Source organism: Schistocerca serialis, chromosome 7 (genome assembly GCF_023864345.2).
Source record: "Schistocerca serialis cubense isolate TAMUIC-IGC-003099 chromosome 7, iqSchSeri2.2, whole genome shotgun sequence".
Classification (NCBI taxonomy): Eukaryota; Metazoa; Arthropoda; class Insecta; order Orthoptera; family Acrididae; genus Schistocerca; species Schistocerca serialis.
The window spans coordinates 415,026,442-415,136,146 of record NC_064644.1 but is presented as its reverse complement, the minus strand read 5'-3'; the positions used below and the strand labels follow the sequence as shown (position 1 = coordinate 415,136,146).

At 38.6% G+C, this 109,705-nt stretch overlaps 1 protein-coding gene across 2 annotated transcripts; it reads right to left on the bottom strand.

Moving 5' to 3' along the window:
• Nucleotides 1-4,009: 4,009 nt before the first annotated feature.
• LOC126412851 (probable protein phosphatase 2C T23F11.1) lies at nucleotides 4,010-47,024 on the bottom strand. 2 transcript variants are annotated; one of them, XM_050082708.1, is made up of 8 exons: nucleotides 46,888-47,024; nucleotides 46,667-46,789; nucleotides 46,261-46,500; nucleotides 19,995-20,092; nucleotides 16,155-16,277; nucleotides 12,578-12,803; nucleotides 10,876-10,967; nucleotides 4,010-4,854 (listed from the first exon to the last, which is right to left on the bottom strand). In XM_050082708.1, exons 3-8 carry the CDS (start codon nucleotides 46,445-46,447, stop codon nucleotides 4,627-4,629), a joined length of 954 nt encoding a protein of 317 aa, XP_049938665.1. In that variant the 5' UTR covers nucleotides 46,448-46,500; nucleotides 46,667-46,789; nucleotides 46,888-47,024; the 3' UTR covers nucleotides 4,010-4,626. The 2 variants fall into 2 exon arrangements, with proteins under 2 accessions (XP_049938665.1, XP_049938666.1); XM_050082709.1 differs by having other exon boundaries at nucleotides 16,170-16,277; nucleotides 46,667-47,009.
• Between the last annotated feature and the right edge of the window lie 62,681 nt (nucleotides 47,025-109,705).

The following is a 109,705-nucleotide window of genomic DNA, read 5'->3' as shown; positions in this document are numbered from 1 at the left end:
CACACACACACACAAACACACACACAGAGAGACAGGTGTTTGATGCTCCTTTAATTTAACCTTTAATCTAGTCAAGTTCTCCATATTATAATTGAACTGGTTTCTATCAAACACAATACAAAATGCAGCCACAAATACAAAAAGTTGTATTTATTAATATCATATATGAAACTTGGTGGCTCACTGGTAAATTATGAAAACAAAGGTGGTGAATCCTCAATACGCACTAGGACTTTACCAGCTTGACATCTTTGTCTCTACATGAGAAAGCCAACGGAAACTTTCTTTCACATTGCTAGTTAAACTGTAGGTGAGCAGATCCACAAGTTCTGGAAAGACAAAGACACTTTTGTGTGGTCATACTTTACAGTGCACCAAGCTGCCCAATGCAACCACAAAACTGACAGTTGCTTAACTGTTTTGTTACATAAGTTGCAGAAGTTTAGTTTGGTGCTTGGCAGGTTAAGGATCAGATTAAAAATCCAAACATCCAGAGTTTGACTACTACCCATTCCAAAGACTGATCCTCCCCTCTCCCACCATTCATTTAAAAACATCAGCGAGTTTTTAACATTTTCAACTTTGAACTCTATTTTCTCAAAATGACTTTTCAGTTAATGTTCCTACATCTGAAAAACTACCTGTGGCAGCTAGATAAAACCTTGTGAGATGCTTTATTATAGGTTACTACACATTCTGAAGCACAATCATGGCAGTGATTTGCGTATATGTGATGTTAAATGTTTGCATGTACAAATATTTAATGTAAAACATTTGATGGATTTGGATGCAGCACACTTGCATGAGCCAATCTCGAACTTTCGTGCACATGCGGGAATTTTTTCCCGCCTGTCGATAATGAAAATAGCTGGTGAGCAGCAATTGAGTGAGGTACGATGTAGTGCTTGCATCAATTTTTCATTGCAAGGGAAACGATGGAATGACTGGAGCAGCACTACTGCATCAATTTTGCTACCAACTGGGCAACAGCCAGGTGGAAACTATTCGGAAGATTCACACTGCTTTCAGTGATGATGCTCGGGGCATCGTACAGATTAAGGATTGGTACAACCAGTTTAAGGATGACCACACATCGGTGTAGTGAGAGCCACACACTGGTTGGTCATCAACATGCTGAAATAACCAGGCCATTGCCAAAGTGAATGCTGTGGTGTTGTGGGACTTATGTGACTATCAAAGGAACTGTGTGAGAGGTGAGCATCGTCAGTTTTTGGCACATTCTATTGTGACCAAAGATTTGGATATGAACAGCGTGTCAGCAAAATTCGTGCCAAAGCTGCTGACATTGGAGTGAAACCAACTTCATGCTGAAGTCTCACAGGACTGCTGGACTCCACAAACTGACCACAACTTCGTGAACACCATAATCACTAGTGACAAGTCTTAAATGTACAGGTACGAACTGGAAACCAAATCCCAGTCGTTACAATGGAAGCATACCTCGCCACCAAGACCAAAGTAGGCACGCCAAGTGCACAGCAAATGTCAAAGTGATGCTGACTGCTTTCTTCAACTTCTGCAGTGTAATACCCCAGGCGTATGCACCACAAGGTCAAATAATCTCCAAAGAGTACTACACGAGTGACCTCCGGCAGCTACATGATGCTGAGTGGCACAAGAGACCGGACTTGCTGTCAACAGGACATTGGGCCTCCATCACATTCCACATACCTGATTCAGACATTTTTGGCAAAACTGTTCCCCAGACTCAAGGGGCTATTGAAAGGAATGCTATTTCCGGTAAGAGATGACATTATGGCAGCAACGACAGCCAAGCTTTTAACTCTATTCCGAAAGACACTTTCTCAGCATGCTTCCAACAATGACAGCTGGGAGAAGTGGTTGAAGTCCCAAGGGAACTACTTTGAGGGTGATTAGGTTTAGGTGCCCAGCACTCCAGACAAGTCAGTCTCCCCCCTCCCGGCCAAAGGTTGGAGTCTTTTCTAATAGACCATATAGTGGACTAAATGAAGTTCTACAGAGCAACTGAAGAGGCCTTTTCATTAATACAAAATTTTGTGCTCCAAATAATAGACTTCACCCATCAATATGCCTTCTTATGTTAAGACAATGATAGTTGAATTCCCTTTCTAACCACACCTTTGAACAAACTGTGTCTAACTGGCTGCCAGGTACTTTATTTGCAACCAATTGGTAATGGCTAAATTTCAAACTTACATTTGATTTATCAAATTTTCCTGATTTAAAGAGGTAACACAACTGTTTTTAGAATGAATATTACACCCTGCAGAGGAGTAAATGCTGTTCTGATATTTCCTGGCTAAATAAAGTATGTGCTGCAGTAGGACTTGTGCCCAAAATTAAGTCTTTTGTGGACATCACTGTAACCAATCTAAATAAGTTTGCCCCATAGGTTTAATTGGTCAATTTTAACACAAAGATATTAACACTCAAATGAATGTTCAATACTACTTTTAATAGCCATAATCTAAGTTCTAAAATAGATATCTCTGTTTCTACAAACCTCTGAATTTGAAAATAAGAAAATATTTTGTACAACTATCAGTTGACAGTAATTCCAATTAATTAGTAGCCACTTCTCCATAGAAAATTACATTTAACACTCAGTACTCTTCCACAAGAATAAAACTATTATATTTGCTGACAGAACATAATAAAACTATTTCAAATTATGAGTTGGAAACTTGTACTGTCGTGGGTATATAGTTAGAACAACAAATGAAAAATTATCTTTGGTAACCTCTCAGCAGATGCCATTTTATGAGAATCTGCATATACTATCACAACTGTTCATTAATTTCTCTCGTGGCAGGCCTATGAATAAATAGTTTCATATACTGATTCTGAAAAGAACCAAATCAGTAATGAAACAATCCTTTTTTCACAGTGTTATAATGAACTACCAGTTTTCTTTGTCTGCTATAAAATGTGACACATACTTGACTAAAGTTTGAAGTGCTGCAGTCTGTGAGCAACTTCACAGTATTACAGATGTGGGAGAGAAACCACAAGCCACATACCAGAGAAGGTTACAAAGTGAAACTATTAGTGTGAAAATGGTTGCATTATTCAACATAAAACAACAGGAGAGGAGAAGTACTACACTGAGAATAATCCATGTGTAGTAAGGAGGGAGGGGGGGAGAGGGAGGGAGGGAGAGAGGGAGGGAGGGAGAGAGGGAGGGAGAGAGGGAGAGAGTGTACACGTACATTTCTCAATATTTTCTGATAATTTCATTGCTCACAGATCACTAGGTACGGCTCTTAGAGCAGTCATCTCTACAAAGAGAGGATGAAATCCCAGAACCACCTGATCTCACACTCATCCAAAATGTGAGATTTCAGTTCACTGCAGGAAAACTTTCTGAAATGAAGGATGATTGTGTTTAACTAGTTTACCTGAATAAATACTTGAAACCAGAAGAGAGATTAAACAGTGATGAAACTTCTTCAAGAAATGTAACTCCGAATTACAATGGAATGAATAGCCACAGCAAAATTTTGTACTGCACCAGTTCTCAATCTTCGACGCCTAGCTTTTGAGAGCAATGCTCTTCCATCTGAGCCTTCCAAAGCTTTAAGTAAACATTACTTCTCTCTATTTCTGTTCCAAACTCTCCGCAGGCTCCAATAACTCTGAAGAACTGGGACCCCTGATAAAGTACAGGTAGATGAAGTGGATCTTCCATATCCATAGGAACTGAAACCTTCTACTTCTTTCAAAATTACTGCTGTGTTAAATATTCACGGTAGGTTATACTGGTGTACTTTATCGGGACTAACAATGATGATAACCAAGATAATTTCAAAAGGAGGAAGGAAATATTGATTGCATTGTAGTGAAAGTGTTAGCCAAAGAAACTTCTCCTTAGTTAAATAGGCAGCTTCACTACCTAATTTTTCAGAGAACTACTGTAAAAATTCTAATTGGATTCTAAACATATCTAAAAAGTTCCAGTGTCATGAAACATACAACTTAACCATATAATTTAACAATAAACAGCCTATTTAACTAGTAATCAATGATTTTACTTACGCCATTATAACAATTTAATTTTCACACATTATAGCCAATTATAAATTTATATCCTTTACACTTCCTCCTACTATGGCACAGTTCTGCTGTTGATAATAATGTGCAGCTTGTTATGGCTGCAGACAAGAAAACATGGTCCAGTAACTTCCATTATTTCATTTGCCTCAAGGTCAATAGAACAGTAGCTGTTGTTACTGCACAAACACTGACAATACGAAATTATTGTAGGGCTTGGTTTTACAACTGAAGGACTGACTAGAAAGCATTACACATAACACTATGTGCTGGGTACTATTACAACTTAGCTCATTTCATATGAAAGTTTCAATGATTCTTAATTCTCTCTAAACAAAAACATCAGGAGAACTAAAAAAAATCTGCATAAATCTTAAATATCAATATTACACATACCAGATTTAATAGGCACAGTTATTGATCCCCACAAAGCACTGAATTGCGTAAGACTCATCTAGACAGTTCAAGTGCTTTAAGCATCACCCTGAAGTTCAAACAGTTGTACACTTATTCAAGGAACTTCACTGTTTAATCCATACACATTTAAGCACAATACGAGGCAGGAATAAGTCATCACTGAAGGAGTCCAGTCTCTGTCAAAGGCACCGGCTTAGCACAGTGATCACAAAGGCGGGAGTAAGGCATTTCGTGCAGAAAGCAGACAATGACAACTGTCATGTTGTCACACCCTAGGCCACCCATCTGGCAGTCAGGAGCGAGGCAGCGCATCATCAGGTCTTGGCAGATGTCTTCCGGTTCCATTCCAGTCCCCACTCGCATTCGAACAAATTCCACCACCTCCTACAAAATCCAACATAAAAGTCTTATTTTTCTTATTCTCAATCCTTAAAATACAGAAAACAATGTGAAAACAGAGTAAAAATTTCTACCACAGTTTTAGAAACCACTCTGCAAATATTTTTCACATATGCACTCCTAACTGCAGCGCAGCTCAGGCGGCAGCAGCAGCAGCAGCATCAGCATCATCCCTCAACCAAATTTAATCATGCCATTTTCTTTTGCTTTACCCAACTCACAGTTTCTACTTACAAGGGTACCTTATGAACTGGTTCACTCTGATTTTCTTCATACTAATAGTAAATGAAGGTTAGCATCCAGATATAAATTTCCTAAAGGAACACACACACACACACACACACACACACACACACACACACACACACACACACACAGAGAGAGAGAGAGAGAGAGAGAGAGAGAGAGAATGAATTTGTAGTTAACTATTGAATTCATCAGTAGCTCAATGTATAGCTTAATTTAATTGTAAGATAAGTCACTGGTCTGAGGCTGGCTAGTTGCATACTTTTTATTTTACTATGCTTAATTTCATATGCATTATAAAATGAGAATGTTAATCAACAAATACTAAATCATAGTTTTTAATAAAAACAACGTTTTTATTTTTAATTAATGGGTGTATGAAAATAAATTAAAATTTGATACAGACATGCAAAACATGTTTTTGTTAAATGAAAAAGTTATTTAAATCAATAGCAATACATCAATAATCTTCAGAAATATAAAAAGCATTTAGCTTTCTACTTAATGTTCCGTATTTTTGTACCAAATTTTAATTTACTGTGAATGCTCCCTTTTTCATACAAATAGTAACTAAAAGTAAAAATGTTATTTCAAAAAATTATGGTGTAATATTTGTAAATTAACATTTCCGTCTATTAACAAATACAAAATTTAAAACAGTTCACCACTAACAAGATTCAAATCAGAGGCTTTATGATTGCAAGCAGATAATGTTACATGTTGAGCGACTGATGAATTCGATAACAAAGTACAAAGGTTTTGTGTGGCGGCAAGCTGAGAAGTACTGTCTCCAAAGTGTTTATGGGAAAATTTAAAGCTTTTTAATGAAACAAATGTTAATAACATTCTACATCTTTATTTCTCAACAGTCACCCTGGTGACAAACACATTTTACCCAACAAGAGACAAGTTTACTGATACCTTCACTGTAGAATGTTTCAATCTGTTGACGGAACTACAACCCCACCTCAACTTGCACTGCATCACTATCAAAGTGAAGTCTTTGAAGGTGTTCTAGTAATGTCATGTCAAAGGAGATGGTGCTACAAGAGTGGACATACTCTTCAAATTCCAAACACTGTTACAGCATACTGTTCTCACACACCAACATAGTTGTATCAGACACCCTCATGTAACGTGCTACAATTCGGAGCCTTCTAGCAGCAGAGGGTTGCAATTTGCGTCAGCGAAGCAGGGAAGTCGACCTAGTAGTATTCGTGAAAGGTGATACCTCAAACAATATTGAGAACAGAATAAAAAATTTGGTGGTATTATTTTTCAGCGTGCTCTAATACTGAACAGTGCTAGGAAATCTAATCTTCAAAGGCAATTGTTGTCAGTTTTTTGAGAATCAAGTCATACTTCTTTAGGAAATTTATGTCTGGGCACTGACCTTCAAATCCTATAAATATGCACAAAATTTGAGAGGTCCAGTCCATAAGTTCCCCTTCTATAGATGACAGTATATGCTTTGTTGGCTTGAACTGTCATAATTTTTTTTACACTATTTCACTTGTAAAAGATGGACAAAGCCAACAGTCTAGAAACATTGTAATGGATTTTGATAGTTTACACCACATTCTGCAATACACTTAGAACACTTGTTTACGGATCTGGTAAATGGAAGAAACTGAGAATATATTTTCTTAAACAAGTTTCTGGGAGAGAAATTAGTATTTAAGATTTAATGGAACCATTAATTTTTTTAGCATGTGTTTATATTTGTAGTTTATTTCCTGTGCATTGTTTGAGGGAATAGTGTCACACATGTGCAGAAGAACAGCAACCCAGTGACATAAATTTGTGCATATAAACCAGAGTAAAAAGGGTTGATGGCTACATTAAGGTAAAAATGTACAAGATTCTGCCAAACACAATTACAAACTAGTCAAAATTCAAGCCATTAAAGAGATTACCAACAACGCAAAATTAATAACAATTCTAACTTGGGTAACATTTCCATAATTTTCATAAAACTGAAAATACTAAAATTCTTTCATGAACACACAACATTCCTTTGGTTACAATTGATATTAATATGAAAAGTAAATTCTAGTGTCTCCAGTTATTAATTATACGTCATAGATGTCCACGCATACAAAGAAGAATAGCAAATACTGTGACTCCGAGTGTTGTCAAGACAAAAAGCCATTGAAAATTCTGTTAAAACCATGATTGTGTTCTAAAGGAAGCGAGACAAGAAGGAAGATCAGTGTGACTGAGTCCGAGAGGAGCACTGGTATATGGCAGCCTCTACACATTTTATGCCCCACCTTCTCTGTGCGTCACATGTTGGGGAGTCTGTACTGTAGTTCAAAAATAAAATTTATTGTATGGATACAAATATGCACTGTCTAGGTCAACACAGTACTCCAAGTTACCTCCAAAAGGGCACCAGGCAGTTACACTGCAATCTCCTCAGGGTAGCTATGAACCATAATTTGCAGTTAGTGCTGATTGTGGGCGACCAATATGAGGCAGATTTTAAAATTTGTGTGTCTCTTGGTAGCTGTTGAAGGTTCGAATTATGTTACTACATCACAGATGCCACCCTTGACAACAGTGTTATGTTGTTCAAGGATTTCGAAGGTGGTCAACTTATCTCTGTTAAGCAAGGTGGGCCTGGTGTTTCAGATTCTGCTGTGATTGAAGTCAACACCAACACAGCGGCTTTACATTTATGCATGATCATCTCCATATGACATGTTTGTGTCCATTGGGTGCCCAAATCTATTGAGATGTGGCACCTGAATAAAAGGCTGTGCAAATTGAGACAAGTCATGAGTTACTGCATCTCTTGGCCGATCCTAATCGAGGGGATATATTTCTGGAATCAATTATCACCAGTGACAAGTCATGGCTGCATCATTATGATCCTGAAGGAAAATGAGCCAGTACAGGATTGAAATCACATGGCTCTCCAACATCAAAACGGCAAAAGTTGTTTCATCTGGAGCAAAAGTGATGGTGATCACATTTTTTTGTCTGCAAGGAATGATTTAGCAGTTTGTGGTTCCCCCTCAAACTACTGTCACAGTAGTATACCACACAGTGTTGGCTAAACTGTGACAACACATTGCAGGAAATGACCAGAACTTTCTCGGACTGGGTGGACACTTCATCATCACAAAGTATTTGGTGTCAAACTGCAAATCAAGTTCATCATTACCTGTGTACTGTTGCCACCTAACTGCCCTGATCTTGCATCCTGCGATTTTTTTTATTCCCATCACTAAAGGCAAAGCTATGAAGCAATCAATTTGAGAATTCTGAAGCAGTGCTCAAGAAAAGTGAGGCGATTCTTAAGGGCCTGACAGAGAATGGCCTGGATTACACATTACAGTACTGCCAGAGACGTTATAAAATTGCATTTAAATAGGAGAGGAGTACTTCGAAAATAGGAGAGAAGTACTTTGAAAAAGGTCATGTTAAGATTGAACTGGAGTAATAAACATCTGTGAAAAACAATCAGTCTTTGTTGATCATCCCCTGTAAAACAAGCAAAATTCAACCATGCACAGATATGCTATTGGTAGTTCCTGTTTCAATAATTTATTAATATTGGTGTTGCGCATGCAACAAGTGAAACATCTTTTTGTACGTTACATGCTTTGTTTTATTCAATTGAATTATCACCAATGGTAAGGTTTTCTTTTGCGTTTCTTGTTCATAATGTGTATGTGATATTTGCATACATATTTCACTAGAGTTTTCTTCTTTTTTACTGGTGCTTTATATAAAACATGAATAACACTGGCAGACCATCAGAGGCCAACAACGAAACGCACAGCTGACAATGTCTACCAGTAAAGCAATATTTTTAAGACATCCAGTCACACAGACCATAAGCAGCCGCATGACCAAAGAGGGCAAGGGAGAGGACTGATTCCCCATTTACTAAGTTCCCTGTGGCAGTCATTCTTCTCAGGTACCTATTATAACAAGAATGTGCAGCTCTTCTGATTCCCCAAATACTCTTACAAAATATGATGCTTTGTCCTCTTGATATTACTCTCGTAAATCTATTCTGCACATCTGTCTGTTGCAAAACTTTCAACCACTCTATTTCACTGCAGCTCTTTTTCAGTTTTGCCCTCAGTGGAGCATTCTTAATGACTTTAGGCTACAAGGTGCATTCAAGTTTTAGCACCTCAGAGTTTTTCCTCATAAACTCATCACACAAAAGCTGTGAAACTTGTGTCATTTCTTGGGGTAATCTTCCTGCAACCAAACACATGTTACTCAAAATTGACACTATGATTCCACGAGCACTGCGAATGTTTCTTTAGGAGTCTGGTTTGATCCCTGGAGAAAAAACAAAAATCTCTAGTACAATTGCAGCACAGCTGGTAAATGTGTGACCACTGAGACTATCTTTCATAACTGGAAACAGTTAAAAGTCACTAGGAGTCAGGTCTGGTTATTAGAGCGCATGAGAAATCACTTCAAAGTAGTTTTCACACAGAAACAGTGTCGCGTTCCCCCAATGTGCTGGCGCATTTTCTTGGTGAAAGAGCACACGTGCAATCTTTTCTGTCTGCTTTTCATGCAATACTGGAAGGAGCTTCTTCGAAATGTATTGATAGGATGCATTTGTCACCATAGTGCCCTTCAGAACACAATAAGTAAGGATTACACCATCACTTTCTAAGAACAAGCCATCACTTTCTGAGAACAAGCCATCATTTTTTCAGCACTGGCACTTACTCAAAATACTGTGGTAGCTGTGTATGCTTCCACCAAATTGGCTGGCACTCCATTTCAGCATTTGGAAAAAGCATCCAGGTCTCATTCCATTGCCACATTCGATGAAAGAAGTCCCACTCACGCCATTGTCGCTTGAGAACATTGCCTGCCAATACGCCACAGCCTTATTGTCTCCAGTCAGCAATCATGACAACCACCTGGAGCGTACTTTTCACATTTTCATATCTTCGTGCACGACTGCATGCACAGATCTTCATAGAAATTACAGCTTTGGATGTTGTGTGTTCCACACTCATTCATCGAACCTCCAAAACAACTTTTCCACTTGCCCAATTAATTAGACCGGCTATTGCAAGGGTGGATTGTCTTGGTTTGTTGTTCTTCCTTCTTTGAACTGTCACACCCACGAACAAACAGGAGACACATCCATGACTATCACCGCACGCCTCATTCAGCCGGTGATGGAGAATATGAATGATTACGAGCTGTTCTCATAATGAGAATGTTGTTCTTTTAAGTAAAAAAAGAAGTTATCACTTCTACCTCTGCCACCCAAATTTGTGTACCAGAATGTGCAGCCAATTCTGTCACACATACACACCAAATGAGTGTATAATTTAAAACAAACCACATGTCTCTCTCTGTTTCCAACCCTGAGGAAAGAAAGCAAAGGTGTTTTAATTTGGATGCACCTCTTATCAAAAAGTAGAGCATAAGATCAAAAACATTCTACAAACTTAAAAACTGTTGAATTTTTATTGTTTTGTATATTTGTCTTGCAAAGAAAATTTGTTTTTGATTACTCTCCAAATTTCACCTTCTTATGAACATTAGAAAGTCACAATTACAGTCGAGGACTGAAGATATGATGCTATGATGTTTGTGTTTCACAATTTCAAGATGTCAAACTCTGAAATATGCAGAATATTTACATAATTCACTGTTAAATGGAATTCTAGAGGGAAAACCTTCGACTCTGGGTATACTGAATGGCTATAAGGATCAGATATTCCCACCTTACATCAGTGATCAATGCAGTGCAGAACAGCTTACCTCATTAGTCATAACATCCCAGATTCCATCACAAGCAATTACAATGAATTCCCATTCGGTTGTGATGTCACGTATCTCCACATCAGGATAAGCTGTAAATATATGAAGCAATTAATAGTGTGTTTCCTGGTGTTCTGATGAGTAATTGCATAAAAAGTGTCAATATGCTATGAACCAGAATATACTAGCTCCAACGGCATTTGGTGAATATGTACAAGTAAATACTTATGCAATATCTATAGCCTTTTTGAATGCCCTATTCCTTACATAACAGTATTGTATCTTTAGCAAAATATTAACTTATCCTCCTCCTCCTCCTCTGTGATCAGGCCCAGTGGACCGCATGCTTCTACAAGTTTCCCCCTTCATTGTATTCTGTCCAATGCTGCTAACCGCCATCCGTCCACATCTATTGATGCTTGGTTTAAATCTTCATGGAGGCCATTCCTCCAACACTTCTTGGGTCTCCCTGGGGGTCTCTTTCCTGTAGGTGTGAAATCCAGGAGCTTCGGAGGCCATCTTTGATCTTCCATTCGGGCCACATGGCCGACCCACTGCATTCGTTTGGCTTTGACAGTTCCTGCTGTTGGGCTGCTGGTATAGTTCCTCAAGCTCTTGGTTCTATACGATCCTCCATTCCCATGTCTGCATCCAGAACTGGACCATAGATCTTCCGAAGCACTTTTCTCTCAAAAACGAGGAGCTTATGGAAGTCCTGTTTCCGGATACTCCATGTCTCACAGCCATATAGAACAACAGGCTGGATCAGGGTTTTGTACAGTTGAATCTTTAACTGTCTGGAGAGATATCTGGACCAAAGCAGTTGTGCTAGGCTGTGATAAGATCAGTTTCCTGCTTATATTATGGCATTGATCTCTGCTTCAGATGACGAGTTCTCAGTGAAAATCGCCCCTAGGTATTTGAATTCATGCACTCTTGTAGGACTGGTCTCCCACCTGCAGTGATTGTAGATGACCAGCAGTCTGACTGACCATGTATCATAACGAGGTACTCTGCCTTGGCTTTGTTTATGTTTAGCCCAAATTTTCTGACAGTCTTTACTGTTTTGGTCATTTGCTCCAATTCCTCTTCAGTCCTAGAGAGTAAACAGATCTCGCCTGCATAGGCTAAGTACGCCAGTCTCTTTCCTTTGACTTCAATCCCTTTGTTCTCTTGGAAGGTCTCGCGTACTATCTTCTCTAGGGCAGAGTTGAACAGGTTAGGGGACAACCCATCTCCTTGCTCGAGTCCTGTCATAATTTCAATAACTTATCCTTCATCTACACAAATTATTTCTAATTCTGAGAAAAATGGTAGTGCTGATAGTTTCTGCATTCCATCAGTAAAATTCTATAAATAAAAACTTTATACTTCTTATTTGCTCAACACATGCATGTGAAAAAATGAGAAGAAAATTTAATGCCACAGAAACATTATGGTTTGGCAAAAACATATAATAATATAAAAAATAAGATCAATAATTCAGAATTTAAAAATGCATCTATTTATGCAGATATCAGTATCAGACTGCTCATTATGCTTCATAAGAGTAAGTACATCTGCTAGTTTCCGTATTATCTTATGTTAATTCTCATAAAGTCATTTATTCAGCTCATCTCTAAGTGATAGGCCTACCTTTCCACATAGAAAAAGAGGAATGAGATGTAACATATTATTAAAGGAATACTGGAAAAGCACTCACCAGTTACCATTTGTTCCTCTGCTGATTTTTTGTCGTTCTTTTTAAAGTTAAAGTCTCCCAGAGCACGTGATAATGCAAGATTGCCATTGACACGGTTGAACTCTACATATCCCCCTGCTGCCAAAATTCGCTGACATTCTGCCTCATTGTTAGGCTTGTGATCTTGTGAAAGTGGTTCTACATGTCCAGCTATACAAGCCACAGCTCGAGAATCACCAACATTTGCCTGCAAGTTCCAAGAGAAAAGCCATTAAATTATTACAAATGTAGCACTTTTGAAGAAAAAGAGAAAAAGGGAAAGGGTGTATGTTCAGGAATGATGTAGCAGCACATTATAGTTGATTTTATCCGACTTCAAAATTAAGGTACAACATGAAGTCACGTAGGAAGCATGTGACCATCGTGTAAACTTGATTCTTCATCCACTGCTGAATAGGTCGCTAAATAATTATCCACTTTGCCATTAAGAAATGATTTATTGATGCGTTTGGGGCTCTGATCATCATTAGAAATATCAAAAATAAGAAAGTCTTGGTTCAAATGGCTCTGAGCACTATGGGACTCAACTGCTGAGGTCATTAGTCCCCTAGAACTTAGAACTAGTTAAACCTAACTAACCTAAGGACATCACAAACATCCATGCCCGAGGCAGGATTCGAACCTGCGACCGTAGCGGTCTTGCGGTTCCAGACTGCAGCGCCTTTAAGCGCACGGCCACTTCAGCCGGCTAAGAAAGTCTTCCTACAGATTAGAGAGTCATGTGCATCACCTATGTCCTGATACTGATGCACGTGATTCCATACACTGTATTTTTTATGTTACTGATGATGGACAGAGCCTGAAACGTGTCAATAAATCATTTCTGAACAGCAAAGTGAATAATTATTTAGTGGCCTAATCAGCAATGGATAAAGATTCCAATATCAAAGTAGTCCCATACACACTGAATGAGCCTACGGTAGCAGATGCAGGAATCTTACACTATCATCCTAGGCAGGGTTCTAGTGGAGGTGGACTGCTGTTGCCTTACTCTGACCTGTTATGAAGTGTCTAGTTTGTAGACGTGACATGTGGATAACTGTGAATAGTGCTTGGACAGTCCAGTGTTGGGTCTGTGCTGTTATGGATGAAAGGAAGGGGGAGGGTGAAATCTGGCATCTACAGAGCCTGCTCATCTCTAATAGCATCAAGGAGGTTGTCGAGCTTAACATGCCCATCTGACGGGTGGATCATTATCAAAAGTGCTACATGCCATCACTTCATGCAACACTGTGGAGAGGTTTGGAATTTAATCCAGAAGGAAGGAAGGAAGGAAGATGTATAGTTTAACATCCCCTCGACAGGAGGCGATACAAGAAGGACAAGAAGCTCAGATTATGAAAAGAAGTTGGCCATGTCCTTTTGAAAGGAACCATCCTGGCATTTGCCTGAAGCGAATTAGGGGAAAAACAGAAAACCTAAATCTGGATTGTCAGACGGGGATTTCAACTGTTGCCCTCGTGAGAGAGTCCAGTCTGTTAACCACTGCACCTCCTCACTCTCTAATTTAATAATTAGCACAAAGACTAGTGATCAGAAATTTGCACTACCACTTCTCGTACCCTCACATACAAAACACGGCGAGTGAAAAATTTCCACCAGCAGATTTCAACCTACAATATTTCTGAGTCATCCACCTCCACGGCTGAGCGGTCAGCTGAGATGACTGCCATGGGGAGAACCTACATTCAATTCCTGGTACTGCCTATGATTCTTCCTTGGTGGACGCCTGGCAAAGGGCGCACTCGGGCTCGTGATGCCAAATGAGGAGCTACTTGACCAAGTAGTGGTCACTACACAGTCTGGAAAACGGCTGGGAGTGGGGGGCATTTGCTGACCATATTATACTACCAACAAAGGTGATGCAACATGTGAGATTGTTTACATTTACCAAATTGTCAATGAAGTTGCTAATGACACCAGAAAAAAAAGAAGGAAGGAAGGAAGGTTATGGTTTAATGTCCCATCAACAATAAGGTCGTTAGAGATGGCAGACAAAAAGCAACCAGAAAGCCGTACTAGTTCCCTTCATTCTCAACAACAGTGTGTTTCTGATATAATTTTTTGTGGCGAAATCATGGCATACTTTATTTGTGAAAATATACAACCCAGTCACCAGTCATGGTCACCTATTCACAGATTACCTGACTGGTGATTGTATTATATATTACCACCAACAAAGTATGCCATGATTAGCTACAAAAAAATTATGATCTCAGAAATACACTGCTATGCTTGATCTGTGAGGTTCAACTTTGTATCTCAGTGAGGAGTTCACTACGACAACTAAGAGTAAATACAGTAATTGGCCAATTACAATAAAAAAAATTACAAAAGTCTCTGCTACCTCTCCAATATGAAAGGTATGATAGATTATATCATGATCACTAAAACTCTCGAGGCCACTAACAGGTGCAACTCCTGCATAATCACATATATTATCACAAATAAAGTATGCCATGATTAAAAAAAAATTATTACATCTAGAACACGCTATGCTCACTCTGAGGTACAGCTTTGCATTTTAGTAAGGTATAAGGTACAGCTAGGCATCTCTGGGTCACAGCTCGAATGCGCATGCGCAACACTGAGCTGTATATCGTAACTGGGTGTGGCTGCACAGAATGAGTTTGAGAGAAATGGGGGTTTGTATAGATAAGAACTGAAATTCTGAATTCAAGTGTTTAATTTCTTGTCTAAGTGCTTATTTACTGTCCAACACCATCCATGTTCAATGAGTGGTTGTCTTTACTCATTCTGATGTCTACCAAATTCTTAAAATATTGGCAAAGATTTCTAAGAAACATGCATTTCTTGCTGAACAGTGAACTGTGACAACTATGCGATAATTTTTAAAGCAGCTATATAACATATTTTACGAACAAATATGAACATATTCAGCATAAAATACAGAAGTGTGTGACATAATTTAAAAATAACAAAACTTATATTTCAATAATTCTTTTATTCAACTTACATATTCTTAGGCATTATCTCCTTCAAAGTACTACCCTCATCTATTCACAAACTTCTCCCAGTAATGATTTAAACAAGAAAAGCTGTATGGAGTGAGATCTACAAACTTGGGCAGCTGGGGAAGGACAATCATTCATTTTTGGCACAACACTAATTAACTGACAAAGCCTGAAGAGCAGGCATGTCATCATGGTCAAGGGACCACAAGTTTTCTTACCAAAACTACTGTCTCTTTTTGCAATTTTTTTACCCAACTTTTTCAAAATACTTGCATATTAATGGCAGTTGACTGACTGATCCTGACAACACATTCTGAAATGCGTAATTTTTTAACAGCTCTTTATCACATGCCACATTTGGTTTGAACATACAGCAGATTACATAACATATCAAGCACAGGATGTAAAATTGTGTTGCCAACACTGACTATAATTAGCTGAAGAACTCAGTATTTAACTTTAACACAATATATATTAAGTTAATGCTGATGTGCACAAGAATTAATTAATTCTCCCTTCATTTTTGTTTACAATAAACAGCATCTAAAACAAAATGTTCACACCTGCATTATACTCACACAGTACAGCTTCGAACCCTTGATAAGAACTGCTATTGCTGTGCTGCCAGCAAGTTCATCACGCAGTCCTTCATCTGAAAGCATCTTGTTGTCCAAATCTAGAAAACCCTGCATGAAGTGAAAAGTAAATACAAATAGAAACACAATCAAAATTACATAGTTGCACATACACACAAACACACATATGTACAAATATTGCCAATAAACAGGTCATCACTGAATACGAACAATTTAAGAATACAAAAATTTTTACTTACAGTTCAATAGCAGCTCAGACACATACAGAAGCTGATAGAGTTAGAAGGAAAGTGTCTACAAGCATTAGATAGCAAAGCCGCCTACAATATTGTTTCAAGCAAATCACAGGCTAAGCAAGAGTAATTTATTATGCATTTTGAAGTAATGGTAATTAGACATAGCTTACTTGTAACCAATTTCCTACATTTGGTTAATAATAGCTCTGTTCTAATATAGTTAAAAGTGTTTAAATGTGTTTGTGCTAACACTAAAAAATTAATTTATTACGCTATCTGACTACATCACACCCACAAAGCACATTCAGCAGTAATATGATTTGATGCTTGGAGACCAAAACACAACATTCCGTTTTCTAAGTCATTATGCAGCCAATTCCCAATAGCTTCAATTTTAACTCACACATATGTACTGCACTGCTTCAATGACCAGTAGCCAGTTTTGAAGTACAGTTTCAAGTTTCTGTAAGTGAGATATTCATCAGAAGAGAAAGTTATATTTTTCTGTACTGTTGTACTTTATCTTCTCTCTGGCTCACAAGTAACATTCCTGCCCAGTTCTACAATAGTTTTATTTCCTCAAACCCCTTTATTGATTCTATCAAGACACTAATTCACTATTTGCAAAAGATAATATTTCTGGCAGTTTTTTTATGGTTCTTCTGGTTAAGGATAATGTTTCTTTAAAGGTTTGGCAGAAGCGCTTTTTCCAAATCCTTTTTCTTCTTGTACATAGCAACAGTTTTGAACTATTCCTTGCATTTGTAGTCAGAAGGTGAAGACAGATTTCAAGATAACAATTTACAATTATCAGATCCCCACATAAAAACTCTGGATAACTACAAATATGTGCTACTGCTTCCTCAATAGAAAGTCTACTGAAAATCAACACACATCTGTCTACAAGGGAGAAAAGAAGATATGCAAGATACCAGGCCAACAGCATGAAATATACACACAACAGCATGCAGATAAGAACTGCCCATATAGTACAAATAGTCAAAATTCTTTAGGCAGCCTTGTCAAAGCAACTACTATACAAGAAAGTGGCCCAATGTTGGAAATAACAAAACTGTTGACTCGTCAGACCACATGATGTGCTTCCACTGATCAGCCGTCCAGGATTTATAGTCCTAATACCGTGTTTTACGCTTCTTTGCGTTGGTTGTCATCACTAATGGTTTCGGTATAGCAGCTCATCCACGAATACTCGTTTTATGGAGTTCTTGGCAGGCATTGTCGATAGATACGCAGTCTCAAAGATGGCTATTGATCTCTGCAGTCACCATAGTTTTTTTCCCCCGCACACAATTCATGCTAGCATACTGCTATCTCTGTCAATTAGTTTTGATTTGCACCCACTATTATGTTTATATGGCGTCTTTCCATGTTTTGTGTAGGTCGTCATGACTGTTGAAACAGTTGCTCTTGAGACATTCAGTAAGCTGCCTGTCTTGGTTACTGATGCTTCAGCTAATCGGGCCCCCACAATCTGCCCACTTTGGAACTCTGTTAGGTCTTTCATTGCACATTGACCTCAGCCTCTGAATGCAAATACAAAGTGTGCACTACTCGTAAACAACCTACGCTGATGCCTAGTCTGTGCTGAACACAAAGTCCAGCACGACATGTGCCTTAACTGCGTTGTTGACCATCACACACAACCATCCCATTACTACCGATGTTCAGTCCGCCGCGGTAGCTGAGTGGTCAGCGTGACAGACTGTCAATCCTAAGGGCCCGGGTTCGATTCCCGGCTGGGTCGGAAATTTTCTCCACTCAGGGACTGGGTGTTGTGTTGTCCTAATCATCATCATTTCATCACCATCGACGCGCAGGTCGCCGAAGTGGCGTCAAATCGAAAGACCTGCACCAGGCGAACGGTCTACCCAACGGGAGGCCCTAGCCACACGACATTTCCATTTTATACCGATGTTCACATTATTTTGCCTCTTCTCTGTATGTGTCCATTATTTATGGCGTTAATAACATATTTGATGTGATCTGGTAGTTTCTTGTAGACACATTATGTCAAACAAACAGAACCCACGATTTATTATGTCACTTACTCCATCTTCTGCCTCTACCAATGATCCATATTTGTGGAAATGCCACATTGCACTGAGGTTTAGAGTAATGTTAAATTATACGCCCTCCAATAAATTGTTAGATAAGTCAGTTACAGAAGAATTTGAGAAATACCACTTCCAATATGACTATCTTAGAAATAAGATTTAATTACCCACCAAGAAGATTTTGTAAGTATTATTGACTGCGATCTGATTGTCATTTTCTAATGCAGGTTTGGCTATAGCTAATTTTTTATGGTAGTATAGGCACAAACATTTTCTATATTATGGGCGTTCCAAATCCTCCCACACTCCCTGGGTCAAAATAAAAGGCCAATCACGTGTAATAAATAAGCTGGTTTCATCTACTAGCTTAACCGTAAGACACATTTCAAATAAATGGTTGACAAAATAATACAGTAATTCAGCACACAAAAATACAGAAAGTAGATGAAAACTTATACAAGTGTGTAACTTAATGGGTCCCTTACAGATGACAAGAATTAAAAGTACAAAAAGTACTCAAAACCAATAGAGACATAAAATCAGACAATATAGAAAGCCCTGAAGTTAATTTCAGCTTGGAACAATTGGTATGAGTTAGACATCAAAAGAAACATCATTCTTGCAACTGAAGGGCTAAACCAGAGAGAGAGAGAGAGAGAGAGAGAGAGAGAGAGAGAGAGAATCAAAGCAAAAGCCAGGTCTAAAATACTGGGTTGCAGGAAGGGGGGGGGGGGGGGCGTGCTTTTAGATGAGCGGATACCTGTAAACATAAATCCACTGACAAGTAAGCATATAAATTAATACTGGATGAAACAGCAACCGGGGGTGGGGGCGGGGGGGGGGGGGGGGGGCATGTAATGAGGATTTAAAAAAACCAAAGTGATACAACATACAGAAAACTAGGAATGATGAGTGTGCCTCCTTATTGAGACAATGAAGATTTACTATCTACACTAGGTGTCTAATACTTTGCTCCCCAAATTTTCTTTAGTGCCTGTCACAACTAACTTCATCTGTGAACATTCCTCACCTATTAACAGTTTTAAAGCATTATGGGACCTAACTAAGTCCTGCATTAAATAAGCATAAACTCTGTGTCTACAGGTTGTAAAATCCACAGTGGAGTATTACACAAGTCTAACAGCAAAGCAACACTACACAAAAAGCTAAATGCACAAGCCACAAAGTTCTTGCAGAACTGCAAGACACTGATGAAAAATATTCAAAAATGATGATTTTATGACTTACTGCAGCCAATATGGTGTGGACCAGTGATGCTACAAAGATAAAACTAAAGGGAAGCTTTTAAGCATCACATCAAATGCCAAAAATGATTTTAAAAATATAACTCTGTAATATAACGAGTTTAAATAATTTTAATGAGTATAATTAGAAAATTATGAGAACGACAAAGGCCACAGAAGTTACTACTAACCTATGCGAGAACAGAGATAACCATGGAAAACCTGCTTGAGAAACTTTGTATAAGAACTCACTTTCCGCAAAGCTTCAGGGATGTTGCCTGCTTTGTATTCTGGCCTGCGCACAATACTGTTGTGGAGGTGGGCACCAGCGTACTGTGCGATGCAGGCACCTGCACATCATCACATACAAAAACTGGATCATCATCATTACTTCTACAACCTAAGTTAGGCAACAAATACAAAACTGGTAAGATTTAAGAGTAAAGCAGTGGATTTTCTCTCACCAAACAGTAAAAGAAGATTAATGCACAGAAAAAAATGCTACTTTTCTTAATTAAGAGTCACAGGTATGAACCACAACAATCAGACCAAGCAGCAGTCTATTATCAATCATTATTATCCATTCCCTCAAAAGCAGCACATGAGATAGAAATATTTACATTAATACAAGATAACATAAATTTTCAATGAATATCCCAGGTCTTTTAAAAGTGTTTCATTAGTAGCGGCACATTACAAACCATTAATTATACTTTTCCACCTCCCACAGAAGCTCTATGGTTCACAAATGAAAATCCATGTGCAACATTATACAAATGATACATTTTCTCACTTGAAAAGAGAAAGATCTGGCTCCATTAGTATGTAATTACACCTCTGGCACCAGGCTGAATCTAGATGTTTCAGTAAAATAACGAATCACCTTCCCTCAAGAAACACATCAGACATACAGCACTAAATAGAAGACCATCACACCGGACAGTTTTAGCGCATTTTTTATGCACATTCTTTCCATGTGATTTATGCTAACACAGTTATAGTGGCTTCAAGTTGTTTGATTACTATAGAGAATCATACACTGACAGAGGAACAAAGAATGAAGCATAGCTGCATGTAAATGATGGGGCAGCAAGAGGAAACACTCATCTCAAACTCGCCCCCTCCCTGTACTGCACAAAAAAGCACCAACCCCCCCCCCCCCCCCCACACACACACACACACTTCTGTAAATGTGGTGCAACTGGGGTGAGTGATAGCCTTAAGCATAGTGAGATGAAATGTAAAATGGCAGAGGCGAGAGAGGGTGACAGCAAGGGTTAGCAAGAGGGTAGAACAGCATTTTTGTCTGCCTCTAGCTTGGGCTAAGGGTGCATCATATCACCATTTGCATGCAAGCATAATTAATACATACCTGCTGAAAATAAATCAAAAAGGGAAATTAAAATAATAAAATTAAATAAGTAAAAATGACAAAAATGCAAAACAACTGGAGTAATATCTCCAAATGGGAAGGGGTGATTGTTTATATTCCACTTACTGATCAATCTTACTTCCCAACACTTTTCATAAAAGATGATAAGAGGGACAAATTAAAGGGAAGAAAACATGAATTAATATACAAATAGAACACAAAAAGTGTAAATAATTAAACAGCAAAAAATTAAGGGTTATATGGTTGATTCCAATAGTTGTGCAAAAGCTGGCAAGGCAAACAAATATTCGACAATCTCATCACACTGTCACACATCACTGAAAATGCCTGTACAGGGCAAGTGCCTAAAAATGTATGCACTGCTCTCCCTTTGGAAAACTAAGAGGCATGCAAGTCAAATCATGTACAGCTTTTTGTATATCACAAATATGAGACATTGCTAGATCATCTTACTGGGTTTAAATGAAACTGGTAGCTAGAATATACCTCATTTGTTCCACTGCTTTCAAGACTGTATGCATCTCCACATCAATAACATAGAATTTGTTCAGTAAACAGATTTTTAGAACATAACAGGGTAAAGGCAGAGCAGCTCAAAGTATCTCCAAGCTTATACATACCAGTTCATAAAGGTGGTTATTGTACTGGCATTAGAGCTTAATGAAACTTTAATTTAAATATGTAAGCTGAAGTACTTTCCATTTTTTGCTGTAGCTCTTTTAGAATAATGCTGGTCCTCTTTGGTAGTCATGGTGGTAAACAACTTGGACAGAGTTTCAGTGCTTACACAAACACCTTGTTTAGTGCTAACCCCAAATGATTTTGTTCCTCTGCAGCTTTCGGTAAAAGCCTTTCCTGCATGTGGGTGATCCACCAGATATTCTGCTGCCACCTTTGGGTCCAATGAGAACCTGCACGTCTGATGCATTATGGAAAGTCAGTGCCGGATAGATAGTGGCAGCTCATCTGTTTCTGCATAGAGGCTGCCAGTCAAGATGATCCTGTATTTGGCTGTAGCCATCCTGACCCCTTACCTGGTACCCATAATCAAGCTGTGATCAAAACAAAGCTTTCACTCCTCACAATGGTCATCAGTTGTTACTGTCTTTTCAGCTGCAAGGATCATACCAGTTTCCCAATTGTGGATTTTATGCTGTTAAAAAGGGATAACAAAGGTGGTAATGCTAACAAAACTCTAGAGATACACAGTTCTACTCATACTAGTATAACAAGGTTTCCCTGGCTATCTGAAACAACAACGAGAAAGGAAAACAGATGGGCAGCATTCCTGAATGCCGGACTGATAGATTTGCCTGAGGATATTATTTCTTCAAATAGTATCATACTCTTCTCAAACCACAAAGAATACACCTGTGAAGGAAAGACTCAAATAGCTATCTTCACGAGCGTATGTTACCAATGACAGGGTTATACCTACTGAACCAAAGCATCTATCTGAATGGTTTTATATAGCCACTGGGCAATATATGACCTTCCCTCAGTTTTAAGAGCAACATCAGGGTCACATCCCTCCACAAGCAGAAAAGTGTCCCAGATCAGGTTAAATAGGGTTAAATGTAATACAAAATCTGGCCCCTAAAAAGAAAAGTCAGAGCTATAAAGTCCAAACTGTTCTACTACAGAAATAACTTTGTGGTGATGGAAGACCAGATCCTGGCTGGAAGTGGTAAGTGGCAGTAACTTCTGTCTAATGTTCCGGAGTTGCTTGGGAACGTCTCTCGGGTTTGACTGGGGTCTAATATCTCTTATTACGCTAATGATAGGCACAGGACACATTACTTAGAAATCCTCCTGACAATCTACAACAGATTTTATGAAGCAACGGTTGACGTACAGGAATTCACACCATTATAGCTTCATTCTCCTCGATAAAATAACAGTATCCCACTTTCAGAACCACATGGCTATGAGGTTCTCTACATTTGTGTCTTGCAGTCGATGTTCAGTGACACCTACACTAGAAGAACAGAAGAAGAGCCAAGAGTCCTCAGCATACAAATATGATACTGAGGACCCCACAGCTGCTGCTAGACCATTGGTGACTACTAGAAAGAGAGGCACACTCAGTACTGAGCCCTGTGGGAGCCCATTCTCTTCTTCAACTTTAACCCGGAACGTACAATACAACAGGAAGTTCTGGATAAAAATTGGGAGCAGGCCCACGAGAACCAGCTCGTGTAAGATAGTGAGGATGTGGTGTTGCCATGTGGTGTCATACACCTTATGCAGTTCAAAGAAGTTGGGTATAAGGTGTTGACATCATGCAAAGCTGTTCAGTAGACTGACTCCAGGTAAACCAGATTATCAGTAGTTGAACAGCCTTGGCAAAATCCACCCTGGAATGGAGCCAGAAGATCTCGAGACTCAAGGAGACAACACACCTGCCAGCTAACCATGCATTCAAGCAACTTACAGATAACATCACTGTCCATCTCTAGAAGGGCTTACCTGGTTTCAGTACTGGGACGAAGATGCTTTCTCGCTATTGTGATGTGATGGGAACTCATCTTCACTCCAGATGCGGTTAAAGAGGGCAAGAATTTGAAACTGTCAGTCCAATGATAGGTGCTTGATCATTTGGTTGTGGATGTTGTCCGGCCCTGGGCCTGTATCAGGTCAGTGGGCTACAACACTGACAAATTCCCACTCACTGAATGGAGCATTATACGACTCTGAATGGTGTATAGTAAAAGATAATTGCTTCTGCTCCACCCGCTGTTTTAGGGCATGAAAGACAAGTTGATAAGTCTCAGACACAGAGCCTCCAACATAATGCAGAGCAAAATGTTCGGTGACGGTGTCTGATCAGTGTAGATAGTGCCATTTGAGGTAATACCTGGTACAACTGAAAGTATCTGGTATCCATAGAGACATCTGATCTTTGCCCAAAACTGCAAAGGGAAAGTACGTGGTCCGATGGTTGAAATGTACTGTTCTCAGCATTCTCGCCTTCATCTTTTTATAAGGTGACAGACCCGGGCACAGAGCCATTTAAAGGCAATTAGGTGCTCCATCGATGGGTGCCACCTACGACGCTTGAGAGCCCACCTATGATCTCTAACGGCTTCTGCAATATCTGATGCCACCAAGGCACTGTCTTCCATCACAGCAAGCCTGAGGAATGTGATCCCTGCATGATCAGGGGGCTACCACTATGGATGTACTTGATGACCCCCCCTTCCCCAAAGGGATGGCCAGTGTGTGTTTTGGGTATATTACCTTATTAAAGGAATGGGCCAAATCAGCTGCCACAAGAATGGCTGTAGTTACATTGTGGACAGCCCATCGGTATCTCCATGCGATGGGGAGCCAAGGCTGAGAACAGAGGCAAACACCCCAGTCACCACTGTTGAGAGCCCGTCTGGGCAGGCGTCCCCGCTAGTGATGCTGACGGAAGACCAGGAAGATCAGGAAATGATCACTACCATACAGGACATCATGGACACTCCAGTGGATGGGGGAAGACCAGGGCTGCAAATGGAAAGGTCAATGGCTGTGAAAGTTCCATATGCCACACTGAAGTGTGTGGGGGTACCAATATTCAACAGGCAAAGATCAAGTTGTGCCAATAAGTTTGAGGTATTTATTGCAGCCAGTGATTGCGGCTCCACGCCACAAAGGTTATGAGTATTGAAATCTTAAAATTAGGAAAGGTAGGGAGAGTTGAGAAACCAATGCAAACAATATGTTCCGAGACACTTCCCCATGAGGAGGGAGGTAAACAATGAAGATGTTGATATCCTGAAATGCCCTTACCCAAACAGCCACAGCCTCCAAAGATGTATTAACAGCCCAAGTTCGCTATATAGTGTGTTCAGAACATACGTGCAAACTTCATCTAACACTCTGTTATTGGTGGCACGATTCTTGTAATACTCCTGTATCTACAAAATCTGGGTTGCTGGAAACTAGGTCTCCTGAAGGGCAATGCAGAAAGCTGGGGAATTGCTTAAAAGATGTCGTAGCTTAGCCAGGTGGTGGAAAAAAGACACTAGAATTCCACTGGAGAATAATGTTGTTGATGTAGTATGAAGCCATGAAGGAACCAAGGTCACCTGCTGCCACTGGTCGAGGGGTTGTGGCATCAATATACATAGGTTCTGGGCTCCGTTGTGTGGTGCAAATCACGACCTCAGGGGCTACCGGACTCTCCGCCTAGGACACGGGAGTGGAACAGGTGGATTCTAGTGGCGTGGGGCCTCCGGTATGTCTTGCTCCTTGGAGGACTTTTTTTCTTGTCTTTCCTCTCCTTAGAGGATTTCAATGCTTCTCTGAATTAGTTTCGTGTAGAGATGATGATCACGAAGTTCTGCGACCAGCAGCCGGTGGCTACTTTGGCCAATGGCTGGTGTCCATTTGCTGACCGGTGGAAATCTTCAAAGGAAGTGTCCCAACGGACCCCTTTGTGGCAAGAGAAGCCGGACAAAGACGATCTGTCTCTGGCTGGGAGGTGGAGACCGATGTCCCTTGTAAGTGGGACGCCATTGAACCCAAAGTTGGTGTGGGGGAAGCAGCAAGAGGGGAGTCCCCGACCATCAGGCAGGGCAGACATGGTTGAGCAGCCCTGAGTGTACACTGTAGTAAGCATAACGGAAGGGAGTACCATCGCCAAAGGGGGCGGCGACGTCATAGCTGTAACACATGACATTGTTTTGTATGCTGGGTGCACCTGCTCATACTTCCCCTTGGCCTCTTCGTAAGTTAGTTTGTCCAGAGTCTTGCATTTTCTTCTCTCTGGAAAACAATGAAATCTAGTGAGGAGGGAACATGGTACCTTCCACAGTTGACGTAGAGAGGGGGGGAGAGGGACACAGCCAGTCTGCATGCAGTGCTCATCCATTATCTCTACAGATGATGCATTGTAACGTGAAGACATGGGCCCAAATTTCAAACATTTGAAGCACTGCGTTGGGGAGGGGGGGGGGAGGGGGGATGTGGAGGGGGTGCATACAGTTTCACATCACATCGGTATATCATCACCTTGACCTTTTGAAGCAATGAATCGCCCTCAAAGGCCAAGATGAAGGCTCTGGTAGTGACCTTATTGTCCTTTGGCCACCCTATGTACATGACAAAGTGTACGCCCCGTCACTGGAAGTTGGTGCATAGCTCATCATTAAATTGCAAGAGCAGGTCTCATTGGAACAGGATGCCCTGAACCATGTTTAGATGGTTATGGGGAGTGACAGTCACCAGTATGTCACCTAGCTTGTTACAAGCAAGCAGCACCTGTTACTGGGGAAGCGATGCTATTTTGATCAAAATTTAACCACTTATTTTACAGAAGACTGCCACTTCCCCAAACATTTCTTCTAAATTCTCCACAAAGAATAAAGGCTTTGTGGCCAAGAAGGAATCCCCATCAGTTCTTGTGCAAACTAGGTATCTGGGAGGGGGGGGGGGGGGGTATTTTTCTGCTTACAAGTTAGCCCGACATCCCTTCCATAGCGTAGTCAGAGAAGGGAACATTTTAGGGTAGTATCTCTGCATTAAAAGAGGACTTTCCTCGTGAAGAGACCGCTGGGGCCTTATGGTCACCAATGGGAAGTAACTCATCTGCTTCATTTGCAGCTCATCTGCCACAGTGTAATCCACTACAATCGGGGGCTCTCCCCATGGGATCCACCAAGCCTCAGCAATGGCTACCTGTCCTGTAATCCATTGCTTGGAGTCCCCGTGACCCAGTCATGATGGGCACATACTCCTTGTCATACATGGGGAGGTTTCAGCTTAGGCACCAACAGTGTGATCCCTGCATGATCAGGGGGCTACCACTATGGATGTACTTGATGACCCCCCCTTCCCCAAAGGGATGGCCAGTGTGTGTTTTGGGTATATTACCTTATTAAAGGAAAGGGTGTAAAGATGGAAAGGCACAAAGACAGAGCATACAACATACTGTGCAATCTTCCCTTCACAATCCACAGTTTTGGAGAACTCCGAAAATTGGTGGCAAGTCAAACTCAACAACAGGGACCACGAATTCATTTAATGAAAAGTTGTAGAAAATACCAGAAGTGAAAACTCTAGTCCCAATTATAAACTAGGAGCAAGCTGGGTCTGCACCAAGAAAACCATCCAATGGACACGCAGAGGATGGTGGAAGTGTAAGCTTGCAGCACAGAAAGGAAGTAAAGAGAGCTGTGAGCCCCCTGAGAGGCAGCAGCAACAACAACAACAGCAGCAGCAGCAGCAGCAGCAGCAGCATTCAGTTCTCTAACATAATGCCAGAGATTATTCCAGAGTCGGGTGTCTGGTACTGAGAAGGACCAAATGGTGGGGTGGGACAAGAAGATTTTGCTCTGATGGGCATGATTGTTAAAGCCATGTTGTTCAGACAAGAGAGTTAAGGTCAAGGAGAAATACTAGGGACAGTGTATGTTGACAAGACAGTACAAAGACAGGGGGTATGGAAATCCCTGGGGTTGTCTGCATGCAGCCAGGATAACTGTGCATCTGATGGTGAAATATGATCAGAGTTGAACATCACAGATATAATGAATACCATCATTTGTAACCAGTTCCAGGTGCCATGAGCTTTCCCGAAAAAGGCCTTACAGGATAACATCACTGTAATCAATAACTGGAAATATAGATGTCTGTACAAGTTTCTTTTTCAGGTCAAGAAGGAAGAGTTTTTTTTATATTTTTGTAGGGCATGGAGAGATGGTGATGCCTTCTTGCACATTGCATTTACTTGCTCAGCCCAATTTATATTTCCACCTGCTATTACTCCCTATAATCTTTGCTGAAGGAGAAAAGTTGGTATTTGTCCAATTTAGAACTAAGGATGGTGGGCATTCCTGCTTTTTCAGGCTAATGAGCCTAGAATGACCACCCAGTATCGCTTGGGTTTTGGCTGGGTCTGTGCCGATTTTGATAGTGACACACACCAGTATTGAGATTCTACATAGATAGATGTCTTAAGGTTTATTGGTTTTGCACTTAGATACAACTGGAGCTAATCAGCACAACTGATGACACACCACGAACATACAATGAAAAGAGTATAGGACCTAATACTGAACCCTGAGGGAGGTGACATACTACATGCCTCCATTGTGACTTATCATACAAGACATGTCACACTGCTGGCAAGACATCATGTATGAGCAATGCACTGCACTGCACTGCACTTCGGGAGAAATTTAGGCCTAAGTTTGGCCCGTAAAATGTTGAAGTTAACAGCGTCAAAGGCTTTGCGGAAGTCCAGAAAAATTGGTATGTATCCATGCTAAGCTTCAGATCGGCTGTTATCTTTATAAAGTCAGATGTTGTGGTGCAGTGTTTACGGAAATCTTATTTGTGTTTGTCTGGTAGGTTGGTTGTAGTTCGTTAGCTCGTCAGAGTATACAGAGTGATCAAAAACAGTCTGAAAAGCCTGTAAGGGGTTGCAGGGTACTTTGTACTGAGAAATAATTGTTAAAAAAATAAGATTTGTTGCACTGTTTATGAGTTAATTAGCAGTAAAATTAGCCAATCAGGCTGTTGTGTGTGCAAATTCAAGTGGCCTGCAAGAGACGGTGTCTCCAAACCTGTTCTTCGTTTGGTTTCACATGGGACGGTGGGTTGACTCGGAGCCAAAAGCTGAGCAGTCTTGTGCACTATCATGAACAATATGAGAAAATCTGAAATTAATTGCATCTTGCTTGAGTTTGAGCATGCAATGGCCTGATCGGGATATTTCAATGCTTATTAACTTGGGAATGGCACAATATATTTAATTTTTTCTTAACAATTAATCCTCAGTACAGCCTACCCTGCAACACTCTTACAAACTTTTCAGATTGTTTCTGACCACCCTGTATATTCCAAGGCCTTGGACAGTGTAGAAAGAATGCAAATGGGTCAGTAATCAGAGGGTGCTGTGGCAATGTCCTTTTTATGTAGTGGCTTAAATTAGTCCATTTCCAGCTCTTAGAGAAAACACTTGTGGTTAAGGAGTGGTTGAAGACCTCTGTAATGGTGGGCAGTAATGCGTCAATAATAAGGTTCACCTTCATGTTCAGTAGTGACATGCATGATAGCATTTTTGACAATATTGCAAGTAACACGTTGTAGACAGAAATTTTGGTGGCTACAGTCATTTACCCCCGTGAAAAGAGTGTCACCATGAAGTAGTAAAAGAGCCTCTGTTTCGTCTGCAGTTTAACTGTGGTTCTAGATAATGTGAAGTATTGGTTCAGTTCTTCAAATGGGGCAATGGGATCAGCTGCAGCTTTTACTTTGCCTGTACCAAGGCCACTGAGGTTTTTCCATAGGGCTGCTCATCTATTTCTACTGTCGGTTGGTGTATGAGCATGCCTGAGTTTAGTGTTTCTCATAGTTTGACAGACTGTTCTGCTGCTGCTTGTAAGCAATATGATTTCCAAAGGTAGAGCACAAATTGTATGGGCGATATGCAACATCTCACTTTGATCTTCACTTAGCAGGGATGCAGGTTTCCTTCTTAATTTTCCAGTCTTAGGGGATGTATTTGTCATACAGTTGAAAAAGTTTGTTAGAAAATCTATATTAAGTTCTTCATTTATGTCTGAGAATGGAATAGAAGGCATCCCCCGAACTACTTCTGGTGAACCAGAATTGGTCGAAAACTATTTCATTTTGGTTTGGTGCAGAATATACATATATGCAAAACAGTAAACAATTGGGGTTAATTTTGTGGACTTTAACTGCACACCCCCAATGCTACAAAGAGGCTTACTTTTTTCCAGCTTGCCCTGACACCTCACTGTTCAATCACATTGCCTGTATATTTGTTTAAGTTTTACATTAAAAGTACATCAAATAAATGTGTTAAATGTATCTACAAAACCAACTCCTCACTGATACTGGACAATTGTGCAGATACATTTGAATATTCTTGACAACTGGCAATTGTGGTGGTTGTTTCCAATCACTGTCAGTGTATCCAGAATGTACTATTGTGTAAATGGAAAAACAGTGATTACACAGACTAGGCATACTGCCTATGGAAAATACCAATTGTCTTGTCAATCATTATTTCAGCCTTTGGTCATCAGATGACCAACTTTAGATAAGCTAGACGAGCATTGGAAGCAGGATAGACAACACCCGTCTACAGATGTGATCTGCGAGTTGCAAACTATAGCCAGCAGTTGCAAGTGTATACTAACCAGCTGAAATAAAACAACTTTTCAATCTGAAAAGCAGTGCCAGCTTGCATAAGTGTGAATAAGGAAATTCTACTGAATTAAACACAGTTATTTTACAATGAATCATTACCTGAATCATCACAGGTTCTTTCATCAATTAAAAATACATCTTCCCTCTCAAAATCTTCTAGTCTCAATAACAGAATGCCTAGTAAAACATCAAAGACTCCTGACACTGTTACTGTAATGCCCACCACTTCAAAGAATAATCACGCCCAGAAGATCAAAACAACTCTACTTTTGTAGTCCCATACTATTAAAAGGTGTAGCTTAGTGGTAAAGCATCAGACTACAAATCCAAAGGTCTCCAGTTCAATACCCAATAAATCCTTTGGTTTTTATGCCATTTATCACTTATTTTTTTGGAAATTTGTGGTAAGTTCCTATGGGACCAAACTGCTGATGTCATCATTCCTTAGGCTTAAGCACTACTTAATCTAACTTAAACTAACTTATGCTAAGGACAAAAAAAGAAAAAAACCACACACACACACACACACACACACACACACACACACACGCCCAGGGGAGGACTTGAACCTCCGACGAAGGGAGCCGTGCGAACCTTGACAGGATGCCTCAGACCGCACGGCTACCCTGCGTGGCCTTTATCACTTCTTTCACTGGCAATGTTTGTTGATGTGAAAAATGCTGAGTTGCACTGCAGTGCAGAATCCACGTTTAACTGTAAGCCCCTCTATAGCTGGTTGGCTAAGTCAGTTCAAAGGTCGGAGGAAAGCAATGGCATACAACCTCTAATAGGACCTACCTCATAAAGCACTGTGGTGTTCGAAACAATCGTCAGGTTGATGGCTGTTACACTGCTACAGCTAAGTCACTGACAAAAGTATCTATAAACTGGAAAAGTTGCATCTAGAATGTCCATGCATTTGTATTCTCTTCCAGCACAAGTGCGGTGTGCTATGGGCCCAGAGCTTACAGTAGTAGAGTAGAGGACTGACAGCTTAGACCAGCCCTCAAATGAGAAACCCTAGTTGCACAAAACCCATAACCAGACATATCGGACCAAATTCCTCAAGATATTTAAAAATTCAGACTGGCCCATCTAACTGTAAATTTTACTACAATTGCAGTGAGCATTACCACTAACTGTTACAAAAACTCCTTTCCATCTAAGTGTCAGAAAGGAGCTATACTAATGCTAGATACGAAGCTTGTTTCAATGAGCAAAGTTTCTTTTCCTTCACTTTCAGCCATGTAGCCTTCTAATGATATGTAATCGTGCAGTGAGCTAGTAACACATAGGGGAAGGGGGCAGCAGGATTTCACAATCAGCCACTGTAGGTATCACACAGGGGGCTTGGTAACTAACAAAATATCACTTTCTTTCCTAGATGATGTAGGTGAAGGCAGATGTGATTCACAGATTTCTCTGTCAGCCACATGCATCGGATGGCTCTTAGTGCACTCAGGCAACAACTGAACATAAGGAATTTTGTGGCATGAACAGGTCTCAATTGCACCAGTGTCCTCATGACACCATACATGTACCCTGATTTGTAAACTGTGACCTAGCTCAGTAACAAAATCTTGTGGCCACTGTTACATCGAACCACTGAAAAGATTAAGTAGCATACACTGACCATTTTTATACTAATATGTTATGAAAATTTATTATATAAATAAAATCAGGAGTAAGCTCTCTCTTGATCTCAAGAACACCCACTAACTCCAGCGAAAGCCATATGTATGCTGTGTAAAACAATCAGATGGATGACCGTGACTGAGAACCAGACAAGAAACTTTATAGTTGCCACATCATGAAGATTAGTTGTCAATGGATAGTGGCAGTTCACCAACCACAGCATAGATATTGGGAAGGGATTCTGTACTGTGGATACAGATGGACCCAACTCAATCCCCCCATGGTGGACAGAATCCCGGATCTTTACTTGTTTAGGTCTTGGTGTTGCACACACTTCGCATCTGCAACACATTTACAAAGGAGAGCACACGGAAATTTCATGAAACTGAAGCAGGCAAGATAGGGCACACCTAGACCTGTGGTTAAGGCACTTCACTTTCGGTGGTGTAATGGACACTACTTACAGCAGAGAAAAAGGATAGGAATGTGGTTGATTGAACACTCATCCAGTGACAAACAGAGTCAGTTTGAGACTAGCACCTTTACCTCACACCTATAGCAGTTAACGATTGCAAGTAGGCTCACGCAGAGACAAGTGACAGTTCTACTGTAACAGAAGTGTTATTGTGCTCTAGAAGTTGCTAATAGTTACAGTCACAGTCGAGAGATGTCAATATCCTACAGATAGTTAAATCATAATTAGTCAAAACAATATACTTTGAAAATAAATGTTATCATCATCTGTGAATATTATGTCTTTTATTAATAAGTGCAGATTTAACATGTTTATTTGTTAGTGTGAATGAAGGCATGAATGAGAAGTAATAAAATAAATGTTGTTATGTCTATTAAATAATTAAATGGTAGCATCGGAATTGTACTTGTATAGAATAAATAAGTCGTATACTCCTGGGAAATTGATTCAATTCACCAGTCTATGGTGCTGGGGAAACAAGAAACATACCCAGATAATTCAGTCTGGTAAAGAGGAGCATTTGATACTTGCGCGTTTTCTAGGTGACTCATGTAATAAATTGCTTTAAAAAGATATTAAGTTTGGCTGGTTCCTACCAGAAGAAGTTGGCTATCGTGATTTAACACTGACAAATCACTGGTTATGATGTTTCTCAGCCAACCAGAAAAGAGTAAACTCACGTATATATTGTGGGCTACTAGACTCGCTTTGGGGAATCTAGATGAGATTTGGAGCTCAGCCATCATAATATACATACACATGTACTAGGAGATCTGAATAGACGTAATAACTTTGCAGAACTATGGTTGGTACGTTTAAGAGGAGGGGAGGGGGGACCACACTGCATGGTCATCGGTCCCTTGTTCCTATAAAACAAGTCCACAAGGGATAGAATAAAACAAAAGACACGTACAGCACAATACCGAAAGCAACGAAGAAAAGGCAACAAACACTAGAGGAACCAAGTGAGGACAGGGAAACAACAGACACCCAAGAAACAAATAGAGAAGAGTAAAGCAAGAAAGCAGATAACAGTGGCAGGCTGACCACGAGAATAAAGAGGAGAAGCAAGCCACTCTGCAACACATTAGAACTTTCACCCTAAAAGCACTAGGGTGGAGGACACAGAGGAACAAAGGACATGCATTAAAACTCATATCAAATGACAAAACCCACCTTCACGAATAAAACGTAAAACTGAAGCTGCTGTTGAAGCATTGTCGCCCAACACCGAAGGAATGGTGCTGGAAAAGTTAAAAGTTCGCCGCAGAGCGGCTAAAAGTGGGCAGTCCAGCAAGAGGTGGGTCCTCACGACGGAGGAGGGAACCATGTGTGAGCCACATATGGCCAATGTGGAGTCAACAAAGGACAACTGATTCCCTGCAAGAAGCCTGCAGGGAACACTTCCACACATTCGCAGTCTCCTTAATGACACACAGTTTATTAAGCGTACTGTTATGCCACTACACCTTCCAAAGCAGAAAAAACCTTGCGGTGTAAGACAGAATGCAGGTCAGTTTCAGAGAGGCCCATCTCCAGAAGTGGAATCCGCGTAGCCTGTTTGGCCAGCCTGCCAGCAAGTTCATTGCTTGGGATGTCGACATGTCCTGCGGTCCAGACAAACACCACTGAACGACTGGTCCATTCCAGGGCATAGATGGACTCCTGGATGGTCGCTACCAAAAGATGACGAGGGTAGCACTGGTCGATAGCTTGTGGGCTACTCAAGGAGTCAGTACACAGAAGAAATAACTCCCCTGGGCATGAGTGGTTGTGCTCAGGAGCACGAGATATGGCTGTCAGCTCTGCAGCCATCTGGTAAGGAATGCTGTTCAATATGGTGCCGTGAAAGGAGGTGAAGCCAATGCAACCATCAGCCATCAAGCCGTCTGTGTAAACCACTTCAGAGCCGCAGAACACTTCAAGCATCAAGAGGAAGTGACAGCGGAGAGCCGCAGGGTTAACAAAGTCCTTAGGGCCACGCGAAAGGTCCAGGTGAAACTTTGGCCTAGGATTACCCCATGGAGATTTACGTGAATGGACCTCGAGGAGAGGTGGTAAAGGCAAGGACTCCAGTTCACACAGAAGCGATCGCACACAAACCGCAACTGTTAGCCTTGACCTGGGCTGCTTCCGCGGGAGGTGAACTGCCGTGGTTGGGAGAAGAAGATGGTAATTAGGATGTTCAGGAGAGCTATGAATGTGTGCAACATAACCGGCGAGCAGTTGTGCACATCAGATCTTCAATGGAGGGACTCCAGCCTCTACCAGTACCAGACATGCCAACTTTCAAAAGTGAAAAATCAGGAGAATTTTAGCGGTGTACTATTGTGAATTATAACACATCCCTGACGATTAAAGTTGCAATACTTCAATAACTGTAACAATTCAATTACATTTGCTTTATTATTTACATGTAAATACTAAATAATGGACATACCTGAGCCTTCGGACTGTATAATTTATCATTCAACATGCTGAACAACATGAATGATGAGCTCTGCAGGTTTCTTTGGGTTCACACACATTCAAATGAAGCTCTCTCTCGAGAACTACAGTTCGAAATTACGATCCGAGGAAACAAATTAACGTATATTAGATTTCTGTTTTAACATTAGCACAGTTTTTGCATGAATAAATCACTGTTAAATGATCACACGTTTTCATTTCATAATGCAACCCATATTTGCATGGCATCTTATATCCGTAAGACATCTTACCCAAATTTAAATCAATTTTATACAGGATGTACATGTTAGGCTTAGCAAATAATCTGAACAGTTTATCAGTCTGAATTTGTCTGATTACGGTAGTTACTTATTCAGCACACCCGTAGCTGACTTAGCCTTCTTCAAAAACTCTGAACTAAATTTCTGCTCAAAGCACTTGCCTTTCTGAACTGATTTTAAAATCAAAAATTTCTCCAAACACATTTCTGAAAGCATGGATCTGAACTTGGTCTTTGTAACTGTGCTAAAAATTCTCTCACATTCGGCGTTACTATGTGGAATTTACAAAATAGCCAGCATCACCTTTGCAAGTTTATCATATTTTCCCCCCTGAAACATTTATCTCTCTAACTTCCCCCAAGGCAGCTTAATTCCCCCTAACTTGGCAACACTGCCTTTTAGACACAACAAAGCTAATCACTTCATTTGGAACAACTATCGATTACTCCTTGTCCACAATAACTTTGCGATTGTGCTGGTGCTACCAAAAGCGGAGGAAATTGGCACTAGTTGAAAGATATTCATTTATCTCTGAACAATGCCAACGATAAGTTCCTTACTTCCTTGTAGATACGAAGCGCGAGCTATGCCTACTGCCACTCCCGACAGCCACCACACCAATCTACCAAGTTAACATAGACAAGTAGCAGCCATACCTTGTCATCCACCAATATATCGAAGGCGCAGGATTTTCAAACAGTAAGGAAAGTATTGAAACTAATCTGAAAATTGGGAGATCGGTCTTCACTGTCGGGAGATCGGGAGGAAGAAGGAAAAATCTTGAGTTTTCCGCTTACATCGGGAGAGTTGGCACACTGGTCACCGGACTCATCCTAAAACCTCCTGTCGCTAGGCGAACTCCGCAATGGAGTAATGGGTCAAGCAAATGCAATGCCGAGGGCACCACCAAACCATAAATCACACTCCCATAGTCAAGGCGGGATTGAACAAGGGCTCTGTAGAGCTGCAGCAGCGTGGAGCGACCTGCACCCTAGCTCGTGTAGCTCAGGCAGCGGAGGGCATTGAGGTGCTGCCAACGCTTCCATTGATGCTGACAAAGATGAGGAAGCCAAGTCAAACAAGCATTGAAAACCAGACCAAAGAATCGATATGTCTCCACAACAGTTAAAGGATCGTCATTAAGGTAAAGTTCTGATTCCGGATGAAAGGTACGACACCAACAAAAGTGCATGCGACATTTCTTCAAGGCTGAAAACTGGAAACTGTGGGCTAGAGCCCAAGACTGTGCCTTGTGGATGGCTCCCTGTAAGTGCCGCTCTGCAACACCAGTACTGGTGGAGCAGTACGAAATGCAGAAGTTGTCTGCATACAGAGAAGGTGGGCCGGCCGGCCCTACAGCTACTGCTAGACCGTTAATGGCCACTAAAAATAGACACAAACTCAATACAGAGCCCTGCAGGACCCCATTCTTCTGCTGGCTATTGAGGGGGGTGGGGAGGGGAGGGGGGGGGGCTATGGGAGGCACCAACTTGGACATGGAAAGTAGGGAGCGACAGGAAATTTTGGATATAAATCGGGAGCGGGCCTCAGAGACCCCACTCGTATAATGTGGCAAGGATATGATGTTGCTTGGTGGTGTCATATGCTTTTCGTAAATCAAAAAAGATGGCAACCAGGTGTTGCCATCCGGAAAAGGCTGTTCAGAAGGCAGCCTCGAGAGACAAGATTATCAGTGGTAGAGTGACCCTGGTGGAAGCCACCCTGACGTGGAGCCAGTAGGCCACATGACTCCATGACCCAACCCAACCGCAGACACACCATTCGTTCCAGCAGCTCGCAAAGAACGTTGGTGATGCTGATGGGCCGATAGCTATCCACAGCAAGCAGGTTTTTATCAGGTTTGAGCCCCGGAATGATGGTGCTCTACCGCCATTGCGATGGGAAGATGCCGTCACACCAGATCTGGTTGAAGATGACGAGGAGATGTCTTGTAGTTGTATGAGAGATGTTTAATCATCTGACTGTGGATCCGATCTTGCCCAGGAGCTGTGTCAGGGCAATGTGCAAGGGTACCGACGAGCTTCCACTCTGTAAATGGGGCGTTATAGGATTCACTGTGCCGTGTAGTGAAAGAGAGGACTTTCCCTTCCAGCCGCTGTTTGAGATTGTGAAAGGCTGGGGTTAATTCTCCGACACAGAGGGTTGAGCATAGTGCTCAGCTAAGTGCTCGGCAATCGCATTTGCATCAGTAGAGACCACGCCATTTATGTTAACACCGGAAACACCTGTTGGGGGTCTGGTACCCGAAAACACGTTTGATCTTTGCCCAGACTTGGGAAGGTGACATAAGGCATCTAATGCTTGAGACCTATCTCTCCCAACACTCCTGGTTCAAATGGCTCTGAGCGCTATGGGACTTAACATGTGAGGTCATCAGTCCCCTAGAACTTAGAACTACTTAAATCTAACTAACCCAAGGACATCACACACATCCATGCCCGAGGCAGGATTCGAACCTGCGACCGTAGCAGTCGCGCGGTTCCGGATTAAAGCGCCTAGAACCACTTGGCCACCGGGGCCGGCTCCAACACTCCTGCTTCCGTCGTTTGATAAGTTGGCGAATGCAAGCACAGATCCGTTTAAAGGCTATGAGGTGCTCCAGGAAAGGGTGCCACTTATGCTGCAGTAGAGCTGACTGACACTCCTTAATTGCTTCAGTGACTTCCGGTGACCACAAAAGGACTGCCTTTTACCAGGGGCGCCCTAAAGAGCGAGGGATAGCACTTTCCGTCTCAAAAACGATTGTTGTAGTCACCCGCTCAACTACCACATTCAAGTTACCATGTGGGGGAGATTCAACGGTGGCAGCAGAGGTGAAAGTTTCCCAGTCCACCTTGTTTAATGCCCATCTGGGCAGGCATCCGTGGGCCCGATGCCGAGGCAGTGACAGGAAGATGGGGAAGGGGTCACTACCACACAGGTCATGTGCACCCCAGTGGACAGATGGGAAAGTCCTGGGCTGCAAAGCGATAAATCAATGGCCGAGTAACTGCCATAAGCCACGATGAAGTGTGTGGCGGCCCCAGTGTTTAAGAGGCAGAGGTCGAACTGAGACAGTAAAGTTTTGACATCTCTGCCTCGGCCAGTAAGCATAGTGCCACCCACGAGGTATTGTGAGTATTAAAATCTCCCAAAAGCAGGAAGGGTTTAGGGAGTTGAGCAATCAGTGCAGCCAATGTGTTCAGGGGTACTGCACCATCTGGAGGAAGATATACACTGCAGACAGTTATTTCCCACATCGTCCTTATCCTAACAGCGAAGCTTCAAGAGGGGTTTGAAGTGGCACCATTTCACCACAGAATGAGTTCAGGACATAATCGCGAACTCCATCTGACACTCATATTATATAGTTGCTATGGTTCCTGAACTAACCCTTATAGCCGCAGAGGGCAAGGTTCTGCATTGTCGGGAACCAGGTTTCCTGGAGGGCAATGCAGAAAGCAGGTGTAAAGCTTACCAGTTGCCATAACTCAGCCAGGTGGTGGAAAAAACATCCGCAATTCCACTGGAGGATGACATCATGAGACTGGGAAGGCATGGAACATTCAACAAGGCAGTTTACACCTCAGGGTCACCTGCTGCCACTGACTTTGCCCGAGCAGTCTATATCCATTTTGCCTGAGGGTCCAGCGAGATCTAGGTCCTCAGCGGAGGCCAGAATTACCATCTCATCCTCAGACACACAGCTTGCAGGTAGCGGTGGTGTGGGTGCCACCGCAATTTACTTTTATTGGGGGGGGGGGGTCTTTTTCGATTTCTCACGCTGTTCCTTGGGATTCTCTAGCTGGGAGGGCTTCTTTGATTCGTTCTCCATGGCTCAGGAGGACCTTTAAGCCCTACGACCAGCAACCTGTGACTGCTACAGTCACTGGCGGGTGTCTGCTTTGCCAGTGGTAGGAACCTGGAAAGTGAGTGACCGAAGGGACCCCTTCCGAGCAAGAGGAGCCGAAGAAGACTTACGCTTCTCTGGCTTAGAAGTGGGGACTATTGTACCCTACGGTTGAGGAAGTGCTGCTCCCGAAGTAGGTGGTGCAGGAGCAATAGTAGTTAAAATGGCAGCGTAAGATGTTGTCATGTGCACGGGATGGAGCCTTTCAAATTTCCTTTTAGCCTCAGTGTAAGTCAGTCGGTCCACGCTCGTTTATTCCATTATTTTCCCTTCCTTCTGTAGACTCTTACAGTCCAGTGAGCAAGAGGAATGGTGCTCTCTGCAGCTGACACAGATGGGAGGTGGGACACATGGAGTATTGGGATGTGATGGACGACCACAATCTTGACATATGAGGCTAGAAGTATAGCGGGAAGACATACGGCCGAACTTCCAGTACTTAAAGCACCGCATGGGGGGAGGGATATATGGCTTGTCATCACAGCAGTAGACCATCACCTTCACCTTCTACGGTAATGTGTCACCCTCGAAAGCCAAGATGAAGGCACTGGTGGCAACCTGATTATCCCCAGGACCCTGGTGGATGCGCCGGATGAAATGGAGTTGGCACGCAGCTTGTCATTGGACTGTAGAAGAAGATCCCTGTGGAAGATAATATCCCGGACCATATTTAAGCTCTTATGGAGTGTGATAGTAACAAACATCCCACCTTCTGTCACAAGTGTGTAATGCCTGTGAGGCAGAGGAGGCTGTTGTTATCAAGACTGACCCAGACCGCATTTTGGACATGCCCTCCACATCCCCAAACTTGTCCTCTAAATGCTCTAAAAGAACTGAGGCTTCATGGACACAAAGGATTCTCCATCAGCCTGCATACATGCTAGGTACTGGGAAGAATAATATTCACTGCCATCCTAAGCCTGGCATTCCTCCCATGGTGTGGTCAGGGAGGGGAACAATTTAGGGTCATACTTCTGTGTGTTAAACTGATCCTGTGAACACTTAGAGACTGCTGGTGTTTGTATCACCAGCAAGAGATGATGTACTACGCTTCATTGCGTATCATCCGTCCTGATGCCACCCAGTCTGACCAGGGGCCCTCCCCAAGGGCACCACCTAGCCGCAGCAAAGGCCACCTGGCACGATGGCCTTTGCCGGGAGTCCCGACGCCCCAGGGGGATGAGCATCTACCCCTTGGCATATGTGGAGAGTTCACGGCACAGGCATAAGCAGAGCGATCCCTATGTGGTCAGGGGGCTACAACCAACAGGGTATATGGCGGCCCCACCACAACGGACAAGGTACCGTGCTGGATATGAGGTGCAAAGAAGTCCATGGTCACCGTCAGCACAGAAAGCGGCAGTGCATAGTGCACGGTGGAAAACGCACACAGGAAGGTATCCTCGCCCAAGAGATGGCGAATGAGTGAGATTGCAATGTAACAATGAGAAAGTGGGCTATAGATCTCAATGCACGATGGACGCGATGCACCATGTAAGGCGCCCTTCCCCAATTGGCTCGCTCTTCGGGAAAATTGGGAAGATGGAGGTCAAGTTCTACAGGCGACCATCATATAAAGACCAAAACGTGTGAGACTCCTTTCAGTTGCCTCTTATGACAGACAGGAATACTTTGGGCCTATTCTAACCCCCGGACCAGCAGGGGGAGTGGAACTGTGAGTTAACCCTGTGCATAGACTACAATAATGTAATCACAGACAAGTTATAAAGACGAATGAACAAAATTCTGAATTTTCTGTGTGAACTGCAACTTTTTGAGTAATTAAAATCTGCATGGTATGTTATACAAGTCATGACAGAGAAATGAATGTTCAAATAGTGTTATTCGGACAATAAAGAATGAGCATTCGATAAACACAGAACACCTGTTTGTAACTTCGCAGTAACAGGTTCAGTTGAGTGAGTGCAACTGTGTGTGAATGTTGAGTTGTAACTTCAGTTAAGTATGGGCTCACCTGTTATTTTGTTGCAAAGAAGTAGTAATATAATGCGTTAATTCAAAGACATTCTCTCATTCAATACTAGAGAACATTTTGATGTGACCTCTGAGCTCTGCACAGTCCCTGTATTTCCTCATTTTGAAGGTACATGTAGTATGTGGCCAGGTGAGGCATGTTACACAGGATACAAGGGGGGGGGGGGGGGCGGCACGTTGAGCCAAACACTGAATTATATACATCCATTACATGCATCTTTGTCATGCTCCATACTAGTTGGCTACACAACCCTCCACCACTGACACCTGTAAATTTCAAATTTATTTTATTCATGATACAAAATAACAAGTGTTGAGAAAGGGCCACAGGCCTGCATATGTACTGGGTGACCAAAATAACTGACTAGGAAAATATTTACAATAAGACTGATACAGGATTGACCATTGTTAATGAACATCACTGAGGACATTGGAAACGACCACTGTTTATGTCAATACAATGCTGTACTGTTGCACACTTGTAGCACCTCTGCCTGAGGGACAGGAGCAATAGCGTTTTCAATACTCAGCTGTAGTTTTTTACTACATGAGGATTATCTGAGAACACCTAAGCTTTCAACTTGCTCCACAACTAAAAATCACAGGGAGAGAGATCAGGTAATTGAGGTGGTCCGGAGACCGCACTGCCTCTGCTGACTGTCCTCACACAAAATGTCATGCACTCGCATTAACGTTGTCAAGGTGGTATGTACTGTATCCATACAGTCATTGATCTTCTGTGAGTTGATCCAGATATGGATAAAATAATTTTAGGGCATAGCAGCTGGAAAGACAACAGTTTGGCGAAAGAATCGTGTAACATTGTGCTCCAAACACCAATCTTTATGTTATGCAACAGCTCTTCAAAATACGGATGGGGATTTTCTGATGCATAGTGGAGCATGTTCTGAGTGTCTACATACCCCAGGCTGAAGGTATAAACTTCAGCTCGAAGACACCAGTGACTCTCCATGTTTAAGACTGAACTATGTCCAAGCAATGATACCTTCAAATTTCTTAAATGTCACACTGCTCAATATGATACCGACATGCTGGTTGAATGATGATATCACATCTGACTTGAGCAGAGAGATCGCTAGGGACATGCTACGACCTAGCCACAACATCCTATTACTCTGCTTAAAAACTGACAGTTTCACGAAATAGGAAGTTTGTAACCTGGGTTACAACCAATTGTTTACTCCCCCAATTCAAGCTCTGCTCCTAATTTCCACCTATAAACACTCTGAAAAGTCGTGGCATATTTGGAAAAATTGACGATTACTCGTGACAAGCAAGATTATACATTTCACTGCTGCACCACAAGCTACAGATAAGTCTGTCATCACAATCAGGTTTTTGCTTTCACATCTGCTGGCTTTGTCAACTCACAAACTGCTGCCTTCCAGCCTAACCTACACCTCAGGCTATGCTACAGCTCAGCCTGTCAACCAGATTTTTCACTTTTGTATTTGTTAGCTTCCGCCAATTCCAACCCACACTATTATCTTCCAACCTAACCTAAACCTCGGATTAAACTATAGACCTGTCTGTAACCACAACCAGGTTCTTTGTGGCAATTCATGCTGCAGGCTTGTGCCCCAGCCTAACATCATGCTCAGAGACATTTAAAAAAAAAAACAGCTCAACTAAAACTCCTGGAAATTGCAACAGTCTAACATTTGCGATGAACACAAATGTCACTGCTTCAATCTCACCAATTTAAGTACGCTGTCACACCCAAAGCCTAGATACACCCTCGGAAATAGCGATATGGAAACAGTGACATTCAGAATAAACCAGCCAAATATTTCTAGAAAGAATAGTACTACCATTATTGCTTTACTTGCAGAAATTTAAGATGTGCTCTTACATCCCAATCTAACTGTGTCCCTGGATAAAAAAGCACCAATATTTGAGACAAAATTATAGGTGAAGGCATAGCTCTGTTTATTTCTATACTGTACGTGTATTAATGTGCGTGTGTGCGTGCGCGCAAGCATATAGTCATGTTGTAATTGGCTGATTGGGTCATGTCTGCTGTGCTCACAGTGAGTGGCTAACAGCAGCAAACCGAGCACCCACAATCTTCAGTGTCTCTGAAGCTAATGGATAACGTATTTATACTTGCATATTCCAAAAATATGCAGTTTCGGCAATACAATAGATAAAGATTTCACCAAGATGTGTTTTTTGTGAACGGTCTGTTGTGCAGGAAGTCTGCTAGTGGTATATAAAAATTGACAATTTAAACAAAAGAAAATTTTATAAATAAAACCATATTCAAGTGAAATGGGTAACAGAAGGAACTGCAATAAAATCGACGAAAATATATAAAATTATGAATAAGATGAAGTTAAATCAAATTAAATAAGCTTTACATAACAATAATTAAAATTACATGGGCAATGATTCCAAATGAAAACGAAAAAATGGCAGAGAGAGTAAACAAACAGTTAATATTAAAACCAGCAAAGGATATACATACCAACTATCTGAAAAATTACCACAATACAATCACTTCAATGAAAGCATATAAAAAATACATAGCATCCAGTGAGTCTCAAAGCCACAACTTAGCCAAACAACTTAACTGCCACATACGGCACCATTCTGGAAGTTAATACTATGAGTAAGACTAGTGGATCATACAAAATTCTTTTTGTCAGTTATTCATTAAGAACGTAGAATAGAGCTGCAGCATGCGATATCAGGAACACTAACCTACACAATCATCTTGGTGGTTTCAAAAAGTTAATCCCAACCTTGGGGACATCCCTTATCGGGTGTTGCTTAAATCAACACTCATGTTCAAATGGAGAGCAAACTAAGAAACCAGTATTTTTTCGCTATGTGAAAAAACATCCTCACCAGAAATACAGACCACCAAAGATAGAACATCAGTTGACATTTCTCACTTGTATTTATAAGCAAAATATTGAAGTGCTTTACTTTAGAACAGTTGATGTTTCATTACTTTATTTTATTTGAAAGATAATCATTTTCTGATTAATTCTGAAACTGTATGTTCAAGTTGTTTTGTTATAGCCACTGAATGTAAATGTCGTGCGACTAGGGCCTGCTGTCGGGTAGACCGTTCGCCTGGTGCAAGTTTTTCGATTTGATGCCACTTTAGCAATGGTTCAAATGGCTCTGAGCACTACGGGACTCAACTGCTGAGGTCATTAGTCCCCTAGAACTTAGAACTAGTTAAACCTAACTAACCCAAGGACATCACAAACATCCATGCCCGAGGCAGGATTCGAACCTGCGACCGTAGCGGTCTTGCGGTTCCAGACTGCAGCGCCTTTAACCGCACGGCCACTTCAGCAACTTGTGGGTCGATGGGGATGAAATTAAGATTAGGACACCACAACACCCAGTCCCTGGATGGAGAAAATCTCCGACCCATCCAGGAGTTGAACCCAGACATTTAGGATTGACATTCTGTCGCGCTGACCACTCGGATACCGGGGGCGGACGCTATAGCCACTGATTTAGTTGTTATTTTGTTACATTATTTTCAAAAAATGCCAATTTCAAAATGTTCATTTAGATTAATAATACCATACAGTACTACATTTTCTGAAAACGAGAACTACCACTTCAGTTTAACTGGTTTTGGAAACAAAGTTCTTGCTCTAACGTTCTGTATCATATCCATATTGCAGTAAGAATTCTGCCATCTCAAAAGCACCAACCTGATATATTCTGAGTTTTAAAAGGGCTGTAAATCTAAGAGTACTACATAACCTACCTGAAAATCCAGAACATGTCACCACTCACCTCATTGGAATTGGAATGTCTCTCTCTCTTTCACACACACACACACACACACACACACACACACACACACACACACACACACACACACACAATTTTTTTAAAATAAATATGTGACCAATGTGACAGAATAAAAACATAAATTAACCAAGTTAGAACCAGTTTTTTGAGGAAAGACTATACGAAATGTCTTCTGACTACAGCTGCAGAAGAGTGAAGCACGTGCTGATTATAGCTTATCCATAATGGAATGGAAGTTCAACAAACTTTCCCAGTGTTTATGAAACCTGTTAAACTGGAAGTTGACGTTCTCATTTTGCAGGGAATGTTCTAAATGAAACTGATCAGCAGTTTAAAAAGTCTATTTTTTTTCTTTTATTTAATATCTCTATAAAAAAAAAATAAAAAACCTCTTGAAATTCTTAAAAAGAAATGCAACTCACAATGCCAAACCGAGGATATAATTTCAGCCATAAAATTATTATCTTTCAAACAAAATGAAGGAATATATCTTGAAATGTTGTGGAGGGAAGGAAAGAATTTTAGTACCTCAAGTATGCGACAAATGCCACCCAATGCACCATTTTCAAGACCAACTAAAATCCTTCCACTAGGAAGTAGCTCCTGTGAAACTTAGATCAGGCACTGGTTTAGGAGAGGCACTGAGAGGTTTAAAGTACGAGTTGGGTTGAATGATGCTTGCACGTCTAAGTTGTTAGTACAATGTCTGCAAAATGTGTATGTCCATGGTGGATTTCGTGCCGAGTTTGGCACACCGTACTAAACTATCGAGCAATTTCATTAACATAAAGATTACATTAAAGAAGCCAGGAGCACTCAGTTTTTTGTAGAACCAACATTAGGGCCTACACAGCTGAGATTAATTTTACAAAATCAAAGAATTCTCAGTTTAAAAACCAAGAACATAAAAAATCAAAATAATCATATGCAGCAGAAATGTACACTACTGGGATGATGGTACTATGATTTCAAGTACTCTATAGAATTTTAGGCTAATTATCGCTCCTTCATGAACTCATGATATATACCCAGGTAGAACCAACATAACTGCAACACAATGTGTCCCTCGAAGAAAGATACAGCAGTCTCCCCCCTCCCTTAGCAGCAATGTCTTTGTCATTGTCAAGAACAGCAGATATTACAGTGCCTTTACTGCTATTAACATAACAGATTCATCTTGTTCTTCTTACAAAACATCTAATAGGCTACAATAAACTAAACCAATGTTTTCTCCAACTAAGCCATTCAGTAATAAATGCACCAAATTTTCTACAACTCGATTATGAAGGACACAATGTAGCGAACGGCTTCCAATTGTAACCAGCAATCTTTCGATGTATGCCAGTCCTCTCCTTACGCAATACATATCAAAAGGCATGTGGTGACTTTCACACTGAAAGAGAACCTACCTCCGTGTCCATCGTAAACACCAAAAAACGCAGTTCCTGGGTCATCGGGTAACGACAGAATTTGCGTGTGAGCATCTTCCATGGTGATTCGCCATCCTTGCATACAGCTGGAGCCCACCTTAAGTTTAGAATTTTGACAACACGAGGACTCCTTGGTTGTCACCGGCTCCGAAAGTGTCTGCCCCATCCTATCCTAAAGGCGGTACCGGCAGCCACCAATGCTACCGGACCTCCCACCACCTGTAAAACAATATTTTCAGTTCCCTCGTTCTCGGACAACGGAGCAATCCACACGGTGGATATGTCTCGGGGTATCAATATGCAATTATCAATTCTACCACTGATAAATTTTTTCGTATTCTCCACTTAATCAGAAACCATCTGTACAAATTTCGCCGTTACTAACCTTCGGATAATGCTTCTCCTATAATTCAAAGTGATCTCATACACTGAAAGACCGCAGGTAACATGTAATTTACATTTCAGTTCAAGAAACGGAGAGGACATAAAGCATTCCACACTCTGAAAGCTAGAGTCATTGTTGGGTTCAGGTTTAGTGAAATCGTTAGCATATCATCTTACAACACTTTTTACTTCATAACATGGAATTATTTTCCTTTACCATACCTAACTGAAAAACATATGACAATAATTTCCCGTCAGAGACGTTACATAATTTCATCTTTCTAAACCCCTTGTTTTCGTGATACACTTCCCCGATTAGCCAAAGCAAACGCGTAGGAAAAATAAAACTAGAGTCTATCGCACAAAGATATATATAAACCATAGATATTTATAATCTCTACAACACAATCGAGTCGAATCGGTTAGCGATTGTCGGCGCGTACCGGTACATCTCCACAAGTTTCTTGATGGATTATTGGGAGTCGATTAATAATGTTGAACTGCCTGTAATTCTATGGCATAGTGGTCTGATCCCATGGGATAATCCATGATATTCCATCAAAGGTCTGCAGCGAGATTTGGCGAAAACAGTTTACGTTATTGTAGAAATACAATGAAGAAACGTACAATAACAGAATCTAAGCAAATTGACGAGTAAGCTAAAGAGTTGAAGTAAAATTAATAAGGTATAGCTCAAGTAAACATGGCGTAAATTACTGAGAATAAAGCATAGTACAGAAAAAATAAAATATTTATATATTGATCATCTTGAACAATTAAGAAGAATTATGGCTAACACGTTATAAATAGAAAATCTCAAAACACAAATTTGAATGAAATAAAAATTAACAAAAACATTAACTGATTAATCTTCATGTACTCATCAAGAGAGTAGAATGACTGATCCTCAAGGTATTTCCTTAGTTTATGTTTAAATTCAGATGATTCCTTAATGTGGTTTTAATGTCTCATGAAAGAAAACTGAAAACTTGGTGGCAAAATAGTCAACATTTTTTTGTACAAGACATAGATGGTTTGGATCCATATGTAAATAAAATTTTAGACCTTGAATTTTGATCATGATATGCAGTATTAGATTAAAAAGAGAATTGCTATTAGACACAAACATTATCTATTATGTGGCAGGGCATCAGAAGGCCACTTCCTGACAACAGTGTTACGGCGTGAGCTGGGATTATGAGGTCAAGCAGAGAGTGGGGTTGAGTGATCCTGTAGAGTGTTGGGCTGCAAATGAAATGTCATTCAATTAACATTCATTTATTGATGCGAGTTTTACTATCACGCCATCTTCCTCCTAGTGCTACCTAGCAGCGAACATGCTGAGTTTGCACTGCTTGAAAGTATGATGTGGCACACCAGTGCACAGCAAGGAACTTGATGTTGTTCGTTGTGGTCAGTGTTGGAGTCAATTCACTGGAGGATGCGGCGGCCATCCATTCCTGCAACTTGCCATGGCTGTGGACGTCCATCGGAGTCTCAGCACTCTCGGCCTGAGAAATCTGCATGCCCCTTTTGACAGTTGTAGAGATGCCATGTAGGCAGAAGACCCAGTAGCAACAAGTGGCAGTCATAGCATGCAGATGATAAGAGGCGGACTGATGACCTTAGCTGTTTAGTTCCCCTTAAACATCCCAACAACCACCACCACCAGATGATAAGACATTGCTTGTACTACCCCAGTAGTAACGATACAGGAGCCCAGAGCCTAAGTTGAACAGGTTATAGAGTTCTTCTTTCATGGAAGATCGGCCCAACCCCCATCCTCAGTCAGTCACAATTGTGATTGACAAGACTACCGCTTTCTGATCAGAAGACCACACTTGTAACAGTAGACTCCAAGTTGGGAGCAGCTTGTTGACGCTTGTGGAATTCACCAGATCATCCTGCAGCTTAATAGAACTGGTCTTTCATCGGAGTCTGTAACACTGATGGTACAGCCTCACTCTGAGAATGAGCTTGAAGAGGGTGGTGATCTTATAACAGGCAATGACGTGACCCCCTCCCCCCCACTCGCACGCTGGTGACCGAATGTGCTTTCGGTTTCTGAGCCTGTCAGTATTCTTGGCTCCTCTAGTGCTTAAGTTAAGAGTTTTAGAGTATTCCCTTATACGAAGTTTGCAATCTGAAAGGCGTTCTTATGGCATCTCAAGTGAAGTTATTACATTTAGCCTCGTTATAGTAGCACGATCTGGATGTTCTGTACTGTTGTCGAAGTGCTGAGTCAGCTGTTCTTGGCTTTGCTCTTGCAAAAACTGTGGAATGGGTTCTCAGCTTGTTTGTGCTTCAGGCTTCCCATGCTGATATTTGGTTACAACACTACAGCATACCTGGCAGATACACCCCACTTAGATGACTCTGTCGGCTCTAAACACAATTTTATTCCTGCATTTACTTGCTATTCTACTGTGCGACATTCCCCCATTTTTTATAAAATCTGCACAGAATTTTCACTTCATCCTACTAGTCTACGAGTCTTTTTATGCATCCTCCACGGAATATGCTTGTTATAAAAATCAAAGTCAATCTCAGAATTCTTAATCCCCTTAAAATATTGTACTAACTCCTACCCAATTCCTTACTCCTAATTCCTAGTGCTTAGACTAATGATTACCTCTAACTACTCCATAGGATTTCCAATCATACTGCCAAATCTACCAATAGGTATCTCGTACACATGTAATTCTGAGTGTTGTATACTTTTTCTCTTGCAGCAAACGTAAAACACACAAATGGCGACCAGAACCACTGTAGTACTTGTAGCTGAAATGCTTATAATTATGACCTGATTGCAGTGCTTCTCACAGTTCTGTTGGATGTGTTGAAACATATTCTCCAGAACTCTGCCCCTTCTTGGATCTGTGAGTTGTTTTACTGAGCAAACGATATCTTAATTTAAGGTACCATTTAAAAAGTTAGATTTTGGACTGGCAGTATCACTAATAGCTTCTCTGGCCAAAACAGTGAGGGGTGTGTGAACTTGATTAATGTTGTACCTGTAACTATTGCTGGTAAGCGAAAAGTTGTTCCAGTCATATTGCAAACTGTTCCAACTGTTAACATTCCACTACTTTTTAACTCCACTTAGGACATTCCATGTGGCTTCTTTCTTTGCCTGTCACATGGTTTTTTAACTCGCTGTTTCGCTACATCATCTGGAATTTTGTATTTGAAACAAATCCTTCCCTTGCATTTGCTCAAAATACGCAGTCTTAAAACTACATTTGCCCAACAGTTACTTAAAGATTGACTTCTCTTTCCAGTCCCATAGTTTCTAAACCCTTGCCTTTTTAAAACCATCTTCCTTGTGCTCCTCAACACTTTATCATGTGCATTGAATTTTGGTGATGCAGTATGCAGTTTAAGTGGTTCTACTTTCGTGTAAATAGATCCTTCCCACATTGTCTCACTTGCGGCTGTCCCCTTCGGCTGAAGCAATGTCTCTCCAGTTCGACTGTGGTTTTAAGAAAAACTACACGATGTTTTCTCTTACTTTGATTACCTATAACATTGTAAGTATCATTAAATTTATCCTCCTTTTGAGACACACGTTACTGAAAGGATTCAGTCTTTTCAGCTCGCTCATTAGTCTCACAAGATGTTTTTCTCTTTCTCTTCTCCTTCCATTGCCTCTTTGGAAAAAGCGACGCCACCTCAGGGGCGATAATCTGAGTCCTTCAGAAATAAATGCGCCTGTACTTCTTCATTATCCACAACATTCGCAGTACAAGTAACATCATTAATAGGTTTCTGATCATTTTTCATAGTATCTGCCTTGAAATCACTGTCTGCAGTCTCACTCTCCATGACGTAAAAACCAGTGGCAGATGTACTTCGCTGTACAGCTGGCAAAGGCTCCACAGCTGCAAACCAACAACCATTGTCACCCAATAGAGTAGATATTACTGCAACTAAATCACACACCTTAAGTACAACCCTACCACTTTAAAGTACTGTGGCTTGTGACATTGCACATGGCCCATTTGTCCACATCTGTAGCATCTGTCATCAGAGGAGAAAACACTTCGGCCACTCAGTTTCCAAGTCGCAAAATCTACTTCCTCTAACTGTGTGGTAATTATGATAGCTAAGGAAATGACTAGGATTCTTCATTCTTACCCTTCGCGACATATCCGCTGAAATACCACTCACAAATACACCCAAGGCCCTATTCTCAGCTTCCCATAAAAGGATTCCATGCGCCTCTGCATTGTGTGTTAATTAGTAAGTATGCATATTCAGCTTACGAAACCTGTCAGAGAATGCTTCTACTGATTCACTATGTTTCTGCATTAACCTTGTGAGGTTTTCTCTGAAAAATTTAGCACTGTTTTGCTTATGATAGCGTTTGGTTAGTGCTTCAGCCAGCTGCTTAAGCGTGTTTGCCTCATTAAGGTTTTCATGGTGTGTGACGTAAGTTTCAGCATCACCTGTTAACCATAACTGAGCCATATAAAGACATATGCATTTGGACAATTCCCTAAGCGAGCTGCTTCCTCAACATCGTCTATAAAAGATAACACATTCTCAGACGTTTTTCCAGAAAAAGGTGTAATGAGACTAGCTGTCCTAGGATCAACAGATGGAATAGGCACATTAAACGCGATCTTCGTATCCCCTTCTTGTTGTTGGATCAGCCCAGGTGCTGCATGTAATGCTTTTAATTTCCTTTGCATTTTTTCACTAGCCTGGTTTTGTTCTGTTTTATCCCAGATCAATGCAGCTACCTGAGTCTTCAAAACATCAACGATTTCACTCAAAGTTACTCAACATGTTTCTGGTCGTTGTGTAACTTCCATTTTGAACTACACTTAAGAACCAGTGGAATCCCTTTATACCAACGCAATATAAATAAGCAAAAAATAACAGTACTAATATTTCTTTCACTAATGAAATATTAAAAGCTTTGAGTAACCAGAGGTCACCTGTTGGATTTTTTTGATCTCTCAAAGGCTTTTGACTGGGTAAATCATGGAATACTTCTAGATAAGCTCAAGTACTGTGGTATGAGTGGGACAGAGCTCAAATGGTTTAAATCATACCTAACTGGAAGAGTGCAGAAAGTTGAAATAAGCAGTTCACATAATATGCAAAAGTCTGGTGATTTCTCAAACTGCGGAACAAACAAGAATGGGGTGCTGCAAGGTTTGGTCTTGGGTCCTCTGCTGTTCTTAATATATATATTAATGACTTGCCATTCTATATTCACGAAGATGCAAAGCTGGTACTTTTTGCCAATGATACAAGTATAGCTATCACACCCAACAGACAAGAATTAACTCATGAAATTGTAAACAATGTTTTTCAGAAAATCGTTAGGTGGTTCTTTGCAAGTGGGCTCTCATTAAACTCTAACAAAACACAGTACATACAGTTCCACACAGGAAATGGAATGACACCATTAATAAATATAGACTTCGATCAGAAATCAGTAGCTAAGGCAGAATATTCAAAATTTCTAGGTGTATGTATTGATGAGGGGTTGAACTGGAAAACACACAGAAGATCTGCTGAAACGTTTGAGTTCAGCTACTTATGCCGTTAGGGTCATTGCAAATTTTGGAGATATACATCTCAGTAAATTAGCTTACCATGCCTATTTTCATTCTCTGCTTTCGTATGGCATCATATTCTGGGGTAACTCATTATTGAGTAAAAGAGTGTTCATTGCACAAAAGCGAGTAATCAGAATAATTGCTGGAGCTCATCCAGGATCATCCTGCAGACACTTATTTAAAGAGCTAGAGATCTTCACTGTAGCCTCACAATATATATATATTCACTTATGAAATTTGTTATTAACAATCTGAACGAATTCAAAAGTAATAGCAGTGTACATGGCTACAACACTAGGAGAAAGGATGATCTCCACTACTCAAGGTTAAATCAAACTTTGGCTCAGAAGGGGGTAAACTGTGCTGCCACAAAAGTCTTTGGTCACTTATCTAATAGCATCAAAAGTCTGACAGATCGCCATATAGCATTTAAAAGGAAATTAAAAGAATTTCTTGATGGCAACTCCTTCTACTCATTAGATGAATTTTTGGATACAGTAAGTGGGTAATTTCCCCAATCCCACAAAAAATTAAAAATATTAAGTGTGATGTAATATTTTGTGTACTATAATATCTTGTATAGACCCTTTTTATTAACCTGACACGTTCCACATCATTACGAAGTGTTGTATTCATGATCTATGGAACAGGTACTAATCTAATCTAGTCTTATGTATAGTAGCCCAACGAGACTCACTACACTGGCATGCTTCATGGCCTAATCATCTACAGGTTTCTCACATTGCTCACACTGCTTCACAACACTGTAATTCGTGTCCTGATAAAGTTACAAAACTGGCACTTAGTCGGGTATCACTATTCTTCCCTACAGTTACCTCTGAACTGTGATAGGTCTGCAGGCTCGTGTGGCCTATACAATGTCGCTTTCAAATTACTGTGCGATCCTTCTGACTCAACATGGCTCCAAAACCAAAGAAACAGTAAACTGATCAATAAAAATTGGTTACTCACCACACCACATGGGGATGGATACCGATGGTTGCTGATGTACAGGTGCTGCTTGTAGATGGCAGCCAGAGCTGACACTAGTACCTCAGACACTCACCATGTAGGGTTTCAAATTCTTCCCCCATGACACAGCATGTGAGAACTACCTTCTGACGAGAATGTTTTGTGTGCTGATGCTAATTTTATGTGGCAGCTCCACTTCTTGACATCAATGTTTCGTGTCAGGCCATCAGAAAGCCACTTTCTGACACCAGTGTTACGACTATTGCCGTGGTCGTGTTGTTATCAGGAGGTCAAGTGAAGAGCGGCGATGAGCGCTCCTGTAGAGCGCTGGTGCGCCAACAAAACATCGTTCAATTAGCAATCATTTACTCGCGAGAGTTTTGCAACCATTCCATCTTCTTCCCAGCCCTGCCTAGCAGCGACCGTGTTGAGTCCACACTGCTTGAAACCTCGAGGTGGCACATCAGTGCCATTGAGGAACTTGCTGAACACAGGTCCTGACATTACCTGTGATCAGTGCTGCAGCCCCATCGCAGGAGGGTGCAGCAGCCATGCGTCCCTGCTGCCTGGCGTGGCTTTGGATGTCTGTCAGAGCCTAAGCACTCTCAATGAGTGAAATTGCACTTAAGCTCGGACTGAGAAATTTGCGTCGGCCGCTGTGGCCGAGCGATTCTAGGCGCTTCAGTCCGGAACCGCGCTGCTGCTATGGTCGCAGGTTCGAATCCTGCCTCAGGCATGGATGTGTGTGATGTCCTTAGGTTAGTTAGGTTTAAGTAGTTCTAATTCTAGGGGACTGATGACCTCAGATGTTAAGTTCCATAGTGCTTAGAGCCTTTTTTTTAAAAAATTTGCATGTCCCTGTTGTCAGTTATGAAGATGGCATGTAGGTGGAAGATCCAGTAGCAACACAATGGACAACCTGAGTGGTGGTCCCAGCATACAGTTGGTAAGGCGGCACTTGTACTGCCACAGCAGCAGTGACACAGATGCCCAGCTTCTAAGTTGAACAGCCTGCAGATGGTAGATCATTTCTTCATCCACAGAAGATTGGCCTGGCCACTATCCTCAGACAGTGACTATTCTGACTGGTAGGACTGTGACTTGCATATCAAAAGTCCCCTCCAAAGTCAGTCAGCTGTGGCATTATAGCAGTGTATTCCAAGTTGATGGATAGCCTGTAGACATTTGTTGAATGTTGAATTCACTAGAGCATCCTGCAACGTAATAGAGCTGGTCTTTCATCGGTATCCGTAATGAATATGGGATGCCCTAACTGTGAGGCGATGACCCCCCCCCCCCCCCAGGCTCAGAAAACGAGAGCACGTTCAGTTACCAGCGTGGGGGGGGGGGGGGGGAGGAATCGTGTCATCACTGGTGGCCGAATGTGCTCTCGTTTTCGGAGCTTGTCAGCCCTTTTGGCTGCTCTTGTATTGAACAGGGTTTCATTGCGTTTCTTTATACGAAGCTTGCAGCTTGAAAGGCATTCTTATGATATCTCTTAGTGAAATAACTACATTTAGCCTTATTACAGTAGCATGTTCTGTTTGAACTGCACTGTTGTCAAAGTGCTGAATCTGTTTCTCTTGGCTTCGATCTCACAAAGTCTTATGAAATGGGCTTCCAGTTTGTACTTTGCGCCTCTCATGTTGACATTCATTTATGACACAGTTGCATAGTTGGCACTTGCACCCCACGTATCTGGCTCCGTCAAATCTTAACAAAATCCTGTTCTTGCACTCACTTATTATTCTACTGTGCAACACATCAAAGAAAATAATTATTGAGATGTGGTGGTTAATGGAACAGGTTTATGCAAGAATATCTTGGATGAATGCTATTCATAATTCTAACTGCTCTCTTTTGAGGAATAAAGAATATTCTGGCTAAAGGTTGATTCCCCCAAGAAATTATACCATATGTCATGACAGAGTGAAAAGAGGCAAAATAAGCAGCTTTGATAGCATTAATATTACCAACTTGGGTAATTACCTACAGGGCATCGAGCCGTGTGGCCCGATCAGCGATATTCCCGCCGCCTGTATGGGTCATTTTTCTGGTGGTGTGTGCAGAGCGCTCGGTGGCACCACCTACCGGGACGATCGGGGAGTGAGGGGTAAGGTCTAGCAAGTAATGAGAATTTTGCTTTGGTATGCCTAGCAGTAACGTCGTTTGGGAAATCTGGCGGACAGTACAGGCGCCGTGTGAGGCAGCAGGAAGAGCACATCTAAAAGGGGCTGTTTAGCCAGGTGATGGCGCCGTAGCAAATATCGCCAGGATGGGAGCAGTCACGTTACTGGGAATCCGTTGGTGTATTTCGCTCCCTGCATGTCTCCTGGCACTGGGATATGTGGCGGCTGGCTTCGTCGAACAAGCAAGAGGGTGAGGGCCTTGCTTGTGCTGCAAATAGTGGCCAGAATCGACTACTCGGTTCAGTGCTGTTGACTTCATTTTCTTGGCCAGCTGTTGCTACTCCTAGTGAGTCTGTCCTCAAACGTGTTAATTTCTGTTTGCTTAGTACGCAAGGTTCTAGTGAGAGCTGTAATGATGTGATGACTAACATTTATTAGGGCCTGCAGTGCTGATACATTCTGTTTGTAGATTGCTACTATCAGTGTTAACCGCCATTGGAAACACTTTGGCTGGTCCTTCTCTGAGTGCCACCTGGTTATTGTATTTATATCACACAACGGAGTTAAGCTGCCCAATTGCTATAGATACACATGGATAAAATTTTCCTGAATATATTTTGCTGCAAATTGCAATAACATTACTGTTTCTATCTGAAGTGATAGTGAGTCTGAGAGACACGTGTCTAATTCTAAATGAGTAGTTTCATAAATTCTTATAAGTTACTGAGAGGCCAGGTGCTATTACTGTTTAAATAGTTTGAAACTGATTCTATTAATGAAAGTACAAGAATTCCTCGTTAAATTTTAGTAAATTGTTTTTCAGGTTGATCATAGCGATTGAGTAAATAAATTTTAACTCGATTCACCAAATGTGTAATAGGCCGTAAGTGCCGTGGTTTATGAATGTTTAAATTTTGAAGTAACTTGCTCTCACCTAAATGGTAATTTTAAAAATGTGTTGGTTTTATTTGTTGTTTGTCTTGTTTAAATGTGCCAAATAAATGTTCCGTGCAACTGTCGATGGTGATTGCTTGATGTGTCACTTGGTCCAGTCCTACCACCCCACGGCCTATTGTGCTGAGCTTGTGTCGTTGTGTAAAAATTGAATTCCATGCTGTGCTGACACATCATTGGTAGCAGAGTGTGGTTATATTTCTGGGTTCCTGGGTCAGGTATCACCATCCATTGTTGTATCTGGTGATAAATTAGGTTATTTATCTTAACTTGCATTTTTTTGTGTGAGCAATCTGTGTTAGCTGTATTATGTTACAGGACTATGAAGCCACTCACCCACAACCCCTGCGGTGTCCGGGACTGAGACATTTGGGGAAAGAGCAACAGGTTTACGAGCATAAGATACGTGGGGTTCCGACTGATGGGACGGTGACGGATCTGAGCGTGCGTTTGCGGGGAGTTTTGGACTGTCCAGTATGCCTCACTGGGGAAGGCATTGGTGAGGTAGGTTCGGTGTTGTCCATGTGTGCTGCATCAATTTCCAGTGGGTTGGAGAATCTCGAGTTTATGAGCATAGTAACCCTTCCCATACACAGATTAGCTGGGTTCAATCCCAGCTCATTCCTGGGTTAATAGATACAACATTTCCAGGTAAGATAATGTTCTGTTACATGTGGCTGTTTGGTAAATGATTAATATTGTAAATAGCCACCTAATTTAGTAGCAATTTTTAAATGTAATCTGCTTTGTGAAATAGTCGATCTTATCACACTCTCCAACAAACTGTGACAACATAGGCACATTATGACTGATTTGGAGCTGATTATCTCGTCGTTGAGCGCTCATAAGCTGCAATTGATTTAACTGACAATTCTGAAATTTATTACTCAATGGCAAGTTTGCTGTTGAATTTATGTATTAGAATGATTAATTTGTCACAGCAGCATTGGTGATCTGCAGGAAGTACAATTGCTTATTTACATAACTCTATTTCTGCATCCACTTTTGTAGTTCTTGGCTATATAAATATCCTGTTTCTATTATGCGAACTTTATTGATGTTATATTGGGGCATATATGGAAAATAAGTTGCCAGCTTTACAATGAACAACGAAAGTCCTTTTTATATTGCTGGAATAGAAATGTACCTATGGCATATGTGCAAACAGGAGGCTGTAGCTAATGTATATCACCTAAATGTTTGAAGATCAGTAACTACTGCATACAGAATTTTGGCTTGTGCAATCATTTGTGTAGTCTGGGAGAGAGGTGGATGTAACTGGAGACTTAACATGTTCACTGTGTTCTTCCTTGTTTTGTACAATCATCTTAGCTTAAAACTGTCAACTTTCTTTTCAGAATAAAAATACCTCTTCTCAAATGAAGTAGAATGAGCAGAACTGCAGATGGTGCTGCTTCAAAACTAGCATGACAGAGATTCAAGGAAGGAAGAAGAACTCCATTGGTTAAACAAACAGCACAGAACTAAAAATTAGGATTATAAAATAAAAATAAAACAAATTGTTTCAGAATAAAATATATTAATTCACATACACTATTTGATCAAAAGTATCCGGACACCTGGCTGAAAATGACTTACAAGTTTGTGGTGACCTCCATTGGTAATGTTGGAATTCAACGTTGTGTTGGCCCATCCTTAGCCTTAATGACAGTTTCCACTCTCGCAGGCATACGTTCACTCAGGTGCTGTATGGTTCGTTGGGGAATGGCAGTCCATTCTTCACGGAGTGCTGCACTGAGAAGAGGTATCGATGTCGGTTGGTGAGGCCTGGCACGAAGTAAGCATTCCAAAACATCCCAAAGGTGTTCTATAGGATTCAGTTCAGGACACTGTACAGGCCAGTCGATTACAGGGATGTTATTGCCGTGTAACGACTCCGCTACAGGCCGTGCATTATGAATAGGTGCTCGATGATGTTGAAAGATGCAATCGTCATTTCCGAATTGCTCTTCAACAGTGGGAGGCAAGAAGGTACTTAAAGCATCAATGTAGGCCTGTGCTGTGATAACGCCATGCAAAACAATAACAGGTACAAGCCCCCTCCATGAAAAACACGACCACAGTATAACACCACCGCCTCCGAAATTTACTGTTGGCACTTCACACGCTGGCAGATGACGTTCACTGGGCATTCGTCATATTTTCTCCCTTCCATCGGATCGCCATATTGTGTATTATGATTCATTACTCCACAGAACGTTTTTCCACTGTTCAGTTGTCCAATGTTTACGCTTCTTACTTCAAACGAGGCTTCGTTTGCCATTTACCAGTGTGATGTGTGGCTTATGAGCAGCTGCTAGAGCATGAAATCCAAGTTTTCTCACCTCCTGCTTAACTGTCATAGTACTTGCAGTGGATCGTGATGCAATTTGGAATTCCTGTGTGATGGTCTGGATAGACGTCTGAATATTACACATTATGACCCTCTTCAACTGTCGGCAGTCTCTGTCAGTCAACAGTCGAGGTCGGCCTGTACGCTTTTGTGCTGTACCTGTCCCTTCATGTTTCCACTTCACTGTCACATCGGAAACAGTGGACGAAGGGATGTTTAGGAGTGTGGATATCTCGCGTAGAGATGTATAACTCAAATGACAACCAATCACCTTACCACGTTCGAAGTCCGTGAGGCCCGTGGAGCGCCGCATTCTGCTGTCTCACGAATCTAATGACTACTAAGGTCGCTGATACGTAGTACGTGGCAGTAGGTGGCAGCATAATGCATCTAATATGAAAAACGCATGGTTTTGATCACGTAGTGTACATTTGCATATTTCACATACATTTAATTACAGCAGAAACTGAAGTAACTAAAACTGTGTCTAGTGCATATTTTCATTTGTCATATACTTCCTTGTAATAGTCCAAATGCTGTCCTCAACACCAATGAAATCTTCAGTGGACAGAAGGAAATTACAACAGGCAAAGTACCTGAGTATCTTATGTGAATGTGTGATATCTGCTCCTCCGGACAGATAGAATTCGCAGCTGTGATACATATTATGTAAATTGAAGTTGGATTGAGTAGGAAGGGAAGAAAATAGAAGGAACTTCGGGACTTTATGCAAAATCGGCGCAACAAGTGAAAATGTGTGTTGGAGCATGACTCGAACCTGGGATCTCCTGCATACTTGGCATTTGCGTTAACCACTGCACCATCAGAACACATGTTTATCGCAATTACGCTGACTATATTTGAATGCCTCCCAGCTGACCTACACTCCCACCAAGCACCACCTATCTGTAGTTCCCAGCCATGTCCTACATGTTCGCTACTTTGAGATTTCTGCAGGAGGTCGAACATAATTGTACATCCACAGTAATGATGGTGGACTCAGGGCCCATCAAGACGAATCAGTTATACAAATGTGTGGTGTCTGTTCTTTCAGAAAGCATGCAAGATAGTCTGCCAGTTCCGATAAACACTACATTCGGATGGACCAGTGGTTAACGCAAATCCTGGGTACATGTGCCAGTCCAGCATACGTTTTCATTTGTCGCCATTTATTCAGCATAAAGTCCAAGTGCAGCTAACGTCAATGATTGCTTCCATTTTCTCTCCTTTCTGCCCCCTCCACCTTCAGTTTACATAATATCTCCGTGTCAGTAATAGCTGGGTCATTGGTGAAACAGAGTCATTTCTGAAAGTAAGAAAAGTCTTACATGAGACAATTTGTGTGACACTTCAAGAGAATTTTAAATAATAGCTTGCCAGCCATTCCTTCCACATGCTGTGATTATGGAGATTCAATAACTAAAAAGTCCTGTTAGCTGAATGAGAAGTACTAATTCTCTTTTAACACACAAATATCTATTATTGTATAATAAATATGGGTGTGGTTACATGGATAGTGCTGATAGTTGAGAAACACAGAAGCTATATTTTACAGGGTGCCCGAGGAGAAATGCTCCATATTCAGGTACATAACAAGAATGATCATTTGGAGCAAAAAAGTCTAGCTAATATGGGATCACAAATGAATACCTTAAGAACTATGAGGTTTTCTTCATTTTCAATACATATCTCTTGGACTGCAAACTCTTTGGGAGGAGGTAGTATGGATCAAAACAAGAAAAATTATATAGTAAACATGGGTTCTAAAATGCATATCTTAAGAACTATGAGCACTTGTTCATTAGAAGAGATGTGTTCACAGCAGTAAAGGTGAACAAGTGCTCATAGTTCTTAAGGCATGCAATTTAGAGATCATTTCTACATTTTTTATTGCTTTGCTCCATTTATCACTTCTCAAAATGTGGAAAGCAAAGAGGTTGCAGTAGAAAAGGTCTATTTCATAGTATCGAAGATGAAGAAGTGCTTATATCTCTTAAGGTATGCATTTTAGAACCCAAGTCTAAAAGACTTTCTTGCTTTGAATGATCGTTCCTGTCATATCCCACAATATTAACCATTCCTCTTGGGGTACCATGTACTCAGCAAGAAAGTATCATCTCTTTCCTTTCTTCTTTTTTTTAAAAAAACGAGAAAGTACTGACTTTCCTGTTAATTTTGCTGTGTTAAATTTGCCTTGAGTAAACAAAAATCTTTTAATGTTAAAGAGAATAATGCTAGGCAGAAGACAATTAGGTTTCTCTGAAGCCTTAGGCCTGTACTCCTAAAATTTCCACTAAGAAATGGAAAGTTGTTCTCCCAAAGGTAGATAAGGGCGAATAATATTTTCTGCTATAATGAAATGTGGCTGGGTGAACTCGAGACATTTGCGCTCTATTAAACTTTTTGCTACAGGAAAAATCATAACATTGTTGTCTAAAACTGAAAAATGTGTTTATGCCAGCAGTACCCAAAACTCATGTGTTGTTTTTTTTTATTTTATTAGGTCTGTTTTGGCACAGTCTGCCAAAGCGAAGTACTTGCTTCTAAAACTGCAGTAGATGTAGCACATGCCAGATGAAAGAGACTACTTTGGCATGAATGGTCATTTTTATGTACCTAGTTTAAAGAAATAACATGACAGTATATTATTCAAAAGGTACTGATTTCAAATGAATATTGCTACATATAATAATAAATAATATATGTTGGGGATCGCAGAAGTAATCTCACCTGTCAGTCCTCCTGTGAGACACGAAATCTTGGTTTAAATTTTGAATCACTGTATTCTTCAAAATAACTGGGGCAACGTCTCAATTTCTTCTTCTTTTTCATTCTACCAAAATGTCGCTATCAGTGTCTGATTCTATAACCGTGGCTGCCATCATCAATACTTATTCTCCAGATGAACTTGTTAATCCGGCCTGAAATCATGGGTTTAAGTTATCACAAGTTCACACTCCGGTTAGGTGTTATTCTGGGCTTCCCGCTCTATTCCGAGAATACATCTTAACTGGATGTAACAAGAGTTTGTACAAATGACACTGTGGCACCTACTATCATACACACACGAACAGGGAACATAGGCACTTTTTGTGTTCAGAAATTGTTTTGAACGCAACTGAAATTAAAGTATGTTTGGGTCCCTAGTCTATTATTACCATTACTTTTGCCTTCTGTTTGAATTTCAGTAGTCACCACTCTTTATTTGTCTCTAAGGACAGTCTTCATAAGCTTCCTGTAGATCGTAATGTATGTCTATGCCATACATGTATGGAGACAAGTCATGTCCAAGTAATTATCGACCAATTTCTCTGATACCCATTCTATCGAAAGTAATAGAGCATTGCATGCAACTCCAAATCCATAAGCATCTATATGCCAACAACCTCCTTAGTGATTCTCAATATGGATTTAGACTTATGTTATCAACTTTGAAGGCAGTGAAAAATATTATTTCTTTCACTTTGTCTGCATTCGAATCCAAACTTTCTGTAAATGCCACACTTGTAGATCTAAGTAAAGCTTTCGATTCTGTCAACCACAGAAATCTATTAAATAAGCTCTGCTCATATGATTTTGAAGGCAAAGTACTATCTCTGATTACGTCTTATCTGAGTGAGAGAAAACAAATAGTACATTTTATCAGAAACAAATCAAACACTCTGGGTGTGCCACAAGGGTCCGTGCTTGGACCCTTGCTTTTCATAAATTATGTAAATGATTTGTCCAATATGATGCCTTGTAAGTCCATACTATACGCAGACGACACCATCTTTCTTACAATAGATAGGGCCTTGGCGATACTCAAGCACAAAAGTGCAGAACAACTCAGAATATCCAGTGTATGGTTTGGAACAAATGAATTACAAATTAACCACTCTATAACTGTAAACATTCTATTAAACCTATGTAACAGTGACAACTGTAGTTCCTCAGTTAAGCATTTTGGCATTCATATGGACCCAAAATTAACCTGGGAAACTCACACCAATTATGTATGCAAAAAGTTATCCCAAGTCACCTATCTGCTAAGCTCAGTACTTGTGTGACAGACGAGCTACTGCTAAATGCCTATTATACGTTTTTTCATAGCCACCTCACGTATGTAGTGCTGTTATGGGGCAACGCCTCTGGGGCAAAAAGAACTTTTCTTTGGCAGAAAAAGGCCATTATGTGTATCGCTGGAGTGAGAAACCATGTATCATGTAGAGACACTTACATCGCTGTTTATTCTCAGTTGCTTAGTGCACATAATGGAAAACTAAGAAAGGTATAAACTACACGAGTCTGTACATAGCCATGACACACACCAAAGATAGATGATGGACATCCCAGTTACTAGGCTTAAAAAACCCAAAACAGTTACACATACACAGGGATACAATTATTTAACACGCTACCACCTACAGCACACAGCGTATCACTGAATGTCTTCAAAAATATTACAAAAAGGTGGCTTGGACAAAAAGCATTCTATACAATAGAAGAATTTAAAGTATATATTAAAACTGCTGTGTGACACGACCATCATATTACATGAGCACTTCTGAAAATGTTATTGTATCATGCGATTGTGCTTTATTTACATAATGTATTTTTACTCAATAGTTAACTGCTGTATGACATGACCATCCTATTGCATAAGTTCTTCTGAAAATGTTATTGTACCATGCTTCATTTACATAATGAATTTTCCCCAATGGTTAACATATATTAAGCCTGTCTCATTTATATTTGTTAAAATGTTTGTCTTGGTATGTGTATTGTGTTCCACATACAGTATCTCCTTTTGTCATTCTGCATGACAGATTTATGTTTAATGACTACTAAACATGTGCAATATAAAATATATTTACTCATTTAGAACGTTAAAAATGTATGACTTATTTTGTTATTATATAATGTATGTAAAATGATGACATCAATTGCATGAAAAATGCTTAAAGATCGATCAATAAATCAATCAAATCAATCAATAAATGTCTTGCTACCTTATTAAGACCAGTTCACACCGACCATCAAGTCGCGTCACCTCACATAATGTGACAGCACTGTCATGTCAGGATGTATTCACATTGTCTGTTACATCACATCAACTCTTTTAGTACTATACTGAATGGCGAAAGTGAGGTTAAGAGTTACCATGTGTGATATAAAAAGTGGGAATATAGTAGCAGAATTGAAGAACTAACAATGATAAAGCAAACATCATAGTGTTTGATCTTGAGTAATTTTGTGTGATAAAATGTTGAAAGTGGTAACAAAGTGACCGTACAGTGTGAGTGCTATAAAGAATGAGCACATAAACACCTACAGCATTTCAGTAATTGCAGAAATCACTTCTTTTAATCATTAAACCTGCATGTAAAAATTTCTGCTATTCAAACAGTTTCTAAGCCATATTGTGCTTAAGTGATTTGCATATAGTATGGGTGAATAATAAATACAAATCAGTGTGTGTACAGGTGAAAACTCAAATAAATTTGTGTTGTACATCTGAAATATCCTGAAATACAGGACGCTATGGAAATGAAGAGTGAGTGATACTGGTATTCAAGGTATGCCTATTCTATTAAGTTTTGTGGAGCATGTGTCAGCAAAGAAAACAACTATCTTCACCATACTCATTATGTTAAGTGGTCAGTGAAGGTTCAAACTGTAATCGTCTAAATATACCATGTCCATTAAGCAAAAATCCCGGACTTGCAACTAAGCAAATAGGCAACAGAATTGTACTAGCGGCTACTCAGGACGACATTTCTCGACAACGAATAAAAGACGGTATTTTGCAGGTAGATACTCTAACCACACATCTTAATGACAGTTTGAAGACTTTAAAACAACAGTTAAATTGTATGAGTGTGACAAAGAGTGCATCGACTCGTCGTGATATCCAAAAAGAGGCCAGATTTGCGAGAGCAGAAGACTCAAAGCAGCCACACTACTAGGCTGACCATCTCTCCTGTACTTCCTATGCCCTCCCGTATTTGAGCATAATTTGTCGTAGTTTCCCAGCTCCATTATTTTCATGCTCATTGGGCGTTTTTCTCTAGTTTTTAACTCTATTTTTCTTTCTTACATATATACAAAGCATTGAAATTTTGCGTGAACGGTCAGAATTCGTCGAAACGTTGTACAGCATCAACAACTGATTCTATGTCGACAATGTGTCTGTAGATTATCTTAGAAATTGTCAATCAACTCTTGGCCGTTGGACGTGACACTGTTTCAGTGCCAGTGCTTACTGTAAATCATGTACAGCATTTTATGATGAGCAACGAGGATGCAGCTGAAACGCCACCAAAAAAGAAAACAAAGTATATGTGTATCTTACAAAGTGGGAAGCTATAATTCCTGGATTGCACCAGCATGGTCAAATGCTTATAAAGCAAACTACTCAATTTCCAAACGTGAGTGTAGCATCGCATATGGCGAGAAGAACGATTATACACACCACATGAAATTATTACTAAGTATTCTAAACAAATGTATCTTTCTGTTCAGTGTGTAGTAATTAGTTATTGGCAATTTTTTTAGTTAACTTCTTGTATTTGCTTGTAGGTCGTAAACAAAGCAAATTATTCCACTACTTCATTCAAGATACGGTAACTACTTTCTTCAGCTCTGCTCACCTGAGCAGAAGCCTAACAAACGACAGCTTGAAAAGCATTGCTGGTGAACTTTCATCAGTCTACCACACAGTACAATGCAGTATAAGCTATAGGAGCTTAGGCTGTGCAATCAGACTTTCAAAATCACGTTCAGTGAATCTAATGTGTCAAAGAAAATATCTTGTGGGCGAACTAATGCAGAAATGATCATAGTGAACGTATTGGCCCCAAGAAGCATGAACGATTTTTTGGAAGTTTTAAATGATCCCAAAAAATGTAGCATATTTTTTTCTTTAGCAACCGATCCACAGATGCCTCCAGTCACATAAACAGGAAAAACGTTTCAGTTTGTAATACGATATTTGGATCCCATTGGTGGAATTCAAAACAGATTCTTGGATTTCATACAACAGACCGATGAAACTGCAATGGATGTCCATAGGTTGTTAAAAAACTCACTGAAGTCAAATAATTTTAATGCAGTAATATATCATCACATTGTGCTAGTGGTGCCAATACAAATTATGGCAAGAACCATTCAGTCATGAAACTACTAAGTAATGAGAATAAAAAAAATCCTCAGATCAAGTTTTAACTATGTGCTTCATAATGCAATAAAATGTGCATGCAATTGATTAGAATATGTAGGTGTTGAAATGTTAATATTGAAAAGATATAATCACACGGACTACAGTAATGCAAAATATCACAGGAAAAAACATAGTGACAGAAGATGAAAAATCTCCTACAAAAAAAAAACCTGGAACACGTAATAATTGGACCATCACATTCCAAAAACGAGGAAGATCATGCTCATCCAACAACAAAAAGAGGTTGAAACGTCCCCTTTCAACATTTATACTTGACTGTCCTTAAACTGACACACAATATTTTTAGCGCAACGCAATCTGACTTTCGAAAATCCCTACAATATAATGGCCCTGACTAACATTAACCTATACCTTTCACAAACCACTTACCTCACAAAAATCTTCGTTACTCGAACTACTGCAATACAGCGAGCGCCACTACTGCCAGCTAAATAAAAGATTCAAACTACGGAAGGCACTAACTACTGATAGGCATAGTCAGCAAATGAAAGATTTTAACAGAGAACAAACACTGTATTTACCTTAATAGTGTTGAAAAATCATAATATACATCGCAGTTCATGACATCCAGTCTTACAAATTTCAAAACTCCGCCATTTCTCTCCCCACATCGACCACTGCTTGCAGGCTCACCTCCAACTGCGCAACGCTACGCGCTGTTCGCATCCAGCTGCCCAACACTACAATGGCAGACAACAATGCAAACTAGCCTCAGAGTGCACACAGCACAGTCAGTGATTTTCATACAGAGCGCTACGTGGCGTTACCAATAAGAAGACCTAAGCAGCCTACTTACAAGGTGTAGCATTAAAAGAAAAAAATTCCTAGAAAAATACGAAATCCAGGAAGAGGTGGTCATTGGAGAAACACATTCCAAAAAGGAGGAAGATCACACTCATCCAACAACAGAGGAAGATGCCGAATTATCTACAGTATTCGAACGACTACATTTTAAGGAACAGGAAGACTGCATTGTGTCAACAGAAGAACCAGCTGGTGCAGATTTAAATGTAGTAATTGAACCATCACACACAACTCCACAAAATGAAATTGAAATAAATCAAACTGCAAAAAGAGACAATTAGCAACTTTTGAAGTTGCACAAATACAAAGGAAACCAACATAGAGAATACAAGGAGTTTCTCACTACTTCGCAGAAGATTTTTTATTCCACAGCCAGAGAAAGAGAAGATGGACAAGACAAATAATAAGATATACAGTGTGGTCACATGTCAGTCTCCAATTACAACAGATTTTCAACAACTCTAGGGCCGTCAAAAGGAATAGATCATTAAAGTCTTGCACAAAATATTCAATATTTAGACAACAGAAAACAAAAGAATTAGAAGTAGTCCTGAGTGAAATACAATCAGATTTATTATCATGCCTTCAAAACCATGAAATAAATGAAGCAGAGCTTTGCAGTCTAATAATTAATAAGAGCTTATGATACAATTAATTATTTCTATAGAGCAAAACATAAAGATGAAGGTGTTGCTACATATGAGAAGAAAATTGGAAGTCTATAAAATATTGAATATTGTAAATGTATAAACCTTCGAGTACATGTCGAAAAAGATTTTGAAATTATTGGCACAATGAGTGAATAACTAAGAATTTCTTACATATACAAGTATCCAAGCGATAATATTGCAACTTTTATTTTTAAAATGAAGGATGTTATATGATGTGAGGGGTACTCAGTCTACAATGACAAATATATGACACTATCCTCGTTTTGCTTTGGGCAACTGGTCAGATAGATCAGTACCAACTAGGTCTATCTGTTTGTTAGTAATTATACTTTGCTAATAGCCTCTACATCTTTGGTTGTTAACTTTGACTCTCTGACATCTATCATAAGTGGTGAGACATTTCCTGACCCCCTCTCCCCTGTAATATTATGGCAGTACACAGTGTCTTGAATTTTTGGTATGCATTTCAACACACCACAGTGACCAGAGCTTTCATGTGTGTACTTGATGAATGTATCAGTGTACTTCTCAGGCAAAAAGACTTTACATATGCCATTATCTGGGTTGAGTCTATAGAATAATATGCCTTTTTGAACTTGACAATATAGATATACTTTCTCGTAACTTTACTGCCCCAAGTAACTTTTGACTAGTTCTCTCAAACTGATTGCAAATTATCCTGATATCTTTCAATCCCTTCATATACATAATTTAGAAATTTCTCTCTTGATTTCCATTTCCATGCTTATCATCACCCCACCACTCATTACCCAGCCAAATATCAGCAATAATGTTCTCTTTTCCTTTAATGTACTCTAATGTACAATAAAACTGTTGTAAATAAACTGCCCAACTGGTGATCCTCCCATGATAAGATTTAAATTCATGAATATAGCATATAGCTTTATGATCTGATTTAATCTGTATTTTAAGGCCAGGTAAATAATTCCTAAATTTCTTGAACCCCCAAACTACTGTTAAAAGCTACTTCATTTGATGATGTAAATCTTTTAATGTTTTTGTAAAGTGCTGCTTGGAAATGCAACTGAAGGGTGTTCTATAACCCCATTTACAACCTTTTCCTGAAACAAGTGAACACTCAAGTCTGAATCACTGGTATTGGCCATTAAACAGAATGGCAAAGAAAGATCCAGTCCATGTAGAATTTCACTCTTACTTCGTTGTTCTTTTATCTAATCTAATGAAAGGCAATTTGATACTCCTCACTCTTCTTTTTCAACAGGTGTATTTAAAGCTGTAGTCCCAACATATTCTCTATAGAAAGAATGATGTGAGGTCTCTCTCAACATTGGCTTACGAAATTTTGTAACGCCTTGGATTTACAACTGTCAGGCAAACTTTCCCCCTGTGCTATTTTGTGGCCAAGAAAGTGAAGTTGTTTCATTGCAAATATGCATTTCTCTAACTTCAAAGTCATAGCAACATCTCAGTTTTCCTTAATGAACGTGTATGATCTTTCCAGGTCTTAGAGGATAATAGAATGTCATCTACATAAATAGTTCCTTTCCCAAAACAAAATCCAACCCTCTAATAGATATGGCTACAAAGACATTCAATCCAATTGGAACCACACAATACTGAAAATACTTACCATTGTAAAATATGCTGTATAATTTCTAGAGTCATATTCTAATTCAGTTTGATGAAAACCAGAAATCAGGTCTAGTCATGCATTTTACATTTTCAAATTTATTGAGTAACTCATCTGTTTTCTGGGTGATCAGTACTTGTTCAAATGTCTAGAGCCCAGAACTAGGCTAATCCCACAATCTCGTTTAGAAACTACCACTAATTGGTTATTTTACTGGCTACAGCATCTTTCACTAACCATGACTTCTGCAGTTTCTTTCATTCCCTTTTAACTGCTTTTCTTTCACAGATGGATACACACAAGGCTAAATGAAAAAAGGGTCATAAGGTTTCAACTTAAGTTTACATTGATATCTCTTCATTCTACCTGTTCCCTCATCAAAAGTAACATTATAATCCCAAAAAAAAAAATTGTAGTTCCCCTTTTTACTCTACACTCCAAGTTTCTGCTTCACCTATCTCTCTGCCACAAGTTCGCTGGCCGCGGTGGCCGTGCGGTTCTGGCGCTGCAGTCCGGAACCGCGGGACTGCTACGGTCGCAGGTTCGAATCCTGCCTCGGGCATGGGTGTGTGTGATGTCCTTAGGTTAGTTAGGTTTAAGTAGTTCTAAGTTCTAGGGGACTTATGACCTAAGATGTTGAGTCCCATAGTGCTCAGAGCCATTTGAACCATCTGCCACAAGTTCACTGTAAGACTCGTTAGTAATTTCAAACTTTCATCGTCCTCATAATATTTGCTATCATCGAATTTTTCTATCCTCTTGATCTCACTGCTGTTACTGTTATTTATCATCACAATGTCTATCTCCCCAGAAATTTCTCTCTTACAATCGGTAAATGACAATTTTATCTCATTACAATTAAAACAAATGTTAGCCTTGATAATATAATTCATTCCTAGTACTAATCTATCATTCAAATCCTCAATTTTTAAATAGTCCTGCTCAAAAGAGACATCATTTATCTTAAAAACCTTTAGGGCATATCTGGCAATCACTACGCTACTTTTTCCAGTAGTACCTTTAATGTTGACTCCAGTTAGAGGAATCTCAGCAAAAATCTCCCCATTTGTATTTCATGTCTAAGCTTTTTTGATATTCCACAAATAGGCATTCAGTGTCAACCAGGAAATTACCTCTCCAATTATTAGTTTGAACACAAGTATATGGACTCCACTGTATATCACAATTTTCAATGTTTCTACTCACTATATAGTGGACATGCTGAGTCGCGATAGGCACAACAAAAAGATTCACGGAATTAAAGCTTTTGGCCATTAAGGCCTTTGTCAGCAGTAGACACACATACACACACGCACACATATACACTCATGTAAACGCAACTTGCACACGCATCTGTGGTCTCAGAGAGCTGAAATCAAAGTACAAACAGCAGCACCAGTGCATGATGGGAGCGGCGACTGGAAGGGGGTAAGGAGGAGGCTGGGGTGGGGAGAGGGAGGGATAGTATAGTGGGAGTAGCGGACTGTGAAGTGTTGCAGATTACACGAAGGCCAGGAGAGAAAGTGCGGAGGGGGGAGGGGGTAGTAGCATAAAGGAGAGATATAAAAAGAAATTAAAAGACTGGGTATGGTCGTGAAATGACGGCTGTGTAGTGCTGGAATGGGAACAGGGAGGGGGCTGGATGTGTCAGGACAGTGACTAACAAAGGTTGAGGCCAGGAGGGCTACGAGAACATAGGATGTATTGCAGGGAAAGTTCCCATCTGTGCAGTTCAGAAGAGCTGGTATTGGTGGGAAGGATCCACATGGCACAGGCTGTGAAGCAGTCATTGAAAAGAAGGATGTCATGTTGGGCAGCATGCTCAGCAACAGGGTGGTCCACTTGTTTTTTGGCCACAGTTTGTCGGTGGCTGTTCATGTGGACAGACAGCTTGTTGGTTGTCATGTACACATAGAGTGCAGCACAGTGGTTGCAGCTTAGCTTGTAGATTACATGACTGGTTTCATAGGTAGCCCTGCTTTTGATGGGATAGACGATGTTTGTGATCGCACTGGAGTAGGTGGTGGTGGGAGGATGTATGGGACAGGTCTTGCATCTAGGTCTATTACAGGGGTATGAGCCATGAGGTAAGGGATTGGGAGCAGGGGTTGTGTAAGGATGGACGAGTATATTGTGTAGGTTCGGTGAACGGCGGAATACCGCTGTAGGAGGGGTGTGAAGGATAGTGGGTAGGACATTTCTCATTTCAGGGCACTACAAGAGGTAATCGAAACCCTGGCAGAGAATGTAATTCAGTTGCTCCAGTTCCGGGTGGTACTTAGTTACGAGGAGAATGCTCCTTTGTGGCCAGATGGTGAGACTTTGGGAGGTGGTGGGAGACTGGAAAGATAAGGCATGGGAGATTTGTTTTTGTACAAGGATGGGAGGATAATCATGGTCAGTGAAGGCGTCAGTGGGACCCTCGGTATATTTTGAGAGGGTCTGCTCGTCACTGTGGATGCGTCGACCACGGGTGGCTAGGCTGAACAGAAGAGACTTCTTGGTATGGAATGAGTGGCAGCTGTCGAAATGGAGGTACTGCTGGTGGTCAGTAGGTTTGATGTGGGCGGAGGTACTGATGTAGCCATCTCTGAGGTGAAGATCAACGTCTAGGAAGGTGGTTTGTTGGGTTGAGTAGGACCAGGTGAAGCAAATGGGGGAGAAGTTGATGAGGTTGTGGAGGAACGTGAATAAGGTGTCCTCGCCTTCAATCCAGATAGCAAAGATGTCATCAATGAATCTGAACCAGGTGAGGAGTTTAGGATTCTGGGTTTTTAGGAAGGATTCCTCTAGATGGCCCATGAGTAGGTTAGCATAGGATGACGGCATACAGGTGCCCATAGCTGTACCGTACATTTGTTTGTAGGTAATGCCTTCAAAGGAGAAGTAATTGTGGGTGAGGATATAGTTGGTCATGGAGACTGGGAATGAGGTTGTTGGTTTGGAATTCATAGGACGTCTGCAAACGTAGTGTTCGATAGCAGTAAAGCCATGGGAATTAGGAATGTTAGTGTACAGGGAGGTGGCATCAATAGTGACGAGCAGGGCACAGTGTGGTAAAGGGACAGGAACTGTGGAGAGTCAGTGGAGGAAATCGTTGGTGTCTTTTATGTAGGAGGGTAGGTTCCGGGTAATAGGTTGAAAGCGTTGGTCTACAAGAGCAGGGATTCTCTCAGTGGGGGCACAGTAACTGGCCACAATGAGGCATCCTGGGTGGTTGGGTTTGTGGACTTTAGGAAGCATCTAGAAGGTGAAAGTGCGGGGAGTGGTAGAGGTAAGTAGAGAGATGGACTCTGGGGAGAGGTTCTGGGATGGACCTAAGGATTTGAGTACTGACTGGAGATCCTGCTGGATTACTGGAATGGCATAGCTGTGGCATGGTTTGTAGATGGAACAGCTGGCCGAGTCCTTCTGCCACGTAATGCTCGCAATTCAAAACAACAGTGGTGAAGCCTTTGTCAACAGGTAGGATTATAAGGTCAGGGTCAGTTTTTAAATGGTGGGCTGTGGTTCTTTTTGCAGATGATTTAATATTTTTAATTTCTCTTTATTTCTTTCCTTTACGATACTACCCCCTCCCCCTCCGCACCATCTCTCCTGCACTCTGTCTAAACTGCAACATTTCACTGTCCTTCACTCCCACCATACTTCCCCGTCCCCCTCCCCACCCCAGTCGCCACCATAACCCCACACAGTCGCCACACCCATCATGCACTTGTGCTGCTGTTCATAGTGTGGTTTCAGCTCTCTGAGACAACAGATGTGTGTGCAAGTTGCATTTACGTGAGTGTGTGTGTGTGTGTATGTGTGTCTACTGCTGACAAGGGCCTTAATGGCCGAAAGCATTAATTATGTGAATCTTTTTGTTGCGCCTACCGCAACTCAATATCTCCGCTATATGGTGATTAGCAGCTTTCCTTCTCTGGATTGCTACATTCCATCCTGGATTTTCCATTGTTTAGTTGTCAATGTTTTCATCTTCATACAACGAATTCATTTCTATCTCCCTGAAACCCATACTTTTCTTTTGTTCTACAGATTCTCCACTTTTTACAGACTGTAACTATCCCAACATTACTCTGTAATTAGTGTCTCTTCATTAAGCTCAAAATTCACCCTCTGCATTTTGTATGTTTGTCCTGAGAAATTCCCTTAAAACATCAAGCATTTCACCTTCCATTACCAACCTTATCAAAATGATGAGAAGTAACCTTCAAAATTTCATCACACATCAGCTCACTTTGCTTACTGACATCAGAACAAGTGGACATTATTTCACTGATTCTATACATTATAAGCCAATCATCATGTTCGTCCCTGTTCTTCACCAAATCATTGTCAAGACCTACAATCGCACCTTTATCATCAATCTTTCCTCTTTAATCTCAACATAAATCAGCCCATCTAATTCGTTACAAAGCTTAACATCATCACCACTTTCAACATCAGAAACATCATGCACTGCATCAATATCTAAATAGTCATCCATAACATCACTGTTCACAATACAAGCACCAAAACTATCGCCATTATCGTCATAGCTACTGCCTATCCTATCTTATTTTCCCTGAGGTTCATAATTCTCTATCTCCACATTCAATTTCAGCACAAATAGGTACACCACTTCCCCCTATATATTCATCACTCATTCACGTCGCAAAAGCCAACCCATTGCAGTAATTATCATCACCAGTATCTTTACTCAAAATTCTGTTACAGCTGCAATTTCATCAAATAAGCTTCTCAAGACATCGTCATCAAGATCAACTTCGGCCCTCTGCTTCTTATTTTCTTATACTTTTATTTCCCTTAACATATCTTTCCAAAATTCTTTCATAAAATCTATCCTGTTTACCTGGTATGAACTACTGTAATCTTTACTCTGGAACCCCTCTGAAAAATGCCTTTTCGTCTCCTAAAATTACTAGCCTGACTTTGGTATCTATATTCTCTTGCTCCAAACCGACAGGGACCTCATGAAGTGTTACTTAGTTTTTCGATCGATTCCTTCTGTTTAATTCCTTTTATGGAACCTTGTACCATCATCTTCCCATTGCTTACTTCTTTTCTCATGAAGCCTTTTTTCAGCACTTCATTTATTATTTCAGTTATTATTTCTCCTGTCATTATCTCAGTGTCAGTCATTCCAGTGATTAACCATCCTATTACTATTATCATGGTAATTATTTCTGTTATCTCTTCTTCTGTGTCTGTCGCTATGATGATCGTTGGGCCATCCCTCACCATGATAGAAATCCATGTTCTCCTTGCCTGTCCCTCTTTCTCTCATTTCTTTCCCATGTGATATCTAGTTTATCAATGAATATTAAAAATTGTTTAACATAGTCATCTGGTGTGTATACTACCCCCCTACTGTACCTTACGTGACAAATGTCTCTTTAATGCATCTATTTGGATTGTCTTATCTTATGGTTTATCTAAGTGTACAAGTGTTTTATGTAACTGCTCACAAAAATCTTTCATACGAATTCTACCTTCTTTGTAACATGTTCAATTCAAGATTTTTGATTTCATCTTAATTTGTTTCTTTTTAGAACAAAATTTATTCAAAGAACATTTTTCGAACTCTTCAAAAGTCACATCTGTATGTGTATCCTGATTAGGTCACAACAGCGCCTCCACAACAAAAATTTCTTTGCTAGTTTAATTTTCAATTTGTCTGGCATACTGTTGGTAATATTATCACTACAATGGCAAATAAAGTCCACAGGAAGCAGTTTGTTTTCTGGGGAAATTTCTTTTGTATTTAAGCTCTTCCAGGTAATGGTGTTGTTACTAAAACAATTTCTGGCTTTAGCTTTTTCCTCAGTTTCGTTTAACTTTTCCCTAACATTTGAAATGATACTAACTCTTGCACCAATATCACCTTTTACATCTGACAGTGCTTTATTAAATATTCTTCTTAATACACTCAGTTTCAACTTAATACTGTCGCTTTCATTTTTAATGATAGAATGTGAGATTTTTAGGCTGCCATCAATTCTCAGCAAACGGACTCTCTTTAAATTTTGATAAAACCCAGTATATACAGTTCCGTGCAGTAAATGGCACAACTCCAGTAATAAACATAGACTTTGAACAGAAGTCTGTAGCTAAGGTAGAATTTTCAAAATTTTTAGGTGTGTCCATTGATGAGAGGTTAAACTGGAAGCAACACATTGATGGTCTGCTGAAACGACTGAGTTCAACTACGTTTGCTATTAGGGTTATTGCAAATTTTGGTGATAAGAATCTCAGTAAATTAGCTTACTATGCCTACTTTCATTCACTGCTTTCGTATGGCATCATTTCTGGGGTAATTCATCATTGTGTAGAAAAGTATTCATTGCTCAAAAACGTGTAATCAGAATAAATGCTGGAGCCCACCCACGGTCATCCTGCAGACATCTATTTAAGGATCTAGGGATTCTCACATTAACCTCACAGTATATATATTCACTTACGAAATTTGTTGTTAATAATCCAACCCAGTTCAAAAGTAATAGCAGTGTGCATAGCTATAACACCAGGAGAAAGGATGATCTTCACTATGCAGGGTTACATCTGACTTTGGCACAGAAAGGGGTAAATTATGCTGCCACAAAAGTCTTTGGTCACTTACCAAACAGCATCAAAAGCCTGACAGATAGCCAACTAACATTTAAAAATAAATGAAAAGAATTTCTAGATGACAACTCCTCCTACACATTGGCTGAATTTTTAGATATAAATTAAGGGGGAAAAAACAACAACAACAACAACTTAAACATTAGTGTCATGCAATATTTTGTGTAAAGTAATATCTTGTACAGACATCTTTTATTAACCTGACATGTTCCACATCATTACAAAGTGTCATATTCATGATCTATGGAACAAGTATTAATCTAATCTAATCTAATCTAATCTCTCTATCTCAATAATTAGTTTGCTTTCTACCTTCTCATCTTCATTTTGTACAGAACTAATACGAATTACTATGCCCTGTGGTATTATTGTTTTAGACTCATTTAAATCCATTTACAGCTCTCAGATATATCTACAGTTTTCTCTACCTGAACTCTGTCATCACTTAAGAATTTTCTGATACATTTTAATACTTGATCTTGCTTCTCTAAGTTTGTCTCTAAATGATTCACTTTTTTGTCTAATTTCTCACTCGCTTTTTCAAGTTTTTTCCAAGTCCAGGAGTCTAGCTTCTGACTTTATTTATCTAATTTGTCCCCAGTGAGTTTTGCAACTATATTCAAAAGGATGCTACTATCGGCAACTGTGTCCTCACGACTGAAACCTTCAATTGGTGAACAGATGTGGTCTGAATCTTCACCTACTGCTTTCCCTTTTGACTGTATGTCTTGAATTGTCCTCGTTACCCTGTTCTTCAGACGGCCTACTGAACTGATGACAGTGAAGAAAAGAAGAAGAAACAGTAGATTATGTAACTAGGTTGTTGTGATGTATCTGCTAGTACTCAAAGTTCCAGTTTCCTCATCCTCATTTTTTTTATGTTCCAGAATGTTTCAGTGTCCAGTACAAACTTCTGCTTTACTAACAATATCATGTTCTAGTGTTGACATGAGAATGTTACACATGAAACTCACAAGGTGACTTTAATACTCTGACTCCAATTAAATCAGAATCCCACATCCTCCAGCATACTGTGGTGTGGCTGCCTTTCTTGTTACAACAATTGTCAAATAAAGTAAATCGAAGTAAAAGTGTTCATCAATGTTAATATTGAAGCAGGATGCGTGTAACTCATATTGTTCAAAAAGGTGTTGGTGTCAACTTAACTCTTTTTCATTGCTCCACAGCAGTTGAGTCTTTCTGCAGATTTCTAAAGAAATGACAGTTCAGAGAACATTATAATTGACTAATAATGTGAAAAGTCAAAGAAAATTTCAGGTATACACAAATTTATTTGACATTACGTTGCACAGTTCAGCTCACAGTGAACTGGCTCTCCCCCACAATTTCTCGTGGCTATTATATACTTTCCCAAACTATTAGAACATTCAATTTCGTTAATAATAATCACAGAAGTTGTTCAGAATTACAAAGAATGTTGTCATTCAGAAGTTGCAATTGAAATACATGAAATAGGAAATAAAGCCAAATACATATTTGTTGTTTCATGAAAAAATAAGTGAAATGATTCAAACAAACAATGCTGATTACTTTATTGTTAATTGAACTGAAACTACATTTTCTGAAGCCTTCCTATCATGTTTACAGTTTGAAATATGAGCAAAGTATTTTTTATTGTAGACGTGATTTCAATATGGAATCCAGTAGCCTAAATAAACACTTTATTTACATTGCCCACTTGTTTCGTATTGTGAACTATATTAATTACGATGTAATTAGATTGATTTGCTAAACATTCGTGTAGCAAGTTGTCATTATGACAAACAGGTTTGTTCACTGCTTCTAACACAATAAGATACAGTGTATTTGGTGCTTCTTTGTTTATCCAATAGTTAGTTAATGTAAAGCCCTAACTGCAATTAAATGAATTAACAATACATGTACCTACAAGTGAATTGACATAATATTGGCCAATACTTTGCCATGAAGTTGTTAAAAATCACATTGCAAAGGTCAAAAGGTGAAATTACACATATGGGTCCTGCCTAATGACTTAACAGTTAATCAAGCGATCCAAATTAGCTCCATAATCTTATGCAAAGTGGTCTGTTAACTTTCACAGAGCATTGTGTAAAAATGTGAAGTGAAATTGCAAAGAACTTTTATAGACTTTTGCTAGCAATGTTTCCCCTCTATATTACAAATAGCTTTATAGTTATATAACATTTATATTAAAAAATAAATAGCCTGAGTCCATCCAATCCCTTGTTAGAGTACAATATAAAATTTAAAATACATTCGTCAATAACTGTACGAAATTTTTGTTAACAAATTTACCCTTTACATGGTGCATATAGATTTACATACCACATACATTAAAAACTTTGTAGCCTATGTTTGTCTGAACATTTATTATTTTATCTTGTAAAAGTTATGAAGTAAATTAGTCAAGAATTTTTCCAGTTATTCGTTAACAACTTTTCCCCATTAAGTAATGTAGGGTGACCCACTTGTCTTGACCACCCTAAATAACTATTTGTCCAGATGCAAATTACAAAATGTTTCAAGCAAATGTTCTTCAGCTGTCAGGGGGACATAAATATTTTACAAAGATATGAACAGAGGTATGACTTTTTAAAATGGCACCCTGTATATTTTATTCAGTAATTCATTTCCTCTCCTAAGGGCCTATTCAAAAATGCATCATAGTGTGCCATTCACTGAAACACAACATTTTTAATTACATAATACAAAATCGACATTGACGCTCCCAGTGCTTAATGCAGGTACTCAGGGTAATGGAACACATCCATGTGCTAACGTTGACAGAGTACAAGTGTAAATATAAGTAGAATGCACACTTGTCATGTATGTAGGGTAGCCATCTATGGAAGTGAAACATAGATGATAAATGGTTGAGTCAGGAAGAGTAATTATGGTGCTACAGAAGAATGCTGAAGATTACATGGGTCGATCATGTAACTAATGAGGAGATACTGAAAAAAATTGAGAGTAGTATCCAAATACCGATTCTGAACCAAAGAGCATATCTCTTAATCCGTCCTTGCTATAAAGCAAGATTTTATTCTCATCATATCACCCACTCAATAATTTATCTATACTCACAAAAAGGAATTTTCATTAAAAATTTTAGAAATTTAATATGTTTTCTTTCTTTATAAGTAAGAGCTACCAAACTTCATCTATCTATATGCACAAACGATTTTCACTTTTACTTTAAAATTTTAAACATTTTATAAATTATTGCTTTAAAAACAGGAGACACCACATATCAATTATCGGTACAAAAATACGAAATTCCCATTTATTCAAAACACAAAAATGTATAAAATTTCTTCTTAATAAATAAGATCTGTCAGACCTTGTCTTTCTCCACTATCGATTGAAATTTCAATTTAAAACTCAGTGGTACATTTCAATCACAAAGGATTTAATTTTTGAAAATCTAAAAATTTTATGAAAATAAACAAAATATACTCCAAAGCGTAGCTACTTCAAAAATTAAAAAACTGTTGTGAAGAAAAATATAGTTTGAGATATACAGATTTAGAAAATTATTGTGATGAAAATGGTTGTTCAAATGTAACTAGACAAGATCTCATGGAATTTATTGATTATTTTAATAACAAAGAAATGGATAAAGATTGGGAAGATGGAAATAAAATATGAAAATATAAAAGAATATCTTTCAGTCTGTTAAACAACAAATTTGAAGTATTATTCAAAATTTAAAAAAGAGAAATTAATCTACATCATTCTAAATCCTATTGATAATATTAATAACGACATTCACAATTATGAATTGAACAAAAAGTCTTTAACAGATCATCATAAAATCTGTAAAACGAAAAATTAAAATATAATTCTAAACTTAATAAAAAGCAAATAATCGCACTTATCAATCGATCTGCTAGAAAAAATTAATAATAATAACGTTTTGAGTAAAAAACCTTAATAGGTCTTCATAAGATCTGTAAAGAGAAATATTTAAAAAATAATTCTAATCATAATAAACAAATATTAATCCATCTTATCAATAGTTCAAAGAACAATAGAAATAATAACGAAAATTAGAATTGTTGTCAAAATCATCTAGTAGATAAATATCAAGAAAGTAATCAAATAAACTTATCAGAAAAATTTACCAGGTTTCAATTTTACAGATGACAATGATGTTGTAATACTGCTTGCAAGAATTTGCTGAAAAACCTCTGTTTTTAAAACAAGAATGATAACATATGGATTTATTTATAATGGTAATACCGCTGAGCATAAAGAATTTTTAATCAGTTTAAATAAAAAATATTCACCAAATTAACGAATATTTTATTGCATAGAAGACCCACTAAAGCTAACATGCAATATTATTGTAAGAGACAGGATGAAATAGAAGAATTTAGTTTTAAAACAGATAATCAAGTTTTATTAAAAACTACTGATTTTGAAGATTATTATAATAGTCAACAAATAATCTATTAAGAGAAATGGAAGAACTGCAAATGAATAAATCTAGTTATCTTTATATTACATAGATGTTTAGCATTAAGTGAAAATAGACACAAACCAATTTCTGGTTCTTGATATATTCATTTACCATTAGGAATTGAAGATAAAAAAGGTTTAGTTAATGTAACAACACTGATTAAAAATGTTTTCCATATTCGATAAATCAGCTTTATATCAAGCAAATGATAATGTAGAAAAAGTTAATAATTGAAAAAGTATTGAAACGAATTAGATGACATTTTTGAAAAAGAGAAAAATAACTTTCCTGTTCAGTTAACAGGTACTCCAAAATATGAAATTGATCAAATATTCCTATTAATATTTATGCTCATGAAACTAATTATGATGAAGAAGCCATTATTGTAACTTCACTTTATGATACAAAAAAATAAACAAGAAAACATGTATAACACCTTTCAATTAAAGACAAAAATAATTAACAGTATTATTTGATAAAAAAATCTGTCTAGATTAATTAGTTCAAATCAACCAAGAGTGGTCATCAAATTTACCCTTGTAATAGTCGTTAAGATATTTTTATTCACAAAAAATTAAATGATGATTAGAACGATTCAAAGACTTAAAGAAGTAAATATACATAGAACTGGTAAAGGCGAAAAAGTTTAATTTGAAAATTATAATCATTCATTGTTTTGTTATGTACTCAATTTTTATAATTTGCAAAACTAATTTCACTTTTTACAATCTTCATAATTCATACAGATTTCGAAAGTTTTTGGAAAGATATTAACACTTGTCAATGAAATCGTGAAAAAGCTTGTGCAAAGAAATATAAAAACGTTTACCATTTTTCTTCAGTTATTACATTAAATATTCTAATGGTGACTACAAAATCTGTTATCTTTACTGGTAGAGGCAGCAAAAATAATCTTTGAAATGTAAATACGAGAGTTTAGAGAAATTTCTAAAATATATGGACGAAATATTACAATGATAAGACAGAATGAACATAAAATAAATTTTAAAAATTCAGAAACTTGTTATGTTTGTGAAAAATAATACACAAAAGGAGGAAAAAAGTAAGTTATCATGGTGATTTAAGAGCAAAATATGCTATGATAACTGTAATCCTAATTATAAAAATCCTACTACTAATCCACCTCATACATGTAATTTAACAAATTATGATATTCATTCATTTATCAGAGAATTAGCGATAGATAATCGTGATATTGATGCTGCCCCAAACAATGAACAAAAATAAATTTTTTAGTAAATATGTTGAAGATGGGCTAATTTCATAGTATTTAGATTCGTTTCGATTTCTGGCTTCAAGTACTGATAAATTACCTTCCTATCTTAAGAAAGAACGATTTAGAAAAACAGCAAAATATTTTAAAGGTGAGCAACTTGATTTCTAGTTTAAAAAGAAGGAGTTCATCCTTTTGAATAGATGAATCGAGAAGAAAATTGGGAATAAACATAATTGCCTGAAAACATTTTTTTTTTCGAGACTTAATAAATTAGACATTATTCATGAAATATTTAATCAACAAAGTTAGATAGGAAATAATTCGATATTAAAGTTTGGTTGAAATTAATATAATAAATGAAATATTTTAATATCATCTGATATTTTTTAAAATTTTTGTCATAGATGAATTAAATCTTATAAACTCAAACGATTATGGTATTTTACAGCTGCAGGATTCTCTTGGGGATCTATGTTAAATATGACAAAAATTAAATTACATTTATTATACGATTAAGGCATGATTTTCTATTTCGAGAAAGGAATTATAGGTGGATTTTTCAAAGTTTTGAAAGATATGCTAAGTCAAATAATAAATATATGATTAATTTTGACTCATACATGTAATCAAATTATATTACATATTTACATGCAAATAATTTGTATGGTTGGTGAAAGTCTCAGTTTTTACCATTTAAAGAGTTCAAATGTATAGAATCAAATTGTTTCAATTCTGGAAAAATACTTAAGAATACTTTAAAACTTGATTTACAGTATCCAAAAAAGTTACATGATATAGACAAAGATTTATCATTCACAGCAGAAGGATGAAATAAACTATTAGTAACTTTAAATGATAAAAAAATATGTTTTGCACTATAGAAAGCTTAAATGTAGTGTAAATCTTGGATTAGAATTAATGAAAATTCATAGAATCTTATGATTTGAGCAATGAGATTTGGTGAACAGATGTTAATATAGAAATGAGAAAAAAAACGCATTAATGAAATTGAAAAAGATAGCAACAAGTTAATGAATAATTCAATATGTGGAAAGACACTGGAAAATATTAGAAATAGACAAAATATTAAAAACAACCAGAGCCAAAAAATTTCACAAATAAGTTATGAAGATACTACAGAATTATGGTATCAGAAAGTCTAGTAGCAGTACATACGAAAAAGCAAAAATAATGTACAATAAACCAATTTATTTAGGAAAATGTATTCAAGAAACTGAGAAAATAAAAATGGTTGTTCTTCTTCATAATGCTATGAAACCAAAATATGGTGAAAATATTGATTTATGTTATATGGATAGTGATTATTTTAATTTATGTATTAACTTTAGTTATGTATAAAAGGGAAAGGGTTTAAATCTAAAAAAATAACACAATTATATATAATGACAAACAACTTTTAATAATTATTTATGGAAAGATAATTCTTGGTTAAAGGCTAAGAATGTTTGTAATATTCTTGAATATGAAAGTGAAAGATCTAAACTTGCAATTACTGTCCATATAAAAGAAAAATATAAACAGCCATTTGAAAAATTAAAAAGGGTGTTTTCACCACCATTTCAAAATCTGTATCCAGATATAATACTTATCAACGAACCTATAGTATATTCTTTAATTTTTAAAATCAAACATGTAAGAATTTGAACACTTTCAAGTTTGGATATTTGAAGACGTTTTACCATCTATTTGAAATCATTATGAATATTAAATTACAATATCAGTAATAAATTCTAATAAAAATCAGTTAAGCCATAAAGACAGTTGTATATTGTAATTAGAAAATAGAACTACAAAATATTTAGCAATCATGAAATTCGAAGAGAGGCAAAATGAAAGCTTTAAGAAGAACAGTTAATATTACTACAGAAATAATGAACAAAGCAAATAAGAAGTAAATACACAATTAGTGCATATTGTTCCTCAAACAAATGATTGAAATTTCAGATCTAATTTTTTTATTTTAAGATTATATGATTTTAATTACAATTATTCTGATATTTGAATACAGTTAAAAATGACCATAACCAAATAGAGGTTTCAGAAATAAACATCCAAATTAAGAAAATTGTGTTAAAAATTTATTATGTGACAAGTTCACTAAATTTATATCAACGAATGAAAGAATTGTATGATAATGTAACTAATCCAGTAAATGTTTATTAGAATATAAAACTAAATTTCCAAGTTCTTTTTTTCATGAATAAATTTTTAATAACATTCATAAAGATCATTATATTTTACACACATCTGATACACCAAATTCATCAAAGCCATCTGATTCCATTAATTGAAATTCAAAATTTTGAAATGATTCTGATATTGTCATTTTGGTTAACATTTATTTGAATATACTCTATCTTCTTTAAAAAAAATAAGGCTAATGGAAATTATAATCTCTATGAGACATATTTAAATTTTCAAAACCTTTTTAATAGATGTTTACAAAAAAATTACATTGTGTTGAGTGGTACTTAAGATAGGTGAATAAATTAGTGAAATCAATGGCAAGTGAAGTAGAAATTAGAGAATAATTGAAAAACTTAGCTTAGTTTAGAAGAATTACACACTGGCAAACAGCGGTCAAAGCAGCAGCGGCAACGGCTGGCGCTTGATGTCAGCACGTTCAGAAGAGAAGCGGTCAGCCATCAGAGCATCGTCCGACCGTCTCACGTCATTAAGATTTCCGAAAAGCTTTTCACATGACAGAAGAAGCCATCGCCCTTCCCGCATAAGCGGATGCTGTCGACTCAGCCATCAGGTCATCGCCCAAACGGCTTACGTGTTTCTCAATTGTCTCGCCTACATTCCAAGAGCCAATGACCGACGTTAAGAAGATTCTTCGAGAAACTTTTCAACGTGACAGAAGAGGCAATGACCTCCAGTGAACTGAAGTGAATAAATATGCGAGATGCAGTGGGCCCGACAAGAAAGGAGAGTAGCAGTAGTTTTCAGTCAGTTTCGGTGCTGAAGACCGTCATGCAAGAAGAGACGCACCAAGTCCACTGCTGTAATGGAATAGCAAGCAGCAGCCTCGCCGCCAGATGACTGACTTTTGCGTACTTGGGTGACTCGTGAGGACGGGAAGGAGACGGCCTTACATCAGCAGTAACCTGTGTGCTGGGATGAAGATCTGACAGCAGAAGACTGGCAAGCAGAAGTCTGTTGTTCGAGTCCGGGACACTGGCCTTGTCCCGCCGCGCCGCTCTGCTGGCCGACGCACAACGCATGCGGCCGCTTAGAGAAGAGAAACACTGGGACGCCACATCCAAGGTATCACCATCCGATGCACGACTTCGTTCTCAATAATTAAATGGGCTACAGCACGTGCCCGTATCCAGTCAACTGGGCGAGACGGCGACATGAGATACACACCGCCAGGCGTAATCAGACGCCGCCGCTGCCGCAGCAGAAGGCTTCGCAAACGACACAGCTGCCGCTCTCCCAGCAAGAACAATTCAGTAAGGAAAAAGTTGTACAAAACATTCAAAAAAGTTATCTTATGTAAAAATGCTATTTCATTCTACCTCATACCTGTGCCAAGGAAGAACCCACCCTGCCCACATGTTGTTAAGAAATAAAAAGTAATTTATTTAGTGTTTTTCACCCTGACATTCTGCTTTAGACTTAAATGCCTTTTGCAATAATGCTCATCCTGACAATTGCTAGCATCAAAAGAGAAAACCCAGTTACAATTAGTAACAGAAGTGTTACAATTGGTTTTATTTACCCAACTATTGTGCAAATTATCAAACCCTAGTCATTTAACAAATATTTGATTACCTTTCGTATCAAAAACTTCAGGAAAATTCATTTTCAGTACATCTTGTTCATAAAAATTGCATTTTATTTGCTCCCTGTTTAAATACACTCATGCTCATAAGTTAAGGATAATTGCAGAATGTGGTGCCACACAACGTGGCACTACACAAAAAAGGCGCTAATAGCATAGGCACGTAGGGAACACACACAACACAGATCTGTAAGTCCACAGTATTGGTCAAAAGTTGAGAAAGCTGTCCCGAAACACGTGCTACAAAGCGCCACTGTTTCCTGCGCATGTACCCCGAGATGAATTTGGGATATCATCACCATGCACACATACACAGGCCACAGAATGGGATGGTCGAGCAGCTGCTGGGGTATAGCCTCCCATTCTTGGACCAGTCCCTGTCAGAGTTCTTCAAGTGTCGTAAGGGTTTGAAGACATCCAGCGATACGTCGATCGAGAGCATCCCAGACGTGCTTGATAGGGTTTAGATCTGGAGAACAGGCAGGCCACTCCATTCGCCTGATATCTTCTGTTTCAAGGTACTCCTCCACGATGGTAGCTCGGTGAGGCTGTACATTATCGTACATCAGGTGGAAGGCGGGATCCGCTGCACCCCTGAAAAGGCGGACATACTGGTGCAAAATGATGTACTGATACACGTGACCTGTTACAGTTCCTCTGTCAAATACATGCAGCGGTGTATGTGCACCAATCATAATCCCACCCCACACCATCAAACAACGACCTCCACACAGGTCCCTTTCAAGAACATTAAGGGGTTGGTATCTGGTTCTTGGTTCACACCAGATGAAAACCGGTTGAGAATCACTGTTCCGACTATACCTGGACTCGTCCCTGAACATAACCTGGGACTACTGTTCCAATGACCATGTACTGTGTTCTTGACACCAGGCTTTACAGGCTCTCCTGTGACAAGGGGTCAGTGGAATGCACCTTGCAGGTCTGCGGGTGAATAAATCTTGTCTATTCAGTCGTCTGTAGACTGTGTGTCTGGAGACAACTGTTCCACTGGCTGCAGTAAGGTCCCGAGCAAGGCTACCTGCAGTACTTCGTGGCCATTTGTGGCCACTGATGGTGAGATATCGGTCGTCTTGTGGGGTTGTAAACTGTGGACGTCCTCTACTGTAGCATCTGGACACGTTTCCTGACTGCTGGAATTGTTGCCAACATCTTGAGATCACATATTGTGGCACACGGAGGGCCCATGCTACGACCTGTTGTGTTTGACCAGCCTCCAGTCGCCCTAGTATTCTACCCCTCATAACGTGATCAACATGTGTTCTTTTAGTCATTTTCAACTCACAGTCACAATCAGCACGTTTGAAAATGTTTGGACACTTACTCACTGCACTGTACTCTAATATGCACCAACACTCCTCTGTGGAAGTGGACTGCTGCCAGTGCCACGATGCGACGACCATAGTTCAAATACACTGCAATGGTCATACCCCAAGGTGGTTTAAACCCGCAAACCGCCTACCAGAGAGTTGTTTCACCATGTGTCAGCATTATCCGTGATTTATGAGCATGATTGCAGAACGAATAACATCTTCATTTTCAAACATTTCTCTTGGCCAGTTGGCAGTATATCCTATTTCAAAAATTGCTTTTACTTTACTTATTCTTACTTTATCACCCATTTTATACTTAGTGTTAGTATTTAACAAATGTCATATATAAAAATTTTTTAATAAGGTTTTTTCATTTACTTTGTTTACAAATTTCGGCTTCATTTTTATTGTTCAATGTTTTGTGTTATTATATTCATCACCTAATTTCGAAACAAAGTCAACCCATTTATAATTTCTTTGAAGATAAAATTTATTCCACATTTTTTCTTTTATGATCTATTAAATGGTTCAACAATAGACGATTTTAATACACTAAAGGTTGAATAATGATTAATGCTGATTTAATTATTGAAATCCGTTATCACGAAATTCTTTACCATTATCTGTGTATAATGTTTTTGGTGATCTATTTTTAAATATTTCTTCGAAAGAAGCAACTATACTTTTACCTGTTTTGTCTTTAACTGTAATAGCCCAAAAAAAAATTTGAAAAAACATCTATATCAGTTAACAAATATTCATATCCTTTATTTATTTTAGAAATTCTTTTCCTTTTTCCAGAATCTATTTCGTATAATCGTATATCCCAAAAGAAATTATACTTTCCTTTTAAAAACACTTTCTCTTTGGTTTATGTAATACATGAATAAATTGCCATGCAATACTTAATCCACTACCTGCAAATCATTTTTAACAAATTTATTCTTTTTACTGTTACATATTTTACAAACACTTTCAGTTCTTCATTCTCCACTTTTAGTTGTCACTCTGAGGATTATGTGTTTGAGTAAACTTTTTACTCTTGAGTCAGTCAATGTGATTTTGAATCTCCAGCTAAATAGATTAAAAATTCATTCTTTAATTTACTTTATCGTCTTACTTTGATTCTAACGGCAATTCAACAAATAAAATTATTTTTACATTCCTGGCATAGTTTTAACAGAATCTTTTAATCTTACAGCTAGAAAAATCGATTTTTGCACGACTTTTATTGATACAATTGCAGGAGTTACTTTGTCAATTTTATCAAAAGCACTTACAACAATATCAAAATTTTTAACAGAGTATGTTTTATTTATATTTTCGCCAATAACAAAAAATTATTAAGAATAACAACAGCAATCGAAATTTTTCATATTTTGCTCCCTTCCAGTCATAAATGAGAATTCGGTAATTTGTTACCAATTGTCTTTTTCATATTTAAGACATGTAATTAAATCGTTTAGTATCAAATAATCTGATAATGTTTTTTTCTAATTTTTGTATAGTTTTTACTTTTTATGGAGATGTATTAGAATACTTTTGTATTCAGTTTTTATAACTACATTCGATATCTCATTCTTTAAGTATTGATTGTCTGCTACACCTTTTTTATGTGTTAAATCATTTATATTTGCAATTCTTCTACCGTTTTGGTATATTTCCTCCAAATGAATCCAAAACAAATTTTGACCGTTTTGATTTATGTATAAGAAATCCAAAGAGTACCAACATGGTCAGTTGTTTCAAAATTAACTATTCCACATTCTAAACTTTTTGGTTATCAGGTATTTAATGGAACATAAATATATTTAATTTTCGATTGTCTAACTTATGCTTCTATGTCAAATCTAGGTAAAGAATTATTAAATTTTGTGATTATTTCCTTGAAATTTTGTTTACTCCTTTTCCTTTACTTTCTAGATTATCTCTTTTTTGTTCTTCCAAAACTTTAGCAGCTATTTTTCTTGTGTATAACTGCATTTGCAATAGCTGCAGAACCTTCAGCTAGTGAACCAATAACAGTTAAATATGGTAAAGCTCTGTAATAGCAATGGTAAATATCCACTTCCATGTTTTGATTCTTCCTTTTTCATAAGATGTTCAATTATTATTTCACAATGGGTATACCTAATATTATGACTAAATTTCAAACAGTTTTCTTATCTCTCTCTCCTTTTTGAGTATCAGTTAAAATTTGGTCAATACTATGTAGTTGATTCTTATTGGCTTTAATTTTAATTCCGCTTGTTTAATTTTGCTACAAAGTATAATCACTTGAAAAATTATTCATTTATATAGATTAAAATTGATAAAGAATTTGTTCATAATCGCCATCCACTTTCCTACAAATCCAAGCCAATATCTAACTCTCATTGGCCATACACTATTCCTCTAAGTGCAAGTGAAGTTATTTTTTCTTGTAATGAAGCATTAGAAGCATGCATTCTTTCTTTTGCAAATAATTGAAGTTCTTTATCACCTTCATTTCTTTTTTCTAAATCTTTATTATCTCTGTAGACAATATCATGTTATTACAAGCTACATCTATTGGATTAATTCTCTTACCATCACTAGCTACTCGAACATCTCGTTTTATCCCCAGACCACAAAAATTGATAGCCTGGAAGATACATTTCAAATGATAATTTATTGATTAGAGTACTCACTAATGCTTTTCCATATTTCACACTTTTCCAAAAAGTGTGTGATAAACTATTCAAAAATCTAAGGAATTGCTTTTGGATCATTAATAACAAATACACTTTATTCATTAGTATATATTTTAGTTATTTCAAATATTTTCTTATGACAATTTTTATTTCCAGCTAATTCTTCTCCATGGATTACTGCAAACCTATCAATTAATTGACGAACATCATTTATCTGAAAACATTCAACTTGTTTATCTGAATATGTTTTTACTAAGCCTTCATCAGTTTTTTCAAATGAATCATCAGGATTTCTTTCTGAACAGCTTGGAAGATATTCTTCAATAATTGCTTTTACAAACAATTATATTTTCTTCCTGTAATTGACTTAATTTTATTAGGATTACTAACGGAATATCCAGCATTTGAGTCATATAAATATCTAGTATAATTCTATAAGTCAAAAGAATCAATTTCTGCACCTAAATTATCTATAGTAATTTGGTTTAGTGTTAAAAGATTCACTAATCAATCTGTTCCTTCATATTCTTTTTCACCAATTTTTAATTGATCACTATTGAATTCTACTGGTAATTTACCAATAGGTCTCCATGCAGAAACAGAATCTTCATTATGATTGATAAATTCTAACATTCTTTCCTTATGTTTCTTTTTTAACAACTTTGTGTTTTTATTTGGTAATTTCGTTTTCATAATTCCATAACAAACTATTTGTTTCTGAATTTGACACTTTCATCACTAACATATTATTTAACTGTTGGTATGTTGTCAAATTCTTCTAAATAATGTTGATTATAAGGAAACATTTTTTTTCAACTTCTTGATTTTCTACAGCTGCTTTCGGAACTTTATCACCTAATCCTTATATTCCTTGTTTAACTTGTTCAGTTGCATCAATAACTCGTTCATTCCATTTTTAAATATTTTATATTCGACTCTTTGTAGTTTCCTTCATTTTTAATTTTTATTTTAATTGTGCTTTTATTTACCTATCTCCTTTAGATTTTTAACAACATCTAGACTGTATTATGAAAACATTTATTAAGGATGAAGAACATAAATCACTTTTTGTGTTCATGATTTATGTTTAGTGTATATGTTCCACCTTTATGTTTAAAGTTTATGTTCAGTATTTACATTCAATGTTTACATTAAATGTCTAATATTTCTTAATCTTTTCTCTATATTTACCAATAATAATTTTTCTTTTATTTCTATTTTATAAAACCGGATTCATATTTATTCCAACATATTTCTTTAACATCATTAAACTTTAAATCTCTACCAACAAAGTCATGATAGATATAATTTGTACCTTCTTTTCTAAAAATATTTAAAAAATTAATATTACCTCTATCTAATTGTTTTGGTTTTTTGAATATTCTGACTTAAACAAAAAATAATATTTTCCTTTATGTCTACCACTGGTAAAATATTATCTTTTAACTGTATCTGTCTTTTCGAGAGTGAAATCATCGCAAGGGCAACTGAATTATCTTCTAAATCATTTATTGGAATAATTTCATCATTATTTTCAGCAAAAGTGGCAGTCTTACCATTAATTTTATATTCAATTTTTTCACATCTTTTTATAAATTCTTGATACTCTGCCTAGTCAAAGTTTTTAAAATAAATGCAAAAAATGATTAATATTTCTCCAATTTAACCATCCTGGAACTGGAATATTAATGTTCTTCTTCCACAACTACTTGGTCCTATGATTACATATCGAATACAATTTGGTATAAGTTACCTTGCAACTTTTCTAGTATCTTTTCTGGAATTCTTATTTTTGATTCCTAGTATGTCATTTATTTACATAAGTTTCGTTAATGTTATGGAGTAGATTATTTCAGTTGATTGTTAATTCATTTGTTCTGAAAAATGATTACTGTTCCAATAACAGAAATTTATATAAACGTTTCACTAGTTGGCTTTAATTCAACTTTTTAGCTCTGAATATTACCAAGAAATAATAAATTATATACTAACAAAGAAACGATAGAAATTCCTATTGGTTAGTATAGTTTGAAAAATTTAGGAATATTTATTCAATTGAAATAACGTAATATAGGTATTAAAGGGGATAAAATTTTAAAAATGGAGTTCTTATTGAGAGTGATAATAAAATATTTGTAGATAGAAAAGAGAGTATTAGCAAGTGTTAGGATTTAATAATTAAATTTTGAAGCTAATGAAAAATATTTGCTAACAATGTTCCTAAAATTATTCCATTTCAGTTAATAAATATAATTTTAATGTATCTGATGGAACAATTATTAAACATAATGATCATTTTGATAGAGAACCTCACATTATTTCTTCCTTCAAAATAAAATATTTAGTTTGAAGGCCTGATAATTTATAAACCGAATTATTTTGTAAATACTACAATTGTTGAAACTATTCAAAATTTAGATATAACTATATTTGATGAAAATGATAATTTGATATTTGATGGCGCTTATGTAACAGTTATTTTAAGAAGAATTAAGAAATGTTTCGCTTAATAAATCATGACCAATAACTAGAATTATCAATTTTGTTCATTTCCTGTTAATGAGAAACCAAAAAAATAATAATTTAAATCATCCCAATAAGGAAACAGAAGTTAATATTACTATTGGTGATGGTTAGATTCATCCTAATTCTTCACAACTTTAAATGACATTTGGTGTTATTCAAATACATTGAACAGATTTATCAGCATACAATGGTAAATCGAATATTAGACTAATTGGTAATTATGTATTAAAACTGTTTGATGTTATTACAATTAAAAAGGAGACAATGCTTTATCTGCAATAAACATCAATTAAATTCTTCAGAAACGTTTATACAATTAACTTCATGTCGATCAAATGAATTATATATGGAAGGACATATTTTTAACAATGGTAAAATTAAAAACAAGCAAAATTAAGTACTTTATGTATTAGAATTAGTTGATAGGTTTTTTGAAGAATGCAAAGAAATTAAGTGTTAAAGAGATTTAACGGTAATTATTACTTGTAGTCCAAGAAAAGATGAAGAAGATTCAATTCAGCAATGAAATACTGATAATGATAACAGTACACCTCCAAAAGAAGGTAAAATTGCTGTAAAGCATATGTTAATTCCTGTTGTTAAATATGAACGAGAATATTCGCTTGAGCTACACCAAGAAAGACTGAAAAATCCAATAATTCGAAATGCTTTCTTGAAACAACAACAAACTGAATTAGCTTGATTAAATTAAAAAAGGAAATTGAACTAGATATTAGTAATTATTTTAATTCTGCCAAATTTGATATTACCTACTTCATTTTTGTTGTTTTCCGAAGTAGATTATTCAGTTAAATGGTTCTTCTTCATTTGGTTATGTTAAATTACAGAATATCTATGTAAAAAATCGATGAACTGAAATTTTTCCTCAAGAATAATCAAATCTTGATCCGCCAAAAAACTTTTTAAGAGCTTACAATGCTTTAAGAAATTTTTAAAGAATAACCCAATTAAATACCGATGTAAATGTAGGTCCATTCGATTTTTTCCTTAATTATCCTAGGTACGCCATAAATATGACTAGAAGAATCAGCATTGCAACTGCTCAAAATACAACGAAATTATATTCACTTTTTGATGAAAATTTACTTAATGATACAATTGCACATGTAAGTATGTATGGGGAAAAGAATTTGACTTATGATTCACAACACAGACTGCTTACTGAAAATATTAAATTACATAAATGAATAAAAAATTAGAATAAGTTTATTTCATGCTTAGCTTCATGTTCATATTTCTTTTTGAAATATTTTCATGAAAATAAAGGAGATACAAGCTGACCATTTGAAAAAGTTTTTATTTTTGAAGAATTAAATTTTTTCTCTATAAATAATAGCGAAACAAAATGAACATCTATGGTAGCATTGAAAATCTAGTAAGTGAATATAACAGTTATAGTAATGGTTATGCGAAATATTCACTAAATTAACAGAGCTGAAAATAAGACTACTTATAATTTTTCAAAAGGTAAATTTTGGTGAATAAATGGGGTAAAAAAGTTCTATTGCTTTTAGATGATAAATAATAAATTTCTCTTCCAGATCGTTATACTAAACTCTTTTTTAAAGACACTGATAAATTAGAGTAAATTGTTGGATTAAATTTAATTTATTGAGGTAAAAACAAAAGAGAGATTGTTCAATTCATATTATTGAATTTGAATAAATTTTAAAATTTTTAGGTTTTTGAAAATTTAGTATTTTTAATATGAAATTTTAGTTAAATAAAAATTTCGTTTTGTACTTATAGATAAACTATTGACTGGGGGTATGACAAAACTAAAATCTTGGTTTATATTACAGAATTTTTAAAAGATATGCTTCTTGGTACAGAATCAGCCTTTGGATACTACTGTTGGGAAGAAGAGAAATTTGTGGTACAACCTGACTACAAGAAGGGTTTAGTTTGTAGGACTCATTCAGAGGCATCAAGGGATGACCAATTTATACTGGAGGGAAGAATGTGGGGTAATAATCGTAGATGGAGGCCAATGGATGAATACAGTAAGCAGATTCAGAGGGATGTATGTTGCAGTAATTACTCGTAGATGAAGTGGCATCCACAGGATATATCACATGGAGAGATACATCACGCCAGTCTCTGGACTGAAGACCACAACACTAACATAAACAGTTTTTACATGAATGGGAAACATACACTACTCTCCAAAATTAAAACTGCAAACGAAAAATTTTGCAAGGTTGCGTCTATTTTGACACAAAAAATTATAAACAGGTGAAAGCAAAATAGGAACAATGTAAAGAATACAGAATGTAAACAACTGTAACATGTAGATCGGTAGACGAAAATTTTCTTCGCTTTTCCAACTTCACAGATTTGCACACACATTTTGACAACTGGTTAATGTCCTCATTGTCGGGTGTGACCACCTCTGGCAGCAATAGAGGCCTGACAACGAGGGAGTACACTGTGAATAACATCACCAATGTCATGTTGAGGCAATAACGCTCATTCTTCCTGCAGAGCTGCTGTTAAGTCTTGGAGAGTGGTTGGTGCATGCTGATTTGATGCAACCCATCTCCCTAGTGCATATCAGATATGCTGTATGGGATTCAAATCGGGCAAGCCTGCAGGTCAGGCTGTGTGTGCAGTATCTTCCATTTCCAAAAAAACATCAATCACTCATTCTCTATGAGGTCGAGCATTGTCGTCCGTCAATGAGATGCATGGGTGCACAGCACCTCACAACAAACATGAGGTCCCAAGACCTTAACATGGTACCTGACAGCAGTTAAACCTTTCCGATTCGTCTGTACAATTTCATGAAGAGGTGTTCGAGTCGTCTAAATAATCCCTGCCCACACCACTAGCGTTCCTCCTTGATATCGCTGTCTTTCCACAATGTTCGGGTCTCGAAATCGTGTGCCACATTCCCTACACATGCAATTAATTGAGAATCACTTTCCAGACAAATCGGGATTCATCTATGATAAGAACATTGGCCCACTGTTCAATTGTCCAGGTGGTATAGTGATGACTCCTCTCTAGACATTCCCTTATGTCGAGACGCATCTGAGGCACACATACAGTAGGTCACCAATAATAAAGGTCACTCTGTCAAAGCCTTCTCTTCACCGTTTGCCTCGATAGAACACGTCCAGTGGATTCTGAAATGTTAGATGCCAGTTGCTGCACAGTATTATGGCGATCCTGTCGTACCCTTATAGCCAAATAACGATCCTCTCTTTCTGACGTCACTCATAGTCAGCCCTATCTTGGTCCTTCTGATACAGTTTCGGTCTCTACAAACTGTCGCCAATCCGAGAAACGACAGAGCGATTCACGTTAAGCCATCAAATCATATGAGTTCGTGACTGTTCCGCTTCCATTTTTCCTATGGCCCTTGACCACAGCACGTTTGGTAGACGTGTTCTCTGCGTAATACTGCACCATCTATGACCAATGGTAGATGTGTTCTCTGTGTCATACTACACTCACAGTGACTTCTGGTAGATGTGTTCTCGGTGTCATACTGCATCATCGATGATTATGTACCCTGCGATTGTGTATGTGGGAGTACCCATCAAACACTACTATGTTTGATAGGTGGTGTGATGCCATTGTTGACGTGGTTCTCTGTTGATCAAAATGCCTTCTTCCATGCAGAATACTGTAGTATGGACATCTGTTGACAGTTTGTATAATTATATTGTGAATTAGACACAGGAAGGGGAAATAGCGGTTTGCTGCTTTAATTTTGGACACCAGTGTAGTTAGCAAAAAACTCAAAAAATGTTTATTTTTGATTTACTTCAAATGTTTACATGATACTCTAATAAACGCTCAGACAAACACAGCTTACACATTTTTTGGTAATATATATTCTATATAAATATACATATCGCAACAAAAGTTTGAAATATCATTGAGTTTTCTACAATGACTTCTTACACCACACCCATTGAGGTTTGTACAACACCTTAATAATAAACATGATTGCTTCTGAAAACAAGAATGATGTTTGTTAGTTACAAAAAATCATTACAAAACAAAGCAGACTCTCTCCTAAATGTACATCTTGAAATAAAATGATCATCTTATGATGACGACTATCGGTCTTTAGTAGTGAGTATGACCTCTCCACACACGGATTAGATTTCCACTCTGTGTGCTATGTTCTGGATGACACCATCAAGTTTTTCTTGAGGTGTGAGGTCCCACTCCTCAATGGCAGCTTCAGTGAGGTCATGAAGATTGTCATATGGATATGGACACTGTGCATGGCCATCTCCAACAGGTCTCATGTATGCTCAAATACATTCATGTCTGGGGACTGTGCTGGCCAATGCTTTCAGTTAATGTCACATCGTTGAAGATACCAATACACTCCTAGAGTACAGTGCAGTCTTGTATTGTCATTGATTAGGTTGAAGTTGTCACTGGTTTCAAGTCTGTAGGCCTTAAAATCGTAACAATCAACATGTCAGAGATGGGAATTAGAGGGATTTGCTGTCCCATAACTATTGCTGGCCAGAACATTATACACTTCCACTTGCATACAGATGGACTTCCTAAACATATCGGTGTTCCTGATGTCGTCTGTCACTTCTCTAAACGCTCTCACCTCTAGTGTCCAATCGCCAATCAGTCCTGGTCTCGTCAGCAAACATGACATTACTCCATTCTTCAATGGTCCTTTAATTGCGTTGGTTCCGTTGGTTCAGTGCAAAACTTCTCATTCGTCTTGTGGAATAAGGAGCACTGTGATCCACTGTTTGGTCTGAAATGGGAGTCCCTGTTGCCTGGGAGAAGTCATTTCCAATATTTCTGGCAATTGTTGGGGGGTCTGTGAGCCAACAGTTGAAGAGAATAATCCTGCATTGGTGTTTTCATACAAGGACGACCACTGCAAGTTCTATCGTTCACATTTCTCATCTCTCTATATGTTCTCCACACCTTAGACATACCACTCTGAGTGCCATGCAATACACAGCAACATCTTGCTGTGTATGACCTGCTGAAAGTAAAGCCACTATCCTGACTCTCTCAAAGTGTTGTATGCCTCTACATGGCGTGTCACTGCAATGCTGAACACAAACTGAAGAATGCTGTTGTTGACAATGAACTGCACACGTTGTGCCACTGCAGCAGTAGTATGTTTACATGACTTGGAAACCCCTACAAAGCATGCCAGTAGTAAACATCATCCCATATATGGACACTAACTGGATAATGTATGAAGTGCCTGGGTCAACAGGCTGCATTTTACTCTAATATTCCAAACTTTGTTGAGCAGTTAAGTGTACCTAGCATAAAAGTTTTTAGCAAAAATCTCAGAAGCTCTTGGCTGATTTGGGTCAAATTTTTATGATACTCTAATGAATGTTTGGACGGACATGGGCTAGATATTTTTGATATGTATGGTACATAAATCCGTACTATTATGCAAACACAAGTCATTGATTATAGTTTTTAACCAAAATCTCGAAAAGTTCTTGAACGATTTACTTTGAACTGTTGCAGTATACTCTAATAAACATTCAGATAGAAAAATGCTACATAGTTTTTAATGTATGTGGAGCACAAATGTATCTTTAGTACATAAAAGGGATATGTTATTAATAAATATCTTGAAAAGTTCTTGAGCTAATTTTTCCCTATTGTTACATTATACTCCAATAAACGTTTGGATGGACATAGGCTACATACTTCTTAAATATGTGTGTTATCACTACATATTATAAAAGAAAGTGTACAATATGTATGCCGCTGAAACTCAGAGACAAATCCTGGTACGATCAAGGGAGTTACATGGTGTGGTAGCCATCTATGCCTCATCCGTGAAGAAGGTTCCCGTTTTTATCTGTAGAGTGTGCTTTTGAAGATATAAGGGCTGGGAAGTTTCGCCCTCTAGAAATTTCTAGAACATTCCAGAACATTCTAAAGTATTTGAGAGCATTCCACAACATTCCAAAATGTTCCAGAATATTCACAATGATCCAGAATGTCCAGGAAAGTTTAGGAACAGTCAGTAACATCCTGGAACATCCCAGATCACTGTGGAACATTCCAGAACACTCTCGAATGTTGTGGAGTGTTCTGCAACATTGTGGACCATTCGAAATCTTTTTGGTATGTTTCGTGGGGCTATCCATTGTTAGGGGTATATAAAGCAAGACTCATCATGGGTTCGAACATCAGTTTCTTATCACTGGTGAAAGGACGAACTGAAAAAGTAGTGCAGTGAGTGCAATAAAAAAAAAGTAAGCCCCCGGTAGCTGAGTGGTCAGCACGATAGACTGTCAGTCCTAAGGGCCCGGGTTCGATTCACGGCTGGGTTGGAGATTTTCTCTGCTCAGGGACTGGGTGTTGTGTTGTCCTAATCATCATCATTTCATCCCCATAGACGCGCAAGGCACCGAAGTGGCGTCAAATCGAAATACTTGCACCAGGCGAGCGGTCTACCCGACGGGAGGCCCTCGTCACGCAAGGAAGTGTGAGCAGTCAATGTATTACAGTGACTGAATATAAATCGAAAAGTCCACTGTCTTAAGTTGTGCCTTTCTAGAGTTCACATTCAATAGATGATCTTGTTTTGGTTCATACTACCTCCCCCCAAAGTATGGAAAAGAAAGAGCTTGCAGTGAAAGAGATTTGTATTGAAGATGAAGAAATACTCATAGCTCTTACGGTATGCATTTGAGATCCCATGTTAACTAGACTAGAATTTCTCTTGAAGTGTCACACAAATTGTGCCATGCATCTCTTATCTTTCTTTCAGGAATTTGTTATGCTTACGTAGATTCAATACTAAAGAGTACTTTTAGCTGAATGACAAGTACCAATTCTCTTTTAACACACAAATAACTATCGTTTTATGACGAACAACTATCATTTTATGGTTATGTAAATAATACTAATAGTTGAGAAACAGTAGCTATTTTCTACAGGGTATCTGAGGAGTAAAACTCAATATTTAGGGATGTTACACGTATGATCACTTGGAGCAAATAGAACATAATGTGTGAAACTGCATAAAATGTACTTATTGTATTTGTTTCTAAAATTTTGATTTGATTTATACTTTAGACAATTTCAGAATGAGAGCACTTAGTGAGTTGCATAATTTCAAACCTTCACAAATTGTTTTCTCGCTGAAAGTACCTACAAAATAATGAAAGGAAAAATTTTCCTCACTTTATATTTTTCCATTGTTCATGCAATAAAAGTACTGTATGAGGCATGGCGTTATACTTGATTAATTCTTTATTACTAATTGTGTGCACAACACATTTTACAGACAGTTTGCACAAATAGCACTGAATGTAAGTGCAAAATTATATTATTGTATTACGCTTAGTTCAGAAGACACAATGTCATACAATGAGATATGTGAAAAAATTACACATCATACACGACATTTAAATTTTATACTTCTTTATTACTAGGTTTTTTCGCAAGAAATTTTGCAGGCAGTGTTCACATATACTGCTGTATATACCTACAATATTATATCGTTGTACTATGACTCCTAGCTCAGGAGATATAACATTGTAAGCAGTGAGATGTGTGAAGAACGGCCACATTGTGTACAGTGCTTAAATTTATTGTTTAGTTCCTACTAACTACATTTGCAGGAAATTTCATAGACAGTATCAACATAGTCGACTTTTAATGTTCCTATAAAATTATATCACTGTACAACACAGAGTTCAGGAGATGCATCATATTCATTAAGGACAAGGCCAAATGATGAGTGGTAAGGGTACAGATGCACAGCTGTAAATAAATACCCAAGCAGTGCTGGGTTGGTTGGTTGGTTGATTTGGGGAGGGGACCAAACAGCGAGGTCATCAGTCACATTGGATTAAGGAAGTATTGGAAAGGAAGTCGCCCATCCTCTTTCAAAGGAACCATCCTGGCATTTGCCAAAAGTAATTTAGGGAAATCACAGAAAACTTAAATCAGGATGGCCGGAAGTGGGTTTAAACCATCATCCTCCTGAATGCGAGTCCAGTGCGCTAACCACTGCACCACCTCACTCAGTAATGTGGGACTTCTCCAGCAGCATGAATATATATGCAGTGAATAAAAGAGTAATGTTGTTAGAAAAATCGAAAAGTTGTTGACCAGTTTATTACGAAAATTTTTACATTTTAATTTAGACATATGTAGGCTGTATATTTTTAAATTTTTGCAATATATGAATACATATTTAATATATAAATGGTAAATGTTGTTGGCAAAACTCTCAATTAGTTCTTGACCGTTTTACTTTCAATTATTACTCAATTCTCTACTAACACTCAGATGAACATAGGCTGTATGTTTTTTTTAAAAACAACATACAAGTTTCCTGTTGAAACTGACTGTGAGAAAGAAGATTCTGTGCTATGAAACTGTATCATTATGCTTGCTTTCTCACAGACGGTTTGAACTTAGATATCAGGACTTGTAATCTATTCGACAAATTGTTTCTTCCCCATATGTTCTACTCTTACACACTACTTTAAACAAAAATTGTATGCACAACAATCTGCTGTTTTGTTTTCTTCATTTTAATCAGTTTTAAGAGGAAAGGGCAATACTGTATTTATGGCTTATCAACTTGGATTGGAATACTACATGGGGGAGGGGGGGGGGCACGTGAATCATCTGCAACTTTTCAGTCCTATACAGATTAAAACGATGAGAAATACTGTTACTGAAGCTACTATCCTTACAACTCCAGTCGCTGGAGAGGTCTCTCCTATGTGACTTAAGCCCGGTGCACACGCAACTATCTATCTGCGCAGACATCGGCGCAGATGTCTGTACATGCAAAAGATCGCTGCAAATGTGGTGTGTTCACACGACACAAACCTCAATCTACTACTCGCCCGCCATCTGTCGGTGTAGAAAAGAAATATCAGTGGCAAGCGACTACACTCCCCGTAAATGTCAAAAATTTAATTCAGTTATTTTGAAATATAGAAATGGAAGAAGTTCTGTTGTGGTCTGTGTTCGCAACTTGTGTTGCAAAAAACATTCAGACCAGCCGCAAGAAACAGAGAAAGCGATCAAAATGGTGTAGACAGTGGCTGCTAAAGCGAAAGCAGTTTTCTCACCTAAATTTACTGCGAGATTTGCAGGGCGAACCTTAAGAAATCCAAGCAGATCAAAATACCATAACGTTGGCTGGTATACTTGATCTACTCCTACACCAGATCTTCTGGATTTCTGAACTTTGGATAATTCTTTTCCGTAAACAGTTTGCAACGATTTTTTTTATTACTGTTTCTCTGTTTGCCGAGGCGTCAACTGCCAACAATTTTTCAATTAGAGCATTGTGTGGTGCTGTCTTTTTGTCTCGGTCACTATATTCTTTACTTTTAATCTTCCACAAACATGGGTGGTTTCTATATATTTCAATGAATTCACTAACAAACTCTCGAGAATACTGACGAGTATCAGCCATTTTAATGTCCTGTGCGCACAAATACAAAGACTAGACTGAGCAAACAGCTGTTTCGCGCCAGATTTGCGGCGATCTCCTGTCCACACGCTCCAGCTTGTCTGCGCAGATGTGGTTTGAACCCAAAGATTTGAGAGGTTTCGCTCAAACCTCCAACTCCAACTTCCAAGTTTGCACACACCTCAGGTCGGTGCAAATCTTCTGTCCACACGCAACGATCTGTCTGCGCAGATGTGATGTGCGCAGACATTTGCGGAGACAGATCGTTGCGTGTGGACGGGCCTTTATACAGTCTGCCAGAAAAATGTATACCTCTTTGTCAGGCTCTATCGAGATATCGATATTGTCGTTCGATTTGAGTTACGAGTGTGTTGCAGTATGGTCCTTAGCTCAACAGATGTTAGTACTTTCATTTCGGTATTGAGAAAACAAGATGGCTGGAGCACACTTGACATTCGAGCAACGAAAATGTATTGTGAAGTGGTTTTCCAGGTTTGATAATGCCATTGAAGTGCAAAGTCAGTGGAGGCGGGAGTTTGAAACAGAACTGCCAACCCACTTAACAATTAAACCCATCACTGACAAGTTTGAATTGCATGGAACGATTTTCATATTCACAAAGACAGATCAGAAAGGCATTGTACAGCTACAAGTCCTGCTTCGTCGGTTCTCATGTTGGAAACGTTTGTTAATTCTCCACAGAAGTCTGCTATTAATTGTGCATGTGAAGTAGGGGTTAGCAATAGAAGTGTACTAAGAATTCTGAAAGCTGCAAACTGGAAAGTTTACATTCCACGATTACTGCACGCGATTAACGATGATGATCCTGATCGCCGAATGCAATTTTGTTAATGGTATCAGCAAGTGGTAACTGATGACAAACAATTTGTGACGAAGGGGTGAGGAGTGACAAGGCACAATTTAAATTTAATGGAACTGGGAATTGGCATAACAGTGCGTACTGGGCACCAGAAAATCCGCACGTTTATGTGGATAAAGCGGTCAATTTACCAGACGTTCCTATGTGCTGTGGACTATCATCTAGTGGCTTAGTAGGACACTTTTCCTTTGATACTACTGTCACTGGAGAAGTGTACCTGGAAGTGTTAGGCTCATCAATTTTGCCAGATATACATACGCTTTATGGAGCTGATGAAGAGGTCTTCTACCAACAGGATGGGGTGCCACCACACTACCACCCAGCCATACAAGCTTTCCTGGATGATAATTTTCTGGGGCATTGTATTGGATGAAGAGGGCCCATTGAGTTCCCTCCAAGGTCGCCAGATCTAACACCTATTAACTTTTACTTGTGGAAAACTGTGAAAGATAATGTCTGTCGATGTAAACCACATATGCTGGAGGAAATTCGCCAGGAGATCACAGTGACATGTGCAGTGATCTCCACTGCAACATTGACTGTCGTAGTTGCGGCAACTGCTCATTGTTCTGCTACGTGTATAGCCGCCAACGGTGAACATTTTGAACATTTAAAGTAGCCATGTGCTAAACTGAAGGTTGTGCAACATAAGTCATCAATTATTAAATGTAAAATAAACACATAAGTAATACTTTTCGTTCCTTAAAGTGTGTATAATTTTTCTGGTGGCCTCTGTATTGGTGATCCCAACTGATTTGTCCGTTCATTTTAAATGACTTCATTTCTTAATTGAGGTTTTGTTTGGAATAACAATAAAGAGGGCTCAACGTCAGGGAGAGAGAGAGGGGTGAGTAGGAGGCAGAGAGAAATTGGGGGAGGAGGAGATGGAAAATGAGAAGAAGCAGAAGGAGGAGACATACAAAGAGAGATGGTAAGAGGAGGAGGTGGACAAAGAGAGGGGGAGGAGAAGATGGTGAAAGTTAGAGAAGAGATTAGGACCTATATGAAATTCCCTTAAATGTTTAGCAATTGCAAAGCATTGCTGGGTTTGCTAGTATTTATATAGCCTATGTTCATCCAGAGACCTCTCCTGTGGTTGCATCTGTGAGGACAGTACCTTCACTGACAGTATTTTGCATGGTTTTAATCTGCCAGTGGGTATTGGATGATTCAGTTCCATAGTAGTATTCTAATCATAAACTGTTAAGCCATAAATGCTACTTTTATTTTTTCTGTTAAAACCAAGCGTGAGGAAGAAAACAAAACAGCTGTAATGTAAAAATCTGAAGTAAATTCGGTCAAGAACTTTTCCAAATTTTTGCTAACAATACATTTATAAATGGATATTTTATACGCCCTGTAAGTTAAAGAAATATATACCCTTTGTCTGTCCAAATATTTATTAGAGTTTATAGTAAAAATCTAAGGTAAATCAGTCAAGAACTTCTCGTGATTTTTAGTAACAACGTTAAAAACCGACTTGTCTTTCTATAGCAGTATAGACCAGACCTGTTCAGGAGGCGCTCGCTCGCAGCATTTGTAGTGAGCGCTGGCGGTAAAATGAGCTGTCAAAAATCGTTACAGAGAGCAGAGGAAGTGCAAACTGTGCTCTGTCTTCAGAGGAACGACTTTGTGTTATGTCAGCTGTAGCCACGAACATAAGCAAATATATTTAATGGCTGAGCACTCACATTGGACAGCAGCTCTTTTAATTTCTGTGGAAAGCAATATTACGGTCTGGTAGGTCACACACACCTGTATTAACTTATAAGACATCAATGCAGAAAGCCTAGCTATAGTTATATCTTATAGACCTGCAGTGTGAAAGACAGATGTATGATAGTTTTTATAATAATTTAACAGTTGTAGATTCATATAAACAGTTTCTTTGAGATAAATTTTCATCACTTTATAAGTTTTCAACTCTGATTACTTCAATGTTTGGACCTACATATTTGTGTGAGAAACTTCTTTTCTTATGAAGACAAAGAAATCTATCCATACAAGTACACTGCCAGACTTCAAAGCTTATTTTCGAATTAGTAGCGCTCAGAATTTGGTACCAGACATTGATACTTTGGTGAAAAGTCTCCAGTGTTTCTGTGTTTAACAAGGGAATAAAGTAGTCACAAAATACAAGCTGATGTAAACTTCTATTTCCTCCAAAACAGACATTCATGATAAGGCTGCATCAGTCGTAGGAAATATCATGTTTCATACTTAGCTGCCCATATTCTTCGCCTCACCAGCTACAGGGAATGCAAGATTCACTTCATCATCATTTCTCATCAATGCAAGTCTTAGAAAATAAATTTGCCATGAAAGGCAATAATCCACCACTGTAAAGAGACACATCTCCATAGAAAGAATATTAGTGGCTACAGAACTGACTCATTGCAGTAGTTCCTCGTACTGAGCTGCCTTGTTCAGATTCCTCCTCTTCTCTTCCCATACCATTAGTCCCGTGAGTCAGCTGAGTCTTCACTGCTGAGACATGAGTGCAAGCCAGCTTGAACAAGCAGATCAGTGAACAGGCCTGGTATAGATGACCACATTCCTGAAGAAAATGGAATTCTGATTCTGGTACAACATGGTTTCCAAAAAAAAAAAAAAAAAAGTATAGAAACCGCTATCTCAAGTGTAACAGATACTGTTATAGATGCATTAGACAAAAGAAATTCTGTATTTCTGGATTTGTCTAAGTCTTTTGATGCAATCACCTATGCTGCAATAATTAAATAACTCGAGAGATACTGCATACGTTGGGATGCAGCGTAATGGGTAAAATCGTATGTCAGCAGTGTTCTTTTTTTTTAAAAAAAAAGTTAGAAGCTACTACCGTATTGGTATAATGCAATGACAGTTACTGAAGTTTTTAATATAGCTGGTTATGTATTCAACTATTAACATTATCTACCATTATATCATCTTACAAAATGACATCAGTTCTGTAGTGTTCATGCCTTCTTACTTTACTCTTGGTATTAGTAGCAAGATGTCTCCATTTCATAAACCAAAAGTGTTCATAACACATAGGCTGAAACAACTGTGGTGGAGGGCTAACCACTTTAATGAACATCAGGCTGGTGATTGTAGAAAGATGGAATAAAACACTTGTGGGTGTGATAAGGAGATTTATTTGCAAAAGCCCACGTTGATATTCACTAGTAGATATGAGAACACAGTCCGCTGCATTGAGAAGAAGAAGGAGGAATCCTGGAATTTTCCTTTCCATCAAATAATCCTGAAATTCTCAAAGTAAGGTTTTTATACTTGCCTCACCATATGTTATTCCAGGATTTTCGGACCAAGCCACTGAGTCCAACACTTCTATAATTCTGAGATACCATTATCCTCAGTCTGCAGAAGGTGTACCCCATCTGCTGTTTTAGATAATCATAAAATATGCTGGGCTCAAAATGTCTGCTTTTTACTCTCCTTTCTAGTGTAATTCCTCTAAAGTTCAGCTCTTCTACTACTTTGAGAGTGTCACAGTATTGGGGACCATAGTTCTGTTTCCATTCTTCGAACACCAACAGCTGATTTCTGATCTTTAGTTGGGCAGAATATGGCGTGACATATCGTGACTATAGTTCAAGATTTAGTTCTAATAATTCTTGAAGGGTATCACACGTTACTGCTAAGTCAGGAATGAAATCAATTTTAATGATGCACTTCAATAAATTATTGTACTTAAATACTCATATGTCAGTTGACTTGCTACTTTTATCGCCTTCCACAGCTGTGAAGTGAGCAACCAAAGCTTTAGAGTTTTTCCACAATGCTGACGAAACTATTAAGTTCGATGCTAAGTATCTTGTACCCACGTTTCTTACTATATTCAGAATTTCAATTTCAAGTAGCTCTGCATGCTGTTTTAACTCTCGGGTGTTCTTAAGTGAATGGTGGTATATTGAATATACATTATCTAAAAAAGATCTATAGTAATTCACAGGTCATGGGAAGTCTCTTTTTATTACATCGCCAACTGACAATTCAGTGTGTAATTAGCACAATGCCAAGACGAAACCTGTAGGAAATGCAGTTTCATTAAAGCCCGGTCCACACGCAACGATCTGTCTGCGCAGACATCGGCGCAGATGTCTGTACATGCAAAAGATCGCTGCAAATGTGGTGTGTTCACACGACACAAACCCCAATCTACTGCTCGCCCGCCATCTGTCGGTACAGAAAAGAAATATCAGAGGCAAGCGACTACACTCCACGTGAACGTCAAAAATTTAATTCAGTTATTTTGAAATATAGAAACGGAGGAAGTTCTGTTGTGGTCTGTGTTCGCAACTTATGTTGCAAAAAACATCTAGACCAATCGCAGGAAACAGAGAAAGCGGTCAAAATGATGTAGACAGTGGCTGCTAAAGCGAAAGCAGTTTTCTCACGTAAATTTACTGCGGGAGTTGCAGGGCGAACCTAGCGACTGGCGAAATTATTTGCGGATGGATGTCGAAACTTATAATTATCTCTTAAAGCTTGTAACCCCTCATATTATGAGAAAAAATACTTGTATAGAGAAGGGCAATTTCTCCTCATGAACGGCTGGCGGTAACATTAAGTTTCCTAGCAACAGGAAGGAGCTACAAGGATTTGGAATTTTCAACTGCAATATCGAAACATGAGTTGAGTGAAATAATACCCGCAATTTTTCAATTAGAGCACTGTATGCTGCTGTCTTTTTGCCTGTGTCACTATATTCTTTACTTTAATCTTCCACAAACATGGGTGGTTTCTATATATTTCAATGAATTCACTTACAAACTCTCGAGAACACTGACGAGTATCAGCCATTTTAATGCCCTGTACGCACAAATACAAATACTAGACTAAGCAAACAGCTGTTTCGCGCCAGATTTGCGGCGATCTCCTGTCCACACGCTCCAACTTGTCTGCGCAGATGTGATTTGAACCCACAGATTTGAGAGGTTTCGCTCAAACCTCCAACTCCAACTTCCAGGTTTGCACACACCTCAGGTTGGTGCAAATCTTCTGTCCACACGCAACGATCTGTCTGCGCAGATGTGATGTGCGCAGACATTTGCGCAGACAGATCGTTGCGTGTGGACGGGCCTTTAATGTAACAATTTCCTTCGTCTTCCCACCAGCACTGCTGATTCATCTGTTGCAACTGAAATTTCAGGGACTCATTAGAAAGTATAATTGATTCCAAACAATATTTATCAATCTGCTACAAATACCTCCTTCATCAGTAACATTATTTAGCTCAAATATACCAAGGAAAATATTTGTGGTCTCTCTCACATCAGGGAGTTTGGTTTGTAATGAAATTATTAAAGATGATAATTGGCTAATTGTTGTGCTCCTATCAATAATTAATGATATTTTGAACTTATCTTGATAACTGTTTTAATCACTTGCGTTTTTCATTTCTTCTGCTATGTGATTAATAATGTTAGGTCACCATTTCCAGCCTATATCGACTCCATTAAGTCTTGCAGGTCAAATTTGGTGTCAAAATCACTGACAGGTTTAGTCTTTCCTCGTGACTATAAGAGCACTGCAAAATACATTCTCCAGTCACATTAATATGACCATGTATCAAAAGCCTCAAGCCATGTTTTGCGGCACGGACCATTCCGAGACATGCAGGATAAGAGGTTCTGGCGGGTACCAATAGGGATGTGGAGCAATGCTGATTGCAGTGTTGTAGCCAGCTGTGCTGGGTTTCTTGGTTGAGGATCCAGGGCCAGAACAGTCTGATCGAGGTGGTCTGAAAGACTATCGATTGGATTTTAATTTGTGGAGTTTGGTGGTCAAGGGAGTATGGCAAACTCATCTTAGTGCTCTTCAAACCCTGCACAATCACCGTGAGCTGTGGGACACATTGCATCAACCTGCAGGTAGATGTCATCCTATCAAGGGAAAACAAACTACATTTAGGGGTAGACATGGTTCCCAAGGATAGATACATACTTCTGTTGATCCCATGTGCCTTCCAGAATAATGAGAGCTCTGCATTAGAATAAATATTTTCCACAATTATACATAAAATTACTTTTGGAAAAACTGTGTACCATAAAATAAAATGACAAAACATAATGGCTGGGATTTAACTCTATCAAGCATAGGCCACTCTCAAGACACATTTCAAACCACTTTATGAATGTGCACAATCTTGTGTCAGTAGGCATGCAACTCTTTTAGATAAGGTATAATCTTATCAAAAGTCGACTTAGCGAGCAGCAGCTTCAACTATGTAATTAGTGATTAAAGTAAATACCAAAATTACAATTAAGGAAAGATATAGGGAGGGAGGAGGCTAAAGTGCAAAAGACATCTAGCATGAAAATCATACTGTCAGGGTTTAATGTTTATTTAAACTGTACAGGATATGATGTACAGGATTATAATATAAATACTATGAATTCATTAAACTGAATAAAACAGTACACTATGGTAACTGCTATAAAACCTAAAAAAAATTCGTAAGCCACACTGAAGACTAGAAACATCATGATACTTGAAAAAAACACCATCATCCCCCCATACCCACTCTCTCTTCCCCAACCTCTTTTTTTTTTTTAAAAAAGCCTCCCCTCCTATGTCCTCTAAGCTGCTCATTACCATTGAAGTATTACTTTGTTTAACTACCTGCTGCTTGTTGAATCGGTTTTCGCTGAAAAGTCATCTGTTCTAAAAATAAATTGAGTTTAGAAGTAACTGAGATGTTCTGTGTGTTATTTTATTCACAATGTATTCATTGTACATAGTTGTGCGTATCGCTTTCTAAGCTTCCTTTTGGTAAGATTATGTGCATGGACGCACAGCTATGAATAAATACCTGGACAACGCCGGGTTTCTCTGCTAGTAGCAGATAAGTTGCTCGTGTGTCATTGGATTGTTGCTGCTATTGATGCCAAAAACTTTCTTGTTGTTTACCTTTCACTTCCAGAGAATTACCACAGTCTAACATAACAGTCGCGACATTCACTGCTGTAAAAGTTGTTGCCGCTTGACAGATGGAGCGACACTAGCGCTCAGAGCGGCAGGTAAGGTGAACGTCAGACGCGTCGTAAGCATAATGTTTGTTTGCGTCCATTTCCTACGTAATTTCCGAATTATTAGAGTTAGTTTCTTGCCTCCAAGAGTTTGTGTAGTATCAGAAGGCATATATGTTTCTAAAAATGATTCTAAAATAAGCGCAAGTATGGACAAAAACCATGAATAGAGTGGCAAGCTACAACACATTCGTGAAGAAACGCTTATGACATTGGACAGAATTGCAGCTTACCACGTTGATATCAAAAGAATATAAACACACAGATTCACATGTAAGAAGCACAGACATGTACTTCTACATGCAAAAGCGATGGACAGCTCGTTTATCGTTTTGTAGGCCTACTGTGTTTGTCATTGTCACTTGTTTCCACGACCTTCATCTTTATATTATTCTAAGTGGGACAAGCAACTGACAAATAGTGGGAGAAATATGCTGAAAACATAATGAGCTGATTACATTACATTTCACTAAAAACCAAATATTTGAATAATTTTCAAACCATCTGTCTGTAGGCACTTTCTTTGTCCCATAATAGTTTCGCTCGAAGTCTAGCGATCTGCACATTCTGACACTTCACACGCTTTTGTAAGACACGAACAGCTGCACTTAATCTAACCACTTCATCGTCAAAGCAGGTCTTGTGTTGATGATTCTCACGAATCTGGCACTAATAAATGGAGAGTTGAACTAGCTGCTTCTGTGTCATAGGACTGTTTTACAGCTTTAGAT

Excerpts from the sequence above, each read along its gene's own strand:
- LOC126412851 (XM_050082708.1), bottom strand. The coding sequence starts at position 46,447 with ATGGGGCAGACACTTTCGGAGCCGGTGACAACCAAGGAGTCCTCGTGT. Across the intron at positions 12,804-16,154 it reads ACTGTGTGAGTATAATGCAG|GCAAATGTTGGTGATTCTCG; the intron begins GTGTGAACATTT and ends TGGAACTTGCAG. Across the intron at positions 4,855-10,875 it reads GGGATGTTATGACTAATGAG|GAGGTGGTGGAATTTGTTCG; the intron begins GTAAGCTGTTCT and ends TGGATTTTGTAG.